Source organism: Arachis hypogaea, chromosome 13 (assembly GCF_003086295.3).
Source record: "Arachis hypogaea cultivar Tifrunner chromosome 13, arahy.Tifrunner.gnm2.J5K5, whole genome shotgun sequence".
Lineage (NCBI taxonomy): Eukaryota > Viridiplantae > Streptophyta > Magnoliopsida > Fabales > Fabaceae > Arachis > Arachis hypogaea.
This window is the reverse complement of record NC_092048.1, coordinates 4783352-4898155: the sequence shown is the minus strand read 5'-3', so window position 1 is coordinate 4898155 and position 114804 is coordinate 4783352. Positions and strand designations below refer to the sequence as shown.

At 34.1% G+C, this 114804-nt stretch overlaps 15 protein-coding genes, 1 long non-coding RNA gene and 1 pseudogene across 21 annotated transcripts; 10 read left to right on the top strand and 7 right to left on the bottom strand.

Moving 5' to 3' along the window:
- Window positions 1–1638: 1638 nt before the first annotated feature.
- On the top strand, window positions 1639–4643 carry LOC112736656 (ATP-dependent zinc metalloprotease FTSH 10, mitochondrial). Of its 3 annotated transcripts, none has more exons than XM_025786202.2 (5): window positions 1639–1886; window positions 1961–2186; window positions 2437–2564; window positions 3364–3680; window positions 4274–4643. In XM_025786202.2, the coding sequence occupies exons 1-5, from the start codon at window positions 1836–1838 to the stop codon at window positions 4308–4310; spliced, it is 759 nt and encodes a 252-aa protein (XP_025641987.1). In that variant the 5' UTR covers window positions 1639–1835; the 3' UTR covers window positions 4311–4643. The 3 variants fall into 3 exon arrangements, with proteins under 3 accessions (XP_025641987.1, XP_025641988.1, XP_025641986.1); XM_025786203.2 differs by having other exon boundaries at window positions 4168–4643; XM_025786201.3 differs by lacking the exon at window positions 4274–4643 and having other exon boundaries at window positions 3364–3824.
- Window positions 4644–4869: 226 nt separating this feature from the next.
- Window positions 4870–7464, top strand: LOC112736655 (ATP-dependent zinc metalloprotease FTSH 8, mitochondrial). Its single transcript, XM_025786200.2, has 5 exons — window positions 4870–5266; window positions 5368–5590; window positions 5772–5843; window positions 6067–6197; window positions 6934–7464. Exons 1-5 carry the CDS (start codon window positions 5216–5218, stop codon window positions 7309–7311), a joined length of 855 nt encoding a protein of 284 aa, XP_025641985.1. The 5' UTR covers window positions 4870–5215; the 3' UTR covers window positions 7312–7464.
- A 1984-nt stretch (window positions 7465–9448) lies between these two features.
- On the top strand, window positions 9449–12339 carry LOC112736653 (ATP-dependent zinc metalloprotease FTSH 10, mitochondrial). The gene is made up of 5 exons (XM_025786199.2): window positions 9449–9956; window positions 10067–10292; window positions 10458–10529; window positions 10753–10877; window positions 11650–12339. Exons 1-5 carry the CDS (start codon window positions 9906–9908, stop codon window positions 12034–12036), a joined length of 861 nt encoding a protein of 286 aa, XP_025641984.1. The 5' UTR covers window positions 9449–9905; the 3' UTR covers window positions 12037–12339.
- Window positions 12340–13388: 1049 nt separating this feature from the next.
- On the bottom strand, window positions 13389–14351 carry LOC112732476 (subtilisin-like protease SBT2.6; annotated as a pseudogene).
- Window positions 14352–23333: 8982 nt separating this feature from the next.
- Window positions 23334–28588, top strand: LOC112736652 (ATP-dependent zinc metalloprotease FTSH 10, mitochondrial). Of its 2 annotated transcripts, none has more exons than XM_025786196.2 (8): window positions 23334–24079; window positions 24182–24407; window positions 24596–24667; window positions 24890–25029; window positions 25781–26254; window positions 26432–27199; window positions 27534–27761; window positions 27993–28588. In XM_025786196.2, exons 1-8 carry the CDS (start codon window positions 24029–24031, stop codon window positions 28473–28475), a joined length of 2442 nt encoding a protein of 813 aa, XP_025641981.1. In that variant the 5' UTR covers window positions 23334–24028; the 3' UTR covers window positions 28476–28588. The 2 variants fall into 2 exon arrangements, with proteins under 2 accessions (XP_025641981.1, XP_025641980.1); XM_025786195.2 differs by having other exon boundaries at window positions 23631–24079; window positions 24593–24667.
- A 3210-nt stretch (window positions 28589–31798) lies between these two features.
- On the top strand, window positions 31799–36787 carry LOC112735711 (uncharacterized protein C24B11.05). The gene is made up of 8 exons (XM_025785227.3): window positions 31799–31998; window positions 32084–32149; window positions 32234–32334; window positions 32420–32457; window positions 32558–32648; window positions 33649–33969; window positions 34366–34431; window positions 36471–36787. The coding sequence occupies exons 1-8, from the start codon at window positions 31929–31931 to the stop codon at window positions 36567–36569; spliced, it is 852 nt and encodes a 283-aa protein (XP_025641012.1). The 5' UTR covers window positions 31799–31928; the 3' UTR covers window positions 36570–36787.
- A 3298-nt stretch (window positions 36788–40085) lies between these two features.
- Window positions 40086–42604, top strand: LOC112736651 (uncharacterized protein C24B11.05). Its single transcript, XM_025786194.3, has 9 exons — window positions 40086–40251; window positions 40677–40765; window positions 40870–40935; window positions 41032–41129; window positions 41238–41275; window positions 41378–41465; window positions 41579–41878; window positions 42005–42070; window positions 42276–42604. The coding sequence occupies exons 2-9, from the start codon at window positions 40705–40707 to the stop codon at window positions 42423–42425; spliced, it is 867 nt and encodes a 288-aa protein (XP_025641979.1). The 5' UTR covers window positions 40086–40251; window positions 40677–40704; the 3' UTR covers window positions 42426–42604.
- Window positions 42605–42664: 60 nt separating this feature from the next.
- LOC112736650 (uncharacterized) lies at window positions 42665–45126 on the bottom strand. Its single transcript, XM_025786192.2, has 9 exons — window positions 44927–45126; window positions 44639–44755; window positions 44425–44449; window positions 44282–44314; window positions 44058–44179; window positions 43745–43875; window positions 43409–43644; window positions 42995–43227; window positions 42665–42910 (listed from the first exon to the last, which is right to left on the bottom strand). Exons 1-9 carry the CDS (start codon window positions 44942–44944, stop codon window positions 42806–42808), a joined length of 1020 nt encoding a protein of 339 aa, XP_025641977.1. The 5' UTR covers window positions 44945–45126; the 3' UTR covers window positions 42665–42805.
- Window positions 45127–47217: 2091 nt separating this feature from the next.
- LOC112736649 (scarecrow-like protein 30) lies at window positions 47218–49868 on the bottom strand. 2 transcript variants are annotated; one of them, XM_025786190.3, is made up of 2 exons: window positions 49691–49868; window positions 47218–49595 (listed from the first exon to the last, which is right to left on the bottom strand). In XM_025786190.3, the coding sequence occupies exon 2, from the start codon at window positions 49572–49574 to the stop codon at window positions 47493–47495; it is 2082 nt and encodes a 693-aa protein (XP_025641975.1). In that variant the 5' UTR covers window positions 49575–49595; window positions 49691–49868; the 3' UTR covers window positions 47218–47492. The 2 variants fall into 2 exon arrangements, with proteins under 2 accessions (XP_025641975.1, XP_025641976.1); XM_025786191.3 differs by having other exon boundaries at window positions 47218–47850; window positions 47938–49775.
- A 17439-nt stretch (window positions 49869–67307) lies between these two features.
- LOC140177411 (uncharacterized) lies at window positions 67308–67691 on the top strand. Its single transcript, XM_072210505.1, has one exon. The coding sequence runs from the start codon at window positions 67308–67310 to the stop codon at window positions 67689–67691; it is 384 nt and encodes a 127-aa protein (XP_072066606.1).
- Window positions 67692–74681: 6990 nt separating this feature from the next.
- LOC112736647 (uncharacterized) lies at window positions 74682–82813 on the bottom strand. Its single transcript, XM_025786187.2, has 3 exons — window positions 82519–82813; window positions 79701–82039; window positions 74682–77366 (listed from the first exon to the last, which is right to left on the bottom strand). The coding sequence occupies exons 2-3, from the start codon at window positions 82032–82034 to the stop codon at window positions 75051–75053; spliced, it is 4650 nt and encodes a 1549-aa protein (XP_025641972.2). The 5' UTR covers window positions 82035–82039; window positions 82519–82813; the 3' UTR covers window positions 74682–75050.
- Window positions 82814–85331: 2518 nt separating this feature from the next.
- Window positions 85332–89995, bottom strand: LOC112736646 (telomere repeat-binding protein 5). Its single transcript, XM_025786182.3, has 10 exons — window positions 89788–89995; window positions 88770–88894; window positions 87843–88683; window positions 87564–87728; window positions 87365–87418; window positions 87186–87265; window positions 86883–87097; window positions 86425–86751; window positions 86136–86199; window positions 85332–85694 (listed from the first exon to the last, which is right to left on the bottom strand). Exons 2-10 carry the CDS (start codon window positions 88848–88850, stop codon window positions 85491–85493), a joined length of 2031 nt encoding a protein of 676 aa, XP_025641967.1. The 5' UTR covers window positions 88851–88894; window positions 89788–89995; the 3' UTR covers window positions 85332–85490.
- Window positions 85471–86881, top strand: LOC140178056 (uncharacterized). The gene is made up of 2 exons (XR_011870163.1): window positions 85471–85753; window positions 86432–86881. It is a non-coding gene; the product is annotated as an uncharacterized lncRNA (long non-coding RNA).
- Window positions 89996–92432: 2437 nt separating the features above from the next.
- On the bottom strand, window positions 92433–96203 carry LOC112736641 (oxysterol-binding protein-related protein 3C). Its single transcript, XM_025786178.3, has 10 exons — window positions 95857–96203; window positions 95197–95290; window positions 94909–95025; window positions 94752–94824; window positions 94389–94507; window positions 94063–94184; window positions 93795–93971; window positions 93414–93558; window positions 93068–93246; window positions 92433–92860 (listed from the first exon to the last, which is right to left on the bottom strand). Exons 1-10 carry the CDS (start codon window positions 95952–95954, stop codon window positions 92614–92616), a joined length of 1371 nt encoding a protein of 456 aa, XP_025641963.1. The 5' UTR covers window positions 95955–96203; the 3' UTR covers window positions 92433–92613.
- Window positions 96204–96382: 179 nt separating this feature from the next.
- LOC112736645 (uncharacterized) lies at window positions 96383–99009 on the top strand. Its single transcript, XM_025786181.3, has 4 exons — window positions 96383–96883; window positions 97174–97277; window positions 98390–98519; window positions 98641–99009. The coding sequence occupies exons 1-4, from the start codon at window positions 96773–96775 to the stop codon at window positions 98677–98679; spliced, it is 384 nt and encodes a 127-aa protein (XP_025641966.1). The 5' UTR covers window positions 96383–96772; the 3' UTR covers window positions 98680–99009.
- Window positions 99010–99894: 885 nt separating this feature from the next.
- LOC112736643 (uncharacterized) lies at window positions 99895–102530 on the bottom strand. 2 transcript variants are annotated; one of them, XR_003168806.2, is made up of 7 exons: window positions 102212–102475; window positions 101923–101985; window positions 101755–101841; window positions 101174–101405; window positions 100853–100926; window positions 100648–100765; window positions 99895–100531 (listed from the first exon to the last, which is right to left on the bottom strand). XR_003168806.2 is itself a non-coding variant. In XM_025786180.2 (7 exons), exons 1-7 carry the CDS (start codon window positions 102473–102475, stop codon window positions 100451–100453), a joined length of 900 nt encoding a protein of 299 aa, XP_025641965.1. In that variant the 5' UTR covers window positions 102476–102530; the 3' UTR covers window positions 99895–100450. The 2 variants fall into 2 exon arrangements, 1 of the variants encoding a protein (XP_025641965.1); XM_025786180.2 differs by having other exon boundaries at window positions 100648–100746; window positions 102212–102530.
- Window position 102531: 1 nt separating this feature from the next.
- LOC112736642 (RHOMBOID-like protein 1) lies at window positions 102532–107232 on the top strand. Its single transcript, XM_025786179.3, has 6 exons — window positions 102532–104299; window positions 104804–104967; window positions 105327–105490; window positions 105621–105880; window positions 106331–106457; window positions 106704–107232. The coding sequence occupies exons 1-6, from the start codon at window positions 103968–103970 to the stop codon at window positions 106824–106826; spliced, it is 1170 nt and encodes a 389-aa protein (XP_025641964.1). The 5' UTR covers window positions 102532–103967; the 3' UTR covers window positions 106827–107232.
- The last annotated feature ends 7572 nt before the right edge of the window (window positions 107233–114804 follow it).

Here is a 114804-nt window from a genome sequence, read left to right as displayed (position 1 = left end):
AAAATATGAATAAAGTTAAAATTAAAAAATTTTCAAATAAGGTAGGATAAAATTTTACAAAATTTTTTTAACTCTGAGTAAGGTTAATTAGAATACTTTATCTATTGCCAGCTCTATTTGAAGTATTCATAAAGTAGCAATTAAGAGAATTTACTAGTAGAGGTTAAAAAATAAATAAGAAAAAAAAGAAACATACATTATTCCCATGCATTTGAGAACACTCTGATCTTATTAGTTTCCAAGACAAATGCAAATTGTAACGAACATTTTTTTATTTTAATTATGAAGAAATTAAACTAATTAATTAATGATCACAAACACACGTTTTTTGAGGGCGTGGCAATAGAGAGAATAGCTCCTCCAAGTCACAAGGCTGAAAATACCTATTATTCTTTGTTGATGGCCGCCATTGTTTCTTCTTCTTCTTACCAAATGAAAACGGCTTCTTTTTCGGTGGTGGCGGTGGCACTAACGCCGCCGGTATCCGGCATTCCCACCGCTCCGGTGTTGAACAACCATCACTTCCTCTTATCTCTTCATCCATGTACCTAATATTAATTCTTTTAATTTTTTTGTTACCCTAAATTTTAATTGAAAGATCAGAAACCTTACAAAAGGCTCTAATTTATATATACAAAGTGGAAAAGGAGTTAATAATGGAGTGATAATAATAAGAAGGAGGTAATCAAATTAAACATACATGCATGCATGAAATGAAAAGCAAGTAAGCAACAATGGAGGAAAGTTGAAAGTGCAAGGTGGCTAGCGAGCAGTGACCAATATTTATATGTATTAAGGCTTAACCAAGCTGAATTCAGCCACTGAAATTTATGTCACTTGTTGCCATGCATGCATGCATGCATATACTAATAATTCTGTGATTATGATAGCGACACCTACTCTTTACTTCCCTTCTTACGTGGTGAGATCAGCTTAATCTTTTATATATACGTGTCTTGATGCTATAGGTCTCCTTTTTCAGCTAAAAAATTTAAATATAGATATCAATTTGGTGTAATCCTTTAAAATGAGATTTTTGAGTGAAATAAGATAAAGTTTTTTTACAGAAACAACTTTTGGTTAATAGAAATAGTCATATAATACATATAAATAATAAAAATAAATTAGATCTAATTTTAACCAAAAGGCATATGATACAGAAAATAATAGGCTAATTTTTTTTAATAGTGATTAAATATATGTAATACATTATTATTGGAAGATCAGGTGTTTTTTTTATATAGTATTTTATTTAAATCGGACGGTCTGATTTGTTTGAAAAAAAATAAACTGCAAATTGGAGGATCCAATTTATTTGAAGAAAAAAATAAATTACAAATTGAAAGGTCTGATTTGTATTTTTTTGAAAAATGCTAGGAGGCCAACAATTTTAGTGTTTTGTAACCATTAATTGGCCATTAATAATATTTTTAATGATGTGAAATTACATCTAACAGTAGAAGTTTTAATAATTAAGTGCTGGCTAAAAAACACAAAAATTATTTACTCCTAAATTTTTTTTTATTTTTTAAAATAAAATCGATTTTAATATTAAAATTTTTTTTATTTTCAAAATCATAAATTGATCCGCCCAATTTATGATTGTTGATTTAAAAAATAAAACAAATCAAAAACACCAAATTATTTAAGCCATCTCTTTCTCACATCATTGTGAGATACAGTACCTCTCACAAGGCAGTTAGGTCGTTCATGTTATTTTCGCCACCGATATTAACACACTTCCTCATTTTTTCCCAAATCCTTTGTTTAGATCTATCCAATTCACTCTTCATGCTTAATTCTTCTTCTTCCTCTGTCTGTGTTTTCTTCGAACCATGATTTTTTCAAGGATTGGGCGCTCACTCTCGCGCTCTTCACGCGCCAAAGTAAGAAACCTTCTCCCTTTTTTTTTCCCTCTTTCGATCCGAGTTCCGTTTGCTCCTCAGGATTTGGATTGCAGGAATATTTGGGCGGTGATGCGAAATTGGGAACCCTTCTCGGAGCTTGGCGAACGAACGTGCATTCACAAGGAACAGAATTGGGATTAGGGGTTTTCAGGGGATATGTTGCTCATGCTAGAGCTCGTGGAAACGGAATCCTTTCCAGTTTGCCTGATTTTAAGTGTGTTCCGGCGAACCCTAAGATTCATTACCGGTTGTTTTGCAGCGAAGGACCTAAGAAGAATAGTAAGTTAGGGCTTTTGCTGTGCCATCTGTGTCTGTGTGCGTCTGTATTGCTTTTATTGTGTGAAGTTGATCATCGCAAATTGTGTGATTGGTGCACTAATATCAACTAATAATAGGTTAACAGTTGCTTAACTTTTGTGTAGCTCTTATGGACTTGTAGATGCTCTTTTAATTTTTCTTTATTCTTCCTGGGTTTGGCGTATCGTGCTATAACTTTTGTAATGTGTACATTTGCCCCTTCTAATTTCAGAAGAGCCAGAGACAAATACAGATGATCATGGAAATGTTTACTTTTGTCCCTTTAAGCTACTTTTTATCTCTACTTTGATGATGGTGCTAATCACGGTTGCATTATGTTATCGTCGTGAAGGGAAACAGGTAAGCATATTACCAGTGCCTGTTGCTTGGTTTGAATTTATTGGATCAGTGAAATTGGGTTGAGTTGAGAACTTGATATACAAATACCTGCTTTTCATTTGATGAAATCAGTGATTTCAAATGCATGAAAAGTTCACCATGTATTGCCCAGATAAGTGATACATTTTGCCTCAATTGTCTTCATCTTTCAATGTATTGGGATACATGGAAATAGCAGAGCTCATAAAAACTGGTGCTATTTTATATCATGCATTACACTAAGTTGTTTGCTGAATTCTTTTGATGCTACATCAGTATCTTTTCTGAGACCTGCATTTTTTATATCATTAGGACCCCTCCCTGATTCCTTGTCTTCTCCTTAGCCCTTATCCTCATTTGCATGCGTGTACCCTTGGAAGTTTTATTTTCAGGGACTCTTATATGAAGCTCATTTAATTGATATACCTTTACTGATTTTACTTGGTGAATTTTTCTATGGCTAAAGTTATTCATATTGGAAAAATGGTGAATCTGCTAGATGAGCTCTATGCTGCTGTCACCAACAGCTTGCTTGTATTGAAGCTCCATTAATAATTTTAAATACTATTAATTTCAAGAATTTGGTTGTTGCTAGTCTTGAATTTTGTTTGAGCTGTGAAGTGCTTGCTATAATAAGGATGACTTTGCATGATTTCTAAGCTGAGAATACACCACTGTTCCTCCTGGCTATAAGATGGTTTTTTGTGTCTGATTTTGTTAGTTTCTTTTGTTTTGTTATATGATTTCGTGCTGACATCAAGAATAATTTGATTATGTGCAGATTAACTTTCAGGAGTTTAAATATGAGCTTTTGGAGCCACGTTTAGTAGACCATATTGTTGTGTCAATAAATAAGTCAGTTGCCAAAATATACGTGAGGAATACTCCACGTAACCAAACAGACAGTGAAGTTGTCAAAGGAACCCTCCCCGCGAAGGGAACTGGTGGGCAATATAAATTTTATTTCAATATTGGAAGTGTGAAATCTTTTGAGGAGAATTTAAAAGCAGCACAAGAAGAACTAGGCCTTGAACCCGATGATTATGTTCCTGTTACATATTCTTTTGAAGTGGATTGGTGGGAACAGGAGTTGATGAGGTATGCTCTAACAGCGACTGCTTTGTTTTCGGGATCCTTCCTGTTATTCCTGTATATGATAACGTGATTGTAAGGTGGACTTGGTGTTGGTGTGGACTGACTTAGCAATCCATTAGTCCAGATAATAAAATTTAACTTCCACAAGACAGTAATGTTGAGCCGTTTAACTCTTATGACATGACATTACAAGTTGACCGTTTAACTCTTATGACATTATAAGTTGAGTAGCGGTGTTACTAGTGTTAATCATAAGGGCGAAATCCTAAGAACTCAAGTAACACAAGTAATTGGTGCCTATGCAAGGGAAGTATTTCTCTGGATATATTTCCTATGTACCCTTTTCCAAGATAAAAGGATACTTTTATTGTGGAACTATAAATTAACGTGAACGTTTTTACTGCATTGTTAAAAAGATGTTTGTGTAGGAAGTCATCATTGCATTGAGGTGTTATTCCTGAGTCAATAATGTGTTCTGTGTTCTGGGTAGGGTTAGATTGCTGTGGAAGTTGATCTTCTACCAGTGAAGGTGTTTGTGGTGGTGGCTATGAGTTGTTATGTGGAATTGATGAGGGAATTTCACTTTGCTGGAACAGGACTTTGGGCTTGGATTGTGTAGCAGATTGGGCCTGACCTTGGCTACCAACAGCATCTTGGACCCCACTTTTAGCCCAACATCTTCTTTGGTTCGGATACATGTACAAAAAATCGCAAATCCGAACCAAACAAAACCAATTACATTTTGGTCGGTTCGGTTCTAATTTGATCATAAATTCGAACCAAACTGAGTCGTGCTCACCCCTACAAGGTTGCCCTTTGTTAAATGAAAATAGACTAAATAGTACAAGAATTATCCAAAATTAATATGAGGTTTATTAATTTAGATATGCCAACCATATGTGTATTATACGCTGATATGAATTATGGGGGTGCTATACATGAATGTGGGACAGTTTTTAACTGAAACCTGGTGGAAGAAATCGAACCATTCAAATTCTGTACAACAAAAAATTGGATAACCAAATCGGATAGTCCAAGTCATAAGAGACGAAAAATTTGAATTTCAAGAGTCCGATTAGTTTTTTTTTTTTTTTTCTAAAATCAAAACAGACCTTCTGATTAGGCTTTTTATTTTTTATTTTTTATTTTTTTTTCTAAAATAAAAACGGACCCTCTGAATTCTGTTAAAACACCCTACCCCTCTCCTCCGCAATGTTGTATCAACCCCCCCCCCCTTTCTCTCTCCTCCACGTTAAAAATAAAAAGCGTTAATATGATACTTAACTGGCGTACTGCCTCAAGGAAATGCCCGAAATGCTGCATCTCTATTACAAAACTGCCTTACCGCGTCGTTCATGTTATCTTCGCCACTAATAATAACACACTCATTCTTTCCCTATTCCATTCTTCAGATCTATCCAATTCAATCTTCACGCTTGATTCTTCATTCTTATTGTGATGATTATATTTTTATACTTCAATCAACTTCAACCTGCGACATAAGTAGATAGAATCTCTGTTTGCGTCTTCTTCCAACCATGAATTTTTCAAGGATTGGGCGCTCACTCTCGCGCTCTTCACGCGCCAAAGTAAGAAACCTTCTCCCTGTTTTTTTTTCCTCTTTCGATCCGAGTTCTGTTTGCTCCTCAGAATATAGCGTAAAAGTTCCAACTTTGGATTTGGATTGCAGGATTATTTGCGCGGTGATGCGAAATTGGGAACCCTTCTCGGAGCTACGCGAACGAATGTGCATTCAGAAGGAACGGAATTGGGATTAGGGTTTTTCAGGGGATATGTTCCTCATTGTAGAGCTCGTGGAAACGGAATCCTTTCCAGTTTGCCTGATTTTAAGTGTGTTGCGGCGAACCGTAACATTCATTATCGGTTGTTTTTCAGCGAAGGACCTAAGAAGAGTAAGTTAGGGCTTTTGATATGCCATTGGTGTACTGTGTGCGTCTGTATTGGTAGTGGAGATGGAACTGATTCTGTTGTTGCTTTTATCTGCTGAACTGAGCTGATTGTTTTTGCTTTAGGGATTGTATGGATTCAGTTTTGCAATTTTCTGATTGATGTTTGTTGTTGTTTTCTTGGCAGATTCTGAGAAGTTCTATCCCAAGGAGAAGGAGGAAACTCCAAAGGGGGAGGATAAAAAGCATGAGTCTAAAGGTAAGAAAAAGAGAGAGGACATTTTGTGTGAAGTTGATCATCGTAAATTGTGTGATTGGTGCACTAATATCAACTAATATTAGGTTAACAGTTGCTTAACTTTTGTGTAGTTCTTGTGGACTTGTAGATACTCTTTTAGTTTTCCTTTATTCTTCCTGGGTTTGGCGTATCCTTTACGTACTATACCTTCTGTAATGTGTACATTTGCTCTTTCTAATTTTAGAAGAGTCAGAGACAAACACAGATGATCATGGAAATGTTTACACGATTGAGATGCCCCTTATGGAATTTATCATCTCTTGTTTGGTGATGACGCTATTTGTTAAAGTGTTTCTTCATCGTGAAAAGCAACAGGTAAGCATAGCTTTAAGTGTATTACCAGTGCCTGTTGCGTGGTTTGAATTTGTTGGATCAGTGAAATTGGGTTGAGTTGAGAACTTGAGATATACAAATACCTGCTTTTTATTTGATGAAAGCAGTGATTTCAAATGCATAAAAAGTTCACTATGTATTGCCCAGATAACTGACACATTTTGCCGCTATTGTCTTCATCTTTCAATGTATTGGGATCCATGGAAATAGCAGAGCTCATGAAAACTGGTGCTATGTTATATCATGCATCACACTACTTTGTATGCTGAATTCTTTTGATGCTACATCAGTATCTTTTCTGAGACCTGCATCCAATGTATCATTAGGAGCCCTCAATAATTCCTTGTCTTCTCCTTAGTCCTTATCTTTACTGATTTTACTAGGTGAATTTTTCTATGGCTAAAGTTTTTCATATTGTAAAAATGGTGTATCTGCTAGATGAGCTCTATGCTGCTGTCAGTGACAGCTTGCTTGTATTGATGCTCCATTAATAATTTTAAATACTGTTAATTTCAAGAATTTGGTTGTTGCAAGTCTTACATCTTGCTTGAGCTGTGAACTGCCTGCTATAATAAGGATGACTTTGCATGATTTCTAAGATGAGAATACACCACTGTTCCTCCTGGCTATAAGATGGTTTTGTGTCTGATTTTGTTGGTTTATTTTGTTTCGTCATATGATTTCGTGCTGACATCAAGAACAATTGGATTATGTGCAGATTAACTTTCAGGAGTTTAGAAAGGAGCTTTTGGAGCCAGGTTTAGTAGACCATATTGTTGTGTCAAATAAGTCAGTTGCCAAAATATACGTGAGGAATACTCCTCGTAACCAAACAGACGGTGAAGCTGTCGAAGGAACCCTCCCAGGAAATGGAACTGGTGGGCAATATAAATTTTATTTCAATATTGGAAGTGTGAAATATTTTGAGAAGAAGTTAGAAGCAGCGCAAGAAGCACTAGGCCTTGACCCCCATGATTATGTTCCTGTTATATATTCTTTTGAAGTGGATTGGGATCACGAGTTTATGAGGTATGCTCCAACAATGATTGCTTTGCTTGTGGGATCCCTCTTGTATATGGTGACCAGGAGATTGTAAGGTGAACTTGGTGTTGGTGGCGACAGTGGTCATAGGGGTGCTCGTGAAATACTTAACATAGGGAAAATGGGAGAAAATATGGGTAAATTAGTAAATTCATACTATATTAATGTTTTTTTAATATTTGCTGTTAATAAAGACTTAATAACAAAATTTAATATGGTAAAAGTATTTAATTAAAAAGAAAAAAAATATATGGACTTAATTAAAAATTCAGTGAAGCTATAGAGTCTGAAACTATAGAAAGTGATGGAATTATTAAACTATTAATTAATACATGAACTTATATTCAACTTTTTAACAACTTTTTAATTTTGATAAGCCGCAAACTGTTTTTAAAAGGTTTTTATCTTAGATTCTTTTAAAAACACCTATTTTTTAAAAGTTTCAAATATAAGTACAGTCTTTTTATTTACTAAACTTAAGTAAGATGAAATAGACTAAAGCCCCATAGTTAAGGGTGAGCGCGGATCGGATATGGCTAAAATCTTGATTTAATATGCACTAAAAATATCCGTAATTGTTTAGCTTGGATTGGATCGGATCGGATATCGAATATATCTATAAAATATAAAAATATTTTTTAAAAGCTTATTTTTATTTAAAAAATTCAATAAAATCTTTTTTTTTATTTTTTAAATATTTTTATTTTTAAAATAATATTAAACATTTTTTTAATAATAAAAATAAAATAATACAACATATGATCATTATTTATTAGTTGAAATAAAATATAAAAAGAATATTTTTTTATTTATTTATTTTTGTGATACGTATATATGTGGATACTTATATAAAATCCGCAATTCGATCTTATTAGTGTGCATATCCGCAATTTTCGAATTGAATTCGGATAAATACTTCGGATCCGATCCATGAATGTCCCTACCCATAGTGGTGGTTGACATTCACGACTTTCATCATTTTCGAGATCCAGTTACAGCCACCATATTGATTTCTAGACTTTTTCCGACGTTGAGTCAACGAATGAAATGCTAAACTAGTTCTAACTTGCCACACTAAACATATGACTAAATGATATCTTTTCGTTTTAGCTCTTAAATAAGATAGAAGTAAAGTTTTTTTTGGAGAATGAAGGGAGATATAATAATTTGTACATTATATTAAAACTCTTTTTTATTTTATCTTTTTTATCTTGCTTAAGTGCCAAAACAAAACGATGCTGTTTAGTCTTGTGTTTAACGTGACAAGTAGTCAACTTAATACTTAATTTACTGGACTAAATCCCCATTTTGGTTCATGAGATTCACGCGATTACTCAATTTGGTCCCAAAATTCCAAATTATCTATACTAGTCCTCCAGATTCAAGTTTGGGCATCAATTTGGTCCCTCAACTCTTTCCGGCGATGACTAGCAACTCTTTTCGGCGATGACTAGGCAAACGGAGTGCTGAGATGACACCCTCCCTGCCATGCTGCTGGATGATGAGTAAACGACGTCATTTACCTTTGGCACCCAAATAAGTAAAAGATGTTGTCACTTTGTATATGAAGGGAGTAGAAACGATGGAGACCTAAAATAAAGTCAGAAATGAAGAATAGTGGAGGTAGAGAAGAAAAAGAATACTTTATTTTAGGTCTCCATCGTTTTTACTACCTTCATATACAAAGTGACGACATTTTTGACTTGTTTGGGTGCCAAAGATAAACGACGTCGTTTACTCATCATCAAGCGTGATAGGGAGGGTGTCATCTCAATATTCCATTTGTCTAATCATCGTTGAAAAGAGTCGAGAGACCACATTGATGCCCAAATTTAAATATGGAGGACCAGTATAGGTAATTTTAAATTTTAAAGACTAAAATAAGTAATCACGTAAATCTTAAGGATCAAAATGAAAATTTTGGTTTAATTTATTAATTCAATACTAAAAAAATTTAAAAGTTAATATAGTGTCTAAAATAAAATTTAAAAAAGTTAATATAAATAATTTTAAATTTAAGAAATTAAAATAATAAATATAAAGGATCCTTTGATGATTTAGTGGTAAAATTCAAGCACCTCTGAAAAAATGTTTTTAAACAAAATTAAGGCTGTCAGGTAGTTCATGTTATCTTCGCCTACACCGGTAATAACACTTAAAACACCCTTTGGTCATTCTTTTCAAATCTTTTCGTTCACATCTATTCAAACTCTTCATGACTCTTCATTCTTAGTTCGAATAAAATTTTAGGATAGGATTATTATACTTTTCCTTATACTTCGGTTCTGCTACGTTACCAATAGCATATTTGCTAACTTCTGTTAACTCTTATTTATAATTGTGTTTCATGAAAGTATGTTTGTGGATGTGTCTAATAAAAATATCTTTTTTATAACTGTGTTTAATAGAAGTATTTTTATAGATATATTTTTTGGATGTGTCTCTTTATATATATATTTAAAATATATTAATTATGTCACAAAAAAAATATATTAATTATTAGACACATCCACAAACACACTTTTATAAAACACAATTATAAATAAAAGTTGGTAAAAGTTGGCAGATAATATGTTACTACCTATCTTTTCGTTGTACTTAAATTAAATTTCAACTTGCGACAGAAGTAGATAGATTCCTTTCAGACAAATGATTTTTTCAAGGATCGGGCGCTCACTTTCGCGCTCTTCTCGCGCCAAAGTAAGAAACCTTCTCCCTTTTTTTTCTTTTTTTTTTTCTTCTTTCGATCCTAGTTCCGTTTGCTCCTCAGAATATAGCGTAAAAGTTCCAACTTTGGATTTGGATTGCAGGATTATTTGCGCGGTGATGTGAAATTGGGAACCCTTCTCGGAACAACGCGAACGAATGTGCATTCAGCAGGAACGGAATTGGGATTAGGGTTTTTCAGGGGATATGTTGCTCATGATAGAGCTCGTGGAAACGGAATCCTTTCCAGTTTGCCTGATTTTAAGTGTGTCGCGGCGAACCGTAACATTCATTACCGGTTGTTTTTCAGCGAAGGACCTAAGAAGAAGAGTAAGTTAGGGCTTTTGCTGTGCCATTTGTGTACTGTGTGCGTCTGTATTGGTAGTGGAAATGGAATTGATTCTGTTGTTGCTTTTATCTGCTGAACTGAGCTGATTGCTTATGGATTCAGTTTTGCAATTTTCTGATTGATGATTCTTGTTGTTTTCTTGGCAGATTATGAGAAGTTCTATCCCAATGAGAAGAAGGAAATTCCAAAGGGGGAGGATAAAAAGCATGAGTCTAAAGGTAAGAAAAAAAAAGAGGACATTTTGTGTGAGGTTGATCATCGTAAATTGTGTGATTGGTGCACTAATATCAACTAATAATAGGTTAACAGTTGCTTAACTTTTGTGTAGTTCTTATAGACTTGTAGATGCTCTTTTAATTTTCCTTTATTCTTCTTGGGTTTGGCGTATCCTTTACGTGCTATAACTTTTGTAATGTGTACATTTGCTCCTTCTAATTTCAGAAGAGTCAGAGACATACACAGATGAGCATGGAAATGTTTACAAGTTTCCCTTTAAGCAAATTTTCATCTCTTCTTTGGTGATGACGCTAGTTGTTAAATTGTTTGATCGTTGTGAAGCGCAGCAGGTAAGCATAGCTTTGAGCATATTACCAGTTCCTGTTGCTTGGTTTGAATTTGTTGGATCAGTGAAATTGGGTTGAGTTGAGAACTTGAGATATACAAATACCTTCTTTTCATTTGATGAAAGCAGTGATTTCAAATGCAGAAAAAGTTCACTATGTATTGCCCAGATAACTGACACATTTTGCCGCTATTGTCTTCATCTTTCAATGTATTATACATGGAAATAGCAGAGCTCATGAAAACTGGTGCTATGTTATATCATGCATCACACTACTTTGTATGCTGAATTCTTTTGATGCTACATCAGTATCTTTTCTGAGACCTGCATCCAATGTATCATTAGGAGTCCTCCATAATTCCTTGTCTTCTCCTTAGTCCTTATCCTCATTTGCATGCGTGTACCAATGGAGGTTTTATTTTCAGGGACCCTTATATGAAGCTCATTTAATTGATTTACCTTTACTGATTTTACTAGGTGAATTTTTCTATGGCTAAAGTTATTCATATTGGAAAAATGGTGTATCTGCTAGATGAGCTCTATGCTGCTGTCACTGACAGCTTGCTTGTATTGAAGCTCCATTAATAATTTTAAATACTGTTAATTTCAAGAATTTGGTTGTTGCAAGTCTTACATCTTGCTTGAGCTGTGAACTGGTTGCTATAATAAGGATGACTTTGCATGATTTCTAATTTTGTGACTGATTTTGTTAGTTTCTTTTGTTTCGTCATATGATTTCGTGCTGCTGACATCAAGAACAATTGGATTATGTGCAGATTAACTTTCAGGAGTTTAAAAAGGAGCTTTTGGAGCCAGGTTTAGTAGACCATATTGTTGTGTCAATAAATAAGTCAATTGCCAAAATATACGTGAGGAATACTCCTCTTAACCAAACAGACGGTGAAGCTGTCGAAGGAACCCTCCCCGCAAATGGAACTGGTGGGCAATATAAATTTTATTTCAATATTGGAAGTGTGAAATCTTTTGAGAAGAATTTAGAAGCAGCGCAAGAAGCACTAGGCCTTGACCCCCATGATTATGTTCCTGTTACATATTCTTTTGAAGTGGATTGGGATCAGGAGTTTATGAGGTATGCTCCAACAATGATTGCTTTGCTTTCGGGATCCCTCTTGTTCTTGTATATGGTGATAAGGAGATTTTAAGGTGGACTTGGTGAGTTGGTGTTGGTGGCGACAGTGGTCATAAGGGTGCTCGTGAAATACTTAACATAGGGAAAGCCTATATTACTAAAGTTGACAAGAAAGCAAAAACTAAGGTTAATTGCTTTATTCTTCATCTTATAGAAGATGGCCATTTTTCTGAATCATTTTTTAACAGCATGTTTCCAGTTGCTCTCATTGCCTTGCCATTTTTGTTATTTATTCAAGGGAGATGTAGTTGTGCATAACACAGCGCAGATACAAATTTCTTTTTTTCTATTCATATATTTACAGTTCTTCCTTAAAGATGTTTCTGGTTGTGATGAGGCAAGGCAAGAAATTATGGAGTCCGTCCACTTCCTTGAGAACCCAAAGAAATATGAACAACTAGGGGTGTAAATTCCCAAGGGTGCTCCCCTGGTTGGTCCTCCTGGCACAGGAAAAACCCTTTTAGCAAAAGCAATAACAGGGGAGTCTGGTGTCCATTTCTTTCAATGTCTGGTTCATATTTTATGGAAATTTTTGTTGGTGTTGGACCATCTAGGGTAAGAAACTTGTTTCTGGAAGCAAGGCAGTGTGCACCCACTTTATATTTATTGACGAGATTGATGCAATTGATGAACGCAAATGATGAACACAGATCGGCAAAAGTACATTAAATCAGTCATTGGTGGAGATGGATGGTTTTGGAACCACTGCTGGGGTTGTTGTACTTGCAGGAACAAATAGATCTGATATCTTGGACAAAGTTCTAAACCCAAACATCTATTGAATACTATATATGAAATAAGAAAGGAAAGCAGTAAATAAATAAATAACAATTATGCCCAAGTCTTCGGTCAAAATTACTTGTTTTTTTTTTTTTTTTTTTTTTTTTTTTTTGGGCAAGGTCGAGGCCAACATGCAGGCCCAAACCAAAACAAACCAGATTCCCAAGGCAGATCCATAGACCTATACCCGACCCAGCGTTGGAAGAGGTCTCCTTCCCCACTTTGCAGCTGAAGTTTCAAACTCATTACCAAACTCAATGGCCACAGCCAAGGCATGTTACACAGAGCAGAGATCCGCCATTGCAGCAAGCTTCCATTGACAACTTCTTCCAGAATGAGGGAAAGAGACAATCGGAAGAATCCTCAACAGACTAGATCTGAGCAATACTCCAGTCACCTAACCCTCAGTCATCTACCCGATCCAAGCGTCAGCTGAAACATGGCCCCAAGGAGCATAAGCCAATATTCTTGTTTGATGAAACTGAATGCATGCATCTAGTTGTTCATGACTACTCTCCCCTCTTAGCCGGTTCCCTGTCTGTGGTTTTCGCATCCAGCCTCCTGGCACATCCCTTAGCAGCCGCATCAACATCTCCTCAAAACACCCTCCGGACTAGCAGAAGGCATGGTAAGCAAGAGGGAGAGAAACAAGGGTGTGTGAGTGTAGATTCTTATCTGATGAACATGAATGCCTGGTGTTGTGCACAAAAAGCCTAGATAAACCTCATATCCTGCATCAAAGATCAGCCCAGGGTCCAATGCAAGTCTTGGATCAACATGTCCACTTCCATAAACAAATGGAGTAGCTTGACAAGCTTTGTAGTTCCTGCTTCAGAAGGTTGTTGAGCTAGAAGAGGATTCCCTGCTCTATCTAATGTCAATGTTGTCGTCATCAAGGCTGATTTAATGGCAGCAGGGCTCTAATGTGGATGCTTCTGCTTTATGAGAGCAGCAATGCCAGCTATATGCGGCGCAGGCAAACTAGTTCCAGATATCATGGCAAATCCCTCACCAACATAATTTGGCCTATCGATACCATTTGGACTCCAAGCAGCCCAAATCAACGAACCAGGAGCTAATATATCTGGTTTGAGGAGATCTGCCTCTTGGAAGCTGAAGCCCTTTACATTTGACCCTCAAACCATCTCCAATTTTACCTTTTCCTGTGAAACTCTGGACTCGTCCGGTCCAATCTCTTGGTGTAGAAATATTATGATGATCAACAAGTTCCTTCGAGTTTCTGACATCTACGATAACAATCCCAGGAAGACCAACAGGAACTGGGTCAAATCATGTTTCTAGGGAAAACGTTTTCAACACAAAGAACAAATCCAACTGCGCCAGGGCCTTTGCTGTTTCTGAGACTTTCTTTATTGATGCTGAACCAGAAATGAAGTTGAAAGAGTATCCACAGAGAAGAACTTTGCCCTCTATCAGTCTCTTGTTCAGAAGTTCTGGTCTCTGGCAATCTATGGGGATGGACTTCATCACTGAAGAACCTAGCAGCACATCATTTGCAGCACCCAAGGTACCAAAATGCATATCCATAATGCCTCCAAACTTTCAATCTGCAATCTAATTAATTCCCTGCCTGATTTAATTTATACACAGCCAAAAAAGAACAAAAAGGTCATCATACTCATGATCTGTTTGCCAGTTGCAGAGACATATAGTGCTCTTCTGCCAAAATGTTGATGATGATTTGTGGCCTGCACCTGAGCCAATTCTGTTGAAGAGAACCGTCAGCAGTAAGCCTGGCTACTTCATGTGCTAAGCCATTTCCTTCTCTAGGCACCCAGGTAAACCCACAATTTGTGATACTTCGCACTAATTCCAAAATGTCATCCAAAATAACTTGAATTTCTGCAATTGATGCTTTTGATTTTAAAGCTTGTATGAGTATCAAACTGTCAGATTCAAAAATAATTCTATCCAGTTGAAAGTTTTTAGCCATTATTAATGCTTCCCTAACCGCAAATGCTTCCGCAGCTAGAGGTGAGGAAGCTGCAATTCTATGATTTGAAGCTGTGAGAAGGCTTCCAGCATGGTCTCTGAATACTGCCGCTGTTGCTCCTGCAGAGTACACTTCGCGAAAAGCTGCATCCACATTACACTTAATCCATCCTGGCGGAGGCGGTCTCCAGGTGACCCTTCTATCTGTCCTTCTATCATGATTAGAACTTATAGCTGGTTCTTCTACAACATCTGCAAAATCAATTTCCATTTGTTTAGCATTTTGAATTACTAGTAAAGGACTAGGTTTAGACCTGTGATGCACTGCCTGATTTCGTGCTTTCCAAACCTCCCATACCAAAAAACCAACTCTGCTGCTACACAGCTCATAATCAGTTCCTGTGCCAATCTTCATACTTTTAAAAAAATCCATTATCCATTTCCCAAAAGATGATACAGTATAGGCCGTAGGACAGCACTGGATTTGAGCTCCGAACCACGCAGCCCTTGTCCAAGGGCAGAGTAGAAGCGCATGCTCAGTGGACTCTGGTTCCTGCAAACAAATAGGACAGGTAGGAGTGTTAGAGATTTTCTTATTATAAAGATTTTGGAACACTGGCAAAATGTTATGCGAGGCCCGCCATAGAAAGGTTCTGATCTTTTGAGGCACTTTTAATTTCCAAATGTCTCTCCATAAATCCTTAAAGTCATCACTGGTTGATGGGCTAATGCTATTAGCAAGATACTGTTCTTTCCTGGCAGCATGGTAACCTGTTTTGATAGTATACTTGCCATCTGGTTTAAAAGGCCAACTAAGCTTGTCTTCTCTGCCAATAACACTCACCGGAGTTCTAATGATCTTCCCAACAGTATCTCCATCAAAATGTTTCCTTAATTCACTCATATTCCACCCCTGTCCTTCACTAATCAGCTCCTTTACAAATGTGACATCATCATTCATAACAACAGGACTGTTCGTCATGTTCAATATCCAATTGTCATCTAAAATTCGCACTCTTTCTCCATTTCCAACCAACCATCTCCCATTTCTCAAAAGGAAATCCTTACCATGCACAATACTTTTCCAGATCCAAGATGCTCCCCTTCCCGCCTTAGTTACTTTAAAATCCTCATTTGGGAAATAAACAGCCTTAAGCACCTGAACCCATACCGCATTAGGGCATTCAAAAACTCTCCATGCTTGTTTTGCCAAGTGTGCTAAATTTTGACTATAAAAATCTTTAAAACCAATTCCTCCATCCCTTTTGCTAGCACAAATTTTATCCCAACTTCTCCAATGGATACCCCTATCCTTACCAGTAGAGGCCCACCAAAATTTAGCCACTTTTTGACAAAGGCGATGACAAAAACTTTTAGGAAAGAGGACGACATTCATAGCATAGGCAAGTATCGCTTGAATAACCGATTTGATGAGAACCTCCCTCCCAGACTGAGAAAGCAGTTTTTCTCTCCAACCGCAAAGCTTATCAGTCACTCGCTCCTCAATCCACCTCAGAGCTTTATTCTTAGATCTGCCCACTGGGCTGGAAGACCCAGGTACTTGCCTGGTTGATCCCAAGCCGGCAACCCTAAGATCTCTTCTATTTCTACTCTATTTCTGATCGGAACCTGGTTGCCAAACGTGATACCAGACTTGTCAACATTTATTCGCTGCCCCGAGGCTTCTGTATACATATTTAAAATAGTAATGAGCTGATAAACTTCCTCCTCACTAGCTTTCGAGAAGATAATGCAATCATCCGCAAAGAGGAGATGAGAAATGGCTGGAGCAGTGGGAGCAATTTTGACACCAGAGATTCTACCCTCTTCTTTGGCCTTGTCCATGAGAATAGTAAAAACTTCAGCTGCTATGATAAACAGGTATGGCGAAAGGGGGTCTCCCTGCCTTAGTCCCCTCTGCGGCATAAACCTCCTCGACAAAACACCATTGATCTTAATTTTATAAGAAACCTGCGAGACACACATCATAATCAACTTGACCCAGTGCGGATTAAACCCAAAAGCATTCAGAGTTGCTTCTAGGAACGACCATTCAACCCTGTCATAGGCTTTATTCATATCAATCTTAACAGCTAAATTCCTGGAAGCAAACTGCCCTTTTGTATTTAAAGCATGAAACATTTCCTGCACTATCACCATGTTATCCTGAATGAGACGTCCCCCCACAAACGCACTCTGGATAGGTGAAACAATCGCATCAATAACTCTTCTAAGCCTAATAACCAACACTTTAGAAATGATCTTATATATGAAGTTGCAACAGCTGATTGGTCGAAGCTGATTAAGAGATTCTGGAAAATTGGTCTTAGGGACCAAGACTATAATAGTATCTCCAATGCTACTTGGTAGGACCCCTTCCCGAAAAAAGACCTTAACAACTTCACAAACCTCCTTCTGAAGAATTGCCCAATGCTTCTGGAAAAAAAGGCCATTTAATCCATCTGGACCAGGTGCCTTAAGACTTCCAAGGCTGAAAGTAGCTTCTTTAATTTCCTGATCAGAAACCTCCTTCAAAAGCTCTCGATTCATATCTTCAGTAACTCTAATAGGGATCTTGCTAATGCATTCAGACATAACAAGGTTGCCGGAAGCTTTAAACAGATTCTGAAAATGAAGAACAGCCAACTTTAGTATCTGATCCTCACCACACACCCATTCTCCACTAGTATCCTTTAACCTCACAATTCTATTCCTGTCCCTTCGTTGGATGGTAGAAGCATGGAAAAAAGCAGTATTCTTGTCGCCAAACTTCAGCCATTTCACTCTAGATCTCTGACCCCAATACTTTTCCTCCTGTTTCCATAACCTAATAATATCCATTTTCAAATTACTAATTTCCTGCTGCTGAGTATCCGAGTAATCTCTTTCCTCTGCTAGCTTAAGGCGATGCATTTGCTTTTGTATTTCAACATCGGCCCTCTTAAAGTTAGCCTTGCTCCATTTGACCAATTCCTGCTTACAACTATTCATCCTTCGAGACAAATTGGTCCAATGATCAACCGAGCTATTACAAACACTATTCCATCCTTTCCTGATGATATTACCACAGTCAGCATGATCAGCCCAAAAAGCCTCAAATTTGAAGCATCTGGTCCTTATTCCCCTGGGTGTAACATTGAGGACTAAAGGCCTATGGTCAGAACTAATAGCTGGTAAAGCTGAAAGGGTGGCATGTTGGAAAGCTTCTCTCCATTCCCAATTAGCAAGTACTCTATCTATCCTTTCCTTAGTGACAAAACCATTCCTTGGATTGCTAAACCATGTGTATTTAGTACCTTGTAACTCTAAGTCCATTAGAGCATTCTTATCAATAAAGCACCTGAAAGTGTCAATCTGACTAGTCGGCTTTGGATGCAACCCCACTTTCTCATGCTGCGCAATAACATCATTAAAGTCGCCAATAAAAGCCCTCGGCACATGCAAATTATTATCTACACAAGTTAACTCATTCCATAACTCCTTCCTTCTCTTAAAATCAGGATGGCCATAGACAAAAATTCCTTCCCAAACATTATCATTAACAGTGCTTATCTGGGCCTTAATAAAGTTATCACACCAAGCATAAACATCAATATTTATATTACTTTTCCAAAAAAGACAGAGCCCTCCGGACAACCCCCGGGACTCAACACAAAACATATTATCAAAACCTAAGTTTCTCCTAGTCCTAGCACAACTAAGATTACTAGCTTTAGTCTCCATAAGAAACAAAACGGACGGCCTAAGATATTTACAAATACTTCTTAATTCAGACACTGTCGATGGGGCCGCCATACCACGACAGTTCCAGCTAACAACAATCATGGCTGCTGGTGGGGCGTGATAAGGCCCGCCTCCTCAGCCATGACTGATCCAGGAACATATTTGAACTTCTTACCTGATTCTTCCATTCTTAGGTGTTCATCATCCTCAAACTTGTCAACAAAGACTGCGAGGTTGCTTGTATCCCTAGACCTTTTAGAGTTCAGATTCAGCCTCAGATCAAACGCCAGTTCCAACACAGGTTGACTATCATTCCTCTGCTCCGACCCAGCAGCAATCTTCTCCTCCTTATGATGCTGCTCCTCAGCTAGTTCGACGTAATACTCCTCTCCATTATCCATTCGCTGTATCATGGTTCTACCAGCAGCAGTAACAATTCTCTTCATTTTTGGTTTGTCCTTGTAGCTCCACACCTGTCCTGCATCATGCCTAACTATTCGTGTCTCCAACCCAGAGTGCTTGTTAATTTCTGCGTCACCATGATGCTTAGCTTGGGTCTGTTTTTTACCAAAGAGCTTCTCCAATTCTTCCCCAATTGTTAGCTTTCTGGAGTTCCCACAGACATCATCCTCTGTTTGTTGGCGCTGAATACAATCCTCCATCTGCTTGGGCTCATCCAAACGACCCTCATTCAGCCTTGTTCTGTTACCAAAAGGTTGGCACTTCTCATTCCCCCCAACCTCAAGATGCTCCTGACACGCCATATAAGACGTGGCATTGGGCCTAAATGCACAGCTACCTTCACCTGTCTCTTGAAGCTTGTCATAACCTTCCCTGATGTCAGTTCTAGTGTTTGCAAACTTGTCCCCACTTCTCAGAGCTTCCCCTGCTTCACCATGCAGCCTAGATCCGTGGCTTTCCTTTCCTAACGCCATCTGATGGACAGAATTTGCATAACGAGTTCGCAGAGGCTCTGTTTGTAATCCCCTGCCCGTACAACTCTCTTCAGTCAAATGCTCCTTCATATGCTCCATTTTGGCGCACTCCCCCTCACAAACTTGTTTAGCCTCAGTCCATTCCCTGTTCATTTCCTTCTCATCCTGCTCTTTCCCCTTGGCTGAGATGGCCCTGGCACGATTAACTCCCAAACCCAGCCCATACCTAGGTTGCATATGGTCCCAGCTAGCCACTGCCATTGGGCTGCTACATTCCTTCTTGGTATGACCTAGGACTCCACAATTCAGACAATAACTATCTTGTATCCTCTCATACTTGAAGTCCACCCAAATAGTTTGATGATTCTGTGTTGCTAACCAAAAACCCGTTGGCAAAGGCCTGGTAATGTTCATAGTTACCCTCACCCTCAAAAACGTTCTCTGTAGTGTATCATTTAATCTGGGATTTTCTGCTTCCATCACAGTTCCTAATTTCTTACCAATAATTTCTGCTGTTTTCCTTGTTATATAGTTGAGTGGAAGTCCATGTATTTGTACCCATAATTCCATATACCTGTGATCCACATCATACAGTGACTCACGTCCGTTCCATATCTGCAGATTAAGAAGATGTCCACGAATGCTCCAGGGCCCTCCGTTCCTTATTTGGATCCCTTTCCGCACGTCCTTAAAGCTGATGAGCAATTTGTTCCTGCCAACATCAGAAATGGCAACTCCTTCTGGATGGCCCCAGATACCCAGAAGAGCTGCTCTACAGGTATTGAAACTAACTTCTCTGTCTGATAGAATCTTTCCTACCAAGTTAAGATTTTCTGCATCAAAACTGTCATCCTCAACAGGATTTATGGAAATAACTTTGCCTTCGATAGATTGCTCCTCTTGGCAGGCCATATGTACTATTGTGCAAAAGAAAAAGAAGCTATGCAGAAAAAGGTGAGAAGTATGCACAAAGAGGTGAGTAACAAACAGGTAAGCACGAAGCTATTAATCCAAGGAAACACTCCATATGAGAGAAGAGATCTCCATGAGAGAGAAAAGGCGGTTCTGTCAACCGATTAATTTTGTTTGTTTCTCTTTTTTTGTTTCCTTCATTCGGTCAAAATTACTTGTTTATTTTACAATTATGAGTAGAAGAGTATACAATATTAAGGATGGATGAATATGGACAAAGCCCTACTTAGGCCTGGCCCAATTGACCGCCGGATAAGCATTGATAAACCTGATATTAAGGGTGAAAAAGATCAAACTTGACTACGAGCCTTCATTTTATTTACAAAGGCTTGCAGCACTTACACGAGGATTTGCTGGAGCAGACATTGCCAATGTTTGCAATGAAGCTGCTCCGATAGCTGCAAGGAGTGAGAAAGCTCAAGTGAAAATGCAACATTTTGAAGCAGCTATTGATAGGCTCATTTCAGTGTTTAAGAAATATGAAGTGATGAATAGATTGTGTGGAGAATAGCATTCTACTCCAAGTTATATGTGTTGTTCAGTTAAATATATAAATCATATATCTTGTTGCTACAATAGATTGAAAATGCTGGACTTTATAAAAATTGGAACTCTTAACTCGGCCTTTTCCATTTATTGTTAGAGTTTTTCTAATAATATATCTGTTTTTCAACCTGGTGATGAGCACTGGAAAGACGTACTGTATAGCTTTCCATGAATCAGGTCATGTTGTTGCAGGCTGGTTCTTGGAACATGCCGAACCTTTGTTGAAGGTAACTATAGTTCCTCGTGGCACAGCAGTTCTTGGGTTTGCACAGTATGTTCCAAATGAGAACTTTCTCAGGACAACAGGAGCAGCTTTTTTATATTTACTTGTATGACACTTGGTGGTCGAGCTGCTGAGCAGGTATATATGTGCACTGGTCTTTTCTCATCACCTTTGTGTTTCTTCTCCATGTTATTCTTTGCTGTAATTCTGGGAGAGAGGCCATTCAAGCCTGCTGAACTCACCAATTATGATAGGTTCAAGCAAGGTTTTCAAGAGGATGAGAAGAAGGTTGTAGCGCCAAGCACAGTAAAGAACCCTGAGGAGTGAGGACAGTGGTGGTTCTTCACCTAGAGACCCAGGTTGTTCCCACATAGTTGAACTAGTTTTTGTCTGTTATTCCTGATATAACTGCAGCTCTGCAGCATGGAAAAATAATTCGTCCCTGAGTTGTCTTAAATGGTGTAGACTGATTTAGCAATCCATTACAAGTTGAGTAGCAGTGTTACTAGTGTTAATCCTAAGGGCCAAATCCTAAGAACTCAAGTAACACACCTATGCAAGAGAAATATTTCCTATGACGCCTTTTCTAAGATAAAAGGATACTTTTACTGCGGAACTATAAATTAACGTGGATTGAAACCAATAAATTCATTAACAAAAGAGAAGAATAAGATCGATACTCTAATAAATATAAGAGTTTATCTATGCCATGTTTATAAATTAAAAAAATTTCCATTAAAAATATAAAAAAATTTAATTTTTAATACATTTATTTTGTATTTATTAAACAAAAATATTTAAAATTTTTGCTAATGATAAATTTATCATGTATTTTTAGAGTACATGTTAGTTAAATCCTAAATATAATTATACTCACATCCAAATCTTTTTATAAATTAAGTCCAACTAAGTCAAACAATAAAACTTTGAATAATGCTAGCATAATTATTTTTTGTTATGTTAGACTAACTTTGTTGGACTTGGTTAACAAAAGACTTGGATGTGTAGCATTATTCGGTTAATAGGTTGTTATATGTATAATAAAAATTTAAATTTTCAATACTTATTTAAACAAATGATGAACTGGTTCTTGTATCATAGCAGAAAGCATTCGTTCAAGTTCTTTTCGGGACTTTGGTGGATATGGCGAGCAAGGAATAATAACATCTTTAATCCTCATGAAACTTGGCCTCCGAAAAAAGTGATTTGTCTGGCATTAACTTCAGAAAATGAGTTTAGGAATATTTTTTAATTACAACATATGTCCCTTCCTTCTACTCTAAATAGTTTTTGGAATCCCCCATCCATTGGTACTTTTAAGATTAATTGTGATGCTAGTTATCTTGGTTCGGGTGATAGTGTTGGTTTTGTTTGTGTTATTAGAGATTGTAATGAGAGTTGGCAAACGAGGTGTTTGGGAATGATTGAGAGTAATAATATTCTTCAAGGAGAATTGTTTGCTATTTGGAGAGGATATTTTTTAGCTTGGGATATGGGTCAGAGTCAATGAGATGTTATTTGTAAGACGGATTGTGTGGAAGTGTTTAATTTTGTTACTAATCACTAAGATGGTTTTTGATTTATTGATCCATTAGTGTTCAAAATAAAAAATATCATGCATTAGAATTTGTGTGTTAACTTTCATTTGATTATGAAAGATGCAAACACGGTGATAAATACTATGGCAAAAATAGCGATGAAGTTACAACTTTCTCATGTGGAGTTTCCTTCACCTTTGAAGGAGTTTAAAAGTAGTCTTAAATGAGACTATCCTCTATTTATAACACTTCATTTGTTTTGTTTTATTTTATTTTTTTTTGTTTAGTTTGTTTCCGTCAAAAAAAAAAATCTAAATTGATTATCAATCTGACCCATTGGTTAGGTGCCAGGTGGATGGCTGGTATGGTTTTTTAAGAAGCCCAAGATTTTCCTTTGTTAAATGAAAACATTGGGCCATTAAGTGGGCCTCTAATTTAACCAAAATTCATATGATACAGTATTGCCTCAAAGGTTTCGGGTCGAGTCTTACCGGCTGGAACCGAAAAGAAAAAATTAATAAATATATGAGAAGTGTATGAATGTGTATTGTGTACATAAAATTGGGAATTATCTAATCTATTGGATACCTAAAATTAGGATTGTCCAATAAAAAAAAAGTATTGCCTCAAGGAAATGGCTGAAATGCTGCATCTCTATAACAAAAATGAAGAAACAAGAGGCGGCACCTTATTTTGCAAAATCTTTTCAACTAAATTAGTATAAATACAGTAAATCTATAGTTAAATATACTGAATTAGACTAATTGTTTGGATCATCATTATTTTCATCCAAACAAGAAAAAACCTTTGGATCATTATTTTCGGATCATGTGATTGGCTAACCATCCAAACAAAAAATATCAACAGGTGGGGAGAATTATTGACCTGATTACCATGCCAACTTTTAATTATTCATCTCATTTGATTTTTTCTATCAACATAATTCATTTTTTTGGATGAAGAACCTGTGGGTCGACTACCGTGTTTGCCAAGACAATTTATAAAAACTAAGAAAGCAAAAGCAAACGTGCTTCTTTGTTGACCTCTAATGACATTTTATAAACCAAAGGCAACGTCGTTATTTTCCTAACCAAACACTGCGTTAAACCACCGCGTCGTTCATGTTATCTTCGCCACCAATAATAACACACTTCTTCATTCTTTCCCAAATCCTTTCTTCAGATCTATCCAAGTCACTCTTCACGCTTAATTCTTCATTCTTATTGTGATGATTGTATTTTGTTTATTTTTTCGAATAAAATTTTAGGTTAGGATTATTATATATTTATACTTCAATCAACTTCAACCTCTGTGTTTTCTACTTTTCTTCCAACCATGATTTTTTCAAGGATTGGGCGCTCACTCTCGCGCTCTTCACGCGCCAAAGTAAGAAACCTTCTCCCTTTTTTTTTTCTCCTCTTTCGATCCGAGTTCCGTTTGCTCCTGAGAATATAGCGTAAAAGTTCCAACTTTGGATTTGGATTGCAGGATTATTTGCGCGGCGATGCGAAATTGGGAACCCTTCTCGGAGCTACGCGGACGAATGTGCATTCGGAAGGAATGGAGCTGGGATTAGGGTTTTTTAGGGGATATGTTGCTCATGCTAGAGCTCGTGGAAACGGAATCCTTTCCAGTTTGCCTGATTTTAAGTGTGTTGCGGCAAACCCTAAGATTCATTACCGGTTGTTTTCCAGCGAAGGACCTAAGAAGAAGAGTAAGTTAGGATTTTTGTTGTGCCGTTTGTGTACTGTCTACTGTGTGCGTCTGTATTGGTAGTGGAAATGGAACTGATTTTGTTGATGCTTTTATCTGCTGAACTGAGCTGATTGCTTTTACTTTAGGGATTGTTTGGATTCAGTTTTACAATTTTCTGATTGATGTTTGTTGTTGTTTCCTTAGCAGATTATGAGAACTTCTATCCCAAGGAGAAGAAGGAAATTCCAAAGGGGGAGGATAAAAAGCATGAGTCTAAAGGTAAGAAAAAAACAGAGGACATTTCGTGTGAAGTTATTATGGCAAATTGTGTGATTGGTGCACTAAGATCAACTAATGATAGGTTTAACAGTTGCTTAACTTTTGTGTAGATCTTGTGGACTTGTAGATACTCTTTTAATTTTCCTTTATTCTTCTTGGATTTGGTGTATCTTTTACGTGCTATAACTTTGTGATGTGTACATTTGCACATTCTAATTTCAGAAGAGTCAGAGACAAACACAGATGATCATGGAAGTTTTCAAGAGACTTTCATGAAGCAAGTTCAAAATTTTATCACTCCTTTATTGGTGATGGGGCTATTTCTTGGATCATTTAATTTTGGTCCTCGTGAACAGCAACAGGTAAGCATAGCTTCAAGCATATTAGGAGTGCCTGTTGTGTGGTTTGAATTTGTTGTATCATTGAAGTTGGGTTGAGTTGAGAAATTGAGATATACGAATACCTGCTTTTCATTTGATGAAACCAATGATTTCAAATGCATGAAAAGTTAACTTTGTGTTGCTCAGATAACTGACACATTTTGCTGCTATTGTCTTAATGTTTTGATGGATTAGGATACATGGAAATCGCCGAGATCACAAAAACTAGTTTTGTGCTATATCATGTATTATACTACTTTGTTTGCGGAATTCTTTTGATGCTACACCAGTATCGAGCCCTGCATCCAATATTTCATTAGGATCCCTCCATGATTGCTTGTCTTCTCCTTAGTCCTTTTCTTATTTGCATGTGTGTACTGTTGGGATTTTTTTTTTTTCAGGGACTCTTATGTGAAAGCTTATTTCATTGATATACCTTTCCTGATTTTACTTGGTGGATTTTCCTTTAGCTAAAGTTATTAATATTGAAGCTCCATTAATAATTTTGCATTCTGTTAATTTCAAGAATTTGGTTTTTGCAAGTCTTAAATCTAGCTTAAGCTGTGCACTGTTTGCGCTACTTTTTATAAGGGTGACTTTGCATGATTTCTATGAGAATATACCACTATTCTTCCTGGCTATAAGATGGTTTATTTTGTCTGCTTTTGTTAGTTTCTTTTATTTCATTATTATGATTTCTTGTTGACATCAAGCACAATTTGACTACATGCAGATTAGCTTTCAGGAGTTTAAAAATAAGCTTTTGGAGCCAGGATTAGTAGACCATATTGTTGTGTCGAATAAGTCGGTTGCCAAAATATACGTGAGGAATACTCCTCGTAACCAAACGGAGAGTGAAGTTATCCAGGGAACCCTCCCCGCAAAGGGAACTGGTGGGCAATATAAATATTATTTCAATATTGGAAGTGTGGAATCTTTTGAGGAGAAGTTAGAAGAAGCGCAAGAAGCACTAGGCATTGACCCCCATGATTATGTTCCTGTTACATATTCTTCTGAAATGGTTTGGTACCAGGAATTGATGAGGTTTGCTCCAACACTGTTGCTTTTGGGATCCCTCTTCTATATGGGAAGGAGAATGCAAGGTGGACTTGGTGTTGGCGGCGGCGGCGGTAATAAGGGTGCTCGTGGAATATTTAACATTGGGAAAGCCCATGTTACTAAAGTAGACAAGAATGCGAAAAATAAGGTTAATTGCTTTATTCTTCATCTTTTATAAGATGGCCATTTTTCTGAATCTTGTTTAACAGCATGTTTCCAGTTGCTCTCATTGCCTTGCAATTTTGGTAATTTATTCAAGGGAGATGTAGGTGGTGCATAACACAGTGCAGATACAAATTTCTTATTTCTCCTCATATATTTACAGGTTTTCTTTAAAGATGTTGCTGGTTGCGATGAGGCAAAGCAAGAAATTATGGAGTTTGTCCACTTCCTTAAGAACCCAAAGAAATATGAAGAACTAGGGGCAAAAATCCCCAAGGGTGCTCTCCTGGTTGGTCCTCCTGGCACAGGAAAAACCCTTTTAGCAAAAGCAACAGCAGGGGAATCTGGTGTTCCATTTCTTTCGATATCTGGTTCAGATTTTATGGAGATGTTTGTTGGTGTTGGACCATCTAGGGTAAGAAACTTGTTTCAGGAAGCAAGGCAGTGTGCCCCTAGTATTATATTTATTGACGAGATTGATGCAATTGGTCGAGCAAGGGGACGTGGAGGTTTCTCTGGTGCAAATGATGAACGTGAAAGTACATTAAATCAGTTACTGGTGGAGATGGATGGTTTTGGAACCACTGCTGGGGTGGTTGTACTTGCTGGAACAAATAGACCTGATATCTTGGACAAAGCTCTACTTAGGCCAGGGAGATTTGACCGCCAGATAAGCATTGATAAGCCTGATATTAAGGGTCGTGACCAGATATTTCAGATCTACTTGAAAAAGATCAAACTTGACCACGAGCCTTCATTTTATTCACAAAGGCTTGCAGCCCTTACACCAGGATTTGCGGGAGCAGACATTGCTAATGTTTGCAATGAAGCTGCGCTAATTGCTGCAAGGGGTGAGGAAACACAAGTGACAATGCAACATTTTGAAGCAGCTATTGATAGGATCATTGGTGGTTTGGAGAAGAAGAACAGGGTAAGTTCTTTTTTAGATTTAGCTAAATGGATTTTTAGCGTAAAATACTACAATTGTCTTTTTAAACTCTTAATATTTAATAAAAGTTTTCAGTGTTTCCCTTTCATCAAAGGTTATGGTGGGTAAGAAATAAGAAGGGATGGATAGGTTGTGTGGGTTTGGTTGTGGAAAATAGCATTCTATAGTTATATGTATTGTTCATTTAAATATGTAATCATATCTTATTGCTATAATAGATTGAAAATGTTGGACTGTTTAGAATCTGGAACTCTTGACTGCCTTTTTTCAACTTATTATTAGAGTTTCTCTAATAATATCTATGGTTTTCAACCAGGTGATAAGCAAGCTGGAAAGACGTACTGTAGCTTACCATGAATCGGGTCATGCTGTTGCAGGCTGGTTCTTGGAACATGCCGAACCTTTGTTGAAAGTTACTATAGTTCCTCGTGGCACAGCAGCTCTTGGGTTTGCACAGTATGTTCCAAATGAGAACCTTCTCATGACAAAGGAGCAGCTTTTTGATATGACTTGTATGACACTAGGGGGTCGAGCTGCTGAGCAGGTAATTTTCTCTCCATTGATATGTACTTGTCTTTTCCCATCACCTTTTTGTTTCTTCCCCTTGTTATTCTTTGTTGTAGTTAATGTTTGATCTCCTATTAAGAGAAATAATGATGTTCATTGCTTAGTCGCTGATTTTTCAATCTCAAGTCTTTATTACCGCCATGTATCATGGGTTACCAAACTCCAACCTTCAATGACAATAATCATTTAATTTTCTGCGCTGATGTAGATTCTCGTCGGAAGAATCTCAACTGGTGCGCAAAATGACTTGGAAAAAGTGACCAAGATGACATATGCCCAAGTAGCAATCTATGGTTTTAGCGACAAAGTTGGCCTCCTCTCTTTCCCTCCAAAAGAGGATTCGTTTGAGATGACTAAACCATACAGCAGCAAGACAGCTGCGATCATTGATAACGAAGTCCGGGAATGGGTGACCAAAGCTTATAAACGGACCGTAGAGCTCATCGAAGAACACAAGGAGCATGTTGCTGAGATTGCAGAGTTGCTTCTTGAAAAGGAAGTACTTCACCAGGAAGACCTTGTTCGAGTTCTCGGAGAGAGGCCATTCAAGCCTGCTGAACTCACCAATTATGATAGGTTCAAGCAAGGTTTTCAAGAGGTAGAGGAGAAGGTTGTAGAGAGAAGCACAGTAGAGAACCCTGAGGATAGTGGTGGTTCTTCACCCTTAGAGCCCCAGGTTGTTCCCACATAGTTGAACTAGTTTCTGTCTGTTATTTGTACATGAGTTTGTTGTTTTTCCATTTCCTGGTATGATAAGGACATGACCTTTTATGATAACTGCAACAAGGAAAAATAATTCGTCCCCGATTTTTCTTTAATGGTATATACTGACTTAATAAAACTTAATTTCCACAATCCACAGCAATGTTGAGCCATTTAACTCCATGACAGTACGAGTTGAATAACACTCTTGCTAGTGTTAATCATAATGGAGAAATCCTAAGAACTCAAATAAGTAACATAAGTAATTGGAGCCAATGCAAGCAAGAGAGGTGTTTCTCTGCATTATTCACCATCTAACATTCTAGTTTCGATGGTTATATTTAACTATGTACCCTTTCCTAAGAGAAGATAAATGGATATTTTTCCTGTGGAACTACAGTATTGAGATTAATGTAAACATTTTTAACGGTACAATACTACAATGTTAAAAAGAGCAGTGCAATGTCATAGAAAAAATTGTTGGAATTTAATAATTTTACAGCTTGATCCAAACCAATAAATTCACTAACAAAAGAGAATATAAACCATAAATTTCACTGACAATTTATATGTTTTACAAACTCTTATTTTGTTCAACTTTGCACAGCTATAATATTGCAGTCGCATACAAGTAAGTGATATCAAAAGATATATTACATAAAACTTCTGAATAAGGGTATTCATTGATCGGATTGTATCCGTAGATTCGCGGTAAATATCCGCATTCGATCCGAAAATTGCGGATATAATTCGATCCGTATATTGATCGGATCGGATAGGATCTGATCCGTACCCTTTACGGATCGGATCGCGGATATCTGCTCTACATCGGCATATCCGATCCGCACAATAATAATTAAAAATAAATAAATATATATATATTTGGTATTATATTTACTTGTTTGTATGTTTTAGTTAGTAATTATTATTCATATATTGTATTATTTTATTTTTGTTATTTAGAAAAATTTTAATTAAAAATATTTTAGGAATAAATAAGTTTTAAAATGTGAAAGAAATATTTTTATTGGATTTTTTACATAAAAATATAATTAAAAAGAGAAGGTTCAATTATGCGGATATATTCGATATCCGATCCGATTTGCAGATCGGATCGGATACTAAAAAACGCGAATATCATATCCGATCCGATCCGATGAAAATTGTGTGAATTGGATCGAATTTCTGGCCATATCCAATCCGATCCGATTCGCGTACACCTCTACTTCTGAAAATTGTGTATTTAATTTGATTTTTTGTGAAAATGTTTAGACAAGTATTTGGAAGGTACATACAAAAAACTAAAGGAAAATTTAATCACTAAACCACATTTTTCTTTCTTTCTTTTTTTAAATTCGATTATAAAAAAATATTAAAAAGCGTAAAATCGCTAAATTTTAAAAATAAAAATATCTTATTTTTGTAATCATATTTGTAAAAGGTGGTATTAAAATTCTATTTTTAAAAACTTTTTTGATAATATATTTTATATATGATTATTTTTGTCTAATTTTTTAATTCTTCTAAACCTTATTTTATTGTCAATATTTTTTTGAAATTATTTTTATCAATTACTAGTAGAGCTAAACCCCAAAATGGTCCCTGAAATTGATGTCGTGCACTAAAATTGTCCCTGAGATTCCAATTGCACTAATTACCTCCCTGATTGACAAAAATGCACCATATTAGTCCCTGACCCATTTTCCATTAATATCGTGATGACATGGCTTGATGACGTGGACTGTAAGTGACACATGTCATTCCATGATTTGACCACATGTAATGATATGATGATGTGGTGACCAGTGACACGTGACATGCTGATGTGGATGGTTGTGCCACGTGTCAATGTTATTTGGCCACGTATCCGTTTGTGCCACGTGTCGCAATAGTATTTGTCCACGTGTCTTCCATTATGTCATCATTGTAAATGCACCAAATTAGTCCTTTACTTTGCATTAAGTGACTCATTTTAGTCCTTGAAATTGAATGTCATGCACCAAATTAGTCATTTCATCAGTTTTTTCTCATTTTTTTTATAAATTCAAAATTCTCAATATTTTTTAATGCATTAATTTTAATTCTATTTTTTCACATGTTAATCAAATAAAAGTGCTTTTATAAAATATTTTTTCTTTTGCGAATACCCTAACCGCCGATTTGGAGTTGACGTGAAGACGTGAAGGCATTTCAAGCACCTTCACTACCATCTCCGACCTCTTTTAGTGCTTTTATAAAATATTTTTTCTCTTGCGGATATCCCTAACCGCCGTTTTGGAGTTAACGTGAAGACATTTCAAGCTTTCCTCATTACCATCTTCTACCTCTTTCGTCTAGACTGCAGAGGTCGGAGATGATAGTGAGGATGCTTGAAGTGCCTTCAATCTAGTTCATTTACACATAACGAAAACGGGTATTTCAAAAAAAAACAAAAAAAGATGTTTCTTTTAATTATTGATTTCTTGTTAAAAACACATATTTTTTTATGAAAAAAATGTGTCTAATCAATCATATAATTATTTTTTTTTATAATAACATAGTTATATATTACAAAATTGATCAATGTTAAATTATTAAAAAAATTATATAATTAAAACTAAAATCTTAAAACTTTTTATGAAAGCACTTGTATTTAAATGATATATGAAAAAATAGAAATGAAATTAGTGCATCCAAGATATTGAAAATTTTAAATTTAAAAAAAATGAGAAAAAATTAGTGAAGGGACTAATTTAGTGCATGATATTCAATTTCAGGGACTAAAATAAGTCACCTAATGCAAAGTGAGGGACTAATTTGATGCATCTACAATGATGACATAATGAACATGTGGACGAATACTGTTGCGACACATGGCACAAATGGACACGTGGCCAAATAACATTGTGACACGTGGCACAACCGCATGCCACGTGTCACTAGTCACCACATCATCATATCATTACACGTGGCCAAATTATGGAGTGACACGTGTCACTTACAGTCCACGTCATCAAGCCATGCATCACGTAATTAATGGAAAATAAGTCAGGAACTAATATGGTGCACTTTTCTCAATATCAGGAATGTATTTGGTGCAATTGAAATCTCAAGGACGATTTTAGTGCACGACACCAATCTGAAGGACTATTTTGGAATTTAACTCGTTACTAGTAGTGTACTCTTATGGTAAACATAAAATCTGAAAAAGTATATATCATATCTAAGTATTAATTGCGTCAAACAATGTATTAATTATGGTTTGACTGAAAAAGTTGTCTCGTTCTTATGCTGTAATTTCTCTAATTCATTTTTCATTTTCCGTCAAAAGTTTGTTAGAGACTCAACCCACAAAAGTGAGGAGAATCTTCTACTTCAATTTTCCACAAGGTTTTTTCTTTTTACGTTTAGTTTTGTTTACTTTAATTTGTATACAAAGTAGGCCAACTTAATTCAGGTGCCAATGGAAGAAAATAATGGACATGATCAGTTCCATGAAGCTTCAAAGGCTAAGTACGATTGTCTTTTGTTTGGTAAGGCCTTAAATTCATCACAATTCACACCAATAATGCTGCATTTCTGTCCAATTTATATGTTAATTTTGCCATGATTTTTCAGATCTTGATGACACCCTTTATCCTTTTAGTTCTGGTATGACAGTCCAGATCGGAGAAAAAGTTATAGGTAATGAACTTGTTACATATTGAAGATTTATTTAATAATATGAACTCATGCTTTTAATTAAATGTTGAATGAATTTCACAACAGAGTATGTGGTACAAAAGATTGGTATAGAAGATGTGGCTAAGGTCCGTGAATTGTGCCTTGCGTTATATAAGACTTATGGAACAGTATTGGCTGGTTTCAAGGTATAGTCCAGATATTATTGCATTTTATCTGTCTAAAGTCTAAACCATTAATGAACTAATTTTTTTTTTCTTTTCTCTTTGCTAGGCATTTGGACATGATTTTGACAATGAAGAGTTTAATAGGTGATTATTGATTTGATTTTCCAATTTATATATTTCACTATTTGGCAAATTCTATCGTTAATCATCATCAATGTGAATATGTTATTTTGTGTTTGAACAGTTTTGTACATGAGGCATTGCCATATGATGATGTACTGAAACCAGACCCTATTCTAAAGGACATTTTACAAAACCTGCCTCTCAGAAAGATTGTAAGTTTCTCCATTATTTTATTTGGACCACAAAGCTTGCACAAATTAATTTTAAAATGGAACCGAAGATGAAATACGTGAATATGGAATTTTTGTTTTCTATGGAGAGACTGAAGCATGTTTCTCCCAAGATGCTAGCTAGATACTTGAATCCAAGGATCAACTCAACATGTAAAATCATATATCTCGCAATTTGCAAAAAGTTAATTCATGAGAATGAATCATTTCAATTTTTTTTAATTGTTTTGTCAAATATCATTTCTTAGTTTTTTTTTTTTTTTGAGTGAAATTAAGAAAAAACATATGAGAAACAAAATTAAATAATAAAAAATTACAATTGAAAAAAAAAATTGAAAAGATCTATTTTGTAGAATCTATCATTTCAGTTTACAAAAAATATGTTTTCAGAGACTGCAAACTCTTTTTTTCACAAACTGCTAGGAAAAAACTTTTTTCACAAATTACCAAAAACTTAAAATAAACCTTCTTATTGGGAGAAGCCTATCACTATATATTTCTGCATTTCACTCACAGATCCCATTTTAAGGCATTACACCAAAACTATACCCATATACGAAATTTCAGCCACAAAACTTCTCCATTTGTTTTTAAATAGTTTAATTATTCTGTTAATCTTTATAGTTTTACCAAATTTTTAATTAAGATCCTATATTTTTTTTAATTAATTTTTTATATTATTTTTAATTTTATAATTAGGTCATTTTCATGTCAAAAACATTAAAATTAACAGAATATTTCTCTCAAAATCTATACGGTCAAATATCAAATTAGGTTTTTAATTATGAATACCTTTAATTTGCGATGAAATATTATGTTAATTTTAACGTTTTTGATATAAAAAGGACCTAATTACAAAATTAAAAACTGAATTAAAAAAAAAGTATAAAGACCTAATTAAAAATTTGGTAAAACTATAGAGACCAATAGCGTAATTAAACTCTTTTTAATTTATTTATCCTTTTTTATTTTTTGGTTTTAGATTTTTACGAACGCAGACAATGCTCATGCCGTTAGAGTGCTTAAAAGGCTTGGACTAGAGGACTGCTTTGAGAGAATCATAGACTTTGACACTTTGAATTCCTCTAATAATAACATGGATCCTGCTCATGATTACCAACATGGCATTGATGCTGAATCAAAGCCAGTTAGCGCAAGAATATGTGAGATTTATGAGTATATGAAAAACCCTGATTCTTCTTATATAGACATGGTGCTTCCTAGGACCCCGGTTGTCTGCAAGCCCTTTGAATATGCATTTCAAAAGCTTTTCAAGATTGCTAATATTGACCCTCAAAGAACAGTAAGCACTCTAATCCACTAATAATTCCTTACATTTTATTTAATTCACTTTTTGCTATGTCAGTGTTAGTTGCTGTTTTATTTTGGGAGAATATACAATGCATGCATGTTATTGATGAATATTAAATTATCATAGTAGGGTGGTTTAATTTTTTACATAAAAATGTTTTCAGGTGAAAAAATACTTAAGATGTGAGTTACGTATTATTTCATACAATTTAGTTAACTATATTAAATTCTCTAACAGTTTTTACCAATTATGTCAATTTAATCACTTTATTATTATTATTATTATTATTATTATTATTATTATTATTATTGTTATAATTTGTGATAGATGATGAGATTGGTGATTTACATGTTTTTTTTTTTTTTTTTGTTAATTTGGTATTTGCAGCTGTTCTTTGATGATAGTATCCGCAACTTACTGATGGCCAAAAGCTTTGGCATTCACACTGTCGCAGTAAGTACAATTTCATTAATTATTTGCTACTTAGGATATATATTTGGTCTATGAATGAATTTTATTTATAATTAAACTTAATTGTATAATAAATTAATTCATATAATCTTTCATTTTATTGGGTTTGACAACGGGATGAAACTCGTTGAACCAGCCTGCATAAACTAAACTAAAAATTTAAAACTATTATAATTAAAAAATGTGTCTAATCCGCACTATTTAATATGCCGGTTTTGGCGGAACCGAGATAGATTTGTCTTTTTTTTTATAACTGAAAATATTTTAAGTTATAATTTAGATTATGTTTTATGTTTGATTGATTAGAAATTTAAAAATATTTAATTATATATTTTGAATAATGTTTATTTTATTTTTTATAAATTAATTTTATTATTTTGTTTTAAAAAATTTAGTTAATAATTATATTTATTATATATTTAAAATTATAAATTTATTAAAAATAATTGTAAAATTATATATATTATTTAATATTTAATAATTTATTAACAAAAAAATAATAAAATAATAAAAAAAAGAATTGGCAAAGTTAGTTGGTGAACCCAACATTAAATGAGAACAAAAAAAAAAAATTCGGAATCGACAGGGTGGCCAGCCCGCCATTCCCGTTTGCCACGTTTGCCCCCAACCAACATTGCCTTAATTATAAATTTATTAAATACGCCATTAGTCTATGCATCTTTCTATCAACCTACTTTCCTTTTTCTTCCTCCAAATCTATATATGTCCATTGACATTTAATGTTATTTATGATAATGTTCATAAGAGAGAAAAGGTTACTTTTTTTCTGCTAAATTTCAAGTGCTCTTTTTAGTGTATTAGGGCAGTAAATAAGCATAGGCCAATTCTATGGTGTCTATCACTTTGGTGTCGAAATTGCCGAATTTACCTTGTATGGTAAGTTTTAAATATTAAAAAATTATTTATTTTTATATTTTTTTAATTTAAATATTAATTTTTATCTTCTTTTAGTAAGTTAGGCAAATATTGATAGGCACCATAGAATGCACCATAAGCATATATCTTGCGAAAAAGTCACACTCAATCATCCGGTCAAAAAATAAGAAAATAATTTTACCACTCCTTAGAATACTAATGCAATTCACACGCAAAATATTTTTATTATTTTTCTTAAAATACCTCCTTTTACTCTTCAATTCTACTTTATAAAAAATAACTAAAATACTCCTAATATATATATAATTTTAAAAAATTCTAAATTCTAACACTATGACGACAAAGAAAAAAAAATGGTTAGAATTTAGAGTTGTTAAAATTATATAATAATAATAATAATAATAATAATTTAATTATTTTTTATAAAAAATATTAATTATTTAAACTGATTCAAGGTGTAATTTATTAATTTTTTGACCAAATTAATTTATCTGATTTAATTTTAATAAAAATAATACGATTTAATAATTATATGTATTAAATTTTAATTATTAAAAAATATCTTTAAAAAAATATTTTAAATATTTTTATACGAGTGGCTTCTTAGTATATATTAAAACAAAATTGAAGAGAAAGAAAATTAATATACTTGATAAAATACAATAACGTGGATCACATTTCTAATTAATTAATGCAGATGGAAGGTAAAAATTTACATGTAATTATTTTTATGTGAAGTTGATAATTAAAAATTATTAAATAATAATTTAATTAAATTTATTAAATCATCTAATAATTTTTAACTATTAACTTTATATGAAGACAATTGTATTTAAATGTTCAACCGAATAAAATTATATCCACATGAATCATGCATGTGGGTATTTGCATCTGTATATTTGCATTTGTTTGATAAATAAAAAATAAAAATAAAAATATACTTTCCGTTAAGTATTAATATTAAAATATACGATAATATAAAAAAATCAATTTATCTTATATAATATTCATTAAATTTAAATAAAGTAAATTTTAATTGTTTTTTATTTTTATTTTTTATATGAAACATTTCTGCAAAATATATTGCAACCAAAGTGCTGAAAGTATCCACATGGATGATGCAGGTGGGTACTTGCATTGAAACTGCAGGAGTAGATCATTCAATGAAGAGCATCCATGATATCAGGAACGCATTTCCAGAGCTCTGGAAACAACGCCCATGAAAACTTTTCTTTGGAATTATTTACATGCAAATTAAACGTAATATCTCATCAAATTTGATAAGGAAGTGTATGATTACAGGACGGATCTACATGCACTTGTGTGGGACAATTGCCCCCATTAAATTTAGGAAAATAAATAATCACTATGTATGATTATCTTCATATTTAAAAAAATTAATTTATGAAATAATAATAATAATAATAATATTTATTTAGTATCTCACAAATATATTATATTCTTAGTATCAACTCTTGTCTATATATAGCTTAATAGCTTATGAAGTTAATCAAGGAGTAGATTTTAATATATAAAAGTTGAGAAAGTATAGGGAGTCAATGACCTAAATGAAAGTTTAGAAAGTATTAGAGATATGATTATTAGTGTTACATTATCTTATCAGATTACGCTTTTGGGATTAGTGGTTTCAGGATATAGTATTAGAGTTGTAGATCCGGAAGGTTAAGAGTTCAAACCTTGGTGAACCCAAAATTAGTTTTTTATAACATGAGATGTTTATTATCCCTGGTATCCGGATGGTTATTCTGGATAGTATAGGTGGTATCCGAATGGTTATTACGCGGCGTCATTGGTGACCACAAAAACGAGTGTGTGTGTATATATAATTTGAAATAATTTCATCACATGCTTTGAAATTTAGGGTCTAATTAATAGTTTAAGATTATTATTATTAATAGAAAATTTAAAATTTTATTATTTTTTATAAAAGTCATTTAATTAATAATTTTAATATTTTTTTTAGAAGACATATTAACTAATAAACTCTAAAAATTATTTAAAAAAATTAATTTAAATATGTGTAATATTACTTTAGATAAAAAGACTATTATTCTTTTTGTCCTGCATTATTCGTGTATATCTTTAGTGATAATTGATTCAGCATTGCACTAATGATACAATAATTAAAGTGATAATTGGAACTTGATTCTCTTTATAATAAATTCCATATAATGTTGACATAAACAGTGCCAGGCGCATCACACAGATAAATAAATGAAAATAAATCCAATTAAGAAACCTATGTTTACATTGGCATGCTTCAGTTTCTTTTTTTTAAAAAAAAAAGTCTAGTGAACCAGCAACTTTATTAAATTCTGGTCAGTATGTAACTAGTAAAAAAAAAATGAATAATTCTATATCATTAGATAAAATCTCATACTATTAAAAACATCATTAATAACTATTTGATTACTACAAATCACAAATGTTACTGCCCCTAACTAGGGGTGGCAAGCGGGGAAGCCCGCCCCGCCCCGCCCCGCCCCGCCAGAAGCTCGCCATTTGGCGGGCTGGCCCGCCCCGCCCCGCCTAGTGAGGCGGTCCCAGAATCCTAGCCCGCCCCGCCTAACGGCGGGTTGGCGGGCCGGCGGGCTAAGCCCGCCAAATATCCTCTTTTTTTTTTTATACTTTTAACTATTAAATAATATATATAAAGATATAAAAAAATCTCTTTTGTTTTTTACTTTTAACTATTATAATTTCTAAAAGTATAAACAAATTATAATTTTTGTATTCACAAACATTAAAGTCTTTGTAATTATAAATATTGTTTCCAAAGCAAAATAAACATAATCCAAAATATAATTAACAATATTGTCTCTAAAACAAAACAAACATAATCTAAAACACCCAATTTTCATCTTCATTCTCTTGTAAGTTGGGTTGGGGAAGTTGGGTTTTGGTAAAAAAAATTATAAAAATACCCCTTGCTAAAAAAAGACTAAGCCCGGCGGGGAAGCCCGCCCCGCCCCGCCAAAACCCGCCAAAACCAGCGGTTTAAGCGGGCTTTTGCTATTTGGCGGTCCCAATTTTCCAACCCGACCCGCCTTTTTTGGCGGGTTACGCGGGCCGGCCCGGCGGGTTTAGGCCCGTTTGCCACCCCTACCCCTAACACTCCTCTTTATCAGAATCCAAATGCGAACCGCGAAGTATAAAATTATTTGAGCAGAAGAAAGAAGACACGGTCGTTGGTTGTTGTAACTGTTATATGGGAGACTTGGAGATGAAGAAAATAACTTGTCAAGATGTAAGAAACACCACGTGGTACAAGTCAGAAAGATAAAGCTCAACCAAATTGTAGGGAAGAAAAAGGAAAAAAAAAAAAAATGCATGCATGATTATATGATAATTACTCACGTAGATATATTTTTATGCATGTAAAAAAAACAATTAAAAGTTATTAAATAATTTAACATATATAACTAAATTATTTAATATAATATATATTGATATTTAAAATATCCTTTTTTTACATAGAAATATTTTCATTTGAATAATCATTTTGCTATATATAAAGAAATAGAGTTAAACAAGGGTGGAATTGAATGATATTACAACAATAATTTTTTGAAAAGATTTTTTGTTATTTCAACTTTTAAGATTTTTTAATCGGATGTTAAATATTTTTAGGTGACTACTTTAAATTTTTCTTTATGTGAAAATAATATATGAAAATTATAAAATAACTTAACATATTTAACTAAATTAGTATTTAATAATTTTTATCTATTATTTTTACATAGGAACATATTCATATATATGAGTATCTATCATATTTTTATATTTATTTTTGTAATCTATTCTCATATTGTTAACTAGTATAAGGTTAAATGCATGTAGTTCATTCCACCTATATATGAAGCATTTTTCTATCTATATATTAAAAATCACCACTATATATTTTAAAATATATATATATATATATATATATATATATTATCTAATTTATTTTTAGTATATATTTTATATTTTAATATTTATTTTATGTTAATAGTTAATTTATTAATTAATTTTTAGTATACACTTCGGATTCCTGTTTTTAATTTATAAGCAAACATTCAAGACCCTTGTCTCTCTATTTTCATGATTTATATATATATATATAAAAAAAACAGCCCAATATTGAATTATTTATTTTTTGAGACATAGTTCAAAATAATATTATTTTTGTGAAAAAGATTAATATATTCCAAAAGTGAATAATTAATAATTATTTTTTTCGTTTAATTTTAATATATTAATAATATAAAATATTTTACACGATGATTCAATCACATTTTTTTTGAATTATCATTCAAATAATTTATATAAAAAATAAATTAAATATACGTATAAAATTATTTTACAACGACAGTATATAAAATTATATTTTTAAAGAAAACTACGAAATTTTTTTGTTATAATAGATAGTAGTGAATCAATAGATATATTTATTAAAATAAATATAAAAATAAAAAATAAATTAGTTGAGATAATATGAGGTTTATAACTTAAATAAGATATTTAAGTTTATATTTTTAAAATAATAAAATAATATTTTTTTATAAATTATATATAATAAATAGTATTGTAGAAAAAAAGTTGGACACGAATTCATACTAGGTTCGAATTAAATATTTAATCCCTAATTTTATTTTTAATTAGATTTTGACATTCAACAAGCCATTCCAAACGTCGTCGTTTCTAGAAGAGTAAAGAGTGACCAACAATCGCTTTCTACGAACGCGATTCTCCAAGAATCTGTTTCATATTTTCAACGGCGCACTGTTCAGTGATTCTTCTCTCTATTTAAAGTTTCAACCTTCCCCTTCTCACTTCAATTCTCCATTTTCACTTCTCTCTCATTTTTCTCCCCTGCGGAAATCAAATTCATCATTTTTCCCTGTAAGTTTTCCATTATTGGATCTGCATTTCTTCCACACCCCACTTACTCTACTTTGTAAAAACAGTAGAAACTTTTTCCCGTTTTAACTGTTACTTTTTTCGGATAGTGACTTCGGCTTTTGGGTATATGTCAATTTTCCCTCTTCTGTAATGGGTTTCGGCTTATGCTTAACAGAGTTCTTTTTGGATTGAGATCGTCTAAAGTGGGAATTAATTAGCAACTACCCACGTTAGATGATCCAAATCCTTGTTTCTGTGCAAAGCTTTTAGTTATCAATTGTTTATTTGTTTATGAAGTTGTTAGTTTTTGGTATGGAAATTCATATAGGTACTCCAAGTTGATATATATATATATATATATTTTTTAATCTGAAGGGTTCTATTGTTAAAATGCTCTTATTTATTTATATTTATTTTACAATTAGGCATATCAAACTGAACTCTTAAGTCAAAATGGAAAATGGACATCAGTTCCAGGAGGTTTCAAAGGCAAAATATGACTGTCTTTTATTTGGTAAGCCTTTTAAGGATCACTGCTGAATTTTCCTTTTGTTTTCTTACTTGCATCATTCATGATGCTGTCTTATATATAACTTGCTTTGGTTTGATGATTTGCAGATCTTGATGACACCCTTTATCCTTACAGTTCTGGGTTGTCGGCTCAGACAGCAAAGAACATTGAAGGTACCGGGTTGTTTGACATATTTGGTTTTGTTTGTGTGTGTGTAAAAAAGGACCTGTTTTTGAATCTGAAAGTGTTATTATGCTTGCATTGCTCAGAGTATATGCTACAAAAGCTTGGTATGGAGCCTGCTGAACTCCCTGAAGTGAACCAATCATTATATAAGATTTATGGGACAACAATGGCTGGTCTGAGGGTATGATTTAATCAACCTTATATTTGATCTATTTAATTAAATATACTTTTACAGTTGTTGATTAATGAACAAGTCATTTCCCTTTTGTCTACTATTATATCCTTCCAGGCAATTGGCTATGACTTTGACTATGGTGACTTTCATAGGTAATACACATATTTGTTTGTCCATTTTATTGTTCTTCACATTCATTTTAATCAAGTTGAATTATTTTAAATAGGTATCTAAAACAATTTTGTGTTGTACAGATTTGTTCACGGGGGATTGCCATATCACTTGCTGAAAACAGATCCAGTTCTAAGGGGTATTTTGCAAAGCCTCCCTATTAGGAAAGTGGTAAGGTCCTCTCTATTTTTCAATATACTATTGTGAAAGTAATATCTGATTATAAGAGGAGATATCTAGTTATAGATAATGATGATGAAGTTTTCTTTGTTTACCCTTTTCAGATTTTTACAAATGCAGACCATAGTCATGCAGTTCGGGCACTCCAAAGGCTTGGACTTGAAGATTGCTTTGAAAGAATCATAAGCTTTGATACTCTGAATCCCTCCAACAAGATCAATACACTTGATGTTAAAAATGGCAGCGAATCCAAACCAGTTTCCACTGGAATTTTCGATTTCTACGAGTACGTGCGCCACCCAGGCCCTGACGTGAAACTTCCAAAGACCCCAGTTGTTTGCAAACCCTTTGAAGATGCATTTGAGAAGGTTTTTGAGATAGCTAGTATTGACCCTAAGAGAACAGTAAGATTACCGATTCTTCCCTTACTAGTGTAGCCTTAATTTGAAACTCATCCTGTTTTGAAAGCCGTCACTTCTAAATAGCATGCTTCTTATACAACTCTCCTTGGTAACATTTTCTCTTTTCAGTTGTTCTTTGATGATAGTACCCGCAATTTACTAACAGCCAAACGCGTAGGCCTCCACACAGTTGTGGTAAAGACTCCTTTCCCAACTACTTTACTGATGAATGAACCTAATTGGTCGTAAAAACGGATGGAATTGCATTTTCACATTTTATTGTCGTTAGTTTTACATGTTGATTAGTGGAATGGACCAGAGTGTTGTTTTAATTGACATTCAATATTTAGTGCACTGAATTAGCATCTAATGGTTCATTTGAAATGCCGCCTGAATGCAGGTGGGTACTTCCGTTCGAACTACAGGAATTGATCATGCTTTGGAAAGCATCCATAATATCAGGGAGGCATTTCCAGAACTCTGGGAAGCCAGCGAAAAGCATGAAATTGTCAAATATAAGGTTGCAATTGAGACATCAGTGATAGCTTAGTCTAGAATACAAGTTTAGTGCCTTGTTTTGTGTAGGCGCCTGTCTCATCAATGTAATTGTTATTTGAATTTTTATTAAATATGAATATTTTGTTCAGTACTAGAGAGGTTTCTATCATTGCAATTTTAAGCACATGTTTACATGTTATTGCCAATAATCCAAACTGTAGTTTATTACAAGTGAGAATTTCAGATTTCTTAATAACGAATGAATATTGTAAAGTGAATATCAGAGAATCCTTGTCAAGAAAGGAATGAATATATTTCTTGTTAGGTTTCAGCAAAAAAAAATAAAATAAAAAACCATTGGACTAATAATGTTACTGTTACACGGTAAATTAAAATTAAACTCCAGACACAGAAAAAGGCCTAACAAAAGAATCAACTTCTTAGCGAATACTTTTTTCCTGTGAAAGCTTGAAACTTTGGTTCTTGTGGCTTCTGGGTTATTTTTGCCTTGTCTTGATTAGTGGATTTCTGAGAGGCCTAACATGGAAAAACAAATGGTGAATATTAACAAGATTTACTAACTCATAAGATTTATTATACACAGATAAGACTCACACTCACCTTGTGTGGTCTTGACCCAAAGAGAAGCTTCCCAGAAGTTGTAGATGAAACATTATTCGACGAAGACTTGGAATCAGAACTCTTGTGTTCATCGTCACCTTGCTGTTTTGCCATACAAGAGAAAGAAGAAGCTTGTTTATCTGATGGTGTGGATGGCTTACCATCTAAACGCCTTGCAGAACCAGAGAATGGTGCAAACTCTCCGATCTTTGTTAGAATGTCAGTGTCATCAGCTGAAAGTGCACAACATAGACTAAACTCAAAAGCTTGTCTTGAAATTTTACACTAGACCAAACCATTCATGTAAAAAGAAAACAAAAGTAAACTCATTTACACATTACTTGATTGAATAACAATGTAAAACTCTTTTACGCTCGCATGACGTAGAAAACAAATAAAAAAAATAATCACAACCTTCTTGCTGTTGCTGTTGTTTCCTGTCAGATGAAGTAGATGGCAACTGTTTCTTAACTTCTTCTTTATAATCAAGAGGTGGGGCAAAATCAACTTCGCAGTCTGTTTCAATGAGGCTGATAGCATAAGATGGCTTAGTTTCAATCACATCAATGTAGTACTCTTTGTTGTTGTATGGAATCATTATTGTGTCCCCAGTTGTTACACATGAAAAACTCCTCAGATTAATCTCCAGCCTAAATATGATAGAAAAGAAAGAAAAATATCATTGAACTATTATTATGTGAAACATGTAAAAATTGTCTAAGATTCAATTAGATCAGGTATTCCATATACATTGCTTTTATATTTGAGAGATCCATGAAATTCTTTGTGTGAGGCTGCAGCTTGAGGTATGTTCCTTTTACAAGTGTGGTGCTTTTCAGAAGCACAAGATCTGCATCTTCCAGCTGCATATTTTTCATCATCTGATAACAACAAATGTAGCAAAAAACAGCACAAATTGTAAATGAAAAAGAGTTCAATTTCAATGTACTGTCAACATAACAAGAGAAACTATTTGTATTTATAATACAATATTTGATCAGATGTTTACGGATAATGGCATAAAGAGATTAATATGAACAAATAACAAAAGACAATCACATACCCAACTCGGTACACAAATTTTTCCCTCTTCAGCAGTGAATTCTAGGACTCCACAGTGAGAAAATTTTCTATTAGAAGGATGTCTCATTTCAAATAACATAGGGTATTCCACTCCAGCATACACTGTAATGATTACAAATTATATGAATAAGCTTATTAATCTAGTTCATAGGTGACAAAAGATTGAATCAAATTACTGAAATCACAGATATATATTTCACTCACAAAGTTTATTAAGTGCTGAAGGGGGCATGATAACTGGTGGCAAAAAGAATACACATTAGCATTTACAGGCATAAAAAAAAAGTATCAGAATCTCATAACTACTTCGTATCAATCAACAAAACTTAACATGTTGGTATACATACTCTTATTGCCCGATTCCAAATTTAACTGCAAAAGAAAAAAAAAAAAAGGGCCATAATCAGTTTAAGATTTGTAGTAAATAAATACACAAATATTCAAAATTTAGTAAAATTATAAAACTAACAGAATAATTAAACTTTTTAAATATTACTAAAATTGTTTAACCATCTTAGTCATAGACAATTAAACACTGAAGACTCCGTCTTTGTATAATACCTTTTCAGTGGAAGAAACAGGGTGACAGTGGTAATAATTTTTAAAAGCATAATAATCCTCCTCATCATGACTCAAGTAGACTTCTTCATCTTCATCGCTGCCGATGTAGTAATCACCCTGCAAAACCATTTAAAAAATAAATAAACAAAAACAGTGATTAATTACCACGCACGAAACGATCGAAACACCAATTAACACAAGTTCTATTAAAGCTTTTATTTTTAGTTACAAATCCAAACAAGGCTAAGGATTCTAAAATAGCTCATAAGTTATAACTCGTTAACGTACCATGCCAAATTGGTCCATTGGTATTTGATAATGCACGAGATGATCGATATGAAACTGTGAACCCAAAGGAATCCTACTGAAAGCAATTAAAGAGTCGGGCTTGGATTAATGGATTCACCGGGTTTAGTAATGCCTAGAACAGAGGCGGGGAAAACTATTAACACACCACTATTCTTAATCGAAATATTGAAAGAGTAGATAAAGAGTGTAAAGATAAAGAACGATTTATTATGTATTTTTTGATTGATTGAATTATGAGAGTAAAGTTAAATATATATAGAGTATTGCTTACGAAAGATAAAAGTAAAGATAAGATAAAAAGGTAATAAAAAAATAAAGATAAAATGATAAAGGCTAAAATTATAATTCTGTTAGGTTAAATTTACATTAACAAACAAATCAGTCAATCACATTTAAAAACAAATTCAATCCAAATCACAAAAGATAAATTGAATTAAAAAAATAAATTCAAATTGATATGATACAAATCACAATCTTTTGAATAAAATTAGATTAGATTAAAAAAATCAAACCAATTTCATTTAAATCTTAACAAATTATATTAATTTTATTTTTTAATCAATTCAAATCGTATTACAAATATAATCTTAAGAAAACATATATAAATAAAGAATCAATTTATTTAAAGAAAATTCTATAAATGGTGGTTCAATATTTTTTAAATATTTTTATCGCATTTTAATTGTAACGGCTTTTGACTATGTTCTAACTTCTAAGTTTTAACAATCACACTACACTCACATGCTATATATTTAAGTCTTGCTCCCAACGAGACTTGAATTCATATATGTGATTTATTGTTCATTGAAATGCTACTATAGCAAAAATCAATCGTTAAGAACTTGTTTAGATGTTATTAAGTTGTTAAAAAAATAATTTTTTTTTTATTTTTTAATATATTTGAAAAAAATTTAGTCATAAAAATAAAAGTATTAAAAAAATTAAAAAAATATATTTAAAAAGTTACAATTTACTTTTTTTTTAAAAATTACTTAAAAAAATTATTTGTAACATAAATAAAGAAGTACTTTTATATTATTGTATTCAAACATAATTGTTAGATAAAAATATATTTTTATATAAAATATTCAAATATAAAATTATATTTATTTTTTTTAAAAGATCTTTTAAAATAAGATCACTTAAAAAAAATATCTTTTTGTAAAAACTCATCAAAATAAGTCTTAAATTAATCATTATGTATTTATATATAAATAATATATTATTAACCTCATTTTCAAAATATATATTATTTTCTAACTTCTAACATGTATTTAATATAAATAATTAATTTAGTGATTATTTTTTGTGTCCATGATTGATTATTTATATTTATATATTAGTCACTCATTATAAAAAGACGATCATGGCCAAATAATTGTATGTGGGCTCTTTCAAAAAGGGGATAAGCTCATGACCCGGAAAAAAAAAAGGAGATAGGCTGGATTGGAAGATGCGCCTTAAAATTTGTAATTCCTTAATAAATCCATAGTAGAACGTTGAATTATTGAATAGTATAGTTAGAGTTTAAATTGAAGTGGCAATACAGAAAGATAATAGATAGATGTTTATAGACTATAGTTGTGGATTGGCATAAAGATATAAAGCATGGGCATGATAAGTACAGATCCACCACTTCTATAGCATATGAAAATGAAAAGAAGAAATGATTTAAAGATAGTTTGTGTGTCAGGGATCCACATTCCACAATATAAAATGTGTGGTGATTTTATAGATTGGTTTTATGTGTCAGCAACACATGTCTGTGTTGCAACTTGGTTGAACAAGATCAAAGTGGGCGCAATCTAACACAGTATGATATATGTACGGACGATTTGTATTATTCATGGGACCAACTGTAGGTTAAATCTGTGGCAAGTTATGACATTCACCAAGTTACAATTATGGAGGAAGTTGCTAATATCTTATTACATGAAGTAGGAGACATCTTAATAAGAGAAGTGGCAAATGCTTTTCCAATAGTTGAAATAGGAAAACCATCGGAGTAGTGCCTCCAAAATTGTGTGACTTGGCTTCCAACAAAAAAGGTTAGAAAAACATAAAGGGCCAAATTTATGTTTTGATGTCATGCTACATGCCTACAGCCTAAGTTTGTAAGGATTGTACTTGGAATCCATAGTTGAAATTATTCTACTCATTCAACATTTCTTAATATGACAAAGTTCCAGCAATGTAGTAATGAAAAAGGACCAAAAATGTTAGCGATCTTCTTGGGAAATTGAGTTATCATAACATAAAAAGTGCACATATTAACAGAAATAAGTGCTATTTTCATTCTATTTTGCGTCTATTCATATTAATAAAAAAGAGTACACCGTAATGGAGATATCGGATAATCTTTTATCTAATATGTGATTTCAGATTAATCTTCTAATTTTGGCTACATGCAGATGCATGTTACACCAAGCTAAACTAAGGTACTAGGAACCAAATTTAGCACCAATAATCTAAAACAGAAACTCAAACGGAGAAAAAAGAAAGAAAGAATAATAAAGATTACATTGGAATGTTTCCACATGATTGGTTAAGCAGGAACCCAAGGAGAGAGCGCATGGAGAATTCTCCCTTTCCATCCTTGTAAGACCCATTTTCCGTCTTCATCCACTACAAAATCTTTGTGATATTCCTTCTTCACCATTCCTTTGACTCTATTTAACAGTTCTGGTGCAATTGCAAGTTGCTTGAACCCTGCTCTTCTGTTCCTAACTTGCCACTGCTTATAGGTCTCTGGCCTTTCTACTCTTTCAGCCCCTTCACATGCTATGACATTGATGGCATCCCTTCCAAACAACCCCTGCTCAAACATCAGCCTATGTGGATTGTCGCGTGGCACAGTGGCCTCAAACATGTCAAACAATGCCGAGAAGTGGAAGAGCGCCTCCCTGAAACGAGTCAAGAAAAATGGGGCATTGTAAGTGCCATTGATCACACCATGGATAAAGATGTTTGGATTTATCCTCCTGATCAACCTTAATACGGCATCCCTTGGACAGTTCGCGGTCACAGTCTCATCAGACAGGTTCTTCAATCTGTATAGACAGTTAACCACGGTCACTTCATTCCTATCGATATTGAGATCTTCGAGTTGTATGGTTTCCCACTTCTGTGCAAGGCAATTGTACTCAAATGGGACCCCAAACCTCTTGCAATAGTTTTTCAAGCGTCGCCCGGTCTCCTCAACCCTTTCTGCAGGCCTGAATCCAGGCTGAGGAAGATCAATTCCAGTGATCCGAAGCCTAGGAGGCCCTCCAGGTCTCTCTGAAAGGCGCTGGATGAGGCAAGGCCACTGGAAACCATAGAAAATCCCAAAGTCAATAATGTGAAGACTGCTTTCATTCTGTGCTAGCTTCAGAATAGTCCTATTAGCCAAGAAATTTGACATCCTTTGAAATGGGATGGCTGTGATGTAAACTTTGTATGCCTTTAACATATCTGCAGCAGATGCTGACTGAAGGAGGATATACTTGGGTGTCCCGGCAGCTAACCTCGACTCAAGGCCATCGGCGAAGTACTTAGCCAAACGCTGCAACCCATCGCCAGAAGCCGGAGAGTTCTGCCTTATCTGCTTGAGTATCTCATTCGCACTCCTCTGATCATAGCTTGCCACAGCTTGTGCACATTGAGTTAGGAGACTCCATAAATCAACTGTTGTACTTATGGTGCCCCCTTTGTTGGTAGCTCCACCCTTGTTCGCACCTTTCTTCGAACGGCTTGCCTTCACATTAGATCCACCCGAGTCGGATTCGCGGTCGCCACAAAAAATGGCAGGACTCTTGCCATCCTGACAAAGCAGCACTGCATCAAACATCTCCAATGGCTCCGACTCATCGGCATACACAGCTGAGAGCTTGTTTCCTCTCTCCCCTTCTTGTGTGGCATCATCCACATGATGGCTCCTCTTTTCCCTTGATCTACCACTACCTCCTCCAGTAATTGGTGGCAGCATATCTGGAATTATGTTGTGCAAGGTTCCATTTTGAAAATAGACAGAACCATGCGAATCCCTAATTTGAGAATTACCTAACCCTAAAACCTCATAGGAGTTCTTTATTTCTGGGGACTCAATCAGAGTGTTTTGAAGGAATTTGGACTCAAAATCACCCCATCCATTGAACCAATCAGACTCGCATGAATTTTCACTAGTGTTGTAGCTGCTACTATTGCTCTCAGAGCTAGTTGTTCTACCAAAATTACTATCATCAGGATCATGGCAATCATCCCCAAAACCACCATAGATCTTTGACGGCGACGAAGGGTAGCTGCGGCCGATGGCGTCGTAGAACCCCTTCTCGGCAGCCTGGAGCTTCAAACAATCATGCAACATACAGGGCTTTTGCTGCAAATCATCTTCCTCATCCAACAGAATCTCACTTATGTATCTGAGAATAGGGTTTGAGTGCTTAGTACTCTCTGCGTGTGATTCTCCATTATTTGTGCCATCAGGATCATCACTAGTAGGAGATTCTGCATGATTTGAAGATGAATCTTCAAACTTGAACACATTTTCAGGGTTCTGATGATTATTACTATTGGAGAACACCGACATAGGACCATTCTCATATACGAAACCAGCATAATTCTCCGTACGAGAATCTGCAGAGATCATGATTGCTTCCAAACACAAGAACTGAATCCCAAGGATAGAGCATGAACAAGAAAGGGTAATTAATTAGGAATAGAGAAGAAACAAAAAGACTATATATGATTGATTGTGTTGTGTACCTGGGAAAAAAAATTAGAGACAGAATCAAACTGAAAGAGTGAGAGAGTAATAGCAGATTAGCAATGAGTTTAGTTGGCGAATGGTTAATAGGGGTTATAAACCGGTTATGTGATTTTACTATTATAACCTTCATTTCTGTCTACTGAACCACTGAACCTTCCAGGAAGGGATTGGATTGGAGACCAGATGAACCAGTCACTCTCCATATATATTTTTTTAATAATAAATAAATATTACATATTTTTAATTCACGTGTTTATCTTTAAAAAAAATAAAAGACAAATACAAAGACGTAAATACATTTGTTATTAAAATTAATTTTACATCTAATAAAAAAAAAGTAGTTGTTAGTGATGAAGACGGCTCATTTTTTTGGATATGCAAATTCTGTGTGTGTTGTGCATGGGTATGGAGGTGGGTAGTGTTAAATATGAATATGGAATAATTTTTTTTGAACTATAAAGTGAATAAATTGGACTTTGTTAAAAAAATTATAAACATAAATCGGAGAAAAATCGGAGGGTCTGATTTATACTTTTAAATTTTTTTTTTATTTTGAAAACAAAAATCAGATGGTTCGATTTTATTATTAAATTGTTTTTAATTGTTTAAAATATAAATCAGACGGTCTGATTTGTGTAATGCAATTTTTTTTAATTTTTTAAGAGGGTCCGATTTGCTCTTGACACCACAACTGCGTAAAACATCTATACACTCCATAACTATGTCCTACACCAGAAATATATTAACAAATTATAGTTCAAATAGTATAATTTTTTTATACTAATCTATAAATTACGAGTTTAAATCTCACTCTTAATTTAAAAAGAAAAAAAAAAGACAACGGAGATATTAAGTGAAATTTTAAAAAAATTTAAAAGGATAATATCTATACTGAAATTTTGTATTGAAACACTGAACACATTCTTATATAAATATTTTTTATAAGTTTAATAAACAAATTTCATTCTTTTCTAATTTTATTGTGTATAGTAACGAAACTTCTAATTAAATAAATTGATAAAGGTCTCATAAACCTTTTTAATTAAAAAACTAACTAATAAAAAATGTCATATTATATTTAGAACTGAATGGTTTTTTTTTTTTATAAAAGATAGAAGATTCGAACTCGCAACCTCTTAATTGAATATGAAGAGACTATGCCATTTGAACTATAATTGATTGACAACCGAATGGTCTTAATCACTTCAACCAATAAAAAGTTATAGCTTGGGGAAGAAGCCAAAAATGTCTCACATTTATAGAGAAAAGTTATTTATTTAGACTCTATAGCTATATCTAACACATATAGTGTTAATTGGCGGGCTAATTATAAGTGAGTGTAATCAATGTAAGGTAGCAGGATAATTTAGCAGTTGTTATATTATTGGTCCCCAATATAATCCATGAATTATTAGTGAGTCAAGGATGGCTGGGTAGTAGTCAAAAGCACACGGATGCAGCAGAGTCATGAAAGCAAAATAAAGCGGTGCCTCTTTGACCCTCAAGTCTTTGACCATATCATAGACTATATTACTAATAAATTTTCTTCAATGTCGAATCAAATGTGAACACACTTCCATGCAGGAATCACTATTTTGCATCATATATGGGGAAATATTAAATATATACCATATTGTCCCATAATTCCACACACACCACCATATTATGTTTGAGTAATTGACTTGGCAATGCAAGTTGCCATGACGAACATCATATCATACTAGAAAAAGGGAATAAGGTAATATTTATTATTCAACTTTTTCAATGTTCTATATTCAAATATTATTTTTAATAATAATTTTAATATATTGATATTATATAATATTTTATATAATTATTTAATTATATTTATTTTTAAATAATTATTTATTTAATCAATATAAAACATAATTATTTTTAATAACATGATATTACGTAATTAAATATATATAAAACCGTTTTACATTATACAGTATTTTTAAATTAAATTTTATTCTTAATTATTATAAAACATGTTAGATTGATTGAAACTTGAAAGTGATTAATTAAATTAAATTGAATCACATTAGATTAGTATATATTCAACCAAAAGTGGATAGAAAAGATTTATTTGTTGTTTAAGTGGATAGAAAAGATAATTATTTTTATAAAAATATTATTTGTATACTAAAATTAGCTATTAAAATTAATTATCAATATAGTTGTGTATAAATATATGTATGATTTAATTTATTTTTAACATATATTTATATTCTAATATATATTTTATACTAATAATAACTAATTTTAGTACATATAACATAGTTCTTATTTTTATGGATGTGTTATTTTAAAATTTTTATAAACTCTTTTGATGATTAAAAAACCCTTGTGCTCTCTAATGCACTCCAACTTTTAAGTTTTAAAATAAAATTTAGTGTGTAGGGTGTAGATTCATCCAGATACAATGCATCCCCCTAATCGAAGTTTATATGTTGCAGTGACTTGCTTATAGTATTTTATGACTGAAGATATCAAATTAATTATTACTACCTTGTTTACGACAATGATCTAATTAAATACTCAAAATATTAAACTAATTAAACTATTATTTAACTAATTTATAAATTATCTACTGCATGATGATACTCCAAAAGCAAATGAATGATCGTATGGATGGGAGATCGATCTGATGCTTAAGATGAGAAGAATCAATTAAGAAATAGGGAAGAATATCTGCATGAGATTTGGTCAATCTTGTTATTAGTCTCATTCACCTAACCTTACAGCAAGCTTTTGTCATTCTTCTTCTTCTTTTTATTATTATTTTATTTTTAATTCATTGATAATTATAAAAATCAAGAGTAGAAGAGAATAATATATATATAGTAACGGATGCAGAAAATTTTAATAGTGGGGGCAATATATATATATATATATATATATATATATATATATAATTTTTATAATAAAAATATTATATGTACATAAAAATTAGTTATCAAATTATTTATTAATCATTATGTATTCGTATATAAATATATGTATTGTTTAATTTATTTTTAATGTATATTTGTTATTTCAATATATATACACAGGTAGTTATTTTCGATGTAAATATAACATGATTAGTTTTTATAATATCTAATTTTACAAATTAAAACACTAAAATAATTATGTATAAATAAGGTAAAGTATATTTTTTGTCCTTAAAGTTTGACAAAAGTTTTAAAAATATTCCTAAGTTTTATTTTGTTTTAATTTTGTTCCAAAAATTTTCGATTTGCATCAAATATACCCCTGACGGCTAATTTTTTTAAAAAAATTAAGATCGATTCAACAACAATTTCATAAGAACAACCCCTCAACACAAGCAAATCAAGCATAATTTTCATACATTATTGTTATATTGGTATTTAATTTTTTGAAAATTTAGCCTCTGAGGCCGAGGATATATTTGATGCAAATCGAAAACTTTTAGGACAAAATTGAAACAAAATAAAACTTAGGGATATTTTTAAAACTTTTGCCAAATTTCGTGGACAAAAAATATACTTAATCCTTATAAATATCTGTCTTTTTATATAGGATAATGCTACATATTCATATTTTTTTGTTAACCAAGTCCAATCAAATTTGTCTAAGACAACAAAAATCAATTATGACTAATATTATTTTAAATTTTATTGTTTAACTTTGTTAGACTTAATTCATAAAAAGACTTGGATGTGTAGTATTTCTTTTACATATATATAAGTAAATACTTATTTAGAAATTTACTTCTTATACAATTAGAAGTCAATTCTTATTGAGATTCATAGTTGAAAAAATTTGTTTAATTAATGTAGTTACAGAAAAAAAATTAAAACTAATATAAAAAAAGATAAATAACACTTTTTCGAGTTGATTTTTAAGAAAAAACACAAATTTCATTTAAATTGAGAATTGATCATTCTAATGACATCGAATATGAAATTTTTAAATTAACTATGAAATACCAATAGTTAAATAAAAAATTATTGTGAGGTCAAATTTAATAATTTAGTGGGGACAAATAAATATTATTATTATATATTACTCAAAAAAATTTCAAATTGTAGTGAAGGCGATTGCTCCACATTCATACACATACATCCGTCCCTATATATATATATAAACATCCTCATTAAATTAAGTTGCTTTCTGTCGCGCCCCTAAATTAAATTATGCAAAATAATTAAAAATTCTAATTTATTCTACTAATTATTTTCCAATTTTTTAAATAAAAAATATTTGAATTTAATTTATTTATATTTTTTAAAAATAAGATATATTTTTAGCCATACCAACTCCTTAAATATTAATTAAGATAATGAATTAACAGTGATATTACATGATTAAATTATTTTAATAATTAATAAATTTAATTAAATTAGTCCAATAACTTAAAGATTGATAACAAAAAATTTTAATAAAAAAATAAAATAAAAAAGAATAAATTAATTAAATTTAATTACAAAAATAATTTGTTCACTAAACACTATTACTCTTGAACTTAAACTCAATCATTATTCTAAAGTATATTTCATTAGACAAAGACGAGGACACAGCCTCAAATCACGTTCACTGAGAGTCTAATTATGAATGTTAATTTTGAGCAGTCGACACAGGATGCAGATGGACCCTTTCATGGTTGGACTTTTGATGCATTAAATAATGTAACCCTTGTATAATTAAATTTTAACTAATATCCCATATTGGACCTTACATAACTTTATGTCGTTTCATGCATGGTTATCATCATTTCATAAATATGTAACGTGGAAATCAAAAGTGATGTGGAAAGCAAAAGACTTGTAGGTCGATGTTAATCGGCGCCTCTTCAATTTTTAATTTATTAGGGTTCCACCTTTGCTACTATATATTTATTCTGTCATGTTTATTCGTCTCTGATCCATTATATTACCAGATTTTTCATTTTTAAATTATCTATCTCTTTTATTTTTATTGTTTTAGTAGATTAAGTGGTATTATTTTTTTTATTTCAAAAGATATTAATTAAATTTTACCTATTATTCTCTTTATTATTAAATAGAAAAATAGTTTCTTTTTCTTTTAATTGCTTATATTTTCAATAGAATTTAATAATTATATTAATAATTATACACAAATAAAAACAGAAATTATGAGAACGAGGAAATAATTAATTAATAATTAATGATAAGATCTTTCAGTAATGAATAATGATCACCTAAGGGTTTTTAATTTTTTTTTTTATTTAGATAAGTACGTGATGATAACTGACAAGGGTGCATTAGTCCACGACATGACGATGTTGCAAAAGAATGGATCATCGTGTTTAGGGGTGCACATGGGTCGGGTGAAGTCGGATTTGATGTGATCCAGATCCAGTTCGAAATATACACCGGGTCTATTTATTAGACCCAAACCCGATGAAACTAATACACTTTCGGGCCACAATTATACCAGGTGAAAACCGGGCCGTTAACATTACATTACGTTGATACCTTCTTGTAAGCTAGCATGTAAAAATATCAAAATTTCCAAGACTCCAACTATTAGTTAACATGATAAAATTCACTTAGAAAAATATAACAAGAACCAACCCTTCTTCAAAATTAAAGCATAACCACAATCAATACTAATATTGTCTAATAATACCAAATATTTAAATCAATACAAATAACACAATCTTATGTATTAGTCTAAAGTCTTATCCATTTTAAACATAAAACATTAATTTATAGTCTCATAATGACTAATAACACAAAATATTAAGGTTTACAATACTTAAATTCTACATAAGAATAGTCATGATCCATCACTAATAACACAAAATATTAATTGTGTATGATGACCGGGCCACCGGGCCGACTTCGGGTAACCCGAGCCATGGCCCGGACCCGACCCGAAATAATGACCGGGTCTATTTTTGAGACATGTACCCGACCCTAAACCCAATAAAATCACACCAAATTAGTCCTTAAAGTGTTCGGGACCGGACCGGGCCGAGTCTGTGCACCCCTAATCGTGTTTATTGATTAATAAATTATTATTTTAGTTCTTAATTTTGTAGTCAAATTTTAATTTAATCTTTAATGTATTAAATATTCTATCTCAATCTCAAAATATTTTAAACAAATTTAATGGTATTTTACAATTAAATTTGACATAAAAATTAGCATATTCAATAGCTAATATAATGTTTGATTTCAATAGATAAGTAAAATTGATCCACTAATTATCACTAATATAACCAACGTAAGTTGGCATAGATAGATGAGAGTCTGTGTCCCTTAACCATCTTTTCGGGATTCGATACTCATTTGAGGATGACTATAGAGCTTGCTCGTTTGGGAGGGTCGCCCACTTTGTACCTCTCCAGTACCCGAAGAATTAGTCATTGAGATTCAATTAATCTAGTCAAATTTAATAATAAAATAATATTAAATTCGTTTAAAACTTTTTTAAATTAAAATAAAACATTTAAAATTTTAAATATCAAATTAAGATTTAGTCTAAACACTATATATTAAAATGAGGGCTGCTACACATAAATGTCTTTTTGGTATACAAGTTTATATAAGTTGGTCCAAACCCAACAAAAATAATTCTCAATTTAGATTGCGTGTAAACACGCGCTTTCATAACTCGTGAATAGCGCAAACAGTTCTTCTCCCTCAATTAAAACCGCAACGCTCAAAATTTAAGTAAGGATCAAAATTTTTCAAAATCGTCGCGAAAAGTGAAGGAAGTTACAAAGTTGAATTCGAAAAGAATTACGAAAAAATTAAAGAGGAGGAGAAGGAAGAGGAAAAGTTTTGAATTATACAGAACTTATCAGCACACAAACACCGAAAATTCTTAAACAATACACTTAAATATCTTCGTGTTATACCAAAATTTGCTGCAAATACAGAAAAATATTTCCTCTAATGCTGCATTTTTTTTTCTTCTTCTTCTTTTTCTTATTTCTTTCTTTCTTTCTTTTAGTTGAATGAATGTAAGTGTATCCTCTTCATTCCAAGTATTTTTGCAGCATTATGTGTTTCTTCTTTCTTTTTGTTTGATTTTTTTTTTGTTTTTATTCTTATTAAAAGAGTAAAACAAGAAGAAACTTAAGAATGTAAAACAAAAAGGAAAAGATGAATAAGAAAAAAAGAAGAAGAAGATGGTGATGATGATGAAAAAAAAAGAAGAAGCATCGGAAGATGAGGAGGAGGAAGAGGAAGAATTTTGAATTATGCAGAACTTATCAGTGCAAAAACACCGAAAATTCTTAAACAATACACTTAAATATCTTCGTATTACACCGAAATTTGCTGCAAATACAGAAAAATATTTTCTCTAATATTGCATTTTTTTCTTCTTCTTCTTTTCCTTATTTCTTTCTTTCTTTTAGTTGAATGAATGTAAGTTCATCATCTTTCAAGTAATTTTGTAGCATTATATATTTCTTCTTCTTCTTTGTTTGATTTTTTTTTTGTTTTTATTCTTGTTAAGAGAGTAACACAAGAAGAAACTTGAGAAGATAAAATAAGAAAAAAAAAGATGAATAAGAAAAAAAGAAAATGATGATGATGATGAAAAAGAAGAAGAAGAAACAGCAGAATATGAGGAGGAGGGAGAAGAAGAGTTTTGATTTATGTAGAACTTATCAGCACACATACACAAAAAATTCTTAAACAATACACTTAAATATCTTTGTGTTACACCAAAATTTACTGCAAATACAGAAAAATGTTTTCTTTAATGCAGAACTCTTACATTACATTCAATTCAAACCATAAACAATGAAGAACAATTTTCACAAATAAAAACAACATTATTCACCTACAGAATCATAAACTACTAACGAAAATATTAACTAGAATCGAACCACGCCTCAGCCACTTGATTGGATTCAAAACAATAATCAACTTCGTTCTGATTCAATTGACAATAAGAACTTGAATTATTCATTATCTTCAACAACGAGATAACTGTTCAAAACTGATTTTAGATAAAAAATGTAGAGAACGAACGAAGAGAAACGCAGAGAACGCAAAGATGGAAGAGAACGTAGATCGAAAACGTTGAGAAAATTCGAAAACCGAAACGAAATCATTTCAAAAAAAGCAGTTATATATTCGCGCCTTAATTGAAAAGTTGGTTAGATAGTGGCGTGTAAGATCCGGTTAATTAACGGCTAATTAACCCATAAATGAGAATTTATTCTAGAAAGCCAAAAATGTTATTTTTATGGCTTAATATGATAGAGGAAATTGAGACGAGAATTTCGGTACCAATTTTATGGAAATCGGACCAAGATTGGACCGAACGGGCCAAACCGGTCCAACCGGACCCAAAGTGGGCCCTTGGCCCAACATAACTAAACCAAAACCCTAGTTTTTAGCACTCTCTCTCCTCACACAACACTAATACACGCTGAAAAAGAGAGGCCATGGAGGGAAGAACACTCTCTCAAGTTCTATCTCTCACTTGATCTTCAAACCACCATAACTTTTGATCTAGAGCTCCGATTGCCGCTCCGTTTGCGGCCACGCGTTCACCGCGGAGAGCTCTACAAAACCCATACAATTAATCTTGAGGTAAGCCACGTTTTACTGTTCGAAATTCCAGCCCTTGATTTCGAGTTTCATGAGTAAAAATGTTGAGATTTTGGGTTCTTTGATGTTATAGGATCCAACTCTCTTGAAGGAGAAGGTTAATCTTGTCTCCTTGGACCTTGGGTGTGGTAAGATTCTCAACCCTAGTGTAATTTGTTGTTCTATGAGGTTTGGGCATTGAGATATTGTGTATGGGTATGATGATTGTGGCTTAGGTTGTGTATATGTGAATATTGGAGCTTGATTGGTGATTTTGAAAAGCTTGGAAGAGGGTTTTGTGTGATAAAATCTGTTCTTGGAGGTGTTGATACCTTGAGAGCTTGTGGACAAGTGGTTTGGAAGTGCTCCGGTTGAGCTTGGGAAATTGGCTAAGGTATGGTTTCGGTTTCCCGTATCTAATATGTAATGTGGTAGGAAATACTTAGGCTAGAGGCCTAAGATAGGTATTGAATTAATATGTAATGTGGTAGGAAATACTTAGGCTAGAGGCCCTAAGATAGGTATTGAATTGATGATGTTGTGGAATGGTTGAGATATATGATGTGATCATATGTGTGATTATGAATATTGATGCCTTGATTGTGTGATATGTGAGAAAATGCATGTTGTGATATATGCTTGATGAATGATTGAGGTTGAATTGATGGGTGGTACCATATTGTTGGTGAGTATGATGATTATGTATAATGATGGTTGATTGGAAATTGATATTGTTAGAAATTGGGATGAGAAGGATGTATGACATAATATTGTGTTTATCCTTTGGCCTTTTGATTGAGAAGTGTTAAAATGGTTGGAGGTAGTTTTGAGAATTTTGGTAAAATGTCAATGCGTGAGTTGAGGATGGCTTGTTGTTGAATTTGGTACACTTTGATTGATTTCAAAGAAAAGGGATGAAATTGGCATGTTTTAATTGATTTTGAAAAGAGTTGAAAGTGGCTTGTTTTGAAAATGGCACTTTGTGGTTTTGAATGAAAATATGGTTTTGGGCATACTTTGATGGGACATAACTTGGACTACGGATCTTTGATTTGTGCCAAATCTGTTTAGAAATGAAATTGAATCCGGGATGTCCATGCCGTTCGAAGAACAGGTGAAAAATGATTTAAAATGAGAGAGTTATGACCGTCGGAAGATTGGGGGTTGAATCTGTGAATTATGCAGCTTTTAACTTAGAAAATTTTTAGCAGAATGACCCCTCGCGCGTAGGCGCACTTGGCGCGTATGCGCCGTTCTTCGAGAAAGCATCATCCACGCGTGCGCGTGGAGTGCGCGTACGCGTGGCCCTGTTTTCATCCCAAAGTTGATTTTTGAGTTTTAAAAGCCAAACTTCATACTTCTAAGCCTCCGATCTCACCACTTATGTCTTAAATCATTATGATATGCCTAGCATGAGAAAAAGGGCTAGTGACTGTGGTAACTTGCGAGTGAAGCAAGGGAAAAAATGAATGATCATTGAGGATCAAAGATGATTATGTGAGATGCGGAGAATGGCGGTGGAAGTGCTTGTTATGCCATGGGCCGAAGGGCCATAATTGTTAATGAATTGGCTGGTTATGGATTTAACCGTGAGCCGGATGGCTAGATTATTGTCGTGTTACGGCGGAGCCATGTTTATGGCCAAGTATAAATGCATATATGGTGTTGATTGAATTGTGTATGTTTGCACTTCCACCATTGGAGATGAGGGTTTCCCTGGGTAGTAGCAATGGCTAGCCACCACGTGCTCCAGGTTGAGACTCGAAGCTCTTTTGACCCTATGTCGTAAGTGTGGCCGGGCACTGTGAAAGGCCCGGATGAGCTCGCCCCCATAAATATTCACCAGAGATGGTGATGGATAAATATTCACCAGTGAGGATGATGGATATGGATCATGATTATGATCAAGTTTATGATGAGTATAACTCGAGTTGGGGATGCACGATAGAGGGACAGTCCAATGGTTAGCTACCAGGACTTGTCGGGTTGGCTCTATAACCGACAGATGATATCATCAGCCACTAGGGACAGGCATGCATCATAAGCATACTACATGAATTGTTTGAGATTGCCTATTTGACTGCATATTACTTGCTAATTGCCTAAATGCCTTATCTGTTCCTATTTGTAAATCTCTTGTCTGATATAACTGTGTTTGCTATATTATACTCCTGCTGGTGGTTGGGAGGTCTGAAGGAATTGGAAAGGAAAGTATTAGTTAGACTGAAGAATCTTTAGTCAGTTGCCACTTACGGTTTAGCTTGTTTATAAGCTTTGATATTATCTGGAGGAAGCTCTAGGATTGCCTTCGGCTTTCCTCTATTATTATGTATTATATATGTGGAAGCTGTTACCGTACTGGGGACCTCTGGTTCTCACCCATGCGGATTTTGTGGTTTTCAGATGCAGGACGCGAGGCTTCTCGTTGAGGCATGCTGGAGACTTCTGGATTAGCGAAGATCCTTTGTTCTCGGGACTCTGTTTTGGGTTATATATCTTGTTTAGATACTTTTATCTCCATTAAATAATACAAACTGTGATGACTCCTTCTAGAGGGGATTTTTGGAGAATGGGTTTTCTGTATTTGTGTCCCTTTGGGTTTTCTTTGGGGTTTCCTTATTTTATCATATGTATATATTGCTATGCTCGGACCGGTTCTCTTCGCAGCCAGATTTTGAGTCTTGATATTCCTGTTTTTGACACTCTTTTGTATACATATGATCTTGCGTTAGCTTATCCTTTGCTCGTTACGTTATCGATCGAAGTGTTGCGCGTTCGAGGTTACGGTTTTTGTTTACCCCCTTTTTCTACAAAGGCTCCTAGTTATAATCAATTATTCATACTACTATACGTACTAAATTTTTGTTTTAGAGGTCGTAATACCTTGCCATCTCTGAATTATGACTTAAGCATAAGACTTTGTATGGTAGGGTGTTACATGGCGCGTGAGGTAAATTAAGTTAAAGAAACTTGTATCAACTTGTATAGAATAATGACTTATATATAGAGAAGAGAAAGTTTAGGGGGCAGCACTTTTGTTGAAATCTGGCCAGCACTTAACCATCAAAGAAAAAATGATTAATCCTACACCATTAGATCTCATCTCACACCATTAAAAATATTGATAATAGCTAATTGATAGTTAAATATCACAAATTCTGCTGGCCTCTAACACTCCTCTATAGAGAATATTTGTATCAAAATAATACTTTAATTCTTACCTTATATCTATTATTAGTAAGAGAAATAATTTATCAACGAAGTCCATTATATACACCAATTATATGTAAGCTTTCTATTATTTGATATAAATGAAATTAATTTGGGTTTATCTAATAATAACAAAAAAAGCACATATCGAGTCAATTAGAAAATAAAATAGATATAAATAGGATTATAGAACATCTATATTATTTAATTCAATAGTGAGAACCATGTCATGCACAATGAACCCAAAAAAAAAAAGAAAAAAGATGTGGATGTAAAAAGCATTTTCACCATGCTTTAACTTTTATCAAGGTAAGTTGCCTTGCTATAGCTAATGCAATAGATTCGATATAGGGTAAATGATAATGTTTGCTCTAGTTGTTAAAATAAAAATAAAAAATTGTTATCTCAAAATTATTTTTTAAATAAAAAACCAATAATATATTATGAGTTTAACTTTAATATAATAAAATATTTTACATAATCATCTAATTACATCTATTTTTTTAATAATCATATATGCTGATCCGGCCGTTACAAATCCAATATCATAAATCGGCATTATCATTCATAACTCGGCATTATTCACATTATTATTCAGAAAGCTGACGTTATAGTTCGGCATTATAGTTATTAATCGGCAATCAACGTCATTAATCGGCCACTTACGTTACAACTCAGCTTAACGGACTGCTTTTCAAATGTGAAACGTCCAACCTAACATCTCACCCTTATTATTGCTCTTTAATACAGGAAATAAAGCAGAAGCATAACCGACTTGCACATAGTCACCCATAAAAGGTATGATCTTCCATCCTAAAAGGACACATTGAATTCTCAATACTGACTTAAGCTTTTGCAGGTACACTCCCCCTCTGTTTCTCGCTTAAAGCTCTACGCGATTGGACATCCTCTTGGAATAAAGCTCGGATTACCACAAAGCTTAAAGGTTGGCACCGAAGATAACAACTCGGCGTCGATTCCCAGAGACCGAGCTCTCCCTCCAGGTATCCATACAAGAACAATTGGCTCCCACCGTGGGGCCGAGAATATAATCCCTTCCATATATCGTCGGCCTCGAGGTTCTCGCTTGAAGTCATGGCTGAACAACTTCTGCCCACATCATCCGAGCTCCTTCAGATGGTGACCGAGTTGCGGCAAGCCAACCAGCGCATGGCCGAAGAGAACCAAAGAATGGCAAATCAAATTGCCAACTTGAATAACACCCAGATCGAAAACAACAACGATCAGCAAGAACCGACAGGAGAAACCGAGCATCAGTCAGGACCAACACACGTCTCTGAAATCGCTCGGCACGAAGAAGAGCAACCCAAGCATAATGAGGAAGCTCGGTCAGACGGCGAGGACGATAATCAGGAAAGCTCCCCTGGGCCATTCACGGCCGAGGTGATGAATTTCGTGTTACCCAGGAGGTTCACTCTGCCGACCACCCTAACTCCCTATGATGGGTTGGGTGATCCGAAGAAATACATCAAAAAATCCACCTCCATAATGATAGTAAACGGTGCATCTGATAAAGTTTTATGTCGTTACTTTCCATCTTACTTAGACGGTCCTGCACTTGATTGGTTTTGTTCTTTGCCTGCAGGTTCTATTTCTCGCTTTCGAGACCTATCAAAGCCCTTTGAGGAGCACTTTGCTGGATCAGCCATTTACCTACACGACTCCGATTACCTGAATACAATCAGGCAATGCCAGCAAGAAAGCCTCAGGGATTACATGACACGCTTCACAAAGATAGCCATGAGTATACCCGACCTCCACCCCGAGGTGGAACTACACGCCATAAAAAGCGGACTGCGACCAGAAAAATTCCAGAAAACTATTATTGTAGCCAAACCTAAGACTATGGCCGAGTTCCGTGAAAAGGCTAAAGGACAGATCAACATCGAGAAACTCCGACAAGCTCCGAAAACAGAAAAGCCTCACTACAGAGACGACGACAAAATGCGAGACAACAAGAAGAATTTCAAACCAACTCCACGATATGAGTCCTACACTAAATTCAACACCAAGCGCGACGACATCATCAATGAGATCTTGAATTCAAAATTAATCGAGCCACCAAGAAAAGCCGGCAGTTACCCAGATTCAAAAGGCGCGGACCGATCAAAATACTGCTCTTTCCACCAGAAGCACGGGCACACTACCGACGACTGTGTTATCGCCAAAGACCTACTGGAGCGACTAGCTCGGCAATGTCACCTGGACAAATACATCGGCGGCCAGATGCAGCGGCGAGCACCCTCTTCTGGAGACAAAGCTTGGCCACACAGCATGGCCGAGATAAAGACTGACCGAACAACAACCATCCCGAACAACCAACACGTATAATTAACTGTATTTCCGGAGGTTTTGCAGGTGGAGGAGCCACAAGCTCGACAAGAAATAGATCTTACCGAGCTATGCTTTCCATCAACGCCGATCAAACTCAACAGTAGACACTACCACACTCCCCGCATATAACATTCCAGACAGCCGATCATAACAACAGTATAGCAAATCTCGATGACCTGGTCGTAATCTCCCCGCAACTCGGAGATCTCCTAGTAAAAAAGGTGTTGCTGGACCCTGGGAGCAGTGCCGATATCCTATTTTACTCCACATTCTAGAAGATGAAATTGAGCAGCAACATCCTCCAACCTTCTACTGGAGACCTGGTAGGTTTCTCAGGCGAGCGATTCCTGGTTATGGGCTTTGTGTGGTTACATACCACACTTGGTGAATTTCCCTCGTCAAAAACTTCAGACATTCAATACTTAGTTGTTGATTGCTTCAGTCCTTACAATTTAATACTTGTCCGATCTTTCTTAAATAGGTTCGGCGCTATAGTATCTACAATTCATCTCTGTGTTAAGTTCCCTTTGCAGGATAACACAATTGCAACCATTCAAAGTGATGCCCGAGAAGCCAGGGAATGCTACAACAACAGTCTCAAAAGACCTAACTCAAACACAAAAGCCCATGTTCACAACATCGGCAGTCTGGATGACCGATCAGCTCTAGCCGATCTTGATCCCAGAGCAAGAACCCTCGAAAGACCAATCCCAACAGAAGATCTGCATAAAATCTATTTCACAGAAAGCACGGACAAATTCACATACGTCGGCTCAACATTATCCTCAGAAGAGAAATCGTTCTTCCGAGCATTCTTACAGCGAAATGCCAACCTGTTTGCTTGGACCTCAGCTGATATGCCAGGCATCAATCCATCCATTATATCCCACAAGTTGGCATTAGATCTATCTGTCCGACCAGTATCACAGATAAAGAGAAACATCGGCCATGACCGAAAATAGGCTTCCCTGGAAGAAACCAAGAAGCTCCTCAACGCGGGCTTCATCCAAGAAATTCGATTCACAACATGGCTGGCAAATGTCGTCATGGTGAAAAAACATAATGGTACATGGCGCATGTGTGTTGATTTCACCGATCTCAACAAAGCATGCCCCAAAGATTCTTATCCTTTGCCCTCTATTGATTGCTTAGTCGATAATGCCTCTGGTTATGAAAAACTCAGCTTTATGGATGTATATTATGGCTATAACCAGATCCAAATGCATCCACCGATCAAAATAAAACAGTCTTTATTACTGAATATGGAAACTATTGTTATAAAGTCATGCCATTTGGCCTTAAGAATGCAGGTGCAACATATCAACGTCTAATGGACAAAGTCTTCGCCAAACAGATCGGCAGGAACATTGAGGTCTACGTTGACGATATGGTTGCCAAGACAAAGATCAGCAACAATCACCTTGATGACCTCGCAGAAATCTTCGCTCAACTAAGAAAATACAACATGCGGTTAAATCCCGAGAAGTGCGCATTCGGCGTCCAAAGCGGCAAATTCCTCGGCTTCATGCTCACAAGCTGAGGTATCGAGGCAAATCCAGAAAAATACCGAGCTATTTTAGACATGACAAGCCTACAAAGCATCAAAGAAGTCCAGCAATTAACAAGGAGACTTGCTGCACTCTCTAGATTTTTACCCTGCCTAGCTTCTAAATCTTTATGTTTTTTCCAAACTTTAAAAAAGAAAAAAGCTTTCCAATGGACTGATGAATGTGAACAAGCATTCACAACTATCAAAGAAACTCTTTCAAAACCACCAATTTTAGAAACCCTCTTCCAAGGGGAACCATTATACTTATATTTATCTATCACTAACTGGGCTATAAGCTCTGTTCTTGTTGCAGAAAGGAAAAAGAAATAATACCCGATCTATTTTACCAGCAAAACATTACAGAATGCCGAGCTTCGATATCCGAGCATTGAGAAGCTGGCCCTAGCCCTGGTCTTCTCAGCCAGAAGACTCCGACCATATTTTCAGAGCCATGAAATCCATGTTCGGATAGATCATCCTTTGCGACAAGCCCTTCAGAAACCTGAGCTGGCTGGCCGACTAGTAAAATGGTCGGTGGAGCTATCAGAATTTGATATCAAGTACGAAGGCCGAGCATCCATCAAATCCCAGTTCTTGGTCGACTTTATCGCCGAATTCTCAGTACCAAGTACAACTGAAGACTACATCGAATGGTCTTTATACATCGATGGGTCCTCGAATCCACAAGGGTGTGGAGCAGGTACCATTCTTGATGATAGCCACGTCAACGTCACGAACATTCCCTCAATTTTTCATTTAAAGCAAGCAACAATCAAAGTGAGTATGAAGCGCTAATTGCTGGCCTTAGACTCGCTGCCGACCTAAACATCACCGAACTTAAGGTATATTGCGACTCCTTACTTATCGTCCAGCAGGTAAACAACTTATACCAAGTAAATGACCCTTTGCTTTCTAAATACCTGGATATCGTACAAAATTTACTTTCAAAATTTTTTAAATACGAAATACAGCACATACCAAGGGAGAATAATGGGCGAGCTGACATTCTGTCTAAACTCGCCAACACTCAACCAAATGGGTCATCACTTTATCAGTCAACACTGCTCAAGCCAAGCATTGAACTAACACAAATATTAAGTGTAACACAGGAAGCAGATTGGAGATCTCTATCTCCGGACAGGGATCTTGCCAGGCGATGTCGAAAATGCTCGACACTTCCGCCGACAAGCCTTCTTTTTTACAATTTATAATAATTGCCTATATAGACGAGGATTCTCTCGTCCATTACTTAAATGTCTTTGCAGAACAGAAGCCGAGCTTGCACTTGCTGAGGCGCATGAAGGGATCTGTGGTACACACCTCGGACCTCGAAGTCTGTCTTCAAAAATTCTCAGAGCTGGATTATACTGGCCGACAATACGTCAGGATTGCCAAGCAAAAGTTAAAAGCTGTAACAACTGCCAGAAATACAGTCCGATCACACATCTCACGGCCAAACTCCTACACAGTTCCGAGGTAAGTTGGTCGTTCAACCAATGGGGCATAGATATCATCGGCCCTTTCCCCACAGCAGCAGGACAGGTAAAATTCCTGGTTGTAGCAATTGATTATTTTTCCAAATGGATAGAGGCACAGCCCCTAGCCAATATCACATCACAACAAATGCTTTCTTTTATCTGGAAATATATTATTTGTCGATTCGGCATTCCTCGGCACATTATCACAAATAATGGTCGCCAGTTTGCCGATAAAAAATTCACATCCTTCTTGCAGGACTTGAAAATAAAACACTTTTCATCAGTAGAGCATCCATAAACAAACGGGCTAGCAGAAGCTGCAAATAAGGTAATACTACATGCTCTAAGAAAGAAACTGGATGATGCAAAAGGCCTCTGGGCCGAGCTTATCCCAGAGATCATATGGGGATACAACACCACAATTCACTCAACCACAAAGGAGACACCCTTCTAGTTAGTCTACGGTTCAGACGCAATGATACCAGTGGAGATCTCCCAATTCTCATTGCGCACCGAAATGGCCGACCATACTACAAAAGACATAGCTCGGCAATCCGAACTCGACCTCGTAGAAGTCAGATCGTCGACAGCAATCAAACATCTGGCCATGCAACAGCACATAGCTCGAAGGTATAACAAAAGACTTCACCCAAGGTCTTTCCAAGTAAATGACCTTGTGCTCAGGAAAACAGAACAAGCTAGACGACCATCAACACATGGCAAACTAGCAGCCAATTGGGAAGGCCCTTACCGAGTCATAGAAGTCATCGGCAATGGAGCTTACCGACTACAAACCTTAGATGGTAAAGATCTGCCTAATACTTGGAATGTATCTTCTTTAAAGCTATATTATAGTTAAAACCAGGGATATACAAATACTATTTTTCCTACTACCAAGATTTTTCCCAAAAAGGGGTTTTTGCTTGGAGAGGTTTTAACGAGGCTAGCCTACCCGGGCCTTTGACATCAAAGGTTTCACAATAAATAAATTTATTATCCAGTCAATAATCTTTGCATTTCATACTTTTCATTTATTTGATATTTATACCACCGATCTATACTCCGAACCGACTATTCGGTAACAATCAGTCCAAACAGCCGAACTATAATCTAACTCCGACCATTCGGATACTATCAATCAAACGAATTACCGATCTATATTCTGAATCCAATCATTCAGATTCTATCCTTCAAACAACTAACCGATCTAACTCGGAATCCAATCAATCAGACTCTATTAGTCAAACAAACCGAACTTACTCCGAAACCAATCATTTGGAACCTTTCAGTCAAACTAAATATCCGATCTTAATCGGAAGCCAATCATTCAGAATTTATCAATCAAATAACCGATCTAACTCGGAATCCGATTATTCAGAGTTCATCAATCAATCCATCAAATAACTAATCTTAGTCAGAATCCAAACACTATGATACTATTATTTCAATTAGATAGCCAATTACAATCCAAACCCAACCGTTCGGCAAATATCAGTCAAAACAAATATTAGCTCTTAATAACAGATCGCCGAGCAAATACTCAGAAACCGACTTTATCAAAAATTGCTGCCGACCATTAAACAGAATCCAGTTACACAAAATATCATCAATGCCTATTAATCGGCATCTCAATAAACTCGGCCTACTTGGCCTTCCAATAATACTTTTCCATCAAAATAGCATTATACCATTAACACAATTTCACCTAACAACAAATTGGTTATAAGCTACAATCACAACTGAGCAAATTTCAACCATGATAAACATATATATATATATATATATATATATATATATATATATATATATATATATATATATATTTTTGTAAAATTAAAAAGTGCAAAAACAGCACATAGCCAAAAGCCAAATAAACTGTTTCCATAAAACAGTAGCAATATAAAGTTAAAAACATAAACAGTCATAAGCTCATTACAGGAGCAAAACAATCCAACATACACGTTTAAACATACAAACCAAAAATCCTACTCAACATTTTCATCCCCTTGCTCAGCAACACCATCATCTTCGACCAAAACGCCATCCTGCACTATCTTGTCTGGATTCATCAGTGAGAAATCCACCTCGGGAGCTAGGAATCTTGCCTGAAGGGACGCCCTCTCAAATCCCTCAAGGAAGGAATCAAGAATTTATCCTTGCTTATTCTTCTCAACCTCCTTCAATTGAGTGGTCACCTCAATCATACGGGCACTCAGAGCAGATAAGTCAGCTTCTTTCCTTTTTAAATCTTCAACATCCTTGGCATAGCTATCCTTCACCTCTTTCAGATATTTTTCAACCTCAGCTAACTTCACATCTAGCTCTGAAATCTAAGCAGTCTTTATAGCCAACTCCTCCCTCAAGCTCGGATCCTCCTTTTTCTCAACAAACTTCCGATGTATTTTTTCACGGCTACGCCCCAAACTCGCCAGCCGCAATCCCACCACCTAAAACTTATACATTATCACATTAGTATCCCGCAAAACAGAAAAATTTAAAACCTTTACTCCAAAATAAATTTACCTGCATATACTGATCAATAGTAACATCACCAACCTCGTTGGCCAGAGTTGTATCTGCCGACGATTGACAACACTCATCAGCAATAACCATGTATGGGCAATCCCTTCCCCATAAGGACGAAGAATCAGTCTGATCAGCAATCCCATGCAACCTCTTTTGATTATAAAAAAACTTATGAACCTCCTCAATCAGCACCTCGTCTTTTTTATCATCAGAAACGTCGGACAAATCCACCACGTCACCCTTTCTCTTCTTAGCAATAACCTTCCTCATCCTCAGCTTTGGTTGATCAACCTCGCCAGTACCGACCTTTTCTGCCTTCGACGTAGACCCTTCCTTATCAAAACCCTTGCTCTTCACCCGAGCTCTCAGACTCGCAGCAGACACACCTGGGTACTTACCCCATGGAAAGCAAAACAAACAAACATTTCAAAAACCTCAGACATGATACAACAAACAAAATTCCAATTCTTACCCAAATAAGCAATAACGGCATCCCTATTCTCCTCCCACTGCAACAGGTCATAAACTGAAATCAACTCCTTCCGATCAACAACCTCAGTCAAATACTCAATAATGAACTCATCCCTTGGAGATATAATTTCAGGCCCCAGAATATTCTACGGCTCCGAACACCACCAAATAGGGAACTTGTCCCCTAAATGTTCGTCCAAATAAAACGGAAAGTCGCCCTCAAAGTTCCTCACCTTAATATACATTTCCTTGAAATTCTTAAAGGAAGATTTGTATAGATTAAATACACCAAACCTCGGCGAACTATTCAGATTCACCCAGCCACCTTTTCACACGCCTTTCGCCTGAAACAAGGAGAAAAATAGCTCCACAGATGGGATTTCTTCCAAAAATTCCATAAGAACCTCAAACGCACATAGAAATGCCCACCCGTTGGGATGCAGTTGCGAAGGAGCGCAGTTCAACTGTCTCAACACTTGACACTCAAAGTCACTAAACGGAAGCCTCACCCTCAGCTCCTCCAACACACAGCTATACATAAAGAAATATTCAAAACCACCCCCTCTGTGGTAAACTCGATCATCCTTTGAACATGGCAATAACTCCAACCGAACTCCAGACCCAGGCCTCACCACTCTAGCCTTGTCTATGCCACTCACAGCATCGACATCCAGAAACAACGACACACGACCCTTCACATCGTTGTTTACCCACTCATCAGACCAATCTATCTCCCTTTCAGTCTCCCTCTCATACCCCATTCGAATTCAAAAATGAAGAAGATGGACAAACAGATAACTAGCCAAGAAATTAAAATTCAGAATACAGAGAGAAAGGATTTACATAGACCTCTTTTACTCATTTTACTATCCTCTGAAACCTTCAAACCCAACTTTAACTCAAACTGCTAAACTGATTCACAAAACCCAACCCTTGGTTTTCCAAGGCACTCAACCCAGAGTTACATAACCCTTTCAACTCCACTACATCCACTACTAATCACATCAAACTGCCCCTACAGACATTGGAAATGACAAAACACTTATTGCCATCATTATGTTACTCTCTCTCCTCATTAAAAACTGTCACTTCTACATCATTTTATCTTTTAAATATTTTAATTAAGCATCTTGAACTGGGGGCTCCAAGCCTAACTCACTTGCTGAGGTTAAACACCTACTCAAATGGCCAATTTATGCTTCATTAAAAGCTCAACCTGCTTCATTAAAACATTTTCCCAGGCTAAGCTAGGGGGCTGTGATCCGGCCGTTACAAATCCAACATCATAAATCGGCATTATCATTCATAACTCGGCATTATTCACGTTATTATTCAGAAAGCTGGCGTTATAGTTTGGCATTACAGTTATTAACCGGCAATCAACGTCATTAATCGGCCACTTACGTTACAACTCAACTTAACGGACTGCTTTCTAAATGTGAAACGTCCAACCTAACATCTCACCCTTATTATTGCTCTTTAATACAGGCAATAAAGCAGAAGCATAACCGACTTGCACATAGCCACCCATAAAAGGTATGATCTTCCATCCTAAAAGGACACATTGAATTCTCAATACTGACTTAAGTTTTGGAGTGCCTTTGCAGGTACACTCTCCCCCTGTTTCTTGCTTAAAGCTCTACATGATTGGACATCCTCTTAGAATAAAGCTCGGATTACCACAAAGCTCAAAGGTCGGCACCGAAGATAACAACTCGGCGTCGATTCCCAGAGACCGAGCTCTCCCTCCAGGTATCCATACAAGAACATATGCAATTATAAAATAATTATTTATGATTACATATTATTACATAATTAAATGTAAGAATTTAATTAGTTATACTAATAATACATTAAAATTAAATGCTATATTTATTTTCAAAATTCTTTAAAGCATCTCCAATGCTAGTTCTAATTTCAGTTTTATTTTGTGTTTTATGAGAACATTTGTAGGATCATATATCATAAATGATAATTTAAAATAAAAATGTGATTTGCTCCTCCAATGCTTAATCTTAGTTCATTTAAAAATTTATATTATTTTTAATTATTTTATCAACATAATTATACGAGTGACAAAATTTTATTGGTTCTCTATCAAGGTGATACCGATTTCATTTCGTAAATCAACTGCAATACAGATTTCAATTCTAAATCAATTTACTTCTTGAAAAAGTATCAAGTGTTTTTTAAATCAAGTTTTCAACAAAGTCATCACGCACTTCTTCTTCTTCTTCGCATTTCTTTCTTCAACATCGTTATCATTGCCTTTGCCGCTACCGTCGCTTCCACTGGCTTGTCTTTTAATTTCTTCTCTTCCTTTTTCTTCTCTCTCCATCCTCTTTTATATCCTCGTCGTATTGATCTTCTTCTCCTAGGATGCGTTTGTTTACAGAAATAAGACATTGAGATAAGGACATAGAGACATAAAATTGTGTTTGATAGATGAGACATGGACAGAGACATTATGTCCAAAGACACTGAATTAGTGTATTTTGTGTCTATCTTGACAGGAAGGACATAGAGACACTAACAAGGGACACAACTTATTTTTCATTTATTCTTTCATTATTTTTGCTAATTTTTCATAATTATATTTTTCTTCTCAAACTTTTTAAATGAAAAAAATTAGAATAAATTGGATTTTCATAATTTGTTATCATTTATCACCAAACAGAATATAAGAACAGAAAATTTTATATCTCTATCATTTGTGTCTTGTTCTCAGTGTCTTGTCTTATCTCGCAGCCCTATATATGTTTAGAAAACTAGAGCACAAAAATTTCGACGCACAACACAAAATTTTGGTGCCCAATACAAATTTTTTTAAAAAATTACATGTCTAAAATATTGACACCCAACTAAAAAAATATGCACAACATATAAATTATAAGAATTACATACCCAGAAAATTGACTCAACTAAAAAAATATGTTTGTAGTAAAAATTTATGTGTTATGTGTAAATATTTATGTGATATGTACAAAAAATTTTATAATATATTAAAAAGTTTGTATTATGTGTAAAATTTTTTGTGTTATATCAACAAATTTTATGTGCTTTCTAATAAAAGTTTATGTGTTGTACAAGTTCAAAAAAGAATGACATATATGTACGCATTTTTTATTTGGATTTATGCTAATTTAATTGGATTAGTTTACAAAAATACTTGTACATATGTACGCATTTTTAATTGAATTTATGCTAATTTAATTGGATTAGTTTACAAAAATACTTGTACATATAACATTATGGATAAAATAATAGGGTTATTAGAGTAAGGTAAGTAGGTTGTTTAATTGTTTAAATATAGAGTTAGTGTTGATCATCATATATATTTTGAAATAATTAAATCATTTATAAATTAAAGTTTATTATTACTATTAGTTGGTCTCTATGATACACAGATGATAACATGAATACGGAGCACGACACGTCATAGATATAGAAACATATAAATTTTAAATTGTTATAAGGCATGAAAGCACAATATATATATAAAATATAAAATATTTTTTAGATAAATTATAATCATATTTAGATATTTTATTGATACTAAAATATAAATTAATTTTTTAATTATTTTCAATATTTTTTAATTATATAAAATAATTTTGTTTTAATAAATGATAATATATATTATTTCTAAATTCATTTTTATATTCATGTTAAGAATAAGGTTGGACACACTGACACGTGATGGTATTTAGGTGTGTCCAAGTGTATCCCAGAAATAATTTTTTATTTTTTATTTAGACAGAGTTGGACGCAAAAGACATGCATATTGTATAAGTGTTGGTTAGTGTCATGTCCAAAATTTGTTCGACACGCGAATACAACAACTCATCAAAATGTCTATACTTCATAGGCTAACTCTTACAACATGGCATGGACGTGCTAACTCATCACGCCGTCAGTGACTCACTGAGCCAAAACAAAATTTAGTACATTCATAATTTACGATCATACTAGATATACATTAAAATTAACTATTAAAATTAGTCATTAGTGTAAAAATACACGTTGGATTATAAAATATACATTAAAAACGAGTTAAATAATACATACATATAAATACATGGTGATTGATTTTATTGTACAGATAATACTTTTGCTTAATTTAATATACAGTAATATTAGATATACACTAAAATCAGTATAAAATATATATTGAAATACAAAATATACACTAAAAATAAATTAAAATATACATATATTTATACATAAATATATGATAACTGATTTTAGTATAAAAATAACATTCTTGTTTAACCATACCTGAATACAAAAGTGATAATGTTCTAGGTTATATCACTTCTGTTAGCACTTAAATAAGCAAGCATGCTATCTTAGACAACACTCAATCCATTAGTAGCTCTTCAGAGGAAGATATCAAAAGATTGTTCATCAGCATGTGATTAAGGTTCACAAACTCCGTTTTCGGTTGTATCTAATTTAAAGTTTCAGACAAGTTGCTGCATTTAAAACTGACTTTCAAAACACGGAACCAACAAACAAGAACCAATCACATGCTGTCAATTCAGTAGATAATTTATCTTCCAGAAAATGCTAAGTACCTAATCGAATGATCAGAGAGAGAATATCTCAGAATGTTCTCATTGCAAATATTTTAGCTCTAACATGCTTAAAGGGCTTTCTGACTCTGCTATACCCTCCTTAAATATCATTACAGAGCTTCATTACATTATATTGATGAGTCTCAATTCTACAAAGGAAGTGCAGCCATTAATTATACAGAGTAGCTTTTTGTGCAAAGCTTGGATGAATAATAGTCACAATACCTCAAGGTTAAGCTAATAGACCAAACCAGGATTACCAAAACCTGTAACAATTTTAAGAGCAAAATAAGCTTCACCATTACAAATAAAAGCTGGAATAACTAAATTAGATAAAATGCCTAGTAGGACTATAACTCAAAGGATGAAATCTTGCTGCATTCTCTGACAAAAATCATGATAGTTGTTGAATAAAACACAGCAAAATCCCCTTATTAATCCAGGAGTTAATCATCAAATCGCATCGATATCACTCTGGCAACCAAATTCTATCAAAGTTTATAGCGCTCTAGTATTTTTCTAACCAACCTTGAAAACAACCTACAAAAATGGATGGAATAAAAACTTAGGACTGATTCTTGGAATCATACCTTAAGAGTCTAGGGTGAGTTCTGAAACAAGACCAAGAGGACAGTGGCAACTCACTATGCAGGCACCCAACAAGTGGAAGCGTATAAGACGCGGCCCTTCCAACCTTGAAGCATCCAGTTGCCATCCTCATCTAAGACAAAGTCTTTGTGGTACCATTCCTTTAACTTGGCTGAAAATTTGGCCATTAGTTCCTCATTCAAGGGTAGCTGCTTGAAACCAGCCCTTGTATTCCTAGCCTGCCATTGCTTGTATGTCTCAGGCCTATCAATCCTTTCAAAACCTTCGCACGCCACAACATTCAAAACCTCCCGGCCTATAATCTCTCTCTCAATCTTCATTCTCTTCTCATTGTCACGGGGGATGACAGCGTCACACATGTCATAAATTGCAGAAAAATGGAACAGTGCCTCCCTGAATCGTGTGGCAAAGAAAGGTGCATTATAAGATCCATTAACAATGGCCTGAACAAAAATATCCGGATTTATCTTCCTGATCAACTGCAACACTGCATCTCTAGGACTGTTCACTTCAATTGTTTCATCCATCAAATTCTCAAACCTCTTATGACAGTTCACAGCAAGAAACTCATTGCTCTCAATTTTAAGGTCTTCAACCTGGATGGTTTCCCAGTTCCTTGATGCTATGGCATTATACTCGAAGGGAACCTTGAAACGCTCGCAGTAGTTAGCAAGACGACGACCAGTCTCGTTAAGTCTTTCTGCAGGACGGAAACCAGGTTGGGGAAACTCTATTCCTGTGATCTTCAGCTTCTTGAGGGGTCCAGTTTCTCTGTCTGAGAGGAACTTAATCAGAATTGGCCACTGGAAACCATATAAGATACCAAAATCAATGATGTGAAGTGTTTCTGCATTTTGAGCTGCTTTCATTATCATTTTGTTTGCAAAGAAATTTGCAAACTTCGAAAAAGGGCAGGCATTCATGAACACCTTGTAAGCTTTCAAAAACTCAGCAGCACTTAGCCTCTTGGTGCTGACATAGGTGTAGAATCCTTGTGTTCCAGTGCCATCACCATGCAAGCGTGCTTCAAGGCCATTGGCGAAGTAATGAGCCGTTCTTTGCGTTGCATCCCCAGAGGGAGTCGAATGCTGCCTAATTTGCTTGAGAAGCTCAGTGGCAGTCCTGTTGTCACAAGCAGACACAGCTTGTGCACACAGAACCAAAAGGGTCCTCAAATCAATGGTTTCTTTCTTCTTCCCTTGTCTCTTAGGACGACCCTTCCCTCCATTAGAGGTTGAGGGATTAGAAGCTTTCTCTACTTCATTGTTCACTGGAAAGCACATTGGCGCACCAATACTAAGCAATACTTTATCAAACATTTCAGATAATTCACTCTCATCAACTACACTGCTAGTTGCCGAATGCTTGTTACTCCTCCCTTCTTCTGTATCATCACTCCATTCTTCACGTTCATGATTCTTTCTGCCCTTCAACCCAACGGCTTTATCTCCCTTTGGTTCGTCTATAGGCACCACGACAGCCGGTGTGGTCTCAAAACCAGTCACAAGCTGAGGTCCCGGAGGAAGAAACTTGCTAGCTTCCTCTAAGCCTCTCCTGAACTGGGAGACAGAATCTGAGTCGCTGAAAATATTTTGAGCCAACAGCTTGGTAAAAGAAGTATCCACATCATACACCCCAAAATTAGCATAGGAAACATTCGAGTCATGTTGAGAAATGGCATGGGAGTTAAACTGAAAAGCATGATCACCAGAGCTAAAGGTATCAGGAGAAACAGAAGGCTTCAGAAACTCGCTAGAGTTCTCATCAACAGGGTTGTTATTGTTTTGATTGTCGTTGTTGTTGCCACTGTTGCTGCCGCTGCTGCTGCTGCTGGTTGTTCCACCTTGATGATGAACATCAAGAGGGTGTTCATTGGGGGAGAGTGGCATGTTGATGTTGTCTATGAGAACATCGTTAAGAGCATCATAGAAGGATTGCTCAGTGGCATTCAAGCTGAAAGGGTCATAGAATGGCCTTTGTTCAACACCCTCTTCCATGAGAACTTGTGTTATAAACTTTGCTGTTTCTGAGAAATCAGCGTCCTCAACGGAAGGATCCACCACGGTGGAGGCAACAGGAGCAGCTGCAGCTTCTTCCACATGGCTTGTGTACTGAGGAAATTCATCAAAAAGTTGGTCTGCAACATGCTGGTAAAGAGGATCAAGGTGCTGGTTGGCATCATAATAAAACTGATTTTGATCATCAGAGAATACTATGGTGCCATCTTCACCAATTTGGAAGCTGTTCATGAAATCATCACTGCCGCCTATTGGATAATTTGGATCCATGGATTGGTAGCTATGTTGGTTGAGATTTGAGAAACAACAATCAAAATCACCAACACCCACACCCTAATAGCTTATTCTGGTCAAGAAACAATAATCAAATGAATTTATAGACTATATATGAATGAAGCCATGAAACTATTACATAAGATTCTTTCTTGATTCATTATATCATAATAATAAAACTGTAGAAAGCAAGTAAGTTACTGACCACTAATTAAGGGAAGTTGCAAAGACAGAAAATTTGTAGGAATCCCTGGCTTAAGGTAAAAGGGGAGGTTGGGTGAGATGATGTTATATATAAAGGTACATAGCAGCCAGCTCTTTTGACTAATTAAAAGCATATATTAACAATTATCAACATATATAATATTATATAGGTTGGACCAATCAAAAGAAGAAACATAGGATGGAGAACATTAACTATTAACAGCAGGAACCTTCGGAGAAGTTGAGTGGTATATATTGTGTTCAAAAGTGGAGAGGCACTTATTAAGGTGCATTGTATGAGTTGGGTGATATTATGTCACTTCAGTTAGTAGCATCTTCAAATGTTTGACTAATGACTACCACCTGCTCAACTCATCAACAGATGAAAATAAACATTATCACATTACATTTCTTTTAATTAATTACAAAAGAGCAAACAAACAATTCTATTTAAAAAAAAAAAAAGAGAATTTTAGTCAATTCTAGTAAAGTCTCAATTTTTTTTTACTAATATGTTGGTCTCTAATATTTCTTGTCCATGTTTCTATTTTCAATCAACATACACGGACACTATCTTTTTATTATAAAAATAGGCACAATTTTTTTTCAAATAAAAATCCAATAGACGGATCACTAGATATTGTTCCAATTTTTCAAGTTTATCCTTCCTAATACATATATTTCTAATCCGAAAATTCCTCAAAGATGGAAGGGAACAAATATAGACATGTATATGAATTTTCTCCAAAATGTTTAGGGACCAAAAAAAACTTTCTAGAAACAAACATTGAATAAGTAGGATATAGACAACTTGATTCAACGCCATAAAGCGTCATGTGAGGGTGGGGGAACAAGATGGGTTACTTGGTTGCCAAGCTGAGACTTTCTTCATCCATCACGTGTTGTTCTAGGGACTAAGTCAAGTCTCTATCATTCATACTTCTTTGAATTTTCTATTTCTAATTTTCTATGTTTTCACTTAAATGCCTATAACAGAAGACTAATAATTTTCAAAGGCACTTGCTTGCTGTTTAATTGTGAGTTTATTATTAATGGTTGAATATATTGTTATTATTATTTTACTATTTGTTTTGACAAATAAGTTGTGTTAGTAAAGAAATGAGAACCATCTTGACTCCATTATTGTTTAGATTTATTTGAAGTAAACTTAACTACTGTTACTCTTTCATTATCTGTCTAGCTCTTATTTGTTAATTAATTATTTGGTCCCTAAGAATATAACCAATAATTAAAGAGTTACATAAATATTGATGTCCTCACTTTAAACATGAAATTAGTCTATTTATTTTGTTTACAACATAATAATAATAATAATAATAATAAAAAAGAACACGGTTAAAATTGGTCTAGAATGGCTAAAATTTTTATATATAAATAATTTTAATATAAAATACAAAAATATTTGATTATTTTAATATTTTACACAGTTGTGGTAGTAGTACAAAACGTCACTGACGTTTTGCAATAAAAATTTTTTTTTAATCATGAAAGAACAAAACGTCAGTTCTTACGTTTTGTAATAAAAAATATTATTTTAATGAAAGAAACACAAAACATCAGTGACATTTTGTATATAACCATAGTAATGTTTAACACCCAGTTTGGTTCATCTTAAAGGATTTCACCCCTAAAAATACAATATTAAAAATATTAAAAAGAAAAAGTTCTCACGTCGTGTGTTGTACCTCTATTATCATAATACAGAGCCTTAAGTCACACCAAATCAGAAAATCATTAATCTTATTTCAGCTAAGACATCCCATCCTAGTTCCTACAATCAGAGCCAACCATAATAATTCATCATGTTACTGAGCAATCCTGTTCAGAATGATTTCTACATTTTCAGGAAGCTGTAAATCATCCAACAATTCAGAATGCTTTCTACATTAATATCTTGTTAGCTCAGAAAATTCACAACGAATATGCATATTTATAAGTCATTCAGGTAGCATTAATATTAATTGTATTATACTTATACACACAGCCAAGTGCAAGGTATTCTTATTACTGAAACTATGCTACACCATTTGACAATGTCTCCTACAACCATGTAAACTTTATGATATCTCCATGTTAGATTTTACCAGAATCCTAAAATGACAATGACTCCAACAAACTCTTCAAGTACTACTCCTAACTATGGAGAACATTGTCAAATGTTCACACCTATGCTGGTACCCAACAAGAGGAAGCATAAATGATTCGGCCCTTCCAACCTTGAAGCATGTAGTTGCCATCCACATCAAGCATGAAATCACCATGGTACACATCTTTCAGTTTACATCTTAGTTTGTGAATGAGGTGGTCATCCAAGGGGAGTTGCCTAAACCCTGCCCTTGTATTCCGAACCTGCCATTGCTTGTATGTTTCGGGTCGCTCAACCCTCTCAGAACCCTCACAAGCTATAATATTCACTACCTCCCTGCCAAAGAACTCCTCCTCAAACATCAACCTCATTGGATCTTCGCGATCAACATTGGTGTCAAGCACATCAAACAATGTAGAGTAATGAAAAAGAGCCTCCCGGAACCGTGTCACAAAGAATGGGGCATTGTAGTTCCCATTGACAGTAGCGTGTATAAATATATTAGGATTGGCCTTCCTAATTAATTTCAAGACAGCATCCCTGGGACTATTCAACACAACAGTCTCATCAAGTAGATTCTTAAACCGAACCATACAATTCACTGCAAGAAGTTCATTTTCCTTTATCTTAAGGTCCTCAATTTTGATGGTTTCCCATTTCTGTGCAATAGCATTGAACTCAAAAGGAACATTAAAGCGTTCACAATACTTAGCTAGGCGACGCCCTGTCTCCTGGACTCTCTCTGCTGGCCTGAAACCTGGTTGTGGAAGCTCGATCCCTGTTATGCGCAGCTTGGGAGGACCACCATGTCTATTTGATAGACGAAAAATAAGGGCAGGCCACTGGAAGCCGTAACGGATACCAAAATCAACAATATGAAGAGTTTCCACTTCCTTGGGCTTGGCTAGGTTCAGAATTGTATGGTTAGCAAAAATGATAGCAAGCTTCTTGAATGGGCAGGCTGATATAAACATTTGATATGCTTTCACCATATCTGCAGCAGATTTTCTTTTGGAGGTCAGAGAAGTGTATAGCTGGGTGCCAGAGCCGGCCAAGCGTGCTTCAAGGGCATTTGCAAAACAATGTGCCAGCCTCTGAGACCCATCACCTAGACGTGAAGAGTGCTGTCTAATCTGCTTCAATAACTCAGTAGCAGTTGAATGATCATCAGATGAAACAGCTTGTGCGCACAGAACCAATAGGGTCCTCAGATCAACAACTCCCTTCTTATTACCTTGTTTCTTAACACGATTCTTTCCACTGCTAAACTTGTTTGTTTCTTCCTTCTGCTGCACATTCTTGTCTTGCCCATTAGGTTTGTCTTCGTCACAAATGCATCTGGGAGGTGCCTCTTTTCCACACCCTGTGCCGAGCAGTATTTTATCAAACAATTCTGATAGCTCACTGTCTTCCCTGTAAATCGCAGACTGTTTGTTGCTCCTCCCATCTTGTAATTCCACTTGATCTTCCCGCTCGTGATTCTTTCTCCCTTTTGACTCACCAGAAAAATACTCCCTTTCATCTCTCTCCTCCTTAATGTCCACATGCTGAGGAGCCTTTTGGAAAGAAGGGTTAAAGGTGCTATTCTCCAAGTCAATAACCAGCGGATTCCCCTTAGGAAGAAACTTACTGGCTTCCTCCATTCCCCTCTTAAACTGCAGCATGGACTCACTTTTGCTCAGAAATGATGAATCAAAAAATCCAGCACCTGAACTCCCCAACAATCCACCACCATTGTTGGCTGTAGTAAAGCTATTTCTATTGTTCGTGGAAGACTGTGTGCCGGGGTTTGAACTCGCCTGAAAAACAAAGTCAGCAGGAAAGGAAGTTTGCAGTATAGAAGGCTTATACTCTGAAGGGTCAAAGTTGCTCCAATGTGACTCAACCAAGTTGCTAGTACTAATGGTGCTGAGGCTGCTACTATAACTACTGAAGTTACTAGAGAGGCTATCATCAGGGCTTTCAACATTGTGGTAGTTTTGAGCTTGATGCTGTATGGAAGGAGGAAGAGGATGAGGAGGAAGATGAGGGTATGTCCCACCAATGGCATCATACAATGATTTCTCAGCAGCTTGTAAAGCCAATGGATCATGGAACATACAAGGCTTCTCCTCCATGTCCTCTTCCATAAGCATCTGGTTTATGTATCGTAGTACGGTTGCAGAGAAATCGGTGTCATCCAAGGGAGAATCTTCATCTGCAGTAGTAATGGTGGAAACAGAAGAAGTAGGATTTTGAGCATTGTTTTGATCAGGTGGAAGAAGAAAAGGGTCATTCATGAATCCAAAGTTCATGGTTTCCAACCCATTTACAGGATCAGGGCACTGTTCCTCTACATTGGGGATAGTGGGAACTTGCCTGAATCTAAATCCATTGAGGAAACTGGAGTTGAAATTAGGATCCATTTTCAAAGGCATGAAATCTGAAAGAAAATTCACCTCTTCTATCAATATTATTAATCAAAAGTGTAGTTATGTGTCACCATAAAAACCACCACCACTACAACAACAACAACAACTACTAAACATTGCATGGCTACATGAACCAAACAAAACAAGGCCATAGTATCCTGTCCTAAATCAAAATTAAATTTAAATAATTAACATTTAATCCCCTTTCAGGTTTAAATATCTACCTTCCCACAATAATATAAGATGTTAATATAGACTATATTCCATGGAAAATCAAATGTAGCTAGGGCAGAAGCAGAATGCCATGAAAAAGCCAAGGATTTATGGATGTGGAGATAATTACAACACAGCTCACATCAACACCTTACATGCATGTATTAAAACTAGCTAAAGAGGGAAACTTTAGAACCCTAGGAGCTAGAGCCGCGCGATTCATGCGTACAAAAAATGAAATTGAGGAAAGAATAGACAAATTGCTGAGTAAGCAAACCTGATTATCAAAACAAGTAAGGAGCTTGAGATTAACAACATGCAGCACAGCAGCAGCAGAAGAGGGTAGTTCTTTTTTTTCTCAATTTTTTTAAAAATAATAAATAAAATAATTGGATATAGTTAGCTGAATATGAAAGAAAGAGATACAGAATATAGAAGAGAGAAGGAGGTAGAGAAATGGTTAAGAAAATGAAACGAGGGAATTGTGAAACGGTGGCAACAAGAGTCACACTATGGTCAGAGACAGAGAATCTTAAAAACTAGAAATTCTCATCCTCATCACGTTTGTTGTCACTCACTCACTTTACTGCAACCGCTTATGTAGTTATGTGGATAAATTATTGTGAAATTTTTTTTTTTACCGTATTTCCATTTTCCACAAATAAAAATACTAAATATGCACCTAAAAATCATTATTAAAATTAATTATTTTTAATATATATTTTAAATTAATAATTAATTTTAATATATATTTAACATTAGTTGTTTGACCAAAAATAATTTTTTATAAATTTAAATTTTATTTAAAAATTTATAATTAATTAATAAATTATTGTATTGGATTTAAACATTAACAATTAACAATTACTTAAGCAGATAAATGAAACTAATTTAAAATTATTAAAAAATAATTTTGTAATTGGTGGTTAAAAAAAATATGTGAAAAAATTATACTTTGTGATTTATTATTTATTTTTAAATTGAAGTTATTTGATATTTTAATAAAAGAAATCTACATGAATAACTAATTATAAAATCATCTAATTCATCAGTGACCTAATATTTCATAAATTATGCAAATACAATACAATATGCATGCATCATGCTATAGTTGATCCTTAGCCACATATTCTCTCAAGTCCCAACCATTTTGGTTAGACATGAAGTCAGCTAAATGAGGCATTTTTTTGTTAGTTTCCCTCAAAAAAGGAATGCTTGTTAGAATTTTCTGACAATTAAAATAAAATAACGTGATCAGCAAGACAAGGTTTGGCAATTCTGCCTGGAATAATTTATGATTTGTATTGAAATGGAATGACAACTCACACAAAATATATCTTGATATTTATATTAATTAAGACGTTATATATTTTACATTAAATAATTTAAGTAACATATATTAAATTAATAAATAATTATTATTTTTATGTAAAAATATATTCATATGAATAATCACTTTCGACTTTAGAACTAACATCATCTCTGACAATGATTCATACTAAGAAATTAAGATTAGAATACAAGAAATGTTTAAATTGTAATATGGATTTGTTGGTTGAAGCTTCCCTGTCATAAGATATTTATATTGATATTAAAATTTTTTAATATTTTTATGAATAATTTATTACTATAATTGTTTTCTTTTTCTCATGAATGTCCGTTGCGGAGTTCGCATCAATCAACTTTCAAAGTTGTCTACAAAATTAAGATAATTGTTTTATTGACACTTTGCGCAGATTATGATTTGAGAGTATCGGTATAAGGAATTATTCACTGAAATTTAACCACTGGGTTACGTAAGTTCAAGGGCATGAGTTATAGATATCTACAATTTCTTGAAGTTTCAAATTAGAAATTTAAATCTAAGAATTTTTGAGTTATAGGTGGTCAATGGTTGGGGTCCAATCATATAATGAAATATTTCCACCATTGCCTAACCTCAACAACAGGATGATGATTAGTTTACGGAAAACATGATCCATTAGGTTTCAAGCATGACATTGACCCAGATAACGTTCTAGACTCTACATAGATGATAAGTTTGAATACTACAACCTACTTATTCACATAATTAGTGCTATAATTAAGTGGATCAATCCTTCATACATGACAAATTGATAATGATAGGCACTAGTTGTATGTGACATAATTAACCATGAAAGTAACTTATTTCTAATAGTAGTAACTTTTGAAAGTATATTAATAGGGGGCAGTTATGTAATTAACTTATTTCTAATGAAAAAGTGCGACTAACATAAGAAAATATAAAACAGCCATCACTTTCCTTCTTTTCTCTCTTTTTTTTAAGGTTGAGAATATAAGGTTCAATATAAAACAGCCATCACATGTCAAATCTTGAAAGAATGTCTAATAACCACTAAATATTGATGGGGTTCATTGTATTAGGGAGTGTGACTTTGATCCTCTGGTAATGTCCTCTGCATGTGTCTACAGACATAAACAATTCTAAAATTCGATTAGACCATATTTTAAAATAGAGAGATCCAACAACAATAATATGAAGTAATGATTGATTTGGATCAGGCCACTAAGATTCGAACCTTGATGGAATTTTATTATGTCAGTGTTCTCCATTTAATGAATGATGATTGTTATGGCATCTAAAAATGTTTTTCTAACTTACTTAAAAAAATTAAAATTAATATTTAATTTTAAAAATATAAAAAGAAATAATTATTAATATTTAAATTTTATTATAAAAATAAATACCAAATTATAGACATCATAAAATTTACCTTAATTAATTCATACATACATTAAAGTTTTAAGATAAGCTCTCTCTTATTTTCAACGTGTCAATGGCACATGAAACATTTTCAACCACACATGAAATGAAACTACCACTGTCCAAAATAATAATAATAATAATAATAATAATAATAATACACCACCTACTTATCTAATTAGTAATTACACTTCCACATAGCCAATGAGTAATAGCTCAAATGACATAGTCTCCTCATACTCAATTAAGAGGTTGCGAGTTCGAGTCTCCTATCTTTGGTTAAAAAAAAAAAAATTACACTTCCACATAGATTTCAATGTCAAGTGGTAAAAAACACACTCCCATAACAAGCAACTTAAATATATTTACAGTAACATTGACATCATAAGAATTGTGTTAACCAGCTATCTATTGCATCATTAACTTACATAATAAACTTTGAACAAGGATATTTATTATAATTACAAAACTAAATGACAGCTCAATGAAATTTAGACAGAAACCTATGCAGTTATCCCATGTACATAGCCAGGTCCTATTGGCAACCCTTGATCTAAGAGGTTAGTTTCGTGATGTTGCTTAGTTTGGTGCTGGGACCAATATGCTTGTGCTTTTAGGACCCTGTCCAAAAGATCTTGGGGAACAGGCTCTCCCCTTCTTTGCCGAGGGGATATTCCTGCCGTGTGCACCAGTGTTTTCCATTTATCCTGCTCAATCCCAGAAATGCACTCACAATATAAAAGACTTTATATTGACATCCAACAAGGTATTGCTGCTGTGGTTCTTTTTAGATATCGGGTTTGGAAGTTTGCCATTTTTATGTTCTTGACCACCTAATTAAATGTCCGTTTTTTATGCCGACAATTCATAGAAATTAAACTCTTGTTTGCTTATTTATTTATTTCTGACCCATCACTATATTAAATTATTATCACAGATAATCAAGTATTTATAGAACAAATTCAATTTATTCAAGATAAGTCATACCAAAAGTATCCTGTCTATCATCCTAGAATTCAACTATCTAACCCTTGACAAAGAAGTTCAAACTTCAAAGATGAAGAAGCAAGAAATAAACCTTTTCGGATCAACACAATATAAACAAGCTAGTGTAGTTGCGGTGCAGAAGAAGTCACAAACAGTTTTACCTTTAAATCCACATATGTCCGATGGTCCACGTTACCGAAAGCATGACATTTAACATCGCGCCACCTGATTGTAACAAAAAGTATACAAATATATCAGGGATTGTCAGAGGAAATATCTAAACATATACTCATTTAAAAGAAAGAAGACAGACTGTGCACTTTTATTTCATTATTGCAAACAAACAGTATAGGTATTAGTAACTAATTATTTTCTGTTGGCCTTAATCAGTTACTTATCAATGTATATGTGAAGACCCCATTATAATAATTTAACAAACTTAAATCTTACCTTCCAGTTCCCAGTTTCTCAACTGCTTGAATCAGTGCTTCCACTTCATCAACTGAAAAAGGCCGACGAATTCGCCGCTGCAAAATCTCAGATCGCTTTGACTTCTGGACCACAGGTATCATAACTTTTTCATCCTTACTCATTTCAGGAAAAGAAACCAGTTGTTTAGAATCTACGGTACTCTTCTCCTTAACTTTGTTGATTAGAGAAGGTGCTGAATCATGCTCACTTTCAACATGGTTACCTAAACTGGTTACTTGATGATCAAGTAACATGTCAGAAATACCTCGAGTCCTCTGATGAGTTACAGCTGGATTGGAAGGATACCTGAATTATCATATTTAAAATTTTAGATGTGAAATTCAACAATAAAATTTTGTAGAACAAAACTATGAATAACAATTACAGAAAACCATGCTGATGATGCTAGAAAATATACTTTGTTAGTTATGGATTACCTTATTAGAGAATGTGATGTTGAAGCATGTAGAGGTGGTAGGCTTTGTGAAACATTAGGCTCCAATGTGAAACCCAAAGCATCCAACTGGTTATCATGGGATATTCCAGCTTGAAGTAGAGTTTTACTGTCATCTCTAACTTTCTTTCCTTGAAGTACGACACCAACGTGTAATCCACCTCCAAGCACAGTAGTTACTGCATCCATAACTGTCCTCTGCAGCAGAATAAGTTGTGTGAAAAAAAAAAAAACAGAATGACTTATGTTATGACAAAGCACGTAAATGAAATTTATGATATTACACCTTCAAGGATCCTACGGTAGCAGTTTCTGGAATCTCAATAAAAAGCTCTGGGACTGTAAATGACTTGATCCTAATATTCACTGGTTGAAAGAAAAAAATCTACATGTAAGAACCCCTTTGTATTCTTATACAAAATCAAGTCAGAATGCATAAAGAATCATGTAAGAATCTTCTCATACCAGGATCACCTCTTCTACATCCTAGTGGGGATTCCAAGACTGGTATTCCACAGTCTGCGCAAAAGATTTTGGAATCTATTTAGAAAATATAATCCCAACGTACTTCATTGCTGATAAAAAACAAAAAGCAGTTTGAATAGGAGGAAGCCATTTAGATTAAAAGCTTCATGCATCCTTGGAGAGGAATCTTGATTCCTACCACTCTCAGGTGAATAATAAATGTCAGCACTTCTTATAAATCCACTGGAATTTGAAACAGAGCTACAATGAAACCGCCTCCGCTTTTTGAAAGGAATATTCATCTGAGATCTTTGGCGTTTATAGTAGTTCTTCTTACTAGAGTAAGTTGACTTCAAAGTTTCATCTAAAATTAACATGTTTCCAGTTGAAAAACCAGATTAGTAAACATACAAAGAAGCATGAAAGTTAAAGAAAGAAGAGCTCAGTAACTAATTTCATACCATAAATAATGACTCACCACTGCTAGCAAGTGTATCATTCTTCGACTCCTGAGCAACTTTGCCATATTTACAAGTCAATAATTTCCTTAGTCTTCTACCATGTATACCAGTCACTGGCATAAAGGACTTCGTTTTTGTACAAGGGTGAGTAGACCCAGAAAAGTTTTCGTCATCATCTCTTCTAACTGCTGACACATTGTCACAGCCTTTGGGCAATGAGCTATAGGAAAATATGTCAACATACTTCGACAACTTGGCTTTGCTACCTAAACTGATCCGTCTAGGAGGCTTTTCAGTTGATGGATCCTCAAAACCACGCATCTTAGTCCCAAGATCAATTGAAACCTTCTCAAGCTTATGCAGCTTATCCTTTAGTTTATTAGTTTTACTTTCACCATCTAATTTACAACAATTAACCACTGGATGACCAGAAGAACCTAATATGTCTTTGCTAGTAAAATTTTCCATTTTGTTAGGGCATCTGGCATCCACTAATTTCTCAGAAACTAGCCTTTCTGAGCTACAGGAACTTATTATTACAGAAGCATTGCCTAAATGGACATCAATTTCGTGATTTTGGAGTTCATTCAATGGACAATTTTGTTTGTTTGTTTGGGAAGAAAAGTGAGGGAAGTGGTTGTTGTCAAAACTTCGTTTGTAAAAAAGCTCATCTTTGAGAGGTTTGTCTGAATCTTGGCACCCTTCAACAAATCCATGCTGATCCTTATCTGTTGATGCATCACTAGGCATGGTTGGATTCCCTTTATCTTGGAAAAAGAATTTACCTGCTAGGGTGGCCAATAAATCAATGGCGCACATTTGATCATCTTGGACTCTTCTTTGAAATTTGGTTCTCCTCTAGAAAATATTTTGAAATATAATTATATGGATGGTTTTAATAAATTAAAAGAGAGTAGCCCCAATGAGAAGCAGAATATATTTACTCTAGTTGTTCGGGTAGCGCGTGGAACAGCTGGTGCTTCGTAGCCATTAAATCCATAGTCTAACCTCTTCTGCAGCACCATATTTCAGGAACCATGCCAAAATGGATTGATCAAACGCAAGAAACCTGTAATCCAGAAAATATTGATATCATCAGATAAATGCACAATCTTCATATTACTTGACCTCTTTGGCTCTTCATCACACCTCAATATGAAAGCTTAACAGTATACACTCTAAGTCACAAGTAAAGGCTCAGATGTGTTACATTGTACCAGTTACAAACACTAAATTAAAATAAATAAATAAAAGGTAGGAAGATATCAATATTTACAAACAAAATCGACATCATTTTTCCATTAGCAAGGAATTAGATTCAGCCAAACATCATTTCAAAAAGAATCACTCACAGCTGAAACTTTTAATGCAAGGAAACTCCAATCTAACAATATTCTCAATCCTCTATTTCAAATGAAGCCAACTGATAAATTTTCACTGGAAGCTGGATCCAATTCCCTTGACGTAAAGGCGAACAAAAAATATATACATAATACATGTCCATAATCACTCGTTCAAATGTGATAATCACGTGCACAGCACAGAGGATATAACATAAAAACGTATTTAAATGAAATACAAAGTAACTCAAGATTCAACTGATAAATTCTGCTCAAACTATAAATAAAACAAATACAGCAACTCAGCAAGAGTTTCTGAAAACAAATGGTGATAAATTATCAACGAACAAGAAAGACAAGTTCACTAGCACAGAAGCAACCGGAATTCAGAGTACAATATAGATCACAGATGATACACGATAGATCTCATTGAATAACCAATTCCACTCATCAAATCCAAACAGCTTAAGCCATTACATTAAGTTCCAGAAAAGAGAGAAGAGATAAAATCATGGAAGCATGAAAACCCTCACCCAGACACCGTGATACACAAGAGTTGAAAAGCACCGAAAACTTAGCGTAAAGAACAAAGAAGTTGATGAAACGGAACACGTGGTCTCACCTCTTGTTACAGTTTGCTGCTCAGAAAAGCGAAATTCCTGCAACGTGTTATGAATTTTAAGGCAAATGTGAGAACGGAGAAGCCAAAGCTAAAAAACATCCACTTTCTCTGTAAATTTTCCAGGAAAATTTGTTTGTTTTTTTTTAAAAAAAGAAGAATTCAGGAATCAGAAAAACCAAAAACCCTGTCAAAAACCATGGTACACGGAACCTTTACTTAAACCCTCCAAGGTTTTATACCATTAACCGGCTCAGTCGGTCATTTTGATCCAGTACACTCATCAAAACATTCAATTTATTTTGATGGTTAAAAAAACAGAAATTAGGTTACGTTTGTTTACAGAGATAGGATATTGAGATACGGACACTGAGACACAAAATTATGTTTGATAGAAGAGATATGGACAGAGACAGTGTGTCCACTAAATTCGTGTATTTTGTGTCCACTTATTTTTCATTCTTTTTTTTATTATTTTTGTTAATTTTTCATAATTATATTTTTTTATTATTATATTTTTCATCTCAAATATTTTGAATGAAAAAAAATGAGAATAAATTAAATTTTCATAATTTGTTTTAGTTTATCACCAAACAGAATACAATAACACAAAATTTTGTGTCTCTGTCCATCAGTGTCTTGTTCTATCTTATTCTCGTGTCTTATCCTATCCTATTCTCAAAAATAAACGCAGTCTCAAATTATATCAGGTATCAATAGGTGTCAACATGTATTTACTTTTTGTAAATTGTAAAAATGGGTAAGTCTATATATGTATTTTACCTAATTGGCCATGGTATAAAAAATCAATTCCAAATTCATATAAAATTTTTGACCCATTTTTACAAAACCATGTAAAATAACGTGTATATATAATAGAAAAATAATTTGGAGGAATAATATATAGAAATATATGTATGTGATTAATTTTTCTGATATTTTATGTTTTTTACATAGTTTAATGAAGCTGAAAATACAAAAAGAGGTAACCGCAGTTTACATATGTTTGGATTAGAAAAGAGATAGAAGCATGGTCCTAGATGCAGTGTGGAGAGGGGACCAATGTGAGAGAGAGAGTGAAAGCATAATAAGCATAAACATGCAAAGCAATCACATTCAATCTCAAACCCTGTGTAACTATTTTAATTTAATCCAATAATGTGTGGTGAGGTGAGTGCTAACCGCAGGGGTACCTGTTGCTCACTTTTAAATCGTCATCCATTATATTATCGTTATCTTCTCAACAAATAAATATATATTGTCTTTATCATTATATATTTTTGCAACTTCTATTTTAATGTGGAGAATTTACACATGGAACATACTCTTAAGCTATATATATATATATAACGAACCACATGAACATGTGATGATGAATATTGAATAATAATAATAAGCCAAGTCCTTTTTGTGACACCTTTGTAGGCATCGTTGCCTAGCTATCTACAACGAAGTATGACAAGATCTAAGTTGCCTACTATTTGTTATATAAATTTCATGTTAAGTGAGAAATAATAATCAAGTTTAACCAAATAAAGCTTTTCTAGTTTTGTGGATATGCAAGCTGGCCCATGAGATGAGAGAGATTGCAGATTTGGCCACTTCGTAATTATAATTGCAAGCCGAAAAGGAATCCGAATCCATTTCTAACCCTAGAAATAAAGCTGGAAAAGCTTTACATTTTTTGTCTCTATCTGATGATGATATTTTATGTTATTAAGCTAGTTACAGATCTGAGATTCAAAGAATTTGTATTTATATACTATACATAAGGAACATACATAACAGACAACACCAACTTATCTTAATCGTATTACAATTGAATAGATCTAACTCAATTCAAAAAACAATTTAAGGGATATCATAAAAGTTTGTGATCTAAAAAGTACTCATTGAATTAGTTACATAATTTGAAAGCCAGATTTCTGTATTATATTTGATATAAAATATATAGGATTGAGTTATGTCTTAATATTTTATTGGTTTAAGATAAATATGTATAAAAAATAAGAATATTTATTAAAATATTTGTAGTTATTAAAGCAAATATTCTTAAAATTTCAATCTCCGTGTTTAGAAATTTTAGTCCTTTGTATCTTCCCTTTCTAAAAATACTGAAAGAACTTAAATTTTGTCTCGAAACTAAAATTTTAGTTCCAAACTTCCAGCTTTTGGCACCAAATACAATTCCGAGTCTTAGTTCTCCAATCTTAATTTTAATCTCTGTAAATAAACACTACCTAAAGTATGTGATCCATGATGATTAAATTGTTTGTAGCCCGAATAGAGAAATGGTAAAGGTGAAAACTAGTTACCAATAGGAATCATCATTGAGCATTATGAATAACTTGTTGAAAAAGTAACCTTTTGAATCCCTCAAGTGAATGTCTCTTTTGCTTATCTCATCAAAAGAATTTAAAGTGCTTTAACTGATTAAGATAGATGATTAATTGACTATCTCATTTAAATAATTCTCTTGAAAACAGCTCAGCTGATTTATAATTATATTGATTCAAATTGAGAATCCTTCAATATCTTGCATGTTTTAGTTTTAATAATAGGAATAGGCCACGAGTGAAAAATATGCTCACAAATTAGGCTGAGTATATACAAGTAATCACAAATAAGGCTCCATTTAAAACACTATATCACAATTAAAACTCTATATCTCAATTAAAATATTAAGTTCAGTTAAGCAGAACAGAACTTAAGATACAATGTACACAAGCCAACAAGAAAACCAAAATATTCATGATTTCTTCCATGTATCAAGAGGAAGTTACAACAACTTTGGTAGCATCCAAGAACCAAAAGCGATTTGGAACTTGTTCACTCTGTGGACAAGTTACCATATTGCCATGGATTGAATTCAGTTGATTTAACATCAACATTATCAATGCTGCCAGAGTTATCGATAGAAGCCCGGTGTTCGGAATATTTACCATTATACTGGTAGATTTCCAATTCTCCCCATGGAGTTGTTGTCACCTCTTCAGTTAGATCAAACCATCTTGGTGTGAAGTTATGCCCGTTTGCTTCTCGGGTTCTCTTTTCAGCTCGCTGCCTCTCCTCCAAGCTGGAAATGAACAAAAGCAACATAAATAAAAGAATGGAATTTGCATCTACCTCAGCTCAATAATTTCAATATCTCAACAATGAGCATAGAAGAAAACAGAGATCATATTGAACTCTTAAATTAATAATTGTATTGCTTTTGGAATACTTTGCAATGTGTTTGGACATAAGGGTGACAGAAAAAGCAAGAAAATAGAGGGTGAGAAACCTGGTTTTCTCTGTTCCAGCTTTCGACAGATCACCCAACTCAAGTGCATATCTATCTGGGCGTAAACGAGAGTCTGATGCCAGCAACTTTTTGGGGGCGGTGTCAAAGCTGTTTATTTTGTGGGCAAAATGTGTGTACTGGAATTTATCATTTGGTGGAACATCAGCAACATGCCAAACCTGCATTAATTAGAGAGGAAATGGCAATGACGATGGTGAAGTATCAGCCTTCTTCATAGCAGCATTGTTATATTTTTAATACCAGAAACAAGGCCATAAGGATATGTGCATCTCCTCAACAGATATGCATAAATAAGTCATGGTTTATCACGGAAAAAAAAAACCACCTCTTTCATTTCCGTGTTTGGTAGAGGCTCTCCTTCTGGGTCACAAGGTTGGTAACTCAGTGATTCATTCCATTTCCCAGTCATTAATATTTTAGGCTCCTCAGAAGAATTGTAAATATATCCATCAATTTCATAGCGACCAGCACTGCAGCAGATCAGGAAACAGGTAGAGCTAAATCAGGTACATAGCAACGGTTGTATGTGCTGACAATAGTAGCTACTTACACAGATGAAAGAAGAAAAATAGAAGTCATAAATAGATGAAGGAGGAAACAAACTTTACTCAATTATCTTCAAATGATCATATGCATAAATTGTAAGTTAATGGTAGTGAGGGATATGATTAATTTTTCAAACAGAAGCGAGGGATATGTTACAGACCCAAACCAACCACAGGGTTGAAAGTACAGTACAGCTTTGTCTCCCGTTGTTAAATTTGTCATTATCATTTCCCCGGGTGAATCAACCCAAGTCCGGCCAAATATCAAGTTGTTAACCTTTGTAGGTGGAGGCACCAAATCTAAGACAACACCATCTCTCTTGAGGGTCACTCGTGTTCTGCGAACAATAATCCACAAAACTAATTCCTTCTTAAACAACAAATGACAACATAACAAGGTACCAACAAATTAAATCTCATGATGATTACCTTCCAACAGGATAAACATCAACAGAATTTCCCAAAAACTTTGTTTTTAACTTTGAAGTCACATCATATGCAAAATGGTCATTCTCAGCATGCCCAGCACTCATTGGGGGATGATGACTCACCTGAAATTTAAATTAAAGAACTTATATATACCAAAAGAGAAAAAGAGACATTAAGAATATCCTTAATATTCATTCATTTTGACATCAAACAGGAGTGGTTAAACTTCTTGCAAATGCTGTCATACAAAACATATTTGAGAGAGAGTTGATGTACAACAATCTGAATTAGAGAGCTCCGATGAGAATCCCATACTGGATGGATACCTGTTCTGCAAGAAATGTAATTCCACCATGGTTAACCAATTCATAAGTCTCTCCAAGGATTGGATTGAAAGGCTTCCATGTTCGCTGGTATGCAAAGTACACAGATATAGCCCATGATGCTGAGTTGATTACATGTATCACAAGAATGAAGTGTAATTAGAGATAGGATCATAGTTATTCTAATACAAGAAGAAGAACTAATAGAATTGGAAGTCAGTCATGCAAATAATTGAGTACAAGTAGTTTGAAATTTTGAATGCTTCAAATGTCTCTTCTATGCCACTGATTCCTTTCTAATACTATATCTCTAAGTTCGAAAAGGGGTACATGAAAAAGAGGAATAGAAGGGGAATAAGAACTTACATGCATATACCAACCGCATGTATGGATCCTCTGATTCATCAGCCCGATCCAACAAGTAGGAGTACTCCATCAACTAGGTCGTGCGATATAAAAACTCAATCAATTGGCATTACAAAATACATAAATAATAACAACCAACATCTCCTAGTTATCAGACCTCTGCCATTTTCTGAAGCATAGTCATTGGCTCAAAGATAATAACTGGTAGTGTCACCATTGATGTTACATCTGCGCCAATATATTTCTGCATCATCTTCCAATAACTATCTCTATCCTATAAATTCACAAGCCAAAGAGAGGGAACATGAATAATAATGTTCAGACAACAAGCACACAAACAATTTACCTTAGGTAAAGGGTAACTGCAAAAAGGATTCTAAACGCCTGAACAAGGGGTTAGAAAATAACTTAAATATCTTTCTAAAAAGAAAAAGGAAATAAACACCTCCTGCTTCCATCTTCCCCTCTGAGCTTCTTCCTCTGCATCTTCTTTACCTCCCTCTGGATTTATGACTTCTACACCTTCATATCCCAAAAGTCTAGAACCAAAGGTAAATCATATAAATAGGCTTAGGAGTTAGGAAATTGACACACATATAGGATTATATCACAGATGGAACTTCATGGCTTTATTAGTCAGATGGAACTTCATCTGACTTATCTTTGACTATTTATACTACATAATTCATAATCCATCATAATGATGCACAAAAATTCTTCAAAGCAGCATACAGTAGTTTATCTGGTATGGAGCTAAGAGCTACAAAGCACAGAGAGTGAATTCAGCCAAGTTTCTTTCACCTAGCCGTTTTAATCATGTAAGAACCATGTGGCAAAGTAAGTCAAAACAAGTAAAATCTCATCCTTTTAGTTGAAAAAGTGAATTCTTTATCCTATTAGAACACTTATGTACTACTAACTACTAACTAGATCAAGCATTGCAGCAATACTAATACGGGAACCTAAATAGTTCAAATCACATGAACAATCCTAGCATGTGCGTATGCAGAAATCTGGTAAGCATAAGAGAACCAAGCGATGCAATTAAGTGAGTAAAGTCTATAGCTTTGAGGAGTATTGAAGGAATGAGTGATGATGGAAGTACCCATTGACGGATCGGTGCATCGCGTTGCTGAAAACGGAGAAGCTAGAAGATACGGAGGCAAAAAAGCCCTTGCTTTCGTTCTTCTTCGGGCTACCCATTTCTCACTAAAACCCTAACCCTAGTTCGGAAAGAAAGATGAATTGGAAGAAATGGGTCCTTCTTCCGAGCTGAAGTGAAATCAAAGTGAAACAGTGGATGGAGATCAGAAACAGAAAGAGTCATATATGGATACTATATATAAATTTAAATTTAATGATCGGAAATTTGGAATTCGAACGAATAGTAAATTTTTTAAAAGTAAAATTGAATTCAATCCTGAACTAGACCATACTTTAGAAATTTAGAAAATTACCGTTTTACTTCAAAAGATTTAACTTATTCAATGATACTAAAAAGTAAAAGATTTTAAATTTCCTTTTTATCAGTAAAATTTAGTACAGAAGTTAGTTTTTTTAGAAATATTTTAAGCAAAATTTAAATTCAAATTTAAATATTATATACTTGTTATTAGGGTTCATAGATTTAAAAAATAAATAATAAATAATAAACGAATTTATGATAAAGAAATATTTGGTGTCTGTTGTCACTGAGAATACAACGCAGCCAGCAGAAGCAAGTGGGTAGTTTAATGGTTTGGTGCTATTGAATCAGATCAAATTCCAAACTTTTTCAATTTTTAAATTCTTCCACCCTCACTCACGTTCTTTTCTGTTTTTCTTGTATTCCAAAACCCTAACCTTCTCTCACCTTCTTCTCTTTTTGTGCTTCGTTCCATTCCAATTACTAAACCTAATCATTGGCCCTTGGATTCGCAATTTCGGTTCAAAAACCCGAACTTTACACGAATTAGCTGATACGCACTACTCAGTTGCTCCTAATTTTAATTCCAATCGGTGAAAATTGTTAATTTCTCACTATGAAGGAAGGTAAATCCGCTAAGCTGAATCATCAACAGCAGCACCAGAATGGTCACCTTTCACCTTCTAAATTCGCTAAATTGTTTGATCCTGAAGCTTCATGGGACAAGGTTTGTACTTCAATTCTTTCATTGACGATCTTTTATATTTGTTGGTTTTGCTTTCTTTCCCCCTTTCAGCTTGTGTAGATCCATTCCTAGTCCCAGTTTAGATTTTTCCATGTAATTGGCTTAAAATAAAGGACTAATTTTGGATATAGTAAAGTGAAATAATTTACCTACTGAAAAATTGGTCTAAACAAGGATAATATGTAACAACCATATTGAATCTTCTTTTATCATACTCTTTTATGTAGTTGAGTTGATCTCATCATGTTAACAGCATGTTTTGTTTTCTGTAGGATCAATTGGGAGACGTGTTGCACTGGATTAGACAAGTCATTGGCCTTGTATGTGGATTAATTTGGGGTGCCATACCTTTGGTTGGAGGAATATGGTTTATCCTGTAAGTTTTTTCCTCCCTCCATTTGTGTGTCCATCTTGTATTTACCATTGAATTTGTATATTCAGTTGCGATTTTGTATAAGTGAATTCATGAATTGTGATTGCTCTGTGCCTGCCCATGCATAAATCTTGAAACATCTTATCTGAAAAAAAACATACTACTGATAAAATTTTATTGAGAATGTATGATCATGATTATATAGTTTAGGATTAGGTCCAATTTCCAACATTTACATGACAAGAAAGTACATACTGGAGAAAAGGAGATATGAGCGGATGAGATTCTACCATTGATTAATTGATTATGGAGAACATTGAAAGTGAATAACCTTGTAGAGTTGAGACTAGTCTAGGGCACAAGAGATTTTGACCTATTAAAACATCAAAAGTTATTGAGATTTGCATAAATTAAGCTCAATGATGGATCATGGATGCTATTCATATTGATATGTGGCTGTTACTCTAAATAAGAAGATGGCCACTTGGGAAATTGCCCATGTTTATTGTTCACAGCAGCAGCAAGATAAAGTCTATAAATAAGGAGGTTGCTGCTTAGGAAATAGTTGCCCTGTTGTTGATGTTGTGTCAATACTTTGTTTTCGTTTTATGAATTCAATGTACTATTAATTGTAAATTTTCTATTATACTTTTAACATCTAAAAGAATTAAAACATCGTTATCTGATTCATGGAACCATTCCTTCCCATCTAGTGTAACAAGGTTTAGTATATGTTAACTCCTAGAAAAAATCTAGTATTCTGTTGAAATAAATTCAATAATGAGGCAAGATACAAAGATCTTCAAGCTTTTGCAGCCGAAATCATCATTGATATTTTATACAATCATGTATAATATATTATATGCTCATGTAGCAGAAGATTTTATGACTTTTTTAAACCTACTTATGTGAAAGTTTACAGGCTTGATTCTGACAATGTTATATGACTGAATAAATTATCTTTCGTTTCGGTTATTTCTGAGGCTTGATTTATATTATTAAATCTATCATTGCACTTTTATGTGATTTACAGTATGATGTGATCTTCCGATTAACACTATTTACAAAAAATGATATTTATTTTATGTTGATGCTATGTTTTCGTTTTGTTGCAGTTTCTTACTGTTGTCAACTTCATTCATATATGGCTATTATGCAATAATATTGAAGGTTGATGAGGAAGAGTTTGGTGGCCATGGTACCCTCCTCCAAGAGGGGCTTTTTGCATCTACAACCCTTTTCCTGGTAATTTACTATGTCTGTCATTGTTCTGTCAAGAGTAACAAAATTATACTTAACAAAAAGAAGAGAGATCTTTTACAGTTCGTTAATGTATAATCTGACTTTGCATTTAACATTTGTGCAGCTTTCCTGGACTTTAGTTTACAGTTTGGCACACTTCTGATTGTTTGGGCATTGGAATATTTGCGAATATCTCCAACACGGCTAAGAGATTTACTTGATTACATGACTGCCGGTAGTTGCACACAAAAATGAGGAAGATCTTTTGTATCGCAGTTATTTGCTTTACTTGAGTGTAGAATGTTACTGATTTTTGCAGATTATGAACATTAGCTTCTGCTTTCCATGGTGAATAGCTGTTTCTTCTATTAATTTATAATGACACCTCTTGTTGCAGCGAATTTTGGATTGCAGAACACAAAACTGTGTTTGTTGAACTGTGAAATAAGTTACTTACCACGAAATTCTGAAGGACCATTTATCCTTGGTGTAACATTAGCATTAGTATAGAGGATTTTTTTTTTTTTTTTCATCCAAGTTTTCCAGTTTTTTAATTTTGGAAAGGAATGAAGATATAAGTTCAAAATAATAACAGTAATGTTTAATCCTAGCAAGCCATGTACTTATTCCTCTGAGATAAGTTTGTATGACATAGATCATCTCATCATTAAGGTGTAAAATCTTGCTATCGCCTGGCATAACCCTTTTTTAAGGTTAAAAAATGACTTAATAAGTACTATAGGCTAATTGGTTGCACTTAGCCTAAATGAACTCTCACTAAAACGTTCATTTTGTTTGTAAAACAAATTTCATAGATTACTCTTGTTCCAATTTGAGGGGTTTATTACTTTCTATTTTCATGAACCATTTTTACATAAAGGTAAAAACTCAGGTACAGTCAAATCATCTAACGGTTTTCAGTTATCAACTTCACATGAATTCAACTGCACTTGAGTTTTCATCTTACATAAATCTCGTACCAACCAGCAGGTAACCATTTTGTGATCAATTATAATGACCAATTTGATCAGAAATCTTGGTTGCTGCAAACTAATTAGGTATTTTAAAATTGTTGGAAAACACTTCGTCTTTTGGATAAATATCGAAATAATTAGATACTGGAAAGGATATTTATTCTTTGTTTTATCTATTTTCTGTTTTGCTTTAAGGCGTACTCGAAATAAAATCAGGTAGATGGATACAAATGGTAAGAATTATAAATTTACAGAACCAATAAAAATTATAACCACCAATTGGTAGCCAGAATCACAAATAAACCCATGATTTTAACAAATAAAGTAGGCATCTAACCCAGCCTCATGAAATTTCATATTAGATCACAAGAGTTCGTACGAAACAAAGAAAATAGAGATCAACCTGTATAAATAGGACTTCAGTTCCTGACTTCCTGCTTTAAATTATTGTCATCAGAATTCAATATTCCTCTAATTCTCTGATATCATAATATCCAGAAGAAAAGAAAAAGAAAAGGAAATTCAATTTTGAAATCTCGCATATAACACTAACACTCGACCAAAACAAAGAAATTAGTTGTCCATCCACTAACATGCCAGCTTCCTTGTGAAAAAAGTAAAAGATGATATTTCAGGCACAACTTGTTCTAGCCTAAAACTAAATATAGGAAACAAATTGGTTGTAATCTGATCCTTTCTATACACAATCATTGATCAAAAATGATAGCCTGGTGCACAAACATCCCGCGTTAACGCAAGGTCCGGGTAAGGACTACACCCAATGGGTGTAACGTACACAACCTAACCTGATAATTACATCAATGGCTGTTTCCACAGCTTGAACCCGGTGACCTTGAGGTTATATGGAGACAACTCGATCGTTGCTCCAAGACTTCCCTTCACAATCATTGATCAAAGAAACTCAAAAATGGTGGACAAAAAGATCATGAGTTGCTTCTGCTATCGAAATCTTCCTCTTGCTGAGACAAGGTAAATCCGCCCATAAACCCATTTTCTGCCTAATCTTGAGACTGATGATGGCTGCAAAAGGATGACGTCAAGTTAAGTGCAGCATCATATTTTGGAGGGTGTAGTCTAGTTTTATGAATTGCATTTTGGATGAGTGAAAAACAATCTAAACATTGCTAGTTTACTACCTCTACTTTTGTGCGGAATTCTAAGATACTTCCACACACATGACAATTTGCTCTATGTGGTGAGTCGATATTCCTGTCCATTCTCACAAATGCAAATACCTGAAGGAAAATGAATTAACTGAGTGTGGATGAGTTTGGTGAGTGCCTCTAGCCGGGTAGAATTTAGAAACATAATAAATCAAGAAAATTTCAGATAAGGAATTACCTCTTCTCCACAATTTGGACATGCACCTTTCAATGCCACCAAATCATTCACCCACAGGCCCTGAAGCACCTTAACTGTGAGAAAGGGTGGTTAGTACTTAGTAATATACAAATACATAGAGTGACAACACAACATCTGAATGAATATTTTTCTCTGTTTAAAATAATAATAAGAATAAGAATAATTTAAAAAGATAAAAGGAATTAGATCAATTGAACTAAACAGAAGGGCTTGTTATTTTACACAATTTTCAGCATGCAAATTTGAAGATGAAGACTTTAAATGAAGAACAGAAAATAGAAATTAACAAAATCATTTCACCTGAAGCCGAAACAATTGGGTATCCAATTACAAAACATAGCACGACGAATATGCTATTCACCATGGTTAGTTCTAGACCAGATGGTTGGCTATCAAGTGATAATCCCGAACTGAATGCATTCTGATAAGTCATGCCAACAGTGTATAATGTCGGCCCAAGGCATACTAAACTGCCGAATGCAAGGAACATGGTCCATGTGCTTGCCAATGCAAAAACCATAGACAGATCTTCCTGCCCTACAACCACACGTATCAATATTCTAGTGAAGAAAAGCCAAGAAAAAAGGCAGATAGAGGACAAGGCTGTCAAACTCTCAAGCTGACTCATAAGCTTTTAAGAGTATACAAGTTGAGTTCTCCTATTCACGTTTACATAAGCTCTACAAGCTTAGCCAAACTATTGGGGAAAACGCTTGTGAACATTCTAACTACACAAATATCTTGATATACCACTAATTATGTATCAGCTAAAAGCAGTCGATAGAAACACATCACATCACACAGAACCCGAACTTTCTCAGAGACACAATGAGCCAAAAAGTGGAAATCACCAACTCTATATGGGGGTAGGGGGAAATTACCTCTGCATCAGCATATGCTGATTGCCTCCTGATGCTGCATCGAGGATACTTGATAACCGATTTTGAACGGTACCATCTCAGCTTTAACTGTTTCCAAGATTGATTTCAGTTAAGGATGTTCATATTCTATACAAAAAGAACTTTGTAATTAGTAGTTTAGGAAGCTACCTCCACTCTATCAAACATGTCATCAACTATCAAAGGTTCGCCACTATAATAAGCATCCCGTGCCTATTGAGAAAAGTAGAAGAGTGCATGTCAAAATTATTTACTTATCACCTATAAATATTGAACCTGCTCCCTTCTATCTAGGGTTGGAAATAGCATAATAATAATTAAAAGAGAAAACAGATCAATAGATGTTAAAAAACGAAACTTTCAAACAAAAAGCTGAATTTTAGACAACACGCACAAGAAACAAAAATTCAATATGGAAATAGAAGAGGATTAGTGATACTTGAGAGTAGAGAGCTTCGAGAGTTTCTTGGTTGGCGGTTTCGAGAGGACCAACGAAGATGCAGGAAGGAGCGGCGGGGCGGTGGTCGGAGGTGGCGGAGACACGGTGGATCTTGGAGGAGATCCTGAGGGAGAAGGCGCGGTGGTAGTTGTAGTTCCATGGTTGAAGCTCTAAGAGCGTGGTTGTACTCGCCATATGCTTTGATTTGATTTGGAGAAATTGATTTACCACAAAAACATAAAAGAGAATATGAATGGCCACCATTTTCCCCTCTTCATTTTGCCGCCTTAATATCTCTCTTTCATGGTTCCTATTTCTTTAACTAGCTTCTCATGTTACATTATATATTATTATTAATCTATAATTTTATAAATTAAATATATATGTATATAATAAATATGACATATTTTAATTAGGATAACGTATAATTTTTTGAACCCGAAATCTCTATGTGAGAATGAAAAGGTTATATCATTTGAGTTTTAACTTAGTAGTATAGTCTCTCTGTACTCATCTAAGAGATCGCGAATTCGAATTTCCTTATCTTTGTTAAAATTTAAAAAAATCGTATAATTTTTTGTCTTTTAAGTTTACTACAAATTTCAAAAATATCTTTAAATTTTATTTTGTCTTAATTTTATTTTAAAAATTTTTAATTTGCATTAAATATATTTATAACAATTATTTTTAAAAAAAATTAAAATAAATTCAATAAGAATACCACAGGAATAATCTTTAACACAGGTAAATAAAATATAATTATCATATATTATTGTTGAATTAGTCATAAATTTTTGAAAATTTAGCTATTAGAAATATATTTGATACAGATCAAAATCTTTTATGATAAAATTGAAGCAAAATAAAATTTAAGAATATTTTTAAAAAATTTTAAAATTTTCAAAAAATAATATATTTTATTCTTTTAATTAATAGATTTTTAGTCTAAATTTTACAAGTAATATTTTTTATAAATTATTGATAATAAAAATATATTAAAGATAAAACTATATACCAAATTTCTCATATTTTGGTTAGTTAACTTGCAGAACACATCTCCAAATATTTGTAAGATTTTTCATTCCTTAATTCAATTGTAACAAATCTATTGCATGTCATTTTCTCTTGCAAATACATACTAACTCTTTGGTTGTAATATGAGGTAATTCACATATAGAAGGTATAAAAATCCTATTTAAACAACTAATTTAATAATTATACACAAAAAATAATATAAATAGAGCATGGATACTCTTGTATTGGTCTAAGAGTTAATGTTTTTTATTTTAATTTTGTATAAAATATAATTTTTATCCTTTTAGTATATATATATATATATTATTTGTGCAAAATTTTATAAGCAAAAAATAGATAATATTAAGAGTATGAATAAATAATAGAGAAAAAGATAAATAGGTTCCTGATCTTTTGTCCTGCAGATATTTTTGTTTCTGATTATTTTAAAATATTTTTAAATCTCTCACCTTCACAAAATTTGAAAGAATCAATTCTTCTGTCCAAATGACTCCGTCAGAGACTGATCCGTCTAAATTTTATAAAGATAAAGAACTTAAAAATATTTTTCAATGATTAAAAACAAAAAAATTCGCAAAACAAAAGGTTAGTATCTATTTGTCCTTTTCTCTGTTGAGCTCAGTCACGAGTCACCACAAACCTCCATCCATGATTTTTCACTCAAATCATTTTTATGAGCTCCAAAAGTTTCAATCTTTGGTCATAATTCGTCAAAAGGAGCATGATTGCTGAGGCCCCATCATCTTCCTCCTCTGCCACGGCTCTTAACTTCAAGCCTACTACTTCTGCGGACAACAGTAACAGCGTTGCTCATGCTCCGGTTGCTCCGCTGGGGGATCATGAAGCTCACCATTTCCAGCCCTTCAAGCGGTGGATCCCGTGGCTGGTTCCGTCGTTCGTGGTGGCCAACGTGGCGTTGTTTATCGTGACAATGTATGTGAATGATTGCCCCAAACATTACGTTGTTGGTGGTTCTTGCTTTGCTCCTTTTCTCAGAAGGTTCTCCTTTCAGCCCCTCAAACAGAACCCTCTCTTTGGTCCTTCTTCGTCCACGTGAGTTCTTAGAGGGAAAAAGAATTCATCTTTTATTTTGTTTAGATTGACAATATCTGATCTTCACTAAGTTATGATTATAGTTGTAGTTATAGTTAATTTAGTACTACTATTAGGAAAAAGCTCCCAATGTGTCAATTAGATAAATATGTTATTTAAATTTGATAAATGTTTGATATTTTTGGTTAAAAAAGGAGCTGATTTGGTTCCCCCATTTCATAAAAAATTTGGTAGTACTAGGCACTAGCAATACACTTATCATATATTTGTACCCAGAAGTACATGATAGTTAAAAACTGTTAGATGAAATATAATACGCGATCACGTCTTAGTTATCATCTTCATACGAAAATATTGAGTAGCCAAATTGATGGGTGAGATGAAATTTCTTCTTTCAATGTTTCATGATGAATTGCTTACTTGCTTAGTTTATTATATTTGATATTTGATATTTGATGTTTCTTGGAGTTGTTTCATGTCCTTTTAACAACACTTGTTCCTCAGATTAGAAAAGATGGGTGCACTCAAAGTGGACAAAGTGGTTCATGGACACCAAGCTTGGCGCCTCTTCTCTTGCATATGGTTACATGGTGGGGTCATCCATTTGCTTGCCAACATGTTGAGCCTAGTTTTCATTGGAATTCGCCTTGAGCAAGAGTTTGGATTCGGTATGAGTCTGGTAGTTAGCCTTGCGTATTTTTCCCGTGTGTGAACTTTGCTTGTGAAAGTTATTCTGTTTGACGATTTGTGAACTTAGAAATGTAGAATCATGTATCTGTAAGCTTTTATTGATGTATTTTTCTGAATGGTACAGTATGTTAAATTAGCAATTCTTGATTTGAAAATTGAACAAATATTTCTTCTTATGATTAACAATGACAACAAATTTCCATTTTTTTGTTGTTTGTTACATAAATTCTCCTTAGCAAACTTAAAAGAGTTGAGTATCTGGAGTGAAATAACTATCTAAACAGTTTTACTTTCACAATTTTGTATTCAAATTTCTACTTTGCGGATCCTTTTGCAGTTCGAATTGGATTGCTGTATGTGATATCCGGGTTTGGAGGGAGTTTACTGTCTGCTCTGTTCATACAGTCGGGAATATCTGTTGGTGCTTCTGGTGCACTATTTGGCTTACTAGGAGGCATGTTATCGGAGCTCTTAACAAATTGGACTATATATGCTAACAAGGTAAAAAAAGAAAAAGAAATGAACCTGTTAATTATTATGGTGCATTGTTATAAATAATCTAATGTATCTTTGTGCCAAAGGCATTTTCATCATTTTTTCCTTTCCGTTTTTGTTGTTTTTTTTTCTGCAGTTTGCTGCTATGGTGACTCTTCTTGTTATCATTGTAATCAATTTGGCTGTTGGCATCCTTCCACATGTTGACAATTTTGCTCATATTGGAGGCTTTTTCTCAGGTTTTCTTCTTGGATTTGTCTTCCTGATTCGGCCTCATTATAAATGGGTTAGCCAAAGAAATTCTCGACCTGGGTCTGCACGCCCTCCCACAAACTCTAAGCACAATCCTTATCAGTATGTACTTTGGATCGTGTCTTTCATATTACTTAGCGCCGGGTAAGTTCTCTTTCTTAATGCACCATTTTCTTTCCTTTCCTTTTTCTTGTTTTTTTCTTTTTTTCTATGTTTCAATTTTTCTTTATTGGACATGCAAATATATTTTGTTGCATGTGTCTGAGCTTCCACAGAGCCCAACCCAGCACTTGAGGATGCATTTTTAACTTTTCTATCAGGGGTTTTATCTGTAATGGTATCTGTGAGAGGATACTTATAACCAAGTCACTAGGCCTTTGATACTTATTTTTTCTGGAATGGTTTAGGAATAAAGAAGTTTGTTGGAAGAAGGCCTCTATCTGATGTATACTCATGGATTTTTCATGAGCTCTGATATGCATGGGGTGTTATCTTTAAGTTGATTTGTCTTTGTTTTAGTTTTTGACAAATCCTTTTTCTTCTTTTTCCTAGTTTTTCAACTTCCTAATAATCTGAAAGTTGGATAATTGACAGATTGATTACTGGGCTGGTTTTGCTCCTTAGAGGGGTTAACTTGAATAATCACTGCTCTTGGTGTCATTACTTAAGTTGTGTCCCCACCGCAAAATGGAGCTGCAAACCTCGAGAAGTATATTGTGAAGTGAGTAATGCTTATACTCCTTTTGTGCGTACGCTTTTTTTTTAATATGCATAGCTTCCTAGCATGTCTGCACCAATGATAGATGCAATGAATAATGTGACAGTGTGCAAAGAAAATTGAGTTTAGAACATATCATTAGAGTATATTATAGCCAAACTATTTCAACCATTAAAGGAAACTGCCATACCATTTTATTCTTTTCTCACTTGGTTTGGAGTACTAACATTCCCTATGGCCATGTTGCAGTCAACACGAATCGGAAACCAACTTAACATGATATGCTTGAGCAACGGGAGAAATCACATGTTTACAGTGCCGAAGAGCAGCTCGGTTCAGGCTCAATTGCTTTGTTCTCAACTTTGTAGTTGATAGATTGGTGCAACACTCATTAAACAAACTTGTGTATATGTTATGTTTCATTCTTGCTTGTGCAGAGAAGTGTCTGTATTAGCAATGATGATTGTTAACAATGGATGTTGTCTCCACCATATCACTAATGTATTCTTTGTCAGTGATATTACCATCTCCCAGTTATGGATATGTTCTATTATTCATTTATTGGGAGATGGAATGTGTGGAATTTGTACTTCATGAAAGAAAAATAACACACAAGAAAAGAGGAAATGCTGTCCAAAGGACAAAAATGTATCTCTCTAGATTTAGTCAAGGATCTTATTATGGATCACATCAATTTTCATCATAATGCTTACTCACTGCAATGGAAGTTATTAATAAAAGTGAAGGATGCGAAATATACAAGCTTAATTGTTTTTCATTTCATTACTTGCCAATGGTGCCTATTGTTGATTGTTCACATTTAATTCCCTTGGAAAATTCAGTTTTGCCAACAAGGCAGGCCTTCAAATCAGTGGCTGGACATGAATTGGCCCTCAAATTTAAAGCTCCATCAGTGTGATGGAACTTAAGGCATTATAGTGTTACTTATTTAGGCAGATTTAGCAGCTGTGAATTCACTGAAGCATTAGTAGCATCCTAGTACTAAAGCTTTGGGAGAAGTTTGACATTGCAAGAAACATCTAATAGCAGCAAAAAACTCTTGCCATGGCCAACTTGTAGCAGCAGCACCTGGTTCATGCCCTGATTAATGAAATGTAGTCATTGTTTCACCAGCTTGCTGAAACACAACAATGTATTCTTGTTAATGATGGAGTTGAAGTTCTTCCTAAAGGAGGATAGTGAGAATTAGATGTTCATGAGCACTTTCAATTATGCAAGTCTTAAGGTGTTATTCATTCGCATTACACACATTTTTGCATACATTTAACAGCTACTGGAAGAAAGACAGAAAGTTTTCACCAACACATACTATTTATGCATATTCTGATTCTGATTTGTACCTAATGTTTGTAGTAATAATTGAGTGCATCCACAAGTCTTGGGAATATAAGAGGAACATCAATGCTAGCAAGGTAGATAGATGGTAAATGCTTATCACCACCCTGCCCCCTATTACCTCTAAAACACTCTTTCTTCCCTCAATAGTTCTTTCTATTCCAAGCCAGATTTCATTTCTTTGTCCCCACTTTAGTGTCTCACCAGTCACACCAGAATAGTAATTCAGTTGCTGCGGTTGTTTTTCTGATGGACAAATTAAAGAGTTGTCATCACTGGCAGATGACAAGTCCTAACTCATGCATCTGACACTTGTTGGCACTTTATATGCTCACATTATAGGATTGGAAAATGGGACTACTGGTTTTATGGAGTACTATTATTTTGAAATGGAACTGATTTGAGTGTAATGTACTAGAATGAGACTTGAGGGTAATTTACTCTCATATGGGGTGCTCTGATCTTTTCATAGTGCGAGAAAGTCCAACACCATTATGTGTCTAGGATGGTCTTTTTCCGCATATTGCAAAAAGTTAAAAGAAAAAAAAATACTTGCAAATTGCTAGAAACATTAAATCTATATTCTCAAATTTCACTCATAGGCTCAGGTATTACACCAAATTTATATTATATCTAATTTTTTAATCATTATTTATAGCTTATATATAAAATTGACACAATTTTTTAATTGTTTGCGTATAGTATTAGTATGAGATTATAATAGAATAAATTTTAAATCATAATATAAAAAAATTTCAAATGTTTCTAAAACACCGGCATTTTAAAAATATTTGAAATTCTTCTTATAGTATATAATAATTTAATATAAATATAAATACAGACAGTAATTTCTGCCTAAAAAATTGATAAGATTAAAGTATTGTTTTTATTGCTAACGTTTGGGGTAAGTCCTATTTATATTCGTAACATTTAAATCGTCCTATTTGTATTTTTAATATTTGTAAAAGTGATTCAATACCGTCAATTATACATCATGAGCTTTAGTTGGAATTTTGAAGAAAAATTTCTTGAAATTAGAATACAAATGTTTGGGATAGAATCAATTAATCAATGATCCAGTCAAGATAATAGTTGATCAAAAGTTGACATTAATCTCTGCAACATTCACATAATTCACTTTTTTATGGATATAAATGAACCTGAACACAAATAGTGGGTACAATATTAAAATCGAACACATCCAAACGAGATCTAATTGAGAATGAATACATTTAAGTGAGAAAAATTAAAAAATACAACCTGATTTATTAGAATAACATTGAATCACTTTTATAAACTTTAGGGATACAAATAAAACTTATTCCAAACGTGTTGAGAAGAAGGATATTTTACTAAATTGGTAAAGATGAAAGAGCAGTAGACATGGTCTTGATTAGTGCAATGGACACTAGAAGAGGACAGCTTTTGACTATTTTGATGGACATTTGCTTGCTTCAGAAAACTCCTATTTGATGAGTAAAGTTTTGTCTGTTATTTTTTAGACATGCAGAATCCCCGGTCCGTTGACATAGGATATGTAAAGTACATTAAACCAATAATACAGTAAAATGGTCCAACTAGGCGTGGCTTTTTATAACTCCTTCATGGCATCATCATAAGTTTTCAATATTATGCTTCTTCTTCTACATCCACCATTGGTGTTGATTAGATTTATAATAATATCATTAATTAATATGGCAATTCATTCATGATTATTATAATTGCCACGGCAACAATAACTCCAATCATTAGCTGATATTTCAAGTTGCAAACTGAATAACTGTATGGTGCATGTACTGTAAGAGAATTTAAATTCTCTTAATGATATGATTTAATTATTAATTAAGATTATTTAACTAAGGCAACCATTTAATAAAATGTGACTTTACTCATCAATCATGATGTCTCCCAATTCGTATGGCCATTGCATAAAGCTACAGCATGTCTGATTTAAATTTGTACGTATATTATTTATGTTCATGTCTGAACAATTTTCACTGTTTGTCCTTCTTGAAAATTGTTTTTCTGAAGTAAAAAAAATGGTTAAAGTAAAAATATGAGAGTTCAATGCAATCATCATCATTTATAATGTGTGAATTTAATTTAATAATTATTAAACTCTTAATTGTTTTTTTTTTTCACTTTATTAATTTCTTCAGATGAACCTCGTCTATTTTTCTTAATAGGACTGTGAGTGTCTACAATAATTCCAACCGGATGAAAATGTATAAAGCGAAGCAAGCATGAATTATTCTGTTAGTTTATCAAGGAATGAATATATATGGCTGACAAAGTTGTCCCTCTTTTAAACAAACAAAAATTATTATGTGGAAAAAGTATGGAAAAGTTGTTTATATATGTTAGAGATATAATTATTTTATCTTTTCCTATCAGTTTAACTTTTTAGGATGAGTAGTTTTATGATATTGTATCGAGTTCCATGTATGCTCGATCCAAATAAAAGAAGAACTATGCAAAAATTAAACAAATCCAAAAGAAGCTCTTTTTTGAGGAAGAATGTTAAAGATATAATTATTCATGTTGACTCTTTCTATCAGATTAAGTTTTTGTTTATACTGAAATTGCACATAGATTTTTTTTTTGATGAATGCTAGGGGGACAGCAATTTTGGTGTTTTGTAACCATCAATTGACCATCAATAATGTTTTTAATGGTGTGAAATTACATCTAATGGTGGGAGATCACTCACTTTTGTTTTGATGGTTAAGTGCTGGCCAAAAAACACAAAAATTGTTGGCCCTCAAGACTTTTTCTTTTTTTATATATAACTTGTTTTTAAATCTTTTTCTAACGTTCACCTATTTATTTTAGCAGCATTTGTTGTTTTTAACTTATAAGCATGTTGTAGTTTTAGTTTAAAAGATTTCTAACGAACTCGCATACTCTTTCTCCTAATTAGATACAATTCATCTCATTCTCAATTCAAAATCTAACTAACTGTAGAATGAGAAAGGACTCTTTAAACTTTTCACTCTCATTGTTTTTTAGATACGAGTTAATCATTTCATTCAATAATTAAAAAAAAAACGCCGAATTGATATTTTATGTAAAGAAAAAAACAAGTGAAGAAGATAGCTGAAATATAAATGGCAAATTGGACATGCTATAATAATAATAATCTTGTGTAGAACAAACATGAATTTGTGTGCTAGAAACTCAAAAACTGGCTGGCTGAGAATGACATTGAGACTGACATTTGACTCAAATCCAATGAATTTCTTGTTTGATGAGAGGCCATATTATTATTCTCGGGCCATAGCCTGGCCTCAGTTTTCGACTAATTATGACACATTCATGGCCTCATTTCACATGGAGGGAATATCATAGACAGTGATGGGAATTGGAATGGGAATATAATGAATTAAATTCATCAAACTAAATATATATTAATGGGGCCATACCATCTTGTGGGAAATCACAATTTTTTTAATGTCATCTTTAAAATTTAATTTTAATGCACTGTCGATATAAAGTAGTTTTATATTTAATTACGTAATGTTACAACAGTAAAAATAACTATATTTTATATTGATCACGTGAATAATCATCCAAAAAAACAGATGTAATTACATTATCAGTGCATCAAAATTAAACTCGTCACCTTTATACATAATTAATAAACACTTTAAGAATTGAGTGTGAAATAAACTTAAATAGACAAAGTAACAAAACTCATTGGACTTGCTATATGTTCCTTCTAACACAAGCAAATTAGATTGTGCATGATCTTCATTCACTATTTTAGCTTATTAGGGACCTTACTCCTTGTTTAAGCTTCCTTATTATAATTTATAAGCTATACATATTAGATTATAATATAGGAAACATTCCAAGTGCACTGGGAGTACCGGTACTCCAATTATTTTAACCGTTGATCTTAATTATAAAAAATATATATAATATATATTAATTGAAATCAACAGTTAAAACAACTGGTGCATCAGTACTTCCCGGTGCACTTAAAATATTTCCTATAATATATATATATATATAATATGCAAGTTACAACTACCCCAACTACATTTTTTCCATCACGAAATTGGCATGTCCCATGAGTATGTGAAATGTTTCAACTAACTCATTACATTACCAATTTAGAGAAAAAGTGTCCAACCCCATTAGTATGTATATAATGCATGCATGTGTTTTTCAACAACCAAATATATCAAAATCTAAATTATATAAATGCTTCAGATGCTGCAATAATTAAGCATAAATTGGCGGGATACCATGCACACCATATACCTAATAAACCGTCGTATTAGATAAGAGTTTGGACCCATGTATGTCATTAATAAAACAATAATGATTCATTAGTTCCTTTTCCACGACCACAAGATTACTTATATGTATGTGGAGAAATACTTAGTGCTTTTGCTTTTTTGAAACTTCTTATTAATGATATTGTTTCAGCTCTTCTACCCGGTAAATGAATTTGATTTAACTTGCTATGTGTATGTAAATATTAATCACGAACATATTGAAAGTCAAGTCAACGTTGGTTATGCTTAGTTGGATTATTGAAACAGAAATGTTTGGTAACTAAAGAAAATCAGTCAAAAACAGCCATAATTTGCCTTATTTAGCATTCATTAATTGTTGCAACAATTAATTAATGCTAAATAAGGCAAATTCTGGCTGTTTTTTTGTCTACCTAGCATTAAAAGATTATGTAAAGACTATGCCCCCTACTCAATCATAATTTAAAGACTAACATGTATATAACAATGTAATAAGAAATTAAATGTCTAAATAAAACCTTTTTTGTATTATCTATACATAGAAGTTAAATTCTGAATTAGAATATGTTAACTTATGTAGCCCAACAAATTAAAATATATTTTCATTTGTTTTTGAAAAAAAAAATATATTTTTGTAGATTCTAAAAATGACACAAAATGGTAAAAATATGACCTGGTATTTTGCATGAATATAGTCTAAAAAATAATTCGCCAAACATATTCTAGTATATTCACCTATCAGTCTATCACAATTGTGTCCAACATATTCACGCAGATTTAGAACTCGTAGGAACAAATTGACATTTTACAAACTTAAAAAAAAAAAAAAATACGATTTGTTCAAATGTTCTTTAAATTTTTAATTCGCCCCATATTTTAAAAAAACACAAACAACCCCCCCCCCCTCTCTTTCTGAAATCATACAAATTTCTCTTATCTATAAAATTTTTGGACTTTTTCGTCTTTCATTTTTTAATTTTAAAACAAAAAAAAAATAAAAATAGGTTGTGTAAAGTAGAAGTGAGTGTCAAAATAGAAATGACAATGGTCAATAGACATTCGTAGGGCGGTCTTTGTTTCCTATATCTATTTAGTAAAATATTTCTCGTTTTTATTTTATTTTTGTCATAGGTCTTCATTTTTTTTTGTGAAGAGACAGATACATGATATTTATGGATATTAAATTAAAAATTTAACACAATTATAATAAAATTTAATATAATTCAACTAAAATGTATCAAACTAAAATACAATTTTAACATATATTTAATATAATCAACACATACATAATATCTCTAACATATAAATGAAATGAAATAAAATAAAATTCACAAATATTAGGAATGAATTAGGATTACATAACTATCACAAAAAAAAAAAAGTTGAGTACGATCGAATTTATCGTTGTATTAATTAAATAAATTCGCTGCTAAATAGATTACCATCAAATTTATTGTCGTCCTTGGATTGACAGAATAAACATCACCGAAAATTGCTTACCAGTGAATTTATTTTGTCTTAGGCTAATTACCGGCGGATTTTCTGTCGGCCTTTTCAATGGATTTGGCGAGATTGCGTTGAAGGTTACTATCGAATATATCCGATAATAACTTTGGCACCGTTTCACGTGTTTAGCCGCCATGTTAACGTCAGATTTATCCGACGGTAAATTCTACAGTAATTTTAATTTTATTTTTTAAATTTTTTGGCACAGTTAAACCATAATTGCTAGACTCTTGTTAACAAAATTGTTAGCAGAAATTTAACGTTGTTAGAAATCAAGAAATTATTTTATTAAAAAATAAATAGTCTAAATGAAATAAAATAGCACAAATGCATAATACAATGAAATAGACAAACAAAAATGCGTAAAACCCTAAACCCTAAAGATCCCGGTAATCTTCGTCGTCGTCGTCGGCAGCCTCATGGTTCCCTTGTTGAGGCCGCGGAGGAGGTGTTGCCGTCGGTGCCCCACCAGCAGCGTCGTCGGTGGAACCAACTGTGCTGCTGGAACCAGTGCGCATCTGCTGGTTGTACTCCTTCATCTGTTGTCGCAACCAATCGAGCTGCTCCAACTTTTCGTCAGGTCTGAGCTCACGACAGCACGTGCAAGAATCTTTCGATACCTCTACTCAGACTGCTCCATCTGCTGGTGCATCTCCTGTGTTAGCTTCTGCACCTCCTCTTCAAGTCGACGACTTCCTGGGAATTAGCAGGGCTGGTGACAAAGACAGAGGCAGAGGAAGCCTCCAATGCGGAGGAGCGGAGGCCACTGGCAAAGAACAACCCCAACCAGAAGCGGCGATTCTTGTGGGTTCATAGGTAGTCTCGCGCCAAATCCTATAGGGATCCACCACTGAGGTCTCGAAACTGACTTCGTCAGCCCCACTAGGAGGTTGAATTGCTGGATTGCGGTCTCCAACCTCTGCGTGTACTCATCCTGTGTCACACACGTTGGTTGTGATTAAGATAATAGTTAAATAATTGACTTTAAACCAAATGAAGTTGAAACTTATGATTAATTTAAACTCACATAATGGGTCGCATACCGCTCATCCACAAATCTTTCATTGTTTGTCTTTAAAATATATGAGTATATTTGAAAGTCTCCGTCAGTGTCACCTGACGATCCAGCAACGTAGACTACAAACTAATATATCAACCAAGCAATAAAATAAACGAATAAATTAAACAATGACAAACAAATATAAATATGAACCAAAATACAAGAA

Coding starts and splice junctions, on each gene's coding strand:
- LOC112736656 (XM_025786201.3), top strand. CDS start 1,836: ATGATTTTTTCAAGGATTGGGCGCTCACTCTCGCGCTCTTCACGCGCC. Junction 2,187..2,436: donor CGAAGGACCTAAGAAGAATA/GTAAGTTAGGGC, acceptor TTCTAATTTCAG/AAGAGCCAGAGACAAATACA. Junction 2,565..3,363: donor ATCGTCGTGAAGGGAAACAG/GTAAGCATATTA, acceptor GATTATGTGCAG/ATTAACTTTCAGGAGTTTAA.
- LOC112736647 (XM_025786187.2), bottom strand. CDS start 82,034: ATGCCTTTGAAAATGGATCCTAATTTCAACTCCAGTTTCCTCAATGGA. Junction 77,367..79,700: donor CCTCTTGTTGGGTACCAGCA/TAGGTGTGAACA, acceptor ATAAGCTATTAG/GGTGTGGGTGTTGGTGATTT.
- LOC112736653 (XM_025786199.2), top strand. CDS start 9,906: ATGATTTTTTCAAGGATCGGGCGCTCACTTTCGCGCTCTTCTCGCGCC. Junction 9,957..10,066: donor CGCGCTCTTCTCGCGCCAAA/GTAAGAAACCTT, acceptor TTTGGATTGCAG/GATTATTTGCGCGGTGATGT. Junction 10,878..11,649: donor ATCGTTGTGAAGCGCAGCAG/GTAAGCATAGCT, acceptor GATTATGTGCAG/ATTAACTTTCAGGAGTTTAA.
- LOC112736650 (XM_025786192.2), bottom strand. Junction 44,180..44,281: donor TTCAGCACTTAATAAACTTT/GTGAGTGAAATA, acceptor TAATCATTACAG/TGTATGCTGGAGTGGAATAC. Junction 43,228..43,408: donor ACAACAGCAACAGCAAGAAG/GTTGTGATTATT, acceptor GTGCACTTTCAG/CTGATGACACTGACATTCTA.
- LOC140177411 (XM_072210505.1), top strand. CDS start 67,308: ATGATACCAGTGGAGATCTCCCAATTCTCATTGCGCACCGAAATGGCC.
- LOC112736643 (XM_025786180.2), bottom strand. CDS start 102,475: ATGGTGGCCATTCATATTCTCTTTTATGTTTTTGTGGTAAATCAATTT. Junction 101,406..101,754: donor CAGCATATGCTGATGCAGAG/GTAATTTCCCCC, acceptor GTTGTAGGGCAG/GAAGATCTGTCTATGGTTTT. Junction 100,532..100,647: donor AATTCCGCACAAAAGTAGAG/GTAGTAAACTAG, acceptor ATCCTTTTGCAG/CCATCATCAGTCTCAAGATT.
- LOC112736652 (XM_025786195.2), top strand. CDS start 24,029: ATGATTTTTTCAAGGATTGGGCGCTCACTCTCGCGCTCTTCACGCGCC. Junction 26,255..26,431: donor ACAAGAATGCGAAAAATAAG/GTTAATTGCTTT, acceptor ATATATTTACAG/GTTTTCTTTAAAGATGTTGC. Junction 27,200..27,533: donor GTTTGGAGAAGAAGAACAGG/GTAAGTTCTTTT, acceptor GTTTTCAACCAG/GTGATAAGCAAGCTGGAAAG.
- LOC112736655 (XM_025786200.2), top strand. CDS start 5,216: ATGAATTTTTCAAGGATTGGGCGCTCACTCTCGCGCTCTTCACGCGCC. Junction 5,267..5,367: donor CGCGCTCTTCACGCGCCAAA/GTAAGAAACCTT, acceptor TTTGGATTGCAG/GATTATTTGCGCGGTGATGC. Junction 5,844..6,066: donor TAAAAAGCATGAGTCTAAAG/GTAAGAAAAAGA, acceptor TTCTAATTTTAG/AAGAGTCAGAGACAAACACA.
- LOC112736646 (XM_025786182.3), bottom strand. CDS start 88,850: ATGGTGCTGCAGAAGAGGTTAGACTATGGATTTAATGGCTACGAAGCA. Junction 86,200..86,424: donor GAGAAACTGGGAACTGGAAG/GTAAGATTTAAG, acceptor TGTTACAATCAG/GTGGCGCGATGTTAAATGTC. Junction 85,695..86,135: donor GGACATATGTGGATTTAAAG/GTAAAACTGTTT, acceptor GGGATTGAGCAG/GATAAATGGAAAACACTGGT.
- LOC112735711 (XM_025785227.3), top strand. CDS start 31,929: ATGGAAGAAAATAATGGACATGATCAGTTCCATGAAGCTTCAAAGGCT. Junction 31,999..32,083: donor GTACGATTGTCTTTTGTTTG/GTAAGGCCTTAA, acceptor ATGATTTTTCAG/ATCTTGATGACACCCTTTAT. Junction 32,649..33,648: donor ACCTGCCTCTCAGAAAGATT/GTAAGTTTCTCC, acceptor TTTTGGTTTTAG/ATTTTTACGAACGCAGACAA.
- LOC112736645 (XM_025786181.3), top strand. CDS start 96,773: ATGAAGGAAGGTAAATCCGCTAAGCTGAATCATCAACAGCAGCACCAG. Junction 96,884..97,173: donor CTGAAGCTTCATGGGACAAG/GTTTGTACTTCA, acceptor TGTTTTCTGTAG/GATCAATTGGGAGACGTGTT. Junction 97,278..98,389: donor GGAGGAATATGGTTTATCCT/GTAAGTTTTTTC, acceptor GTTTTGTTGCAG/TTTCTTACTGTTGTCAACTT.
- LOC112736651 (XM_025786194.3), top strand. CDS start 40,705: ATGGAAAATGGACATCAGTTCCAGGAGGTTTCAAAGGCAAAATATGAC. Junction 40,766..40,869: donor ATATGACTGTCTTTTATTTG/GTAAGCCTTTTA, acceptor GATGATTTGCAG/ATCTTGATGACACCCTTTAT. Junction 42,071..42,275: donor TAGGCCTCCACACAGTTGTG/GTAAAGACTCCT, acceptor GCCTGAATGCAG/GTGGGTACTTCCGTTCGAAC.
- LOC112736642 (XM_025786179.3), top strand. CDS start 103,968: ATGATTGCTGAGGCCCCATCATCTTCCTCCTCTGCCACGGCTCTTAAC. Junction 104,300..104,803: donor TTTGGTCCTTCTTCGTCCAC/GTGAGTTCTTAG, acceptor CTTGTTCCTCAG/ATTAGAAAAGATGGGTGCAC. Junction 106,458..106,703: donor CTCGAGAAGTATATTGTGAA/GTGAGTAATGCT, acceptor GCCATGTTGCAG/TCAACACGAATCGGAAACCA.
- LOC112736649 (XM_025786190.3), bottom strand. CDS start 49,574: ATGATCTCTGCAGATTCTCGTACGGAGAATTATGCTGGTTTCGTATAT.
- LOC112736641 (XM_025786178.3), bottom strand. CDS start 95,954: ATGGGTAGCCCGAAGAAGAACGAAAGCAAGGGCTTTTTTGCCTCCGTA. Junction 95,026..95,196: donor GGGGAAGATGGAAGCAGGAG/GTGTTTATTTCC, acceptor GTGAATTTATAG/GATAGAGATAGTTATTGGAA. Junction 94,825..94,908: donor TGCTTCAGAAAATGGCAGAG/GTCTGATAACTA, acceptor CGCACGACCTAG/TTGATGGAGTACTCCTACTT.